Source organism: Tyto alba, unplaced genomic scaffold (genome assembly GCF_018691265.1).
Source record: "Tyto alba isolate M040663 unplaced genomic scaffold, T.alba_DEE_v4.0 Super-Scaffold_10, whole genome shotgun sequence".
NCBI lineage: Eukaryota > Metazoa > Chordata > Aves > Strigiformes > Tytonidae > Tyto > Tyto alba.
The window spans coordinates 18,832,409-18,958,501 of NW_024881262.1; the positions used below are offsets into that span (position 1 = coordinate 18,832,409).

The window sequence follows — 126,093 nt, forward strand, 5'->3', positions numbered from 1 at the left end:
CTCCATCATGGGTCACTAACTTTCTCCAACTGGATTCCCTCCCACGGGCTGCAACCCTTCCTGAGCTGCTCCAGTGTGGGAAATCCCCACATGCTGCAATCCTCCCAGCGCTGAATTACAGCAGCGGGGCTACCTTTTCCCACAAGACCCCAGCCTTCTTCAGGCACAGCACCTTGATCATACAGGCAGAAGCCACAGGCCATAAATCAATGTCTGCTCCACCGTACACCTTCATGGGTGGTGGTGGGGCCACCCTGCCGTCTCACCACAGGATACAGGGGGGTCTCTGCTCCGGCACACCTCCCCCCTCCTTTCTTCCTCTGTTCCTCCACTGACCTTGGTGTTCATGCAGCTGCAGTAACTCCTCCTCACAAGTCCCACTGCACGTCACCACGTCTCTTCTTAAATACGTTATCGCAGAGGCGCAGCTGATGGGCTCAGTTTTCCAAACAAAAGTGGAGCTGACTTGGAGCTGGGGGAGATTCGAGAAGCTTCTCACAGGGGGCCACCCCTATAGCTCCCTCCCCTGCTACCAAAAAAACACCACCACTCACTCAACCCAGGACAACCCTGAAACCTGCTGGACAGTGAAATGGGACAAGTAGGGCGGTGGGAAGTATTGTGGGCAGTTCTGGTCTCCTCTCAAAAATCAGGTCTATTCAAAATTCACAGAGAGGAAACAAAGTTGTTTAAAAGATAGGGAAATTCCTGTCATAAGTATCCATGACTTAGAAATCTGGAAAACAAACAGACACATGAGATAGATCTTCAAAATTATGAATGGCATAGAGATAGTATAGTGAGATGGCCCATCCACCATCTCTTCCAGTGCAAGGACCAAGTGGCCTCAAATGAAGCTAGCAAGAACCAAACTCAAAAAAAAACCAAAAAGGGTTGTTTTTTCATACAAAAGTAGTAGACCTGTGGATCTCCTTACCATACGACAGTGAAAATTTGCATGGATTAAAGAGATATGGGACAAATTCATGGAAGAGATATCTGTCAGCAATTACTAACAACAAAGACATCATATTATCTCAGGATGTTTCTGTATTAAAAATACTTGGTGCTAGGGAAATGACTGAAAGATGCTGCTCAACTGTGTTTGTCTTGTCCTCATGCACTATCCCAGATATTTGCTTTTGAATTCTGTTGGAGGCAGGACCTTGGGCTAAGTTTTTATTATTTAAAAACAAACAAACAAACAAACAAACAAAAAAAAACACCTTCAAAAAGTATCTTTATACAGTTATTTACATGCTGTTATCTCTCAAGTGGTTATAAGCCATAAAGAACAAGCAATATGTCTATTTGTGAAGTCCCAGAGGTTTAAAGAAGGCCCAAAGTATACAGGTCCTAGAGGACATCTAATGGAGTCCTGGTTTGTATCATCATCTATTTTTTGTTCTTCCCAAAGGCTGATCTGTTCTGACTTTTCTCCTTGAATACATATCCCAGTCCCAAGAACAATAAGGAGGAAAGGAGAAGCATGACATGGATTTCATCAGCTTACATCCAGAGGGGTCACATTAAATCAGGGGGGAAGTTACTCTTCCTTTCATCTGTTATATAAAGGAGCCAAAATGCCCAACAAAACAAGGAAAAAGAGGCTTCAGTAGTCTCTCCCAGGCAGCAATTCAGAGTTTAACACCTACTCAAAAATCCTCTGAAGGTGTTTCCATCTCTCCTAGGCAGACTAAGAGACAAGCTGGCAAACAGAGAAATCCAGGCAAAATCACTAAATTTAGGCAGATAAACACTCCTTCTTGTGCAGATGGGAAATAAAGACAGAGCTTAAAGAGGGAACTATCAAATAAATTGCTGGTGATTGCTTTTAGACTGCCCCGAAATGATGGTATTTTATCATGTCATCACATCTAATAAACAGAAAATGCAATTGAGTCACTCAGTGGGCTATTTTATTTGATTTTTCATTTCTCTTTGATGCTTATAATTCCATTTTATGTTAGCAGTAGAGCAGGTTGGGCTGTAACAGTGATAACAGATAATCTAGTGGTGCATATTTTTGCCTACAACACCATGACAGTAGCAAGTCGTGATAACCCCTAGCACCAACAAGGACTAAAGATGAGACTTTCACACAGGGGCTTTTGCAGCATTACTGACATTATTACACTGTCACTCCATAGAAATCAGATGGCATTTTTCATTATAATGGAGTTCCTTCAACAGTGTTCCTTCAGCAAAATGCTAGAGTTAGCAGAACTACTCTGCAGCTCTGGAAAGCCTGGAGGGGCTCATTTACTACAGGGGTTAATGAAGTGAATTCTACACTTGTATTCCCAAAATGCAAGCCTCCACGTAGGTATTCTCCCAGTTTTACTATCGTCCAGCAACCTTTGCCTTCTGTCCTTCTGACCAAATATAATTTGCATGAACTAGCTCTTTTCACCACTGTACGAACTACTTCAGGTAATGGTTACCTAACTTTCACAAGCTTAACAGCACTCACATCACAATCCAGGCAAATACTTCACACAATTTCACTCAATTCCTCTTCTAAAAGTCCTTGAATTAATGTAGGTTCATAATCAACCAAGTATACACTTAATTGTCTTTGAATCAGTCCTTTTATTATAATTTTTTTCCTATCTCTCTCAATTAGACTCAATTTCAATGTTTACAGCTGAGACATCCTAAAATAAACACTCTTGTGACTACTATGACAATAAACAATTCAAAGCACAGCATAAATGTAGCAGAATTTACCTGTTTGGAAACACAAAAGTAAGATAGTATCTTGAACTTGATAGATAAATTAAGTTATGCTTACTTGTCTCCTGCTGTTTTAATTCAGTGAGTACTCTGTGCTTCTGAATTGTGATACAAGGTCATCTTAAACTGCTGTAATGCTGAAGTGCATTGCCTATCCAGTGCTCTGAAGCACAGGAATAGATTACCTGCAGCAGTTATAGAAATGTCTACCAGTGAGAATTTTTAAGAATACATTGGACAAACTGCTTCCAACAGGTGCTTAAGTATAGTTGGCACCACTTTCAGAAAAGGGGGTTATCTTTCATGGGTTCTTCCATTTTTATAGAATTTCATGGCACAACAGTATTTAAGCCACAGTACAAATTTATAAAACAGCAACAGTTCAGATACTCTGAGATTTGGTGTGACTATATGGCCTTCTGACATTCCTTCCAGCCTGAATTATACTCTGATTCTCTGTACAGCTATATAGATTGCTATTATCAAACTGTTTCCCTCTTTACACCACTGATTTTAGTGGTCAAAGCATCAAATATGAACTATAGAGATTGGTAACATACATGCCTACATATAAACATGGTTCTCCTATTGTACATTTCATACCCTTAATCTTGGTGTGATATACATCCACTACCTGTTTCTCTCTACATTGTGGTCTGCTTATACTTCCCCTCCATTTCTTTCATCTGTTCTCTTTTCATCTGGAAAGCACCACATCCTAAGAATTTTAATAGATATTTCTATGTGTTTAGAATTTGCTCAAAATTTTATCATTCTGGAAGATCTTCACATCTAACTGAACTGTATTTACAGATGAACATTCAGAACAATGTAAAAAATATTTGTTTGAATTTGAATTTGCAGTAAAAGTAACAACTTGGCTGCTACAGCAATAAATTTTCATGCAACTAACTTTGTGAGGCAGCAACTGCTTTTCCCTATATCTAATGGATTAGGGGTACCTAATATATTGAGTTGGCTCTAAGATCTCAACAGAGAAATAAGAAAAAACCCACTAAAGAAATCATCACCTTAAAAAAAATGCAACATTCTTGAGTTCGATCTTCAGTGTAACTAGATTTATAATCTGGCTAGTATAAATGAGCTTTAGATAAATGGTATATTTTACATGTAAATTACATGTAAATTTACATGCAATTTACAAGAAAAACAGCTTCATGACTCTGTAAGAATAAGAACATTTGGAGACTGCTTCTGGTGACAGACAAAATTTAGCTATGCCCAAAGCACCATTAAAACTGCAAAACTAGTCTATTCTTTTTCTAAAACTTTAATACTACACAGTTGATATCCAAAAGACAACTTAAAGTTACTTTTATTCTTCTCTCATATTATTATTTCTGTTTTTTTGCTCCTTAGGTTAAGAAGGATTTGGAGATGCTGAGAACTGAATTGAGACGTGAAAACCATGCAAAACACTGTATTTCATACAAAACAGAACTCAATCAAGTTTAAGAGGTTCATGTGACCTGCCTTTGTTCATACAAGCCAGGGAGGAGAGGAAGAGTTCCCTATAAATCATATGGCATCAGTAGCTTTTGTATTCCAGTCACAAATCAACCAAGTCTGAACAGTATAAACCTTAGTTCATTCTTATGTTTATTTCCTGCTGTTTTCCTTTAAATCAACCAGAAATTAAGAATGAAAGCAGAGCTGGCCATCAGATTTGTTAAATAAAAAGTAAAATAAATAAAATTAAATAAAACCCAAAACACTGATCCCCCCCGAGAAAAAAAAAAAAAAACCAAACACAAACAAAAAAACAAACAAAACAAAACAAAAAAAAAGAGGCCAAAAAACAAACAACCACCACAAACACACAAACCAAACTTACAAGCCAAAATTCCAGTATTGCACACATAGCTGAGCCCTCTCCTGACCCCACTGGCATGTATGACATGTATGTCAATGCTACTTTTTTGTTCCCTGAAAGCAGGATCTAGGCACCTGTGTAGTAGTGTGGCATTACATGCATTTAAATTATTCAAAACTGGAACCAAAGTTTCTGAGTGAAAGAACTTTTAATGAAAAAGATCTGCTATTGTCATTTTCCTGTATATAATGATTTTAAAGAAATATGCCAAAATATTTATTTTGTGAGTCCATCTACAAGAATGAATAAAAGCCAGCTGATAAAGACTTTAAAGACTTTTAATGTGGGTGTCTTGACAAGGTTTAAATGACTTTATTAAGGCAGAACAGCACAGTTTTTCAGTTATTTCCTAAAAGGAAATGAATTCTCAGTTTAAACTCATGGCCACATTTGAAAGGAAAAATCTGAATTTTTAGGTGAAAACAGCAAAAGGAATTTTTAAGAACGAACTGAATTAAAAACACAAACTAAAAAAACCAGCTGATTTCACTGTTTTAATAAGTGACTTAGAGGTTTGCATCCATTCCTGGATAATTTCATTTGTAAAGATATACTAATCCTTCAGAAAACCTTTCCTGACACCAGGTTAACCATACTGACCAGGCTTGCAGACATCCTTCCTAAATGCCAGTCACTGAGAAAGTCAATCTAACCTGACAGGACTGAGAAGTACGTGATATCACCTGAGTCTTTAAAAGCATTTGTACAAGTTGAAATAATAAAAAATAGGGTTGTTCCTAGAGAAATCATAATTAATTATAAATGTTCATATTCCACCATGAAGAACATGGTTTAAAAACTATATTATCATAGGACAATTCCTGATGAAGTACTGATTAAAGTCATTGACTTACATCTAGAGTATAAGGGGGACTTTTTTTCCACTGTGATTGTGCTTTTGATGAAAAAACCCAAACATGTTCTGGCCAATATCTCATCCTTTAACATCATAACAAAAACAAAGATCAAGCCTTTGTATGCATAAACATGTAGTGATAGCCCCTAATCACAAGGATTTCTAAAGTTTTGATATCTAACATCTGACACAGAAGAGTTTATGCAACGCACAAAACATTTTGATGTTCCACTGAGAAACAAGACCAACAAACTACAACCAAATTGAAAATATTTGCTTCAACAAGCATGATGAAGTCATTGCATAAATGTTGCATTTGAATTATGCAAGATATCAGATAGCATATATACAGGTATACTTTCAAATACTTATATTTTATCCAGGAATTTACATATATACTAATGTGTGAACTTCAGATTTATGCACCACATATTAATGTGCTTTAATGGTGTTTGAAGGAACTAGAATGACCCCTATTTCCTATCTTTCCCTTCCATGTTCTGCTTTCAATATGCTTAAATGCATCCATTGAAGTATAAATAGTACAGCTGTCCCAATGATTTCATAAAGCAGTCTCATATATCTAAGTAGGCAGTATTTATTTATAAGACTCAGATTGTGCTAGGGAATTTCAGGAGAGGTCTGCCATTGATGTTGGAGATAACAAGATGACATTTATGTAGATTCAACAACAGAAAAAATAATCCTAATAAGTGCAGGGTCTGGTAACATTACCTAGTGCTCAGCTTTCTATGAAGAGTAGGGGAATGGTTGCATAGATTTTGGCTTGGAAGACTGATGATAAATAAATTTGAGTATGTACTATGAGGCAGTGTGTAAATGCATACTCCTGAGTTTACTTCAAATATTTTATAGTGTGTATATGTAAAGCTCAACTAAAAAGATATCTATTCAGTGTGATGTAAAATAAGACAGTAAATCAGTCAAAGAAGCAAGAAACGATATAATTACCACTAGTTCAGCCTTTCCCTAAGTTTTAAGAACCTGTAATTGAGAGCCATGGGAAAAAAACCATCAAAGTAGGTCTAACAAAGCTGGTTTTGCATGGCTCTACTGTTATTCCATTTTGACTTTTTTTTTTTTGTAATTAAAGGGAAATGCAAGGCCTACATTCAGGAAATTATTTAAACATACCTTAGCTGTAGCAATGGACTACCCTTAATGAGATCTATACATGCTTTATAGTATCTTGCTGAAGGGTGATGAATAGATGCTTTAAAAAGTCAACAATCTTTAAGAAGAAAAAGAAAAAAGCACTAAATCTGAAACTTGAAGCCCAAATACCAATCTGATCCTACTCCCACTTGGACAATCACACAAAGAGCTCCACTGCTGCAGGGTTAGAAGTTTGAGCTGCTGGGTGGATGTTCAGGTTGTCTGAATTGCATCCAGAAATACGCTGAGCTATTAACATGACAGATGTCAGAGAGTTGCATGAGTGAAATCTCTGGTATGTTTGGCAGGAAATTTTAAGTTTTAAATTGGCTATAAATTTTAGGAATCTGAAAGCAGGTGGTACCTTCTGATTTCAATAGAAACTGAAGAAACTGCCACTGACTTCAGTGAGAGGAAGAGGACCTTCAATCTGAGAAATCAGGGATCAGAATAGGCTCAGCCTTCCAGCTTGCATTCAGATCACTAGTCATGCTGCATTTATTACAATCCTATCTAGACTTCTTTCATTTCCCTTTCCAACCAGTAATCAGTACTAAATTGAAATCTGGGTCCCTGGAAAGGTGCAGTGAAATAGTCCACTCATTTGGGAAGTGTAAGTGTTTTGTCAAGACAAAAAGCTGCAGAAGTCAAATTAAATTTCTCTCCTATTGTATATTCCCTCTCTCTGGCAGAAGTTACAAAAGGCACTAAAAATTAGAAGAAAGGAACCCACATTGCATTAGAGCTCTGTCCCTACTCAGCCACCCCCAGAAACAGATGCATTTGGAAAGATTGTACAGATGTCTCTGACAGTTGAAAGTTGAGATGTTAGCGCAAAATTTTCAAACACCATCACAATTTAAAACTCAAAAATTATACATGAGAATTAATGTCAGGAGCTATACAAGGAATTTTTACAAAAATATCCCTAGCAGGTCGCATGGTCACTAAGCACAAAATATCCAAAATCAGTGTTAGCATGTCTATATACACACTCCCAAACCTAGGACATAGCTGCTGTATGGATGGGTTTAAAGTGCAATGAGAAGTCAGTGCAAAAGGAGTCTGTTCACTCTCTGTTCTCTTTTCAGAAGACATCTCAAGAGCACTCAGGGAGAAAGATGTAGACTGGATTACTTACATTCGTAGCATCTGTCTCCACAAAATAAAAATCCCCTTTCCTGGGGCAAATGCGAAGCGCAAAAGGATTTGCTGGCATGCAAGTGTAGCAGAGCACATAAAGAATAAATTCAAAATTTGGAAAGCTACATTTCTCATGTGTGCACTGTATTCTTGTACAGATATGGAGAATTTACACATACACAGAGCAGTTTTATAGTGGAAAAGAAATCAGAAGAGAGAAGAGGTGCAATTTATGAAGAAAAATGTTCATCCTGCAGATGACTGAAATTAGTCTGTTGTGCCTATGAAATGGCTTGCATAGAATGAAGCATTTTTCAGATTCCAGACGAATTGGCAATTCCAATTCCCAAGGTTATAATTAAAGTCCAGCTTCTCTCTGCAAAAAGTAGTGGAGCTGGCATAGCATTTTTCATGCTTTTAGATGATCAGGAGAACAAATATGACAGAATGGCAAAGAAATCTATGGAGAAAGAGAAAGATGAAACAGTTTTTAAGATTACTGAATTATCAATTACTGACTGACAGCTGAACTAAAAATCTCACTGGGGCAGTATGACAGCCATTATGGAGAGTTTGGATAATACTGGCTACTTTTGAAAAATCTTGCCCAGTGAAAATGTAATACAGGAAATGTGGGAAAAGTCAAACATGTCTGTAAAAGCCAAAGCTACATGTGATAAATACTCAGTGCAAAATGTGTGGCAGAATTCTGTGGTTTTGTATAGCATCTTCACACAACCCTTCTGAGCCATTAAAATTTAAATAAACCGGACTTTAAATAAAATAAAATATTTACATAAACTGCAGTGGTTTTTAAATTTTAACTTATCATTTTCAAATGAATTATGCAGTAACTTGTTGCAAACTTAGGTATGTAGCAACACTGCAACATTTTCAGTTTAAACTAATTCTTAAAGAATAACAAAACCCTCTTCCTGATTTTAGTAGACTTAAAATGAAATGTGCATGACAAATTAATCTTTTATGAATTTTGGTCTTAATTTCTGTTAATTTTGCAAAATACTTTTCTTTAGATACAATATATTAATTTCAAAACCAAATACCTACTAATTAATGTCTGTTTGTTTTTTTTTTTTCTTAAGCAATCTAATTCTAATCATTCCTACTCCAAAATAAATAACTAGCCATTGCTTATCTACTTGAAAATAAATACATCTCAGCTTTGGAAAATTGAAAGGTTAGTGACAGGCACCATGAAAACTAATCCTTATAAGAAGTCTTCGTCTGTAAAACAAAACATTTCCATTTTTGTCAGATCCTTTGCCATACTGTTATGTACTTTCACCATCAGAGCATCAACACACAAGAATAAACTTCTTAATAATAATCTTCATATTATCTGTTCCTCCTTAAACAAAGCCAGTCACTGTTTTTCCAGACTGAATCTTAACACACCTCTTTATTGTCATTGAATTACTGTGGCCTGATTAAAGTTTAATGACATGACTATTCTGGTGATGAGTCTCTAGAGACTATCACTTACTGACAGACCCATCTAAGTTTCAAACACAGCAGAAGTGCTAAAAGTGTATAAAAGCAGCAGCTGTACAGTGGCAAATTAGAGGCACTGCCTTCTCTAAAGACATGCAGTGAAGCCAGTGCAGTCTGAGCCTGTGACGTTATTCACACTGCTCAGGAGGCTGCTGGCCCCAGAAAACTCTAAAAAAAAAAAAAAAAAAAAAAACCAAAAAAAACCAAACAAACCACACCCCACACCAAAAAACCCAACAAAGCAAACAAACAAAAACCAAAACCTCACCACCTGGTGAAGTTAGATTAAAAATTAGACAGACTTTGATTATTAATAGCTAGAATTTCTTGAGAGGTCTTCTAAGAGTTTTGTCTAACAGAACTCCATTTCATCAATTCGAATAGCTGCTTTCTCACATAACAAACTTCAATTGTACTACAGAAATCTCCTAAGTGCAATAAAAACCCTCAACATTTACAATGGATTTCTCCATTTCACCTTAATCATCTGTTCGTACTGGAGCAAACTAGTGACAAACCAGCCTCTCCAAATGGATTCTTGAATATGCATGTAAATTAGAGTCATCTAAATTAATGGCTTATAAATGTGAGTTAAACCTCAGAAATTAATTTTCTATTGGAGGTCTTGGATATTAAACATCATGTTAATTTTCAAAAGATTATTCATTCTGTACTAAAGATGAAAATTCATTCTGGACAGCAACCAAAAAACATTAGCTTTTTCCATTTTGTTCTGCAAAAGCTTTTTTGCAAAACAAAATTTCATACAAAGCATATTTTCTCACCAGTAAGAAACAGTCATTTTGCCAATTCTGTAATGCTTTCTTCATGATTAGGGCCAACGATGCTACTACCTGGTCATAGTACTTTAGAAATGCATTGGTGCAATGGTGAGCAGAATCTAATCCAATGTATTAAGCTAGTTTTAGAGAATCTTCCAAGATGCAATAATCACTTTGCATGGACAACCAATAAGCAGCTAACAGTGGGCAGTGAATAATTGGTAACAATATTTTCAGTAATTATGAAGACTTTACCCATAAGCCAAAGAATGTATTCTGTTTTGTTATTTGGGGTTTTTTTGAACATTAGCACTTCACTTCAAAAACAAAAATAAAGCTAAATATTAGCTGTAAATCCTGAAATTGTCATTCCTGAAGCAGGAGGGCCTGCATTAATATGTTCTCTCTCAGTAACTGGTGGGAACCGAGGGCCAGATAAGGCTTGTCATGATTCCAAATGGAATTTCTTGGTGCGGGCGGTAGAGCTGCAACCCTTCCAGAGAGAACCAGATATATGGTGCATGTGCCATACGCATAGTCTGGGGACATTGTAAATCTGTCATTGTCATACATTGAACATACTCTGCATGTAGTGATCAACTGTGTAGTACATTTTTGATAAACTAAATGTTTCTGCACATTATGTGGTTTCTCAGCATGTGCATTGTTGGGATACCTGGGGTTTCCAGCACACAGCAGCCCAGGGGAAGCTCAGTACAGCAGTTTGTTGGACTGCCCAACACACACAAATGTTAGACAAACAGTGAATCATCCCAGACAAAAAAATCAGCAGCCTTGGGAGAGTCCAAGGCAAAAATCAATGTGAATACATCTAGAAGCAAGACTGAAAGTCCTGACAATTCTCTGAAGGAATTGCTCATTAGACTAGTTTCATGTTCACCTCCTGCCCTGATCTATTTATGCACTTTTCATGCTTCTTTGGGAAAGGACTCAGAATAAAATGTTCACTCAGCTACATACTTAGTGGATGAAGCTCATCAAATGAGTGTGATCATTAAATATATTATAGCCTGATAATTAGAACGGTAGTCCAAAAGATGTGGGTCTAATGTCCTTCAGAAGGTTCATAGCCACATAAGCAATCTGTCAGGCAGGATGCTCTGGTCATCCCAGACAGCCTGAGATGGCAAAAAGCATCTTGCCTGATGAATCTATGCTATTGTATGGAAAAGATTTTGAGATTCAGTGGGGTACAAAAATACCAGAAAAGGAGAAAAACTCTCCTGGAAAAGTACAGCCTTGGCTCCATTTCATATTCCCAAGCTAATTATGCATTTTATTCAGAAAACGTCTTTCTTTATATGTTGTCTTGTTGAGCCTACGGTCATGAGTCTGTGAGGCCAAGTAATGAATTTTCAATTCAATTTCATTTCATTTCAAATTTAAAGATATAAATAATTGAGTTTTACAAAAATATACACACCCCAAAGCCAAAACAACCTGTAAATGCTTTAGAGCTTTGCAGAGTATTTTTCTGTATCAAATCATATATCTTGCAGATGACATTTTACTACACTACAAAAAGGTAAACTATAGTTTACAGCAGAAAATGCTACATTTAATTCCATCTTTTGATTTTCACATCAGAATATCACAATATTACATTTTAAAATACACTCACTATTATATTTGTATAATTTAATAGCTTGGTGGCACCGATCCTTTTTCCAGAATGAAAACTCAGTGGCATTATATATATATATATATATATATATATATATACATATATACACACACACCAAACCAACACCTGCATGGTAATGGCCTTATCATTCCTTCATGTTAGTTTACCATATATTAACTCAGTGCCAGAACCATGCCCATCTTTTATAGCAGCGTGAGAGGAAAATCTCAGGAGAGGTCATTAAAGCGTGACTCCTCCTATTATCCTAATATAGGTGGTTTTTTTTTTCAAACAAACTAAATCCATTAGCAATTTTTTCACTTTTCATATAGAAAATAGGAATGGAGGTAAACTAAAGTCATTCAGTCCATATTGTAACATCAGTGTAATGCCAACCCCATTCCTTACTGATGGCTTCCCAGCCACTCCCAAGAACATCCTGTCATAGAGAACTTAGAGATCCCATAACAATTTATTCCAGTGATTGACTGTCCTTATACTTCTAGTCCTTCACCTAAACCAAATTTCTTAAGATTCTGAGAATATCTAAGTACTGTCATCTGCCAGGACAATAGAACTTGATAATGCCTTAAACGTAACCACAAATAAAGAAAATCCTGGGGAAAACAAAAGAGAACAAAGACCTGAAAAAACACAAACCATCACCAAAATATGTCTCATTACACATTCACTGCAGATTTACTTATTTCTGGGAATGCCTAGCCATGCCAGAAATCTTCTGATTTTGTCCGGTTGTGCCTCATATTCCTTTGTCCCCCACAAATTCACTAGATACAATGTGATCAAGACTTCTGTCAAACAATTAGAACTAGCATTCTAAAAACACTTTGAATTTATTGCAGTCCAAAACTTTCTGCGGACAAAAATAATGATTTACGATTTCCCTTTGTATCCCTCTCTTCCTCTTTACCAAAAAGCAGGGAGGGGGAAAATAAGGTGTTTCAAAACTTTTAAAGAAAAGACAATTTTTTTTTATTTCACGCATTCCTCCTTTCAATCATAAACAGTTCATCTAATTCAAGTGAAGCCGCATTGGGCGTCCACATGAACCACTCACTTATTTCTCACATATACCAGTCCCTAAATGAGTCTTCAGTTATGTTTTTAAATGAATCAGCTCTCTGGATCCAGCTAATTCTGCCTTTAGCAACAAGAAATCAGATACATAGCCAAAGTACATGAGCTTTGTTTGTTTTTTATTACCTATATCAAAATATAAATAAGCTCTAGCAAGTTTAGGCTCTGATGCGATCCTGGTTCTCATGGATATCTCAAAAAGGTGTCCTGTAACTGGCAATTTTACAAGCTTCCTGAGAAAATACAGAGAATTACTGGTGCAGGAACTGTGTTATTTAAATTTCCTCAGAAAATAGAGTAGGTCTGAACTACAGTAAAGAGGCTGTGCAGAGAGGCTTTCATGCCTGTGGCTCAACAGTACCTGTTACAGTGGAAATACGCATTTCAGTTTAACAACCAGTATTTATGATTCTGGAAATACCATTAGCTACTATGGTGATGAAAATTGATTTAATAGTAATTTTGAAACAAACTTTTAACTCCATAGGATTTTGTACATGGCTGTAAGCATCTATTTACAATCTCCCCTCCTGCAGCTATTTAAACAACTGTACATGGTAATTTAGCAGCAGTATCAAAAACAAAAAGGTCAGTGTTTTCAAATTTATTTAAGTCCTTCTGGTTTGCACAAAGGTTTCTAGCTTTTTGTTATTTTCCTCAGAGTTCAGCCAGAGATGCCCAAAATGAGATTGAAGGACAGTGTACAGTCAAGAATTTATTTTTTTTTTTTACTGGTAGTAGCTGCCCTGTTCTTTTTGTAGATCTGCATGTCATTGTCAGTATAGCCTGTCATTTATTCAAATACACTGCATGAGCAATTTCTCACATTGCATCTCATGAATGTATAATCCACCCAGAAAATTAACACACAGCAGAAAAATCTACCAAAAAGTAAACCATTTTCCTTCACATTGTAACTGTGTTTTCTCACCACCCATGCTATTTTAGTGCCTCAATAGCCATCTTAGAAAGCACAGAACACTATCAAATCAGACTTTCTGCATTATCAATTGTATTGGTCTTTGAATTTCCTTTTACAGCCTCTTTTTTCTGATCTCTTCTGATCATTTTTTCTTGTTTCCTGCTTGCCTGTCTATAAGAGGAAAAAAATGATAGTTTTTATTCATAGCTGCTATGAGGCCTTTTGAGTATGTCTTTTGACCTGACCTCTTCTTCTAGAGATATACAAAATATGATTCCTGTTTAAAAACTGACTGCTACCAGCCCTTGAAAATTTAATCCAAAAGAACAGCCAAAAATATGAAGCCTGAAGGAAATATTATGTTGGAGGATTGCAACTAGAATTAAGATAAAACTTCCATAAATAGTCAAGTAATGAAAAATTCCAGTGATTTTCAGGAAAACTCAGAATTCCAGATCCCATTTTCAATAATTATGCAGAAGAATTTAAAAATTCTATACATATTCTCAAAACAAAGCTGACCCATCTAGTCACAGTCTTTTGAGCAAGTACCAGCACTCTCAATGACCTCTGGAGTTGTAGGAAGTGAGCACACAGCTGTTGTACAATGTATTCTTACAGCTCATGTGACATTAAATTTGAATGCTCAAAGAACAGGGGGAAGCCAAAAGCATTTTTTCTCTCTTCATCCAAAAACCCAGGACAGCACAGATGAACTCAAAGAGGGTATTTGTGAATGTGTCTCCTTCTGTCTACTCTATATGCATAGTCACCTTTAGATGCCTAAAAGTTTTCAGTTAATACTGCAGAGGATGGCTCGTTGCCTATCAGCTGGTTATTATTATCAGCTTCTAGCCCAATTCTGAATAAAAGTGAGTGCATTAGTTTTGACCTAAGAGGAACTAAATGGCTGTTTGAGTTTATTGAAAACACCAGCTCCTTTCCCTGTGGAATAATACAGTTGAGATCAGCTGAAACACTCATTTATAAGAGCTCTCTAGTCTACTGGAATGAGACTGACAACAAACCATTCAGAATTTCAAAAATCTTGGAACTTAATATTCTTGGTTTATCTTCCAGAATTTAAATACAATCTCCTATTCCCTTCTCTTCCCCAGCTTTTCTCGGAAAGCAGGTAGGCTGAAAACAGTTTAGGTTTGGTAGTTAGAGACAGACTGACTGAATGAGTAGGTTTAATATTTAAACTTGTATATTAACTCAAAAATCTTGAGGTTATGTTGGGAAAAAAAAACTCTTCATAGACATAAATATACACATAGATGAAAAATAAATACATCTACCATCCATGTTCTGTGTTAATGATCTTCATTTATTAAATGGAGAGCCATGTCATGCAGTCTGGAGCTGTGACAAATGACACTGATCATTCTCTTTTGATTACATCCAACAGCTATTTTTGTCAGACCATCTTCCTCTCACACTTCTGACCATTGCCAGTGAGAACCTTGTGAGCTAGATCCATCCTAATATAAATTAAAATAAGTCATGCTACTTATTTGTTTCACCATGTTATGACACCTCTTCAACACTGGTTTACTAACTGAGGGTGCCTTAGTCACAGCCCAAACACCCATCTCAAAGGGAAAAGGACTTTGACAGAATAAGATTTTGTAATTAGATCACCAAAACTGTAAAAAAATAAAATAAATAAAATAAAATAAAATAAAATAAAATAAAATAAAATAAAAATAAAATTGGACAAGAAGGTCTTTGTTCAAAATATATTAACATATTAAAGCTAACTTCCTAAACTTCAATGCAAACAGTTTAACCAATGTAACTCTACAAGCAAAACGCACCTGATATTTTGGATAAAAGGTATGTGTTCATCTACACTGTCAGAACTCAACCAACGTATTGAACAACATAAAGAGAATTGTGCAACCTCATCAATAACCTGATAGCACATGATGTAATAAATTATGTATGATAATCAACTGCACAGTAATACAGCAGAATGTAATATCCATTTCAGTAAACAAACATCTAGTAGGGAAATATAAACCATGTTAGATGATCTCTATTTTTAAAAATTTTCCAAAATATCTACACAAAAACCACATAGCACCCCTTTTACATTTATTGGAGAAGGGAGATACTTTAGTTGTAATAGAATAACTACACATCTATCAAGACAATAGTGTGTGTGTACACACCAACTGCACAGCAAACATGGACAAGGAGGATAAATAGAGGTGCACCAAAAATACTGTTTGATTAACAATAGTGCCTAAAGGCTTCTATTAGGATTAGACCTGGATGAAATTTTTTATTATGTAAGAGACTGGTGATTTGATAATATCATACTTATTCTGGAAATATTATGCCTCTGTCCAGAAAGTGCTAAGCTGTCGAGAGCTTTTTTGATCCTGCTTTTGCAAACATGCACCACATGCTAAGCTTTCCACCTTTGTATTTCTAGTTAGGAGGGCTTTGTAAAAAACACCTCATAAGACAAGCAAAGGGAAGTGAAAAGTACAACACTGTTTTCCGCTGTCCCCTGCAACACTGAACTATTCCTGAAAATATCCAGTTACAGAATCAGTATAGACTGGATAGATTTCCTGGGACAAACCAAGTCACGCATAAGCACAGTTTTGGGGGACTTTTTTTTTTTTACTGAAAGTGAACAAAACTTCAAAGCCACAGAAGCATAAAATCGCTCACGTTGAAAGTGATCTCTTGAGATCACTTACAACACCCCTGCTCAGCAGGGTCAGCTAGAGCAGGTTGTCCAGGACCATGTCCAGATGGATTTTGAATATCCCCAAGAATGGCTGGAGCCAAATCAAAGTCTTAGTGGAAGTTTGGCTCCCTCTGACTTTTCAGGAATGATTGGTATATTTTCTTGTGTGACAGTCAGCTCTGTTTGGTGCTGCTGTTTCAGTTTCTGTCAGCTCATACTAACAACTCTGCAGCAGTTTATTCTGCCTATCCTCCCAGTGGAAGGGCTGATTTATTAAGTTGCCCCTTGGATTTTTATAAGTCTAAACCAGCAAAATCTTAAGGCAAATGACTAGAATAGTCTGTATCATTAAAATATAAGAATATTGTATTATCTGGCCATGACTTTCTGTTATCCAATATGGGAACAGTGTCCTAGGCTGACACATAAAAGACAGACAGCTAACTAAAATGCCACAGTATTCTCTTCCTGTTGCCAAATCATATCTAAAAGCTGAGGGAAAAATACACTCCTGGTGACAGCTCTGAAATAAGTCAATGTGTGACAGTAATCAGTTCTCTTCCATCAAGTTGAGTTCCAAGAAAAAGAATATTTTTTTTAGGCTACGTGCCAACATTGTCAAGGAATAAGAACAATGACACAAAGTAGTACTTGGCTATTTCCCTCAGAAATAAAGACTATGGGCTTTCGGCAAAGAGGAGAGCCAGCTACCTGAAACAAGAAAGTTTTCTGGTAGATTGTGAAGAAATCAAGTCATAACGGCTGTTTAAAGAAGGGCTCTGAAATGGTGAGAAGAAGCAATAGAAGAGCCCATGTCTGTACAAGACACGCTTGTGGAGTTCTTGCAGGATGATAGAGCCAAACAGCAAAGAGTTACTAGTGCAAAAGAGAGAAGGAATCAAATTACAAGATGAGAATCAGAGGGCTTCACATCAACTATAAGGAAGTGATAAAAATCAAAGACAGAACCAGTACATGTGTAATCTCAGTACTATCTGCTGGAGTAAGGGACAGATGAGTGGCAGTGCCTGTGATGGAAAACGGATGGTTCAGAGCCGTATCATGTCAGGGAACAAAGACCAAATATAAAAATGAGATTGAGCAATAAATACACCCCCCCTCTAATGAGGGAAAAACCTCTCCTTTTCCCTTTTTCTGTCACAGAGCTCTTCCCCCTGATAACTGACAAGAGCAGACAATCTGAAATTAGAGTGGAAAATCTGCTATGAACTTCTAGAGTGCAATCATCACCGTTAGAAAACGGTCATTTCCTTTCTCTGAACTGTCCCTGGCTGAAGGTCTCTCTGTCCTTTTCCTTCTCAATAATACTGAAGAGGCTATTCTGATACCTAGAAACTGGAATGTGAAAACCATATCTATAAAGTTAAAGGACTTAAAGCAGAATAGCTGAGAGGGCACAAGGGAGTAAAAAAAAAAAAAAAAAGAAAAAAATATATATATATGTAAAGGGACTAAAAGTGAAAGAAGTAAGGGAGAAAACGGTAAAAGAAGAGTTAGGTATGGGAGATGGCATGAGACAGTCAAACAGAACATCTGTAGGCAAGTAATGCCTTAGCCTCTTCTTCAAAATTAAAATATAGCATCACAGGGATGAGTTAACATTAACTGCCTTACCCTTGGTGGTAACAAGGTTTAAGTAACTACAGTACAAAAAAACATGAAACCTAGAAAAGGAGGCACAGAATGGAGAAATGCTGAGATGCTCAGGATGTGTCCAAGGGAAGGTATCAGAGAATTTAGGTAAGAAATCTGAGCATATTAATGACTGAAATAGCCAGCCATGCTACATGACTGGTACTGCCTGTGTGTGAGACATCTGTGTGCATCAGCAGAGTCAGGCACAGCCCCATGACTAGTGGTACTCTTTAATTGTTAGTGTTTTCTGTTCAGAAAAAAAAAAAAAAAAAAAAAAAAAAGCAGTCTGAATGAGGTCACATTGCTTTAAAAACTAAGGTAGTTTATACATTTTAGACATGTGATTTGTCCTACTCTCTGCCCATGGGGCCAGCAAACAGGCCTCAACCAGATTTAATTAGTAGCCTAAATGCAACCTAAGAGACACCTAGATAGATTGATGTGTGGACTCAATCTGAGATAACAGTAAATATCTGGGGCAGAAGTGCTTGAACATTGACAGTGACATAAAAAGGATAAGATAATGACAGTGAAGGAGGAGCAGACAAGCTACTGAATGAGGAAGAACTTGTGAAAGATTAGAAGCTTGGTGGCAACAGGACTAAATTTATCAGAAAAGGAATGCCGTGATGAGGAAGAGAAAATAGGACACTTAAAATACAAAACTGGAGATCTGATGCAAAGTCATGTAAAAATGACTTAAAGAAGACAAATTAAATTAAAGTAACTGATCAAGTGGAAGATGATAGAAAATATTAAGCACTACATGGGTAGGGCAGTGGTGTGTATTAGTGAAGAGCTGACAAGAAGCAGAGTCAACAGGGTTGAGGGACACAACAGACCTGGGTGTCTGAGTCATCCCAAAACATGGAACTTGTGTGGTGAGAACTGAAGAGAAAGAAAGGGCATTACAGCCTGCTTCCAGGAATGAAAGGGTGCAAGAGCATTGGAAGAGAGTGAGATAGGTATGCCACAGTGTTGAGGATGTCAGAGGGGCTAACATTCAGGCACTAAACAGAGTGGGTAATGTTTCATACAGACAACTATTTTCAACACTAACCTGGGCTTGCATTTAAGCAGGTAAAGTCTCTGGTTTGTCTGGCTCTAGATTTCAGGACTTTCCACTCATTCAGAGCCTTTATGAAGTTAGATGGGCTGGCTTTAGGCCAGCATATTTCAAGTGCTCCCCTAAGAGGCTGTCGTGTCTCCTAGTTTTCTCAGCTTCTCCACTTTCCATTTAAAACTCAACACTTTCCATTGCTTTGATTCCCATTTACGCTTAGCCACCACAATGTAGCTATCAGCCTTGCTATCTCCCATTTGTCACTTCACAAGTAGACAGATGACTGCTACAACAGCAGGGATAAGACTTTTTGCTAAGGATATGGATTAAGAGGTATTTAAAAATTAACATGAAACTTTCTCCTCTTGCTTATGCAAAAGTCACAAACAACAAGCCCTTCAGGTAGTCTTCCTTAACCATGAAAAACGTTGGTTCAGTAGTTTAATGATACCATGCCTCTGGCTGCAAAGTTGGTTTAAGGAATTTCTGCATTGTAAATCAGAACAGAGAACAAAACCTGATTTAATATATAAAATAATTCCTCCCACATGTCCTAGGCCCTTCCAAAACTCACTAAACTTCATGATTTCATAATGTTGTGCCAAGTAAAGGGAACAGCAAAGTGTAGAAAAGACACGGGAATGACGCATTTAGAGGAGAGAAACACTGAATCTTTACTGCAGAAGAAAAAGATGGTTGTCAAAGCATGGATAGAGTTGCCCTTGCCACCTGTCCTTCCTCTTTGTCTTTGAATTCACTCAGCAAATCTCTGGACACAGCAGTGACTAAAGAACAGGGCTCACCATACCTCAGTCAAGCTCCCAGCAGTGTTTGTGGATACGTGTAAGTTCTTGACATGGTTTTGCTGCTGAATTCCTCGGCTGAGCACAGTGTTTGTTACATAACTAACAGAAGTGAAGTACTCATCCTGTAACTGGACAAGAGCAGACCTTGAGCTCTGGCCTAGATCATAAACATATTGAAAACAAGTGTCAGCAAAAGGGGGATCTTGCCAGCAATGACAAAATGATGACAGCTGTCTCCAGCCTTGCAAATTTCACACCCGAGCCAAAGGACTCCTACCGAACCCAGGAGGCTCTGTGTACACTCTACCTCAGGGTTGGCAAATAACTTCGGTTTGCACCATGCATCACCTGTGACTCGGATGCTTTTAATCTCACCTCTTCATGACTAGAGACCAATTCTAATAATTTGTACTGCACAGATTCTCAGATCTGGGTGCACAAAGACGACAAAGGCAAGCTACAAGACATTTAGTATTTTCTGGAAAATAAAAAAATAATAAAAAGACTGCTGCAAGTAACCAAAGAAAACAGTCTAAAGGAGCTCAGAACAAGATAAAAGTTGCAGTGAACTAAGTAGGCTCCTTTTCTAAATTTCCAAGTCTTGCATCTAAGATCGAAAGACGGAAACCCTTGTCATTTACATCACATGGTTTACAGGGCTGGGGCTCTAAGAACATCGGGACATTCCTAACGAGAGTCAGCAACGATCGCCGTTTTCTTGCTGGAGCCACCCAGCGCCTCGCTGTCACGTCCCCGTTCCCGCACCGCCAGCAACTTCTTCAGGCGTCCTGGACTCGGTGCAGCCCTCTCCATCGCTTCAGCCAAACCGAGATAACCCCAACCAGCCGCGGTCCGGCCGGGCGCCCGCAGGTGCGAGGGGTCCCGGGGACGGCGCTGCCGTGGGTGACCGCCCGGCCAGCCCGTGACTGAGGTGCCGCTTTGGGACCCGCCGCGGGCGGGGAGCCAGGCTGACCGCTGCCCCGGGGCGCGCCGCCACCGCGGGGCCCGGCCGTGAGGGAGGGAGGGACGGGGGAGGCGGCCAGGGGAGGAGTGAAGCAGAGGGTAGGGCCGGGAGGCTGCGCGCCGCAGCGCGCCGGGTCCGCGCTCCTGCTGCCCCGACACGGCCGGAGCGGAGGGTCCCGCCGCCGCCATGGCCGGCCGCCCCCCGCCCTCCGCCGCTCTCAGGTAGGGCCCGCGCCCCCGCCCCTCCCCGCGCACTGCCGCCGGCGCGCGTGGGGCTGCGCCGTGTCGCGTCGCTTCGCGAGGGGCTGCCGCCGCCTGGGGCGAGTAACGGCTCCGGGGGCCGCCTGGCCGGCGAGTGACGGCCGCCGCCCGCCCCAGCCCGGTGAGGAGCGGCGCCGGGCGCCCGCCGGTCCCCGCTGCCTGCCCGGTGAGTAACGGCTCTGGGCGCCTGCCGGTCCCCGCCCGGTGAGAAGCCGCGCTGGGCGCCCGCCGCCCCCCTGCCGAGGACCCCCGCCCGGGCTTACCACGACACGGGAGTCGGGGGCCCGCAGGGAAGAGGATCCCGCCCCCTCGCCCTGCCCGAGAGCGGTCACGGAGGAACGGGGACACCGCGGCGGGGCGGTCGGGGAGGCGCCGCGCTTCGCTGCCGCGGTACCTGAGGGGGAACGCGGCCGGGGGGCCGCGGGTGGCGGCCGGCGGTGCGGGGCCGCGGCTGGCGGGAGAAGCCGGGCTGGGCTCGGGAACGCAGGGAGCAGCCGGAGCGGGCACCGCAAAGTCGCGTTCAGCTGCGGGGGGGAAGGGGATGTGCTGGTACCTGCCCCAAGGTGGTCAACCACCATGGCTTTACTCGTACTCGAGAAGCAGAAATTAAAGGGCTTTTCTTAAAATGGGGGGGGCGGGGGGGGGGGGGGGCGGAATCAATCATCTAGTTTTACTATAACAGCTGTTTTTCATACCGTGCCATCTTAAAGGAGTCGCTAAGTTAATTAGCGCTTAATAAGATACCTTTAGGGTATGGTGCTTAAATCTCTTCAATGCATGTACGCTACCTCTTAAAATCAGATTCTTTCACAACGAAAGAAAAACCTAAAAATCACTGTGCTTTTATTATCCTAGCTCCACCAAACATGTATTTATAGCACTTAGGAACAACAGATTTGAGCAAAACTTCCTTCAAGACAGAAATTGATGCACAGATAGAAGTAGCCTACTGGAGATGCAAAATATGGTTAAACATAATTTTCAACAATCACAAGTAAATTGCATTCTGATGATAGCAGCAGACAAAAGTATTATAGAAATTGTACCATTTAAGTATGATACAGACTATTAGAGATAAAAAGCATATGTTTCAAATTATGACAATTTGTTTTGTTTTAGTTGCTTCTAGTGCAGTTTCCTGATGAGAGACAAGTGGTAAAAATGATAGAAATCATGTTCAAACACAGCCTTAAAGGAAGGTGGTGAAATGATATATAACTACCTGAATACTCAAGAGGAACTGGCTGAGGGAGGGAGGGATGACAACACTGAAATGGGTGATAATTACTTGCAGGAGAAATTGCTTTTATTTACTTGAATGAAATAAAAAGCTTTAAAGCAACCCCTGGGAGAAAGCTGACTGAATAGTTTCACATAAATAAACATGTACTGACCAAAGCTTGATAATGTTTTTGCACTTCGATCTGAATTGCTTGACCTAGAAATAGCCCTTCGTGATTTTTCCCTTTGCATTTCAGGGTGAAATGAGAACGATTTAGCTTTTTGTTTTGTTAATCATGGCAACTTTTACACACCGAATACCAAGGTGATCGTATAAGCTTTAGTATTTTATTGGAAGCCACAGTCTGAAAGCAAGAGGGACTCAGAGATTAAGGCCAGAGAGACTTTTAGGTTATCTGATCTGACATCTTATATTTCACACTCTACAGGAAAGATTGGGTACAAGGTAATCTTGACCCAAGTAACCTGAGCCAGGATAAAACAGATATTCCAAAGAGACAGTCTTAAAGGTATTAAGGTTTAGACAAGCTGCTGCTTTCCTTGCTTATGGTCTTGCTTTCGTTCTTACATATTTATCTCCTTGTAGACATACAACCACCTTCTGGCTCCACACAACTGTTGCTAGGCTTTTCATCACAGTATAAAACTAAAGAAATCCATCCTATTCCACTCCAGAGCTCTGCCATCCAAGCATCTCTTCACTCCAGCTAGGCCCATTACCCAGAAAACACCAGCTATTGCTGTAGCAAGGCTAAGGCTCACCTTGCTCCTGTGAGCAGGCACCTCTTTCTTCTTCCTGAAGAGTGAGGTATTTTCTTCCTGTACTGAGAGCTACCGTTCTCCTTTTCATCTCTTTTACCTGTTGCAGCTGGTATGTTGACAGCAGCTTGTTAGTTGTTAATTGCGTTAACCCTTTCTTTGCTGAACAGCTGTGTAAGCTTTGTGATTTCTGTCTGTGGATAAGGGTCAGAGGACTCCAGGAAAGGAGGTGACCAGAACAGTCAGTATTTTATTCAGTCCATTCCTGTCTTTACCAGGAAACCTTGGGAAAAAAAGCACACCTGGGAAGCCATGGGGCAAATAACTTGTCCTCACATACACCTTCAGCTCATCACAACCGCCATACAATATTTGGGCAACTTCAATTGGCAGCAAGTTAAAGCAGTTGTTGAGAAATACAAACAATGAATGTTAGCATTTAGGAGATAGCTTTACAGACCTTATCAAAGTTTTCACTGTCAAACTGTTATAAATCCCATAGCATTTTGCATTTTCCCTACAGAATCATTTCAGGCATTTCCGGTTTCTGTGGTTATTCTCACCTGATCTTACTCACCTACACCCAACTTCCTAAACCAAGGTAGCAGCTCTGCCCACATTCCTGACTCCTCTATCACACACTACAATCACTACCTGAGTTCAGCATGAACTCAGGGTGCACATTAATTCTTGCTCAATACCTTCCCTTGCTTTGGCTTCCATATCTGAAGGCAAAAACATTAACCCTGTGTCTAGATGCCTGCAGTCACTGCGGTGCACAGCAGAGCAGGCTAGTGGCCTTTGGGCATCCACGGATAAATTAACATTTCTGGCAGTGGCTTATTGCAGTGAATGCTTACCCTGGGGATCAGATGAGCAGCTGCAGTGAACTGAATGGAACTGGTAGCTGTCACTTTTCTTCAAGAAGCTAAAAGACATTTTCTTGTGCACATTGCAGTTGGGAAACGAGCTGTTGTCTATAGCAATTTATTGTTTTGGTTTGTTTTTGTTTTTTTTTTTTTTTTTAGGGTGGAGAAGCAAAACCACATTAAGACCTTAAACATACCAGCTTGCAATTTCCCTCTTCAGATGAGAGGCAGGAAGAAAAATACTTGAATTTTTTACATATGAGCTAGGAACTTCTGGGCTTCTGTTCCCTGTGTAAGCCACTGACTATATGGGATGCTGTTGCACAGCTGCGTAAAGAGATAAAACCACCCCTTTCAGTAAAACTGCAGTTTCTCTGCTCAAACTCATGAAACTAAACCTATACACATATGCGATTTTTGACCAAACCTGTATATCTGAACGTAGTCTTAGCTGACAAGTAAGAGCCTTCAGACACATCTTTTAGACTAGCACATGCTTTCAACACACCTTTCGTGTGAATACTAGAAAGAAAATGATGGTTAATAAGTATTCAACTCAGAAGTAGCAATGGGGTTTAAAAGCAACATTAGACTGAATGGTAATTCAAAAGAACTAAAATGCATATCCACCCAACAGAGATGAGAAGTATCAGGGTTTATATTTTAAACAGTGGAAAGACAATCCCAAAGAATATCTGGCTATTTCTGAGAAACTTACTCTCCATGTAGTACAAAAAGTTTTGTGTCACAAACATGAAATATCTTTGCTACATTTCAGTAATACCTGGCATGTCAGAAAAATTAGGCACATAGAGGACAGAGAATGGCTAAGAAAAGCCTTCCTGATTTTATAGGGTCTTGGTGGAAACCAAGAATTTTTTATACTTGACGAAAATGCTAGGGCTGACCACAGATGCAAAGAGGTAAGTTAAGATATTCAAAGCTAAGAAGAGATCCAAAAGCTGCAACTCTGTCAGACCTTTCTTACAGGCAGTAGGCATGTGGCACGCACTCACTGCCATCAGTAACTTACACAGTGGCACTAGTGTCACAGACTTAATCTGACACCAGCTCTTGTGGTCCAGCAAAGCAGCCCAGATCTTGTATAACAGAGAAAACAGATTTGGTGGCTTTGTACTAAGATGCTTTTAGGAATGAGTGAAATAGACCATTGATCCTTTAAGGAGACAAAATTGTAGGCAAAGACTCAAATTATGAAGTTCAACAGTTATGGGACTAAGCTGGAGATAACAGTTTCTTTGAAAAAATCATTTTAAAAAAATGGAACTCAAAAAAAAAAAAAAAAAGAAAAAAAAAGAAAAAGAAAGGCAAAAACCAAGAACAGCAGCACATAAACCAACAGGAATCAGTACTAAGAATTTATTCTGAACAATTGTCAGTGATAAGTGGAATGAAATAAGCAAAGACAACTACTCAGGGAGTGATGGGTGGTATTTAGTGAGGCTGACCATATAGCTTACAGATCTGCTTTCCATATTTTTCCAGCTCTGTGAGTAAAAGAGAAACAAATATATTATAAATCTTCTTTAAATAAAAGAGGGTAAATGAAGAAATCCCCTGAACAAGAGTGTAATGTCAGAACTTTCATTATCAAGACAACTGCCTGTATTAGAACAGTAGCTGGTGTCACATATGAAGATGAAATTTGCTTTTCTGCACTTGTGCGGAACCAGTACTGCAGCCCAACCAGAGGAATCAGTGTAATACATGCTGGATATGCTTTTCATTTGCAAATTAACAGATGAATTTACCAGATGTCTTGAGTGGAGTGGCCAGAAAATTTATCTAATGATAGTGAATATCCAAAATGATCACATCGCTTATTACAATGTCAGTTCGATTATCAGTGGTGGAAATTCTTGAAATGACATGTTGCATCCTGTTTGCATGAGGAATTACTTTAAACAGTTCATTAACCTGGCTAACCTAAGTTGTCAAACACAGGCAACAATTCTCAGAGATCTTTTCCTTCAGTGAGGTCAGGGGAGAAAAGATTCAGCTAAAACCAGGAGGAAGTTAAATTGTCAAAGGTCATAAATCTGTGGATGAGGAATCTGATCCCTTGAGAAATGGAACTGTGGGTGACAGGAGGAGGAAGACTTGCAGAAGTAGTAAAGAAATTAACTATATAATTTCCATGCTTTGCTTCATTAACCCAGTATGCACTACAGTGACAAAACCCTCTTGCTTATTTCCAGATTTGCATCTCCACTTCTTCCGTTATTTTACTAATCCTCTCTGGTTTGAATTATTCAATCTGGGCTACCCTAGTCTCCCACATGAAGTTCATGCTTCTTTTCCTGAAAACATCCATTAAACTCCTCTTTTGGTTCCTGCTCTACTCCTGTACATCACTTCTCCCCTTTCTGACTGCAGTGCCTGTAATATTGTCAGTCACTCTGTTCACAGTTCTGCCTGTATGTACCAACCCTTCTTCATCGTTCAGTCCTCACCTCCTTCAAACGTCCTTCCCCCAGGATTGACTTGAGAAACCCTAACAAGTATCAGTGACAGTTTGATATGTCCATAATTTGTTGGTATGCTGTTCACTTTGTATATGATTCCTCCTCCAGTAATCATTGTAAGCACACTTACAAGGTTAGCAGGGTTTTGCCATCTCCTTCCTCAGCCCCATGTTAATTACTTTACTCTTTCTTTTTACATGTAGTTTGTTAGGCTACATCCTGAGTCAGAGAGAGAGAGGCACAGTTAGGCTGGTGGGAGCCTTTATCGGCACTGTGGATAATGAACCCTAGCATTAAAACCTGCTTCAGGTCACTCCCTCATGCACCTGTCACTCCCTAACAACTTGGATCTATGAACATTGTACATTAGAGAACCCTCTAAAGAACAGTATTTTAATCTGTGGTGGCATCTGAATAGCCAGCAGTCAGAACACGAAGTCCTGTATTCAGGCAGTAGAGCGTCTTGTGTGCCAGAGGGGCTGAGGAGTAGGAGTAGGCTGGTAGGAGAGGCTGAGAGCTCACTCCAGTGAGGATACCAACCTGGGATCGCAGGGGTGCCAGCAGTGGTCCCTCCGGGCACACTGCTCTGTATTACATTCATTCAAGCTCAGCTGGAATGCTGCATCTGCCTCTCAGAGACAGTATTTGGATATGTAACAATGAGGAAACAGCTTCAACATGAAGGATCAGGAACCCAAGCCCTAACAGCCTAGTAGTTTTGAGCATTCTCCCAGAAGTGGAAAAGGCAGTTTTAGTTTTCTCTCAGAAGAAGAAAAAAATTAAACTTCTACATCAAAACAATAGCTTTAGTTACCAATTTACTGTATAAAATGCAGCAGCAGCAGGTCCCCCTCTTCCTGCCTGGTGTGCAGGCTCCTGGCCTGTGCTGGCCGGGCTTTCTGGGGAGGAGCAGGGAGGGAAAGCCTGTCTAGCACCCAAAGGGACAATGCGCTTTGAAACACTTGACATATATCAGGAGCTCAGTGTCAGAAACCCATGGAGGTTGTTTCCCAATTTCTTTAACCACCTCTTTGCTTATCAGTGGATTAGATAGTGCTTCAGACTGCATGTACAGTACACCTTCCCTTCCTTCTGGTTCACTGAAAACAAACGGAAAAAGTGATACTGGATATTTCTGTTTTTCTTTCAATAACAAGTACAAATTTAGTATGTGCAGATTAATATTATGATTGCTAGGATTTATTTGGTGCCCAGTATAAATTTTAAACCTTTTTTAGTCTTGTCAACCTTGGATTATTTTCATTAAACTCTTTAGTTTCCCTCATTAATTTTCTTCACAACTTGCCTGATTATTATTAAATATCTGGCTGCTGCCAATGCCCATGGCACATAATAGGTAGTCAGTGTTTTTTTTATCAAAGCTATGTTTTCTCTTGGTTGTGGCATCACTTATTATATATCTAATTATTCTTGACTGCTATGTAAAAAAAAATTCCTTTCTAAATCTTGAATAAATTTATTTTATAGCTGAAAGAAAAAGGACTTTTTAAAAATTCTAACACAGAACCTGATACTGCAGCGCACATTTCCCAGCTAGTAAAATTAAAAACTGGTCAACAAGTCCTGTATAGCCTTAAGTGCCCACTTTAAGACTGGGACCTACCCTTTACACTCTATTCTGAGCTGGCTCCGGGCGCTTGCAATAACCAACTTCTGAGTATTACAGGAGTTTTTTGTTTTCTGGAAAAGTTTTGGTTTATTATATGAATTGTTTATGAAAAACTGTAATTCATTGAACTAAAACATCTTTGTGTCACAGTTAAAACTTTTTAAACAGGAGGATGCACAGAGTTTAGGATGCCTGGACTTCGGTAATAGTTTGAATTTCCTGAAGATACACCAGACACCCAAGGGGTGGGATATTGTATACAAGTAGTTACTTAGTGACAACTATATAACTGGTTAGATTTGTAGATTTTTTCTTTCATGGAGATTAATTTTCTTGTTGGAGTGGCAGCACAGGGTATATAGGCTAGATTCCAGAAAGCTTGAGTGTAACCATTCAGCCCGCGGAGAGAGCTGTGGTAAAAGAGTGTTCAGCAGGCCGAGGGCAACTGCAGCACTTGTCTATGCAGTAATCTTAAATTACTTGGATACTGTACTTTTACTCCAGTGAAGGCTCATTTTACTTAGAACATCCCATAGGACTGGACTTGTATTTTCTTTCAACAATGAAAAACTAAGGTGTTCCTCATGTAGTCCTTGTGAGATTGCATAGTTATCAGAATTTCACACACCTGGCACAGCACATCTCCACCAACAGTGGAGCTGTTCACTACATGCAGTGGCTCTTCAGAATATTAAAGGGAGAAATAAAAGGTGTCTCTTAGTTTTCAGAACTGCATCTAAATTAGGTTTGAATCCTTTTCCCCTCAAGATTAATTGATAAATGCCTATGCTATTTCAATTTGAAAAGGACAGAGATCAAATCAACAAGGTAATAGTTCAACAACTTACTTAAAGATTGTTCCTCTTCTATGTTGTCAAGGTGATGTCTTCCTTCTCAGCAAAAAATGTGTATTACCATTGTAGACATCCAATAAAAAGGAACGGCTCATTTATTTTTAAAAGGAAAAGATTTGCATGCTGTGATATTGAAATGAAAACCCCATCATCCTCGCACAAATTCTAGAATAAGACCCTCCCCTCAACTTGAAAAATCCAAGTGTTTCTTGAATATGTAAAAATACAGAAGTAACAACATGGATGCAATTTAAATGTTAGTATAGTTACAAAGTTTTGATGCTTTTAAAAGCACAGCCATACTTCTAAGATTGGAAATCCATACTGTGCATTATGGAACAATGCATCTGAGTATGAGAGAGGTGTCTTTGGGTACTACTGTCAGTATCAGACTTTTATTTCATACAATTAAAATTAATTCATAGGTAAGCATGTATTTGCTGAGTGCAACAGATGATTTTATGATTCAGAAGGCATGGCTTTTAAGGTATCACATACTAGAAAAATAATTAACTACTGAAAAAATAAAGACAGACCATAAACAAACAATACAAATACAAATAATAATCCAAATCCAGTAATTAAAAACAACAACAAAAAGAGGCCATAGGACCAGTTTACTTTGACATGGGTTGTTTTTGAATACACAGAACCAGGCCTCTCTATTATACTGCATCCTTCTCCAGCTGAAGTTGTTACAGTGATCCCCCACCAATAAAACAATAGGAATTTTGCAAAACCTGGATTTAAATGCATACCTCTTTTTTATTATTATTATTCCTTTGAATCAAAAGAACTTAGACTTTGCACTGCTGATCAGAGTAAAACTCAAACGCATGCAAAGACACTAAATGAGGCAACCTCTTCTCTTAATGAAGTTAATAGGAAAAGCACAGCGGCTGCTGCTGGGCTCTGCTGAAGCAGGGTAATATCCCTGCCCCAGAGACAGCAAGGACCTTCAGCTTTCTTTGTACTGTGAGTTATGTTCATTTGGCACTTCTGGATGCATTAAAAAAGACAAAAATTTCATGCTGCCGTATTATTTTTATTTTTAAAAAGGGAGTCTGGACAAGCTAGTGGTTGCTAGATGGTCGATTTAGATACCCTTTTTGTTCATCATGTATAATCCAACTACATGGTCAGCTTCACTGAAATTGTTGTAGGATCATTCCTAGGATGTAGAGCAAGTGAACTTGTCTGTATCTGAACTAACATCTAATAGCAACACTTCTATCTGTAAGGACCAAGCATGAAAAAGAACAAGTGGCATCAAAGATCAATTTAATCTCTCTCAGATTCTCTGCAACCAAATCTCTTGATTTCTGAGTGGCTAACTGAAAATCCATGTCTACATAGTCTGGTCTATATTTTCACATTAGGTGTAAATGCTAGAATACTAATTTAGCAAGTACTCATGTAATCACACTGCAGGTAATGATAAGGTTATCTGAGAGCTTAACCTGAGCTCAGTCGAAGGTGCAAATAGTCCTGCTGGACCTTGTGCATCCAGAGAGAACAAGTCAGGCGTTTTAAGTCCAGTTATCACAACAGTCTCATAGTTACTCTGAAGTTCATTGCAAAGCAGTGGCTGAAAAAGCTCTGCAGTTTATGTACATCATACAACCAAGGAAAAAAGTTAGATTAACTAAATTAATAATTCATTGATCTGATTCACCTTTAGCCTCTTAGAGAGAATGTCTCATGTCCCTTATATATAGTTAGAAAGACAGCAGATTTTAGGAGGTAGAAAGAAGGATTAATCTTGCCAAAAAAACCTCAATCATAATTTCTTGGACTAAAATCTCATGCTTTCATTATGCTGGTATAAGATAAGAAAAAATTGAGAATGTTGCCTTTATACCTACATCTCAATCCTGTTAATCACACTACAGACCATGGAAAAAAAGTTTCACAAATTCAGGCAAGCTAAACCAAAGACAGCGTTTGCAATATCTTGATAGAAATATACAAAAGCATGTTTTATCATATTAGAAGCCAAGATAATTAGAGGCAGCTTCATTTTGTTCACATCTCTGACAATGTTGTTATGCTTTTCAGAAAATCCATATTTTTAAACAAGTGGGGTTTGAGGCCTTGTTTTCTGTAAGTTATCACAGATCGCTATTAACTGACATTAATTTTGCATCAAAATTGGTAAGATTTGTGTTCCTTTGGGATATTAGTAGCAAATCAGAATTGTTCAGAAATATTTCAGGCATGTAAATTATGTTAAAATAAGATTTGTTGTGAATAAGCAATGACAGAATGTATTCTTTGGCATCAAAATAACTTCAGAATGTACCCTGACATCTTAACTAGATAGTTCAGAAATATAACTGCAGGTGTCATAGAAACAACACTGGATTAAAGAGAATAGGAAATTTCTGTGAATATTTTAGGTGAAGACACTTATTTTTAGACTACTGTTTTCTTTTTCTGGTATCATTATTTAAGGTAAAAACATATTGATTTCTGAACACTATTATAATCCTAAACAACATTTTGAAAGATTTAGCAGGAATCTACACCAATTTGGCTTACTTTCAAATAAAAAGGGATGGAAACCAGAATGCCATTGAAGAAATAATACATTTACCAGATAGGTACTTTAGAAAGTACTTCAGATACTGTTAAAGTATTTACCATAAATTGAGTTTAGTAGGGACCAACATCATGACTAGACAGAGTACTTTTAACCAATTTGTTTTTGAATATATAGATGTACTGGTGAAGCTGCCTGTCCAAGGAAATGAATTACAATAGACTATGAATTGCCTTCATTTTTGCAGCTGTAGAAATGATTTTATAATTGGGTAATGTTATTTCTGAGAACTGAGAAAGAAAGGTAGATCTGCCATGGAAGAATATCTACCAAAACTTCTGGGTTTGCTCATAGCAGCAAAGTCTTGGTTCTCTCAGGGGTGGGCAGAAGGGAGGAATTCAAGCAGATGGGTTCAGAATACCTGTTCTACCAAACAGAAGATCAAAACATCTTTGGTGGCTTGCCAAAATATCGGCATGGCACCATTATGTTGATGATGAGAATAATCTGACAATTCCATTTAACACTCTACCTTGTTCATGAATTAGAACAATCACACAGGATAGCATGGTTCTTTGGTGGTAGGAGGGATCATTCTGCAGTAACACTGTCCCCATGTTATAAAAGGCTTGGCATAACACCAATTCAGCTAGTTGTATGCCACACAGATTCCTGATAATAGGACAGATAATTCCTGACCCTATTCTTTCTCACTGTACTCTGATTGAGTTGTATCTCAGAAATGTCCTCCAAAAATAAAAATTTAAAAAAAAAAAAAAAAAAAGGAAAATAAAAGAGAAGTTGTCATGCTTTACTGAATAGTTCTGTAACTTACTGGTGTCTGGGGAGTATTCAGGCATTTGGAATGAATATTTTATTATCATGTCTTTTATTATTCAGAAACATTGACTTCTGTGATATAGAAAGCTGCATCTTCAACTACACTATGCTGAAGTCAATTCTAGGATCTCATGATTTGTAATAAAGAACACTGCACAGAATGATATTATGGTCTCTTGGCTGATCATACATATACTTTTTTTCCCAAGACCTCAAGCTGTTCCATAATTCAGATTCTGTGTTTAAAAATTTTGCTTTCCAGTATCACTAGTCCCTTTTCACTAACAGCTTTGCTCTTTACCTTTTTTTTAAAAGCAGCTGAAAGTGATTCTGTGACAGTAGAAAGTTTCCAAGCTTCTCCCTTAAATATCTGGGGAAAAGTCAGCCATTTGTTAATCTCAGATTTCCAAAGCCAGATTTATCTCTGAAGAGAGCTGGTACAGAGAATTTCAGAAAGTCTGCTGAACATTAGAAACATGTCATTCAAAACATGAAAGCAATGTTCACCTTCCCATCACGCACATAATCCTGAGTATCTAACACATTTCAGTTACACTTTTACAGTCTATTTGATTTGTAATCAATCTAAAAAGGAAAACACTGGAACAGCTAGCAAGTTTTGATTAGCTACACGCATTTTCTATTCACATAAAATCATGATATACGCATTTACTTTTAAGTTACGAACACCTTTGTCACATTTCTCTTCCTTTCAGAAATACTTAGTATCTGTCTTTAATGAAAAGCTTTTATAGGGTAGATTTGAGATCTTTAGAAGGTAACATTTAAGAAAAGTTGTCAGATAGTGAAATACTCGATTGCACATGCTGCACTTTGAGGCCTGTTTTGTCAGTATTTGACGTGTTGCTCTAATGCTCAGAATCAGAAACGCACTGTATGGGCCGATGGCAAAAACTGGTTGAGAAGCTTGATTTTGAAGTTTGGCTATATAATATAAAAAAGATGCCAAAAAATACTTAACAAACTAGTTAAGACAAGTTTAACATCCTCCACATGAAGTCAACGGTTTCTTCCAATGTCATGTTCCACTGGTTCTCTTGAAATGCCCACCTGACAATTTGTGCATAGCAAAAGGTTGAGAGGAGCAGTCAGAGAACAGAAGTTGTTTGTTAGATACAAGAAACATGTAAAACAGACTTTTAAAAAATAACCAGTGGTTTATGGCATGAAAGCCTAATTTGCAACATCTTTGACTTCATCTTGAAAAATTCCATTTCTAGTTGAAATCTGTGGGAGCTGCTTGCACGTTTGTTATGTATTTAATTTGGACCAAATTTCACCAGATTCCAGCTGTGTCACAATGTTTTTTCCATCATCTTTAAAAGAAGTAAGATCAGATAACATCACATACTTGAAATATTACACAGTGCTGAACTAACAACATAATCTATATTAAGAATAGGAATTGCCATCAAAAGTGCAGTAATAATATAAGTTGCTTAATAAATACAGTCATGAACATTCTTGTCTGAGAGGAAAAACAACTTTGTGGAAGAGGAGAACTCTTTGTCCTTTCTACAGCACAAGGACAAGTGCTATTGTACAGTACACCTACATATGCTGAGTGAGTAAGGAATATTTTGTGGGACATCTTTTTAAGAATATTTCTGATTTTATATTGCTTCTTGCTGACTTAGTAGGCTTAAATAGTAGCAAGACTATTGCTTTGCTGTAGAGGAAATGAAACTGCCTTATTCTGTTGTTTCTGTAACACCTATGCCTGGATACAGTAAATTCAGTCTGTATGACTCTAAAATCATCTTCTTGATCACCTCTGCCCACTTAAATTATATGCATACAGACTAATTAGTTTGAAGAATCCTTCCTTTAACAAGATTTCTTATCTTTCCTGCAGTCAAACCCTCAACAGTGCCTTAGTCTCCCACCTAGCTGGCACTCCAGAGCTCAGTCCAGACTCCTTGCTTTTAGGGCAGAAAAGCAGTCTTGGTTATCTTTCAGTCCATATCTCCAATCCTTTAATCCTCCATTAATTTAAGGGTCTATTTGATAATCTTTCCCAGGTTCAGTCATTCTTCCTCATCAGACCTTGTCTGATTCCTAGTTGTTGATCCAGGGCTTCTTTTCATACCTTCTAAAAATGCTCCAAATCAGGAACTCTTCAAAAATGATGGTTACCAGTAGTGCATTGTACATGTAATTCTAGGCATTTTCTATCATTGCCTTATGCACCATACCAGGAAGAGATCTCATGGTTCCTCATGTGCTTTTTCTGTAGTTTCTTCTGACCAAGGTCCAAACCTGTCCTTTCTAGAAGGTTTCCTCAGTAAGTAGCCATTCTACCATCATAACAAAGGTCCACCTGAAATTGTCCTAAAGTGATGTCAGATCCAGGGATAAGTGGGAAAAATGCAGGATGCCAATCAGCTGTATGTAAAAGCCCAGTTTATATTGGGTGGCTGTCTGTCAGTAAACTACTGAAATACAGTTAACCATCAAAAAAAACCACAACACAATCATCTGTCATTCAGCTCCTGATTGCCAATGCTTTGATTTGATTGTAAACTCTTTCATCTGAGTATACCCTGCTATAACTATTGAATGTGGAAAAGTTTCTCAGACTTGTACGTAAAACCTTGTTATTTTTCCTTTAAAAATTCAATCAGTAAATAAAGGAAGGAAGGAATATTTCTAAGTAGATCATATAAAATTTAGTAATCTTGGTTTACATTTATGCTTCAATAAAACTTGTCTGTTCTTTTATAATATTTTTAAAACAGCATTTGAAAGAAGGCTGACCATTACAAATGCTTGCAGAGGCTTCTAGATTTGTTTGCTTTTTTGAATTTGGCACAGAATAAAGGGCATTCAGGGCTCAATGAACATGGAAGGCAAGAGCTTTTTTTATTTTATAGTGTACCATAGGTTGCTTTTCCTCTGCTCCTGTTTTCCATTAACATGTAGCTAAAGACCTGACCTTTATGCAGCTGTATCACCGACAGAAATTAAATATAAATCTAGAGTATCCAATAAACATTATGAAATTAACAATCTGAATATAAAGCACTTAAACTTCTACTCTTTTTATTGTGCTGGTCTTTAAAACTAGCAACCCAATCCTGTACCTGATAGGCTGCATAGACAGGCCTGATAATGACGGGAAGTATTCAGTATTTTCAGTTCCCAGTGAAGTGAATAGCAGCCAAGGGAGACTGAAACAAGTCTATGAAAACCTTAGAAGACCAGACCCTGATATTGCCAATGATTATATTCTGCACATGGGCTCCAAATCCACAACAAAATCAGAAAGACATTTGTTTGAGATATTTATAGATCATCTGTTTGTCTAACCATCTGTGCTCCAACTGAAGTATACACATGGTCCAGACTGAATAAAAACCAATTCTATGGATTAAAATAGTATCTGAGACACTGTTACATCTAAAGATTTTAGTGCTTGTGACTTTGTTGACCTGTTTACACGTAAAGGTAAATTTAAAATCTGTAAAATCTGAAAGATAGCATGAGGAAATAATGTGACTAGTCTGTCCACTTCAAAAAGGTTTTCAAGTTAAGTGATGCTGTCTGAATGCTGCACACCTTTCAAAACTTCTGCTTGCTTAGGGTGTGGATTAAGCTAGCTGCCTTCCTCAGTTTCTGAGTAGTTTTGGGGTTTGTTTGTGAGTGTAAAGGTAAGAACATGCTAAAGTATTTTGCTATGCTTTCACTTGCCTCATATTTCTATTTCAAAATGAGATTCATTCCTTTTTCTGTTGTTGCTCAAGGTGTTCTGTACAAATACTAACAAAACGTTAGAAATGTAGCTGACCGCAGCCTGAAGTTAATTGTACTGAGAAACCTCACTGTGTTCTTTCGGTTTGCTTCCTTCATCAAGATTTTCTTTTTCATGCATAAGTATATTTTGTATGTTCAAAATGCTGAGATTAGGATTCATAATGAAAAGATGAAAAGCACTAGGCTATATTAGGATTGGTTCAAAATATACATATAATGGTCATTTATTATTTATTGAAATTACTCCTTAGAAATTATTAAATAGCAAGTTTATGGAAGCTGGTGATGCTTGTTCAAAGTGGTAGGAAGTTGAAGTTTCTGATATTGTTTCACAAGATTAATTTTCTTTAGTGATAACCTGGGGAATTCTTTAAATTACCTTTTCTTAGTTGATGTAGCACCATCTGCCACATCTGCAAAGAAGATAATTATTTTTAGGAGCAGCTGTGGCTTTTTTGATTAAGTCTTGAGTCATCAAGGTCAGTATTTTTGAATTATTCATTGTAGGAAAATAGAAGCAATTGTTTTGCATTTTGGTCAATAATCAAGGATGTCTTGTTATTACAGTTAGTGCCATAAATCTCATAGCTATTTACTACAGTCATCTAATTTCCAAGAAATTTGATTGCATTCTTTGTGAGAGCATTTAGCTTTGTAGGAAAAAAGTATCAGTCATAATTCATGAATCAGTAAGACAGCACCTGGTGGCAAATAAGTGACCATAGAGACTCTTTTGTTAATGGAAATATTGAAGTGAAAATTGCATACTTCTTAACACTGGGCCACGGGTCCAGGTTCCCAGCTTCAGTTTCAAAAGCTGTATTGTAAATTAGGATCTCTCACACCAAAGGAAAAATCCCCAAATGAGCCATCCTTTAACAGAGATTCCTTGTTATGCCTGTGGCCTTCTGTGATAGCTCTAAATCAGATGAGCACATCCCATTCAGATGGGCATTCTCCATCACATAATAAACAAGGGGAGCCAAGCAAAGGTAAAAATTGGGACCTGAAATCTTCAACAACCATGCTTTATCTTGTAGCAAAAAGCCTCCAATCTGTGCCAGATGCTTTGAAAGACTAGTGCTTTGTGTAATCCCTTAATGTGAAGTAACGAGCTATCATTTGATGATGAGATAGCTACATCTCTGCAGCAGTTTTTTTCAGCTTCCTGCTGTTGAGGAACTAATGAGAATGGGCAACTTCTCAAAGACAGAATAGGTTTTTTTCCTTGGGGAGTTAATGAAAAATATGTTTATCTTACTGGTTTTGCTACAGAGCAAAGGTGGCAGAGCTGTATGGCATAAGGAGGGTCTCTTAAGAAATCACATATGTGTTGAAAATTAAAGTTTGAAAGAATGGCCACAGGATAAAGAAAGAGAAGAGGAAATTTTGATCTGAGAGATTAAATAATTGAAAAAGAGCTGTTGAAAAGCCAAACCTGTGTTCCACGTTGAAAGAGAGACCTGTGAATCCGAAGGTATCTAGACAAAACCTCATATACTGCACCTCCTTGAGTTATGGAAGACTCAGGTTTGTGACACTGGATGCCCAACCTGAAGAAGCTCAGCTAGGTCTAGGTACTCATTTTTCCATCAGTTAGTATGTACTGCTCGTATCTAATTTGCTTGATACCCACATGTTGTCAGGTAGCTGACCATCAATGGTGGCCAAGGTGTGCAGGTATGTGTTTCTCTGTACTTCTTGCAGAAACTGCCTACCCATAAACTCACTGAGAAAAAGGCTGTGGAGTCTAAAACTATTTCCAAATGTAGCTCTCATAATTTAACATTTCTTTGTTAAAATTATTCAACTTTTCTGTGACTGTGAACTCTGACTGCACAAACAGTGGGAGTCTGGAGTTCATATCACTAGCACAACACTAGAGTTGAACTGCAATGCAGCATGGGAACAGGGTTCTGCTCTGCAGTTACAGCACAGGAAATGTGAACCCAAAGGCAAAAACGAAGCAGTGAGTGTTACAGATACTCATAAACTGTCCTGTGAAACACAGTTACTGATTTTGCCTGTGCTTTGAGTAATCAGCTGGATGTGAAGGACTAGGATAGCTGACGAGAGTTCAGGTTTATCAGATTTCAGCAACACCAAAGGCGGTTGTTGTTGCCTGTCTGAACTTCAGTCCGAGATGGAGCATTTTCTCATTCAAAACATTTAATGGCATTCTACATTTATTTCACTCATCATGTACTTTTAACAAGCTTTTCTATATTTACAAATGAAAAGTGGTTTATTTTAGAAAGAACACAGATTTTAAAGGATTAAGATGACTTTACAGATCTTTTTGCTTTCCACATGACTAGGAAGATAGCTTTACTTCTGTATGGAACATGTAATGTGCTACCCATTACTGGAGAATCATCCAGAGATAGCACAAATTTGTTAATACTCCAGAACACAACCCCTCAACTATATTTTCCATCTATCTTTTAATGTACTATTCTATTTGTACTGTTTAATTAAGGTCCAAAAAGGCCTTCAGTTAGTGGCCACAACATCATCTTTGTTGCTTTTAGACCCAGCAACACTTTATGCACCAGAAGTTCAGTACCCTGCATACTATGTAACTGAGAGCAAACAGTCATTATCAGCATATCAAGTCCCTGTACAGCAAAGCAGTGGCAAAACTCAGTCTTCCTCTTGGTGATTAGCAGGAGAAAACAATGGGCCCTGTATTTCAACCAGACTTGATTTGCAATTTATTATTAGATTGCAGAAGTGATGCACCTTATCAAAAAAGACAACGCACAGCTTCCACTGAGAGTACTGAGTTAGTTGTACCTAGTACAGAGGTTGCATCTAAATGCGGACTTATCAAGGAGGGTACTTATACAGTATTTGACTCTCTGAATATGAGGTTCTTATTTTTAATTAAGGTATAAAACCAGAATGACTTCATATGTTTAATGTCCCTCATTCTGTTAAAGAACTCAGTATAAGGCCTATAAAATGCTATTTTGCTTTGTCAAATGCCAGAGAAATTACTGCCCAGAAATGTTACTGTTTATCTATATAATCTGAGCAATAGAGCAGAATTTTGTAAACAGCCAAAAGTCTCCCTTCTAGATATAAGTGATGCTGGTATCTTAGAGAGCATTAAGTGGTATCACACTTTTCAAGTGAAGTCAGTTAACATACTGGTCTTACTTGTGCATCTGTATTCAACTCTCCCATGCAATTCATGAAGTTTCCCCCCAGCTAGCAATTAATAAATGCTGTTAGTTTTATATTTTTCATCCACTCTTCTAATTCCAGTGCATATAGATACCTTTTTTTTATAATAATTATGGAATAGCACCACATATCAGCAGAATTCTTATTGATAAAATTACATATCAATGGGAGTGGATATACTCTTAAGCAGTATCAAATGCAATATACATACATGAATCTTTGAGAGGAAGGTAGCATTATTGATGTTTGACTGGAGATTTGGGCAATTAACATATTGGCTTAAGCTCTAGTGAAGATGACTTATAAAAATGTGGTTTAGCTTTTAATTGAGCATACCAGGAAATTGCACATCATCTGTTATCCTGTTGGAAATGATGAAAGATTATTAGTTAAGCCATGGTAACCTGGTCACTTCTTACAGTCTATCACAACATGTTCCACATCTTCTCACAGATGACTTGCAATAAATTAAAAGTGCTCTAGAGACTCAATTTTGGAAGCAGAACTCGATCATGTAGGATACTCTTTCCCTAGTACATTTCTGGAGAAATAGCCCTTTAGCACTGTGTGGTCTTTCACTGTGATCACATCATGTCCAGAGAGAGACTCTTCACTAAACTTGCAACCATTTGATTATTATATGGAGGGAAATCTTACAAGACTGGCCTGAACTATTCCAAAATAAAAGTGTAAGGGGTGGTACCAGCTGTGCATACAAATAACTTGGCTAAGGGGGGCTTGTTTTTATTGTTTTGTATTTCACACCTGCACAGTCCCAAAGAATATATAGTTCTGTTGTGTACAACTGACTCAAAAAATAGAGTATGTCCATGACTTACCTTTGCCTTAAACCTACAGTGTATCAAGCTAGATTATGGAATTCAACCACTCTTGTTAAGTTTTTTACATTTTAGTAAATGTACCTTTACTTCTATCCAGGCAGGTAAAAATGCAGCAAACATTCCTTTTGTCTACCAAGCTGAACTAATGCAGCAATTATTTCATTTGCTGCTTCAAACTGCCTGCTTATGGAAACAAGCTATTACCACTTTCTACAGTGTCACTGAAGACAGGCAGATATGATTATAGGCAGCTATATATTATCCTCCAGTCTTCAAAAGACATTAGTCTGCTATTTTATATCCAAAGTATGTAGCTCAGGAAAGACTTCCAAAAAGGGAAATTTAAGGTAAAGATAGCCTAGTAACATCATCAAGGAGAGTATTGACAACTTCTTGTAATCTAAGTTAAGTTGCATCTCTTTACTGAACTGTATTTTGGTATCATTTGAGTTATCTATGTAGCTGAGTCACTGGAAAGGTGTTTGGGGATTTGTTTCTTTTTTGTTCTTCAGCAACTTTGAATCTCCACTGATGCATGAAGTCCCAGAGCAGCAAGGCAGCAGCACAGACAGTTTGGCAAGCAGTTTGGGAAGCTCTGTCACAGCATGTAAGAAGGTAACTTTTAAGTTCATGTTATATTCAAAGACATATATATCCTAGATTATAGCTTTGCCTTTTAGCTTTTGTCTTTATTGGGGAATAAAAAATTCAACTGATACCTAAAAAAGTAAAGGACTGATACTGAAAAATAAATTCTGGGTGCTGTTATATCATCTTACAATTTTGTCTGCCTGGTCTATACTTGTCTGATCCCAAAATATATTACACATATATGAGAGATAAACTCCCCCTGAACATTTCTATTTTTCCTCATTATCTGACAGTATGAAATAAAAGCAGTGCGTAGTGTGAATACCCTCAGGACGGCTCTTCAATAGGTGGCAAGTTTCTGGGACCCAGAGTGAGGGTCCAGGGCTTTGCTTCTCTCAGGCTAACAGAGTGTAGGGTCCTTTATGAAACAGCTTTTCTGCCTTCCCTAGTATCTGACTGGAAGGGTTTTAGGAACCCAGAAGGTAGTATAGATTTGACCGTTGCTGGTTTTGTTGCCTCAAAATGGGTTTATATGTAGTTATTTAATTTAGAGGATGTAGGGTTGAAAAAAAAAAAAAAAAAAAAGCAGTGCCTGTGTGTGTATATGTATGTCATTAGGAATAGTCAGATATGACTGAGATTATTTTATGCACAAATGTAATTTCAGTACAACTGAGAATACACAGGTGAGGACTATGAATGCTTCCTTTCATTCCTCCTCCTCAATGCCAGATTATGGGAGTAGAGTCTGAGGGAAGGGGGCACTACCAAAGACGTATTGAGTAGGGCAAGCTATCTTTCATCTCTCACTTTGCAATAACCCTCAGAGCTCTACTGTCTCCCACAGTCATAATTCTAGAGCTGATAAGAAAGCCTTTGTTCTAACCCAGAAATGTTATAAAACTCCACAGTTCATTCAGTTTTCCCATAATTCTTACTTTTTTTCTTTTCCCTCCACTACTAATAATAATTCTTTCCTTTTATTGTTTTTTGTTTAGTTTGTTATTTTCCAAAATAACAACAATATATATTTATGTATGTAAGCAGACAGAGAGAAAGATAAAACATGTAGAAGATAAAGATTTACTTTCCTCATCCTGAAAACCACACTGTGGGTGTGTGGGGTGAGTATTGTCTGTCCGTAGAAATTTTGTTAAATGTAAAATCATTGATATAAAAAAGAAATCAATAGATTCATGTGTATGCTGGGACTGGTCTTCTCCAACTCACCCCAACATGGCTAAAAGACAAAGTGTCAGTATTTCATCTGATCAAAGGGTTTGTTTGTTTGCAAAAGGGTATCTGACTTTTTAAAAATGCTACTTACTGTAACTGAAATCTTCATATAAGCAGAAATAGGCAGAAAACCCATTGTGTGGGAGAACAGCTTAAGTTTTCATTTATTCTCAGAGTTGTCTGTTTTATGTAAGACTGAAGGACAGTGACACAGTACCGAGAAGTGCCACCACTGTGTTTACAAATGCTCCCATCTTGGACGCCTTCAGAAACATCACTCTCTTTTAAAGGCTAGCCTTTACCACATGATTTAGAGCTGCTTCACCTGTCTGATCCCTTACATTTGAACTTTTCATTGTAACACGAGTTGATTTTATGATTGTCAGCAGACTAAAAAAAGTGATTCACTTCTGCCAACGCTTCTGATGAACAACAGGATATTTTGGGATTCTTTACAGCATTATCACAGAATGTGTTACCATTCTTTTTTGTGTGTGTGGAAGAGGATAAAGAATTACCAAAACTAGGCCATCGCCTTCTCTTTTAGCCTCTGTTAGTTACAGTGGTTTTTAAGTTAGATGTCTAATTCATGGTGGAGTGAAACACTATGAGTTTCTGCTGGAATGGAACAGTTTAAACAGTTGACTTACAGGTTTGAGTAATTGTATTTGGCATGAATGACTCCTGTGAGGAACCATATGAAATGTGGCCTGTTACTCCACAGGCTAATCTGAAAAAATACAGAATATGTGCCCCTTGATATCTCATCTTATTCTGTATGCCCCACTTTCATATCTTTTTTGATAAGTAATAATTAACCAAAGCAATTAAGATGATCAGCCATGAAGATGCAGATGTTTCATTTGTGGAGCAAAGCCTTTTTAATGTTGTCTCGGTTATAGATATTTACTGTATTTTAATGTCTTATGATCTAAATCAGGGAGCAGGAAGCTGTTACACTAAACTTGTACACAATATTTTCCTCTGGGAAAGAGTGACTTTTCTAATCCACACTCTGCTACAGGCTGATTTAGTTCATTGATTCACAACACACTGAGTAATGCTGACGGCTGAGTCTCTAGATGAGAGTGGAAAACTTTTTTTTTTAGAACGATGAATTACTGCTGATTTCACATTTAGTGCATGATGCAAATTCATCCTGAATTATTTTCTGAGTGTGATGATCCTGCTCTGAACCAGATATACAGCAGTATAGTGTGTGCAGCTGTTACACATAAGTTTGGTCAACGAATTAAGTTCTGCTTTCAGTTGTACCACTGCAAATCAGAAGCAACCTCACTGAATTCAGCAAAACTGCTAACAATGTATGTCAGTGAGATTGGCCCAGAACCTGTCTCAATCAGATAATAATGAAGAGAATTACAAGACAGGAGGAGGAAATTTTGACAGGCGATACTGTTTGCCTTAAAAGTGCAGGCTATATAACAGAAAGATGCTGACTGACAGCTGAAGTAGTACAGGTTTAAGTTTCTTATCCTTTGGTACAGACGAGCTCAGTATATTTTGAAAGTATGCTTAAATGCGAAAATGGCAATCAGAACGTACTGGTAGAAGTACATCTCTGAGGAATACCAGTTCTCACATTGCATTTGATTAATTAACAATTAATTAGCTCTGCTAATTTAGGCCAGCTCCTTCAAACTTATACACTTTTAATCATTGCAGTAATATATTATTTTACTATAAGGACTTCAGTATATTCCTTTAAAAACATAAATATTCCTGTAAATCTTAATACATATGCAAACTCCCAGTTTATAGAAACACATGCACCCAGTTAACGGGAAGAATTACCTAACAATAGCAAGATGCTGTAAGAAGTATTACATTCACATTTACTGTATGGTTGTCTTTGACCATGATAATATTGCTGTCTGTTACCAAAGAAATATGCCTAAAAGTTCACATGGTATCTATATGTGCATTTTTGCATAGCAGGTGTGTATAACTGTACTGTGATCAGCATTGCAGGGTGACCAAAATCATCCTTCCTCCAGAGAAGTGCTAATGGGAAGGTTCTGAGCAATAACATGTCTGTAATGGTCCTAATGCAGAAACTTGCATGTCATAAGGTAGAGTTTAGACTCATTCAAAGTTCACCCCTCATTCCCGACACTGTTTATGCAAATGTCACCTTCCATCTCCTGAACACCATTCAGATACGCATAAAACGAGATCATATGCAAGGAAGCCTCTCCCACACCTTCCTGCATGCCTCCATTTCCCACAGCATTGTCTTTTCTGAGTAATTTCTGGAGGCTTTCCAGATAACTCTGAGCCAACATGTATTTCTTAGATTGCTGACTTCCACCAGCTTCTCCTGATGTTTGGGCTTAAGTATACCTGGTTTTGTTTTTCGCACTTGCCTTCTTCAAATACAAATTGCTGCAAATTATTTTCTCCAAGATCCAGTAGGAAAAATGTTATGCCTATTTCACCCTTCTTCACATTTCTGGCTGCATTCTCAAGTGCATATGCAGAACTACTTATGTACACATGAGAGCAGAATCTGGCTCTGGGAAAACATCATCCTACTAGTGCTGTTCATCTTCTTGAGGTTACTTAAAAATCACATCGTTTCAAAAACTTCCATATAATATTTTTTACCCTTGACTTTGAAGTCTATTATGAAAAGCTGCACACAAAAATTAAATGTACTACAAAGCCTTGTAACTTATAAACCATCCTGGAGTGACCCAAGCTCAGCAACTATGACCTGACCCGACTGAAACATTTGTTCAGGAGAACTATTTCTTCTGTTGCTGCTTTAACAGTGTTTGCTTCCTGATAAAAACATCCTCTGAAAGAAAGCTAGAGCTACCAAGGGTCATTTAACATCCCATGGGAAGAAAACTAGGTGAAGTTTGGACTTCCCAGGTCATTTAATGGGTTTATCATCTACAATATGCATCTGCTATGATCTAGCTGTTCTGAAATGTTGGGTGTGCACACCAAGTCCTTAGGAGACAAAGAGTAATACCAACGATTTCTGAAGCTTCTGTCTGCATGATAATTTCTTCCTACTCCAGTTTCTCAGAAAATGTCTGAGATTTGGGAAAGAAAAATCAAAGGTGATTAAGGCTGAAGACAAATTCACTGAGATTTTTAAGGGAATGAAACAAGACCAATTGTTACAGCAAAAGCTATTTGAGCTAAAGAGAATTGTTTCCTATGTATGAAAAATTATGTCTTAACAGCTAATTAGAACTTCAACCCTTGAGGATGAGATCATCTAGAATCAGATGAAATCTGAAATCATATATATATGTAGATATATATGTGTGTGTGTGTGTCTGTGCATGTATATATATGTTCAATTCTCTATGTCTTCATAAAAAGCCTCAGAGGGTGGTAATTTTTGGAAAAGAGTTAAAAAAAAGTGTTTGATTCTAGATTTTACTAACCAGTTTATAATAGGTCAGTACTTCTACATTTGAAAATATTTCTTAAAAAAAAGAGTTTATAACACTAACAGGAAATTGTTTCTTTGGGATATGAAATACATTATTATATTATTTTCCCCATCTAGTCTCAGAGTTAGTTATGGTAGCAGGAATCTTTTTGCACTGAGACAGGAAGTTATAAAATTTATTGAGAGCAGAATCATTCAATTGGTAAACAAGATTAGCTAGCAGCCCCTCAAGAAGAGACTTGTGTTGATGTGAAGAATTCATGAGCCTTTGTCATTCTCAGAACAAAGTCATTTGGCACAGTTTTTTCTGAGTATCTTGTGAACCTTGAATTTGTATTCAGAAGTTCTTTGGAAAAAATCCCATAACAGGGCTGGATTACTGAGAAACAACCACCACAAAAGTGCAAAGCCTTCGTGAAAAACACCAAAGGAGGTCAATGAAGCAGCCCAAACTTATGGACTGAGGTGTTCCTCATTATCTCTTTATCCATCTTCTGCTGGTTTTCATTCAGGAATCAATATAGAATAATACAGGGAGTGTAATATTAACTATCTAACTGGCTTTTTGCCAGAAAGATAAAAATTAGAGTGGGTATGAGTCTGTGGGTGGTAATAAGCTTACTTCTGGATTGTCCCTGAGTATTAGAAAATTGTGGCAACTGGCCAGATCAGCTTTTCACATCGTTCATCTTTCCCAAAAAGGGAAGAAGCCTCACAAGTTCTCACTTCTCTTCCTAAGGAAGTGATCTAGGCTTACAGATCAAGTGTTCCTGAAGTAGGACAAGGTATGTCATTGCAAAACATGCAGCAAGGTAAAGTACACTACTGTGGATAGATTTTTTTTTTTTTTCACAGGTAGAGCAACAAATTTATATTTTTAAACGTTGTTATTAAAATAAAAGACTAAAGAGCTAGAGTATAGCCTATTTCCGTGTAATGGAAGAATTATGAGAACTACAAATAAAATATACATCCATTTCACAAACATACTTGTTAACATTGCTGCCTGGGGAAGACAATAAGCCATACAAAATGTTCTGTAAGTAGCATCATTGTTGCAGCTATTCTTTTCCTGCTGTTACCTAGTCGTTTTAAAAATATCAAGGGTCCCTCTTTTTCATGTAAGAATATTAGTACAGAGGCAGCAAGGAATTAATTTCAATCTAAACATCACACTTGCAAAACTGGCTTTGCTTCTTTACAGTCTACGGATGTCTGTAGCCCCATTGTGTTTTTGTTTGAGCAAAGCCTGTGGCATAAGCTATAGGACTGAGTCAACACAGGAAGATTAAATGCAAAGTTTTGGTCTCAAGGTACTGACTGAGCTCAGTACTCATTACAGCAGGTCTTAAGTACTTTCCTTTCTCAGAAAGCAGAAAAATGTGTTTAAGAAGAAAGAGTTTGTAGCCTAGGCAGTCCCAGAAATGAGGCTGCTGGCAGAATGAATAGTACTGATCTATTGTGGAGATAAAGTAAATCATAAAGGCTGCAAGTTTGTGCACTCTGGTATAATTAAATAATTAGTTTTCCCGGCATCTATGTTTGTCACTTTAACACAGAACAAAACTCCTAGCAATATTTTCCAATAAAAATGTTGGGTTTGGGCATCTCCTTCGAGTATATCCAAGGACTTTCAGTTCTGAAAGAAAATAGGCTAATACTTTAGAGTTTATATAAATCACTTTGTTTAAGGTACTTTAACTGAACAGGTCCAAAAGGAACAGTCTTACTGTCCCTTCAAATTCTGTAGGCAAGATTTCCTTTGACCTCAAATAGATTTCAGGCCCCCAAAGCACAGTGGGACTGAGAAAATTTTTTAATTATTTTCACTATTTTTAACTATTTTAACAGATTCTCTGCAGTAACAGTCTGCTAGAATCAACTGACTACTGGCTGCAGAATCAGAGGACACCATGCCAAATTGGCTTTCTGGAAGACAAATCAGAAAACAACTGTGCCTCAGTAAGTACTCACTGTAATCCCCTCTGGGGAAAAGTCCATTGAGAGTTATTTGGGTAGGATGTGGGGCTAACTACAGTACATATTTTTTAAAAAATCAGTGACTAACTGAAATTATAGCAATCTATGTATAGTGTCTATAATCTCCATCTTTCTGTTAAAAGCAAACATACAAAGCAAAAACGCATACAGATTTCTATACAGAACACATTAATAAAGATTACTGCAGAGTTTCCCCCACATTTGGCTTTCAGACTTTGTGGCCCTCCATATTTTTTTTATGTTGATAATCTGCAACTGACAAGAGAGAAAAATAAGGCAAAGAGAAAATTATTCCAAACCATAACTTGTTAAGTGGCAGGTTGGAAAGAGCAGATGTTTAAAAGGCTGCTTAATGTTCTTGAAGGCATAGAGATACAATTAAAGAGAAAACTCTTTCCATATTAGATGAGGAAAAGCTGCCAAAGAACTCAAACAGAATTATTTTACATTTGAAATGAAATTTAAATCTCACTGTTGTGGGTTATAATGTAATTAAGAACAGCTTTTCGTTAAGAGCGTACATGAAGAAATAGAAGTTGTTATGTTGCTTTACACACTATCTATGTGAAACTGAATAGAAGTACATTGCTATGATTGTAGGAGTTTTTCATTTGATGAAGGACTCAGGAGTGCAGGTCCTTGTTTGGAATCCCATTTGATTGCTACTCCCTGTCCCCAGTGAGCCAGCAAGGGCTTTAGAAAAGAGCAGTTTTATCTTCAGATGAAAGGTTTCCAGCACTGCTTGTGGTACACACAACTTAAAGACCAGCTGAGGGCTCTCACTGAGTCTGCTGGGATTCCCTCAAATACGCGGACATTTCAGCTTTAGCTGATGAACCCAGACACCTGCTGTCAAGGACCTGAATCTCTGTCCCACAGTGGTGATGACTGGAGGCTTTGTGTCTTGCCTGGAGGCAAGCTTGAGAACAGCAGGAGTGATACAACAGTGTAATTGCAGCAAAGTTAGGAATATGGTCAAAGATTATAGGGCTCAATTTGCTGTCACACTGCCCACTGGACTATTGGTTTCCACAAGATGCAGTGAGCAAAATATACAACATAATCAGAGTGTACTAGTAAGCAACAGCACAAGGTACGAGATGAAAAACTAAACAGAACCCTCTGTCTATTTTAAATGATGGTGGGTGAAACAAATTAGAGGATATCACAGAGTAGTGCTTAGTGGTACTGATTTCCTAGACTCCCAAAATTAGACAGAGGGTAGTTTCCTATTCTTTGAGCATTATGCATCTATTCTCCCAAGCAAAAGGGTCACAGTATTAGGAAATGCAAACACGGTACAGTTGCAGCTGAAATGCTGTCACTTGAACAGTATCCTGAATACATTCCTAACCAGAACGGGGTCATCAGACAGGTAATCAGTGGTATCCTTGTTGTTTCATACAAGAAAGGATTGCCTTTAATGCAAAAAACACTGACCACAGACACTTGGTTTTACTATTTAGTATTACATATCCTAAAAAAACCTTATTTCCTCAGAGGAAATGACTACTTCAAATAATATAAAAAGTAATTATTATTTTCTTTTTGATAGGTTGAGTTGGGACTTTTTTTCTTCATGTTTATTTGAATCTCAATAGGAAACTACATCGATTTCTGATAGGATGGAGCTACCAAGAAAAGATAGACTTGGTAAAGCAAGACTATACTTGTATTTGATTTAAAAATACCCAGTATAGCTGCTTAATACATACTTTTCCTCTTGAAAGCACAGATCAGGTTTTATCTATCTCCAGTCAGTGATCTTATAGGGAAAATAAGCATTATTCTTACCAGAAGTGCTGAAATTACTTTTCATTACAATCCCAAAAGGAGATTCTGAGATAAGGGGTTTCAGCAAGTCACAAACCCAAATATCATATGTGCTGAATGCCCACAGTTCTCCCTGGCAAAGTCACACAAGGCGATAAATTTTATTTTAATCCTCACTTTGTCAAAAAAAGAGACAAACAAGACAAAGCCCTTTCCTAAGAGAATAGCTGCTGTTACTACAGTGTGAGGGTATAGATCTTCTTGTAGGCAGAGGGTAGGCAAAGGTACTCCATAAGTCTTTTAGGACACAGAATTGCCCCACAGTTCTTAATACCATCCTAAACTGCAAGACCCTGACTGACCCCTTTCTTACATAGGAGGAATATTAGGATATGCTTTGAAACAAGGTCTGCCAAGTCATCTTCTCACATTGCCTATTACTTGCATAGTGTGCATATAGGACAGTCAGTTTTCCCTCTATGGCTTTCTGAACACAGTGCCAACTGTACATACAGGAAAAGTTTTGCTATTTTCAAAGTGAAATTTTAGTACCTAGTTGATTCTGCAATTTAGTTATAATTACAGAAAAAAAGAGATTATATTGAAAGAATTTTGTGCTAAGGAGATTGAAGTGGAATGTAGAATAATATATTGAGTGAAATTAAAATATCATACATAGAAAGCATTAACTTAAATGCTAAGAAGTTAAATATTATTTTGGAACATCCCTGTTGACATCAAGAGAAAAGGTATTTGGTGACCTGGAAGCTTAGTTCTTGATCTGTCCCTGGAAGTTATGCTTCTGAGTTACTGTCAAATAGTTACTCATAAGCTGTTATAAGCAGAACTGAAGTTTTGTTCATATTCCTGGTTAATTTATTCTGAATGGTAGTATGGTACAGAAATTTAATTTGGGTGCCTAAAAAGTTGCACAACTAATGTAAGTAAAGCAGTAAACTAGAAAACTTTGACATTAATCATCAAACTTGATATGTGGATCAGAGTGTAAACACATATATTATTTTTTTTTTCAGAATTGCTCTCCCCACCTTAGATACATAAGTGGTTTATTTGGCTGTGCACAGTACCAGGGAACAGGGAATATTTAACCACAGTGCAAGGATTAAGCATTAATTCAGTATCATACCAGAACCTGCAAAGCATTTCATTCCGAGTCCTTTCCAGTGACTGACACTAAACAAGCAGAAGCTGCAGGAATGAGGGAGGAAGAGGGATATGAACATGGAATGGTTTCCCTGGCTTCTCAATTAGCAAGCAAACCAGACTTCCCTTAACAGAAAATATGTTCTATGTTCTCTTCCATGTGGAAGATTTTATAAATTGCTGTTGCCAATGGTGCCAGAGATGTTGTAATCAAACTGTCTCTGGAAGTTGTCATTAGGTTTGCAGAAGGAAAAAAGAAATCTCAAATGTACTATATCATTAACGGTTACTTTTCCCAAAGATAGCTGGTAATACTTTTAGCTATAGTGTTCAGTTTTCATTTAGCAGAGTTCATATTTAGTTATAAGGGGTCTAATCTTACTGTAACTATAAATGCAACAAGACCATATGAACATCACTTTCATAAATGTTATATTCATCACGTCCCATTACAGATTAGCACAGTTAGTACAAGTAAAAATAGACTCATGGCTGTCCTACATATGCTCACCAAGTATACTAACATTGATTTATTAAAACACTAAACATTTAACTCAGTTACAGCAGACTGCTTTTCAAGGAGGTAATTTTTTTAAGCAGAGCAGGCATTTTGGTACATGTAACAGTCTATTCATTTCCAAAGTGGTTAATGAAAATGTAGCCATTATGATATGAAAAATAATAAATTGTGTTAGAGGAACAGTATTTTATGTTTGCTTAAAATGGAAATCTTCTCCTGAGCTCTAAATTTGTTATTTCAAATTCTGATACCCCACCAAAAATAGAAGAAATGCTAGTGTGTCTATTTAATCCACTGTTTCTGGTCATCTGCAGGGATGAAAAATAGAAATCATAGGGAGAAATAAGTGAGATGTGATGTCTGTTCTCCATTTTTATGCCAATTTAGCGGTATGTTGGTGAATTGTCTATGAAAAGAGGTGTTATATGTATAATGAGTGACTATGATGTGAACAGAGTTTGAAAGATGTCTTGTCCTAACTTTCCTTTTCTACTTTCTGTACATATTATTTTCATCCAAATCTCTGTGTTTACATTTAGGAAATCAGATTAGATACACTGGGATTGAGTACAGGGGACAGGGCTAACTGTTTTAGGTTATTAGGGCTTTCCAGGGAGAATTCCCGCAGAGGCACCTCAGGAAGGGGCAGATGAAAGAGATTTCTGTGTACTTGAAGGAAGGCACAGTGGAAGAGAGCGAAGGTAAGTCCTAGGTAGTAGTGCTGTTTGTTTTCCTTTCTGTATTGGATTAGAAACATCCTGCCAGCTCTTTTTAAAATGTCACTGGGTTTAAATGTGCTACCCTCCTCATTTCAGATGACCCTATCCAATGTAGCCATGCTGTCTGCTTAAAATGATTAAACTCCCTCAAAGAGCAACTTTTACATCAATGAGTGGGTTTTTCCTCTTCAGAGAATATTTGAGTAACTGCTAAACGTTAAACTTAGTTCAATTAACAGTGATACTGTTTAGCAGCAGTTTACTGCTGCAGATTAGAATACATAGTTTCATGCTAATATCATAATTAAATAGTATACATTTTAAAGGTAATGATGGAAGTCTTGTTTTGTTTGTTTCCACTGAACGAGAACTTAATCAAAGTCCACCTAATAGAATAAAATACATGGATTCATGAGACATAATCATTCATAAGATGCACATAGGGACTTATAAATGTAATTAAAATATCTGTAATGTCACATTCTTATTACCCCACGGAGACACCTCATAAAATAACTATAGTTTCACATATATACTTTTGGCTACTCTGTTATTGCTAACTATCTTTCTCTAGACATACATCAAATGTTCCCTGCTTTGGACATGCTTTTAAGCAAACATTATTTGAAAAGAAAAAACTGATAGATACTTTGTCCCTAATTTCCCTCCAAAGATCTAGATTATTTAATTACCCGTGCTGAACATTTGTGGTTGTCTTATATTAGGACAAGTTAAGAAATTTAAATTCTTCCTTAATTAGATGATTTATGGTTTGTTCTAGCATTGGACTCTCCTAAAGTGAGAAGTCTTAATCTTGCACACAGCAAAGTCATTTATGATTCTTCTTAGCAGTTCCTAAGATTTGACATTTTTCTTTTTAATGCCTGTATAGTAAGCATCATCATGATTAAGGTGGTATTGCCATGCTGCTAAAGATGGATCTTAATTGTCTTTTAGGAATTCTTAACAAAAAGAGTTATTTAGAAAAAAAGTAGGATACAAAACAAAACTAGAAAGTTGGTATTATAGTCCTGCAAGACATTTGGCATTCATTTACCTCAAGATGCATAAATCATAGCAGTGAATTTTCCAGAAATTCTCTGGACTTTCAAACTCTAGACCAGCAACAGACAGAAAAGCCATTAAAAATTATATTTGCACTGAAAAGAAGATTTTCTCTCAAAATGGACCCAGACGCCAATAATTTCCCCACAAAATGCAAAATCATGCCTTCTCCCTCTTCATGTGAAGATCCTGTCTGAACATGGAGACTAGGAAGCAGGCTTTCCCACTCAACAAAGCCTAATGAGGAATTGCACTTGAGAACCACTGATCTAGGAAAATACACCCTTCCCTTCCCAAGCAGTGTGCCTCTGTGTGAGGGATACTTGGATTTCCAGAATTTGCAGAAATGCTGAAAACTTTTTGTCAAATATACTGGAGAAATAGAAACACAAACTTTACACCATTGAACGGCAGTGATAGATATGGAAGGTGGAAAATCTCTGCTTTTCAGTTAAAAGAAAGCAATAAAAAACAATACTCATTTCTTACTTTAGCATAACAAGATACCACTTTTTAAAGAATCAGGATGTGTCAAGGGATCTAAATCTCATTTTTAAATCATCTTATGTCTCTTTATACCTGAAAAAAAAATCTGGCTTTGCAGGCAGATGGGTGAAAGAACAGTTTCAATAAAGGGTTTAAAGATTTGAAACATTCTTGAAATAGTCTGTCAACTTTTCTGCTTGCAAGAACTCCTACTCTGTAACAACATACATGCACACACCAGAATATTCCATACAAGTATGTATATAAGGTAGGCTATATACGTAGACATATGCAGTTGTATATTGGTTAGATCCAGCCCAAGGGATCAGTGGGAACACATGGCCAGAGTAGAGGGAAAGGGGAAGGACAGCAGCCCAGAGTGGTCTGGTGAGTGTTGGTGGTGGCACAAAGGAGAGGGGAGGACAACATGTCTAGGGAAGTGAGGATGGAGACTGTAAGCAAGTGGGTGGGTTTATGCCACATGGAAGAACCCTAATCCATCTGCAGCACAGAAGTAGGAAGCACTGCAGCTTGGGGTTGTTAGCATGTTAGCTGAGTACAGGACAACGTATCCAGTCTGGGAGGCAGACATTGGCATCTCAAGGAAAGGAAACAATGATTCTGTTAGTGAAGGTTGGCAAGGCTGTTGCCGTGGTGAAAAATAGATTGTTAAGAAAGCAAACAGGTGATGAAATTATGGATCATGTTGTCTGTGATCTCTCTGTTTACTGAGATAATGAAGAATGTCATTTTGCCATCATAGCAGCTGGATTTTCAGAACTGACTGTTTACTTTGCTACTACAGAGCTTCGCTGTCCGAAGCTGGTACCTAAGTAGTGTTGATTTCATTGCAGTTTAGCCATGAAGCTTTTCAACAGATTCAGAAGGAGGTTAAGGATGTCATTATACACTAATGTGGGCAGGTCAAATCAGAGCTTCTGTTGTCTCGCCTCCTCCTCCAGCCCCTACTTCATCTTGTTTACTACCCTGGTATTTGTATAAACATGCAGTAAGTCGGTTCAGAGAGAAACATAACTATGAAGTTAAGAAATTAAGTTTTCTAGACAATTCTTCCTTGAATCATCTCACCCTATTGTCAGACAAATGCCAGTGCTCACTCAAGTGATGGAACAAAAACATCCAGGAAACAGCTCCCACAAATTAATTCAAACTGAATGATAACATATGCAGAAAGGGAAAATCCTTGGCATTTGATATTTTGAGGGGAAAATGAGAGCAGCTTTCAGTTAAAGGAGATTATGAGTTGTTTTCACTAATTTCTTCACCCAAGTCTTTTTAAAGATTTGACACTACATATCTTTAGATGTTTAGGTACAAATATACTGATTTATATTTTACATCAGTCTTTGATACTAAAATTACTTCCAGGTAACTTGCTAACAATAGTGCAGTCACTGGGTCAGGGTGTTGAAATCTAAGCACTGGGACATTTTTTATGTCTTAATCAGGGCTCCTACTTCTACTATGTACTCCAGTCACCAAAGAATGAAAGCATGCCCTTACCGAAGAGTGGAGTTCTAGTCTTATAGGAGTTCAGAAAGGAGGATGTTTCTTCCCAGTATGGGTAGTAGTCAAAAAATCTATTTATACAAGCAGATGTGGAAGTGCAATCTTGAATCCCAAAGGAGGTGGGGTTTTCGTTTGTTCTGTTTTGTTTGTTGTTTTTTTGTTTGTTGTTTGTTTGTTTTTTATTAAAGCCATATGTGTGTTCCTGAATAGTGACCATATATAACTGAAATAACTGTTTTTACTGTGTTTGAATTAAGATTTACATTTCCTAGTAAACATAGAAAAGCCCTATTTGTCTGTATAAAATAGACAGATCAACACACTAAGATGTTTGCCCTCCCTCACGAAGTTGTATGCATACCCTCAGCAGTATGTCATACAGCAGGGGATTACAAGAGTGTTTATTGTACCTTTCACTCAATAATTACTCAACCGTCTTCAAGAACAGCATTGACTCTTTCAGAAATCAAAATCCATCCATTGCTTACCAGATCTAAGCCATAATTACTAGAGGTATTTTTAGTTTTAAGTCCCATCTTCCTATTCAGCCTGACGATACCTTAATTATATCCTGACAAGGAGCAGGAATCAACAGCTGCAGGCTAAATTGTGGCTTTGAGTCTCAGTCCTTTCTCAGGCATGTGTGGGTGTTTGTACTGCTGTAGTAAGAAATTGTAGCTTCCAGAGAGCCCTTCTCTCGTTTGCACAGAGAAATAAGAAACCCTCCTCTTCACCAATTGCTCTCTGCCTTATGGAGCCCAGTGCAGGCAGACTAAGCACTAGTTTAAAAGACTGCTGAAAGGATCACTTGTATAATCTGTAAAACATGTTTCTCTTTTTGTTCTTGTACATATTTGGCTCTGAAAAATATATCTTCACATATGAGTTAAGGCAGAAATGAAATATGTCCTTAAAAGGTTATATTTCCATATTTTCAGTACTACACCTGTATTTTTACAGCAACCAAAAGCTGCCTCATTAATTTTGGGGCAGGAAAGATTGACAATAGATTTTCTTCTCTTTTCTTGTAACTTCAGACTTGGACACTCTTTAATCTTCTGTCTAGATCTGCCATCTTCTTTCCTGTCCCTCTGTGATACTCTCATACATCAGTGTTTTCATATCTGTATTTAAGAGAACCAGATGCTTAGCCTTCCTCTGACAAAGCTATAAACACCAGGAGGATCGAACATGGTATTGCTGTTGTATCCCATTCAGCGTTTCACACTGGCATATTCTCAGTCCCTCCATGGTCTGCTTTATCAAAAAAAGGGATTCTTGTGCTGCCTCCAGAGTGGACATCTGTAACTCCTTGCTGCTGTTCTAACCACAGACTCCCTCTAACAGGAATTGCAGTGAGGCTTATAAAAATTTGTTAAACATTAAGTATACAGGGCACCAGAGAAAGCAGATGGTGCATGTGGCATAAATATTTATTGGCATATTTTCTTTAAGTCATAAGTGACAGTTAATTACATCAAGCCCAAAGGAATAAGCCTTAATGGGAAGAAAATATTCACAGCTGGTTTTGAAGCAATAGATTATGAAGAGATGACTCGGGATGATTCATTAATGCAGTCCAGCCATTAAAATAGAGAAAGTCTCTGAAATATCAAAACTCATAAATCCACTAAGTCATTTGAGATATGCACCTTTTGAAAAGTAATTTGGACTAAATTTCAGGTACGTTACTGCTAAAAATGCTAGAGGGAGAGCAGTATAACACATCCTTCTGACAACACACAATGTGTATTGAAGAAAAGAATCGTGGCTGGGCTGGAGAGACACCAGAAAGTCATGTAAGGACCTTATTTAGGTGAACCTGAGTGACTCACAGAAGATGGTACATACTTGGTTGTCTACTTTTGGAAATGCTACATTAGAGCTTGCAAGGAGACCAGCTAGAAACTTTATCTGCATGTTAGATAGCAGTTTTCCAGCTTATGGGAGAGATTTTTACATAGAATCTGAAAGGAGTAATGTGACTTTTGTGGCAATTCTAATGAAAATACAGGGCAAGAAGGGGAAAAATACTTTTTCCACTTACAGCTGGAGAGGGAAATTTTCACTGTCTAATCATGTGAAGGACTGTACAACAGAAGGAAGGCCCAGACTTGGCTTCAAGTTGATGTTTCCCCAACCTGCCCAGCATCCTGTCAAAGTTCTGGACAGAGAAACTGTCAGCAGAGTATCATGTTCCTACTTTGGCAAGGATGGATTTTTTGATAGTTTGCAGTAGTCTGATCTCACTTTGGTGAGATAAGAAAGGTACCACTGTCTAGGTGAGGGATAGCTGTCATGAAGCCTTTTGAGCTGTTTAGATTACAGTGTAGAAGGTGTGCCTGAGCTGCTTCATACTCTGGGGTTATCACTTGTAGTTTGTCCCACCTGTGTAATACTGCTGCCTCACACTTCCATTCGTGTACATCCTTTTGCAAACAGCTACGTGGCATATCCAGCACTTCTAAACTAATATTTTTATTTCTACATTTCACAGCTGGTTCCTCTGTGAGAATCATTTTGGCAAGCATGGAAATTAATGTGAGACAAGCATTGCATCCAAATGTTAATGGATAATTAGCTCTGTCTTCCAGAAGATGCTTTTTTATTCTGAGTCATTATCAGGCTATTCTAAACACCTCATATAAGACATATTCCAACTCAAGATCCCCTTTATCCATTTAAATATAAACGATCAAATTCTACCACATGTGGAGGAGAGTGCTACATCTCTTACACCATTCCCAGTCTCCTATCTACCAAAAAGTTGAGCTATACATGTTAGTTATAACTGTCACTGACTCCAAAAAAAAAGTGATGAGGGCCAATGGCAGGGAGAATAAGTCACCACAATTTAGTCAATGGGGAAAGGAAAGTGTAATCTAAAAGCAAATAGCTGCAACATAAATCAGCAACTGGTAATTTTCAGTTTCCTTATTTCTTATGATAGATCCCAGATCTCCACAAAAAAGCAAATGTCAATCCTTATAACCCATTCATCTTCAGCAGGCCTTTATCTCTATGCTCAGGGAAGAGGAACATTTGGGAATTACCCAGTTACGGTCTTCCATTCTATGACAGCACAGAAATTCAACAGCAAGTCAGGAAACAAAATTCTGTCTGATTCACAATGCTACTCAGAAGTAGAGCAATAGGAAGCTAAATAAAAGTAATGACACAAAAAAAAAAAAAAAAAGGTTGAAGAACACCCTATAGAATATTACCTGACACTCAACAAATTTAAACTAGCAGTTAACTGAGAACAGTTGGGATCTCTCTCTTTCCCAGAAACCATAGAAAAGTGTCTTTTCTTTCACAAGCATTTTAAAGCACAGTATAAAACCAGAAGGAAGCTGAATGGAGAACACACATTAGGCATTATGAAACTGTATGCCCAAGAAAGCCACACATGCACCCTCCTACTTCAGGTAATCCTCATTTCCTCTTCACTAAGGTGTGTGTGACTGCACAGTTGTATCTTTAAATAGCTGAGAAATTTGTGAGTGGGACTGAGTGAGAACCAAGACAGTCTGCCCCCAGGCAGCTTGTGTATTTGCCTCTGTTCCAGTTCAGTCTGCCGATGGCTGCAGCAGTAGAGCTTCTGTTAAGTAAAAATGAGCAGTTGTTTATTATATAGATAAACACATGCTCAACAACAGCGTGAGAACTTGAAGAACTTACTGTGGCTGGAAATTCTTCTGCATAGCCTTGTGCTCTTCGCATTCAGAGCATGAAATCACTGTAAGTTACACCTAATTGCCATCAAGTGTCTTACCATAGGTGTTTTCTTCTCCAGAACTTGGGACCTTGTACAGATGAAGTGTATGTTCATGTGCCCTTTGAGCTGAAAGATCTACTACAGCTGTCCATACAACATCCATACATCCATTTTACCATCAAAGTGTTAGCTTACAGCCTTTTTTTTTTTTTTTTTTTTTTATATATATATATAGCTACACTAAGAAAAAGTTAACTGGATAAGCAAAAGCAAAGATAGGGGTTTCTGTTCTGTGGAGTTATTTACCTTCTCAGAGAACAATCAGGAACCACACTGCATAGTGTTACTGAAATTACTTAAAACACCACACCTAATAGTATTGCAGGAAACTGGCTGAGGTTTCTAGCTCCTTTTTCAAAAAGATCCAATCCAATCCTCGACTGGATGCCAGGATTTCTCATCTCTTTGCTCTTCTGCAAAAAACCTGGGAGCTACAAAAGCCCTGACTTTAATCATCACTGTAGGAGCTTCCAGACCCCTTCCAGTAATATAAGTGCAATTTAGAGGTGATGCCACAGAAAGCATGTCAGGGAGCCTTACAGTCCCGTCTGCACCACTGCTCTGGACCTACAGGTGTAAGAGGACCATGAAGAAAGCAGATGTTGTCCTGGTAGAAGCTTGCCTAGGGTAAGAAGAAAGTTCAGACCTGAAAATCTTTTTTGATTTCCAGTTTCATCATTTCAGATATGAGAAATTGAAAGTTAGGAGATTCTTGCTTTATTTAAGGGGTTTCCTCTAAACCCCTCAAAAGTGTTATTCAGGTATTTTTGCTCCAACCACATATACAAATAAGTATATGTGGAATGAACAACTCATTTTTATAAGGTTCAGGCCTTAAAAATGGTAATGATAAAGCTAATAATCCAACAGACTCACAGACAGAAAGATCTTTATTTCTGTTTCCTGCTATTTAACTTAGTAAAAAAAATCCATGATTTTAGCAGCTGTGTAGTCTGGCTCTGGGAGTATAGAACTGAGAATGCATGAGTATGCAATACAGGTACTTCTGTCTGACATGCAGGGATTAGGGGTGGTTTCAGTAATTCTGATGCAGTGACCATCTCCTCCAGATTCCAGCAGAAGATGTTGAACTGAAATATTCCATGCTCTTTTTAACTGGTGGCATGCATATGTGAATAGTCATATTTTTATAAGTAATCTTTCTAAACATTTGGGAAGAATCAGTATCAAATCAATGAAAATGGGGTTTCCCAGTTAAAATCACTTTATGTATTATGAACAGTTTAAAGAATTTCCCAGCTTCCTTTTTAAATTGTGTATTTGGGTAAGATAAGTCCTTCCCCCCACCCCTTTTCCCCCGCCCCGCACCCAAAAGGTGCTTAAGTGCTTAAAGAACTTTGTGAGAGGAAAGTAGCTATCTTTACTATTTCATAGTGGACTCTGGAAATCAATAGATCGGACTTCACCTGGGCCAAAACCTAAATATGTCAAAACCTACATGTAATTAGGCAAAACATTGTCCCAAAGCAGCTGTGCGCATAAAAATAATTCAACAAACTAGTTGAATTCAATTTAAATTAGTTTGATTAAATATTTTTTTAAGAATCAAGAGAATACCTAGGATTACAGCCTCAGTAAAGAAGCATAATTACAGTTTCTGGTTGCCTGTTTACCAACATAAATCATTTTGGGCTCAACCAAGAGCAACGAAAGAGCAAATTCAAGTTGAGGAGAGAGCAAATAAAGGAGAATTGGGACAAAAAGGAAATTTCAAAGTTCAGTTAAGGCTTTCTGTCTAATTATTCAGTGGCATTTAGGGTTTTGAGAGCATATATTTAAGATGTCAAATTAACTGACTTGAAGAATTTTTTTAATGTGACTGAACAAGAAATTCTGCAAGCATGGGAGGCATGGTGATTCATGATTTCATTTTCAAAAATGTTGTGGGATCTAAGATGATGGTATCATAGAAGACACATTATTTTTAATGGATGATAACACAAAGCAGTCTTCTAAAAATAGGCAAGGGAAAGAGAGGGCAGCACCAAATTAAACCCCTACTTATGCAAAACCTACAGGCCCACTCCTTTCAGGGACACATTTGGCAACAGAGCCTCCACTGACGGCTCCAAAAGGCTTAAATAGAAAGACAGAAGAGTCCGGTTTTTTGATAGAGCCATGTCAAACAACCTCCCACAGCAACAGACTGCATCAGCAGAAGTTGACCATTGGGCTTCAGCTTTCTGCAAGCCAAATTTTAATCCCTGATGGTCTGAGGGAGGCAGGTGAGAAGAACAAAGAAGGCCAGAGGGTGGGTAGCTTTGATAAGGAGACAGACTGTTTTGCCATCAGTGCTGACAGTGGGAGGAGGAGGAACTGATGCTTCTGCCCCACCAGTGCGCTTGCGACTCCTCTGCAGTTTGCAGGGTGTGCTATCTGATGTGCTTGACATGCCACACGAAGATACCATTCTGTGTGCTAGAAATTAGATCTTCATTTCCAATCAAGACATAGCTTATAAATACACATGGTCAGGGTCTCCCTGTAACAATCTGTAGCCACTTGAATTTGCTGGATGATATCTAACTTGACAATAGGCCAGAGGTCCCAGAGGTAGAAGTTCCTACAGGTTTCATGAATATAGAAGAAATTGGGAGATTGTAACTGCACTGGCTGAGTGTGAACTCTAACTTCCTAATGTAACAGAGAAACAAGACAAAGCCACACCTTCATAAACATTCTACTGAAGGAAAAGTGACAGTCAGATCTTACACCTCAAGATGCTGAAAAGTTAACCTTGAAGTGTTAGTACATAGGTAAGCAGGCTTTTCTAATCCCCTCACTCACATAGCTAATCAGAAAATCAGCTGTTTTCCAGACTACTTCATAAGCACACAAACATGTAATATTTCTTCTTTTTCAAGTAATCTTGCTGCTTCAGAACTCTACCTATTTATAACCTGTCTAACAGCTGGGGCAGGGCTGCCCTGGAATTTGTAAAGTACATGCGAGCAGACAGATGCTATGCAAGTCTCCTTCAGCAGAAACAGAGGTCAGTCCCTAAAGGTTTAGTTTAAGACTGAAGCCTTTGGCAACCATATGTAATCTTTCTTATAGAGTTTTGTTTAGAAATTATGAAAAGAGAGATTACTAAACCATATCAGGAACAAAGCTCACAGTAAAAAAGACAGCTGGTGAAGTTAGGCAAGTAGCCTTTTGTCTGAAACATACTCTTAAAGAGGGCACACACAAAGCAGAGGGCATCACTGCTGTTCTGGGCTAATCCTCAACTCTGATAAGACTGGCACTGACATTTCTGTTTTTCTGCTTTCATGTTGTTGTTTTCCTATTAGTTTGTGTCTTATCTTCATTGGCCTTTGTGTAACTGAACTAATGTAGGTTAGTAGATTTAAGGCTGTATTTAGAAATTGTGAATTGCTAAATTTAAAGGCTACGCCATGTGTTGTAAATTCAGTGTTTAGAACAGAGAATGTTATATTCTGAATTGCAAACCACTAGGTAGTTGCTAAGAGTTTGTTTTATGTGGAAAAAGTCTCTAAAGAACAAACTAGGTCAGTCACAGTGTAAGTGGAGTTTTTTATTTGTACTTTAAATTAATCTGGAGATTTCGACAGGGTGACTCTGTTAGACATTGACAATAAAGTACATGGGGCTAAAAACATTGTCACCAAAATGTGTCCATTATAAAGCTGTGACTTCTGTTGTTTGTAACATTGGTCAGCTGTAGCTGGATTTTTTTGTGTGCTAAATGCAAACACTGTTAAGGGAAGGATGAAGCTTTCCTTTTCAGAGAAGAAAACTTGATGGTCTTGGTTTAAAAATTTAATCTCATGACCAAAGAAGCAGCACTTGGGCCGGGATGGGCTTGGTGGGGAGATGAGTGAGTTTAGGGCATTATCCTGATCAGTTAGATTTTACAAACCCAATTTTTTTTCTTAATGTGTATATTGATGCATATTTATCATACAGCTGAGCTTAGTCAAAACCCATCATCAGGCCTGTGTGTTTCCTTCCTTAGTTCCAACCTTATTTTCTCAAAAGCAGAGAGAACTTACAGAATGGTGTGCTTTTACTACAGAAGGATCTCACTAACCAGTGGAGCAAAGGGGCCTGGTTTTAATCTAGAGACAATAGTTTCTGATTCACTGGATCCAGTCCTGAAATCCTTTCCACAGAAGGCTTTGAGTAGAGATTTATCAGGACACATGATTCAGGAGAAACACTGACAACCATGGAGCTGCTGATTTTTTCTGCTGCTCTGCACAGTACCTTCCCATTCTCCCAGTATTCCCCATTCCTTTTGCCCTCACTGTAGTCTAGAATGAAGGTACCTAAGTCCAGGGGACAGTGATACATAGCACATCTGCCCCATGGTGTGAAAGACAGTATAAAAATAAGAAACGTGGTCTAAACTGTTATGCACACTAACATTATACTACAAAAGGGGGAAAAAACTCATATTGGGTAAAATAATGAAGTGATGAACATTATTGAGTAGTAGGGGCAAGTAAGAAAGAACTAACTTGATCAGTTTAAAAAAAAAAAAAAAAAAACAAACATTTTTCCAGATATTGTTGCTTTAGCTTCTGATATAATGGCTTATATCTGGTTGTATGACACACAATTTACTCTTTCTATGCAGCTGATAGATATACTTTAGTAATACCTGCTCGTTCATACACCCCAGAGACCTGGAGTGGGTAGAACTTGAGACCAATCATATTCTCAGAGTCACTGCTATGGAATATTTTCAGTTGACATCTTTGTTTAAATTGTATTTTTAAATTAGGCTTAGCAGCATTTACTTCCTCATCTTTCTCAAATACTAAAAATGCCTGTAGAGCCCTATAGAACTGTCTGACATGCACAGATAAACAGAATGGATTTAAGTACTTATAACTTTTTAATCTCCTCCTTTTGCTTCTACATGACATACAAATGCCTTCGGGAAAAATAATTGATTTTTATAGCAGTTTTGAGCAACACTGTACCAAATGAGACTATCTAGGTGTGTTAAAAAAAAATAGTAAAGAAATACACAACTGTCCTAGAAATCTGAACATTCATTTAGTAATGCACCATCAATGTTCTCTTCTCCATGTATCCAACATCATAAAAATTCCCTGCTTCAGTTGCTTATAAGATTAAAGAATGCATCTGTTAGGCTCTGTAGACAACAGGCAGTTACATTTCTTGGCTTACCAAGACTGGCCTGGGCAGAGACTGACAAGACAATTGGAATTCAGGGCTGCAGGGAGTCAGTCTTTCACCTTGGTTTCACTGCTAAGTAGCTCAACTTTCCAAGCCATTAAATATTTTATATTATTTGGTGCAGTTATTTAGCAAAGTCCAGCCTATAGCTAACCACAACAGTTAAAACTTCACAGCATTTTGACAACAGAAAGTCCCAACATTTCTATGAAATCTTTTCCCTGGAAGTGTCTAAAATTTTGAAATACTGTTTTATAAAGTTTTACCTTTGTCTTTCTGGAGCAGCCTGGTCACTGACACATTGCTCCAGACTGTGCTGATATTTGGGTAGCAGTCATCGGCCTGTGCTGCTGAGCAGGAGATCAAAGGATGCAGGAAAAGGGGAAGAAGCAGGACTGGCTTCTATGCAACCCACAAACTGATCTCAGGTTCATACTTATTATTTTGCTCAGGAACAAATCCTCCTTGAAAATAACATCCCCTTCAACAGTCTGATGGAACCATAATTTTTCCATACCAAGAATCTTCAAAGACAGGAAATGGAAAAAGACAAGATTAACTTGAACTAAGCTAAATGATGGTATCAGCTATGGTTTATTGATTTATATTTATCATTGTTTTATTTGGACTGGCCTTGAAATCAGATTTATCAGCTTTATTAACTGTCACAGTTATATTATCTAGTCCTCTGAGATTCTGCTTGACATTTAAATGGGTACAGAAAGAAAGAAAATAAATAATCATAAGGCCTAGCAAAAAAATTTAAGAAGACTAATGCAGGCACATAAGGTTTTACAGAAATGTCCATTAACTTTGTAGTCTTGCACAAGCAGTAATACTTTCTATTCATTCTGCAACAAGAACTACTTTTGACTCCAGTCTGTAAATTAAAATGTTAACAGATAAACATAAACTTTTTAATAGTACCAACAGGCAGAGGGTAGAAATATTAGGCTGGATGTTGATTTTGGCCTTGATGGATGAAGAATTATTTCTGTGAAGTATGTTTTACACCCAACATGTGCATGAATTTTCCCAAGACCTCAAATTTCTGAAGCTGCAATGTAGGGAGACTTCTATCCTCCAAAGCATGAGTCACAGTAAAAATCTGATAGCAGATTTTCAGCACATGAAACAGAATTATATTCTACAAACTGTACTGAGAGGTGCAGACATATTGGCCTCAGGTGTCAGTTATGAAATTTTTCTTACACTAAGTAATTGTGGTGAAATGACTAAAACCAGAAGTTTTTCAAAAATTCACACAAGCTGCCTCCTTTCGCTTAAGTCTAGATGTTAAAAAAATTCCTAGGATCTCCAAAATTATGAGGTAGTTTGTTTAATTATTAGCTAAAGGGCAATCTCACCTGACATTTATTTAGAAATCATAATTTTACAGCTATTTTGTTTATTTCTAAAAAAAATAATAAATAAATGGCACTTGAAACTATTGAGATTATAAAACTCAATAACCTGCAAATTTAAAGAACAGAGAGGTCAATAATTATGGGTCCTAACAGGCAGGCTAAATATATATATATATATACACACACGCACATACATATATATATATATATCACAAGAAGTCCGGGAGTTTTTATTTAGTCTTTATCACATTAGCATAAATAATTCAAGTGAAAATAAATGCAAGGTTCTTTTTGGGAGCTTTGCAGATCAGCATTTTGATAACCATCAAAACAAATTATCTTGTCATACAGACAGGAAAAACAGATGGCTGCATTGCTAGAATCTGCTAGAAAAGGCATTTTATGCTATCCTAATAGAAGTCAAAAATATGTGAATGTCGCTGGTCATTTTCAAAGAGACAAAGCTCACAGAAAATTTCTGCAGAAAATATGGCATGTTGCCAACTCCTTTGATATATTCTGGGGGTTACAATTTTCTTTGTCTCAGATGCATGGAGTAAATCAATACTTTTTCCTAGGGCTTTCGCTGACTTCAGCTCCTAAAGGAGCGTGACATGCAGCTATACGTTATATGAAGCAGACATTTACCATTCCAGTGATGCTTTGGAATAGCTATATTTGGTTATTGTGCTGTGGGGAAATTACGATGAGGTAAACTATCTCTCTAAAGCCAGGAGATTCTGACTCTGGTCTAATAAAAGTTTAGAGCAACTGTATTGTTTTCCTGCTTTTGCACACATGAAATTAGGATGAGAATAAGGCTCAGAATTCCAAAACTGCCATCCCATCACAGAGTTATTGCTGAGAGCAGAAATGAATGAGGTCAGACACTCCATTAAATCCTTAAAAACAACTGTCATAGCAATCATAGTTGCTGTAAGATTTCACGACCCTCTTCACTAACTGTATCTTCAAAGTTCTACATTTAACAAAAGGGATAAAGTGTTAAGTAGCATAAAAGCATACAATACACATTCTGAGAATAAACAATATCTGCCCAAAATATAGAAGAGGGGAAAAACACAGAAGTAAATTCCAAGCCTTTAATTTCTCAAAGGATAGTGCTAAATAATCAGAACCTCACTGCATTAATGTAAGATGCATGTTACATTGGGCAAGTGAAGACACAAACAGGCACAGTCAGATACATACTAATTTAAAAGTCATGTTGTGAGAGTTTCATACCTGCACCACCCAAACCAGGACAGAGAGGAGACAGCTGGCTGCCCTGACATACAGCTACCTTCCTGCTCCCACCACTGGCCTCTGTCAGCAACAGATGCTGACATCTAAAGTGAACAAAATAACTACTGAGTGTCATCAGGAAAAGCCTAAAGTGCAAGGAACAGCACAGTTTGCACTTGCCTTTCCTGCTGTGAAGATACAGTTCTTTGTTCTTGAGGGCTGCATTCTCATCAGCACTTTGGCTGGTTTTATATACAAAACTAAAATCAGTCTTGGGCTCACCAGTCACTCAGCCTTCCTAGGCCACACAGTCATATCCCGCACATCCTCAAGTGTTTAAACTATGTTTTTTCTTTGCACCCAGGAACCACCTGCTCAGAATTATTTTCTCCTGAGATCCCTCCTGGAGCTAATGATCTTTTCCACTTCTGCTTGTAGAAAGTTAAGCAAAAATTCTATGAGCAGATTACAGTGCAGTCCCAAACCAGTTATTTCCTCTAACTCTCTCCTGGGATCTCTGAATTGGCACCTTGAATGTCTAAATATACTTGGTGTCGTGACAGAAGACAAGAGAGAGGACAGAGAAAACAGAGCAGCACAGACCTGGGACATAAAGGCCTTACAAGCTCAGTTTCCAGACAGCATTTATATACTGACATACCAACCAGGTACAATTCTCCTGTAAATCCAAATACATACACAGAAGTTTAGCTTATACTGAGGTATATGGCACCAAACCTGGCCTGCTAGTGACACCAAGGCCAAAGCTGACGAGGATCAGCTGTACAGATACAGTGGCAGAGTAATAGGGGCGAAGTGGTTTGTGCCACCTGAATGTTGTCCTGCCACCATTTTTGCATTTTGATACCATCTTTACTGCATGGTTGTAATCCAGACTGACATAGATTGGAAACAAAGAAACCATGTTTAAGAGTGTCCTTTAGGTTATGAAGTCATAAACTCAGATGTTAGGAAACAGCAGACACACAGTTCTCTGCTTCTTCATAATTCTGCACCTTTTTTTCAGTCTTCCTGTTCATTGAATCAGGCAGAGATATTGTACTGCACAAATGTGGGCATATGAGGCAGAATTAAGGTTGCACAAGCCATCTGTATATAGTTCTAATTTTCAACTCTTGTCTCTTCAGTTTAAATTCCTTTCTTTTAAAACAGAAATTGAAATTTATTTGGGAGGATGGTATGTCATGCATATGGATTTGGATTTTATGGGTGAAAAAATAAACACCTCCTGCAGCACTTTAAACAAGTGTTGATCACAGTCCTTTACAGCACAGAACACAAGACTATGGCTCTCAATTCACTTCGTAGAGTAATTATATCAGTTAGGTGCAAGGGACAGCTTTTGTCCCAGTGAGAGGGAAGAATATAATGGATTTTCAGTTCAGCTTCTTCCCTAAGAAGCAGCTGGAAGAAGTCATGCTTCATGGGGGAAAAAGGACCAAGCATCTCAAAGCTGTTTCTCATCTCAAAAGCTGCTAGCAGCTCCTGGACATTACAGCACTGTGCAAGAAGCTACTACTGTTGTGGCAGGATGAGCCCAGCCTTCAAACATCTCTGCTGAGTTAGTATTTTGACATAGAAAAGGATTGGAAAACAAACAGATTTTCTTCTTAATTTTTTTTTTTTTTTTGAATACTATCTTAATAAAAACCCCACAAGCTAGGGCTCATTTTAATCTCACCAAAAGGTATAAGATAGTTCATAGGACAAAGAAAAAGCCTTTCTTTACTGTCAGGCATTGATACAAACAATAGAAAGAGGCATTAGCACTTCCCAAAACAGAAATATTAGTTTGTCAATCTCTTATCTGGGACAAACAGTACAGAACTGAAATAGACTTCACCCTAGAACAGACACTTAGGAAAAATACAGGTTGTTTTTTTTTCTAATTATTGTTTTTAGTATTATACCTCTGAGACAATGTTTCTTTCTTACCACCTTACCATTTTTTATCTAGAGAATATTAAAATGCTAGCAATACCAACCTTGGTTAATATAAGCTAAAACGAAAGAAATAACAAAAAAATAGACAATAATATATTTCTTTGTTTGTCATTTAGCTGTTTGCCAGCATCAGTACTCTGAAAAAAAAACCTGAAATTGCTTCGCTCTTCTGAAGTGAGAACAGTGTTATGCTTTTAGTGATTCCCTGAGGCTGTCTATCAATGTTGCAAATATATTGTGTGTATAGTGCATTATATCCTTAAGTGCTTTATAAACAAATTTCTTAACATGTAGTTATTTTAAGAAGTAATAGTTTTAATTTGCAGACAGTAGATGCTGAGGTGTCTGCATAGTTTCTACACCACCTGAAGAGTAGATTTCAGGACTTGAAATTGTTGATCTAGAGAATTTATTCCATACAGCTCTTACCAGTCACAGAAATTATCAAGCAAAATAGGGAAAAAAAAAAAAAAAAAAAAAAAAAAAGTTTCTCTATTAGGTTTTTCTATAATCCTGGAAAGTAAAGGCTTCTTCAAGATCAAAGCTCAGCAAATCTGTCTGGTACTGTCCTAGTAGAAATGCTTGGAGAGTTTTAGGAAGAGGAGGCTTGGGGGTCAGACCCCAATTGTGTTATTCAAGTGCAAGAATCTCCATAGTAAAAGGGTTTCTACTTACCATGTGATCAATGTGTTAAATGGTTTCTGGATATGTAGCATACTGCTTTCTGCACGTATTGAGACTAGATTTGAGTGCAGTGGTACATGTTCACCAAAAGAAAAGTATTGTTCTCACTTGAGCAAGCAGGTTTTCTACACTGAAAACACTACTGAACCAAAAGTAAATATTAGCACCTAACAGGGAAGTTGTAGGTGACTATCTCACTATGTAAAGCCAGAATTTGATTGGTAGGGTTTTTTTTTCCTCTTTGTATTATATAACAACATTTAAATGTTGTTGGTTTCTCCCCCCAAAATAAATATTTCCTAAGCCAGAAAAAAAAAAAAAAAAAAAAGGCAATATCTTGACGTTTCTGCATGGTTTCCAGAGTAGCTCAATATGAGTGGACAGCAGACACATTTTGTAAGTGAAAAGACGTTTGTGGGAAGACAAGGGTGTGAAGTTTAAAGAAGTAAATGGGAAAGGATTGACATTTAAAGATAGTACAGTTTGGACAAGGTTAGGTTCTAGTTAAACTAGGCTAAAATCCATCAACCTGCATCTGATCCAAAGGAAAAAAGTCAGAATTAAACTGAGGTTAACAAATGCTGCCCTGACCTTGGCTCTTTCTTCATAATCTATACAATATTTTGCTCCTACAGATTATGAATTATTTTGTAGTGTTGTTTTGCCTTGTTTTGATGGAAGTGTCCCTGATATTTACTAGAAGTTCATCAAGCAGTGCAAACTAGTGAAAGATTAAATATGATATTATATAAGCAGAAAACAATGAGAGATTTTTCAGATGGGATCTTTTACTCTTTGAACACCTCTAGTGAAGTATCTCCAAGGAAACTATCCTCACAGTGAACTTCCTAGAAGGGAACAGTAATGCAGAGCCTGGCAGGATGGAGTTGTAAAATTAATTTAGGATTATAGTAACCATCTAGTCCCACCCTCTGCTCAAAGCAGGGCTCATCTCAAAGCAAACAGCAAAACAGAAAAAGTGAGTTCTTCAGTGTCTTTCACCAGTGCAAAACTATTTTTGTGTGAAAGTTAGCTATAATTAAAACTGCAAAATCCACAGAGCAGAAAAATGCTAAGAGACTGCATTGGCAGTGTAATAAATCAATGTCAATGAAATTTGACGAGTGTATTTGGAAACTGGATCCACTTCTTCTGTAGGTTTTAAGTTCATTGGGATCTCAAAATAAAATTAAAAAAAAAATAAAAATAGATGAAAGAAATAGCATATGACTTTAAATAATAGATATTCCTGCTTATACTGTTATTTCTACTAATGAGGCATTAGTGAGTTATATAACATTCATGCCACATGAAATAGAGATGATGATTTTTTAGCTACTCAGAAAGGGCATACCTTTAGGATGGTAGTAGTGCCAGCGTATAACACAGCAAAGACATGTACTATTGTACCAACACAGAGGTAGCAAACAACAAAACAGGATTTACCAGAGAGTCAAGTGTTTGGCTGGCGTGCACATGCCGACACAACTGCTCCTATGCAGCTTTTTCACAAAGCTTTCACACTGAACCCAGTGCAAAACTAGAGCGTACCACCTCACCCAGCATGGGGGCTTGGGAACAGAGCTCCTAAGTAACAGCCCTACCTTCAGTACAGTTGTGAACACACTTGTGCGGACTAGAAACCGGATCCATGCCTTCCAGCACTCCTCCCTAGTTGCCAAATTGATGGTCACCTAAGCAAATGCACCTCTGTGCACCTGCGGACTCATAACCACACATCACTGCAGGCACTAGGCAAGTACGCGTGAGAATCAAGGGCTTAATTTTCTAATGCTTTGTAATAACTACCTATTGCTGATATGTAAAATGCCTACATGTAAAATCCCAGTGGAAATTAAGAAAACATATTGTCTGTATAATTAACTGTAACATGTTTAGGACATTCCATAACTACCACATTATATTGCTAGAGGATAATTTTTAACAGTTTATAATTAGAAATTTTTATAATTATTTCTTAAAAGTTAGCCAGCCATAAAATGCAGACAGTTGCATGTCTTGATTGTTGACACTGTCAGGAAGAGAAATATTTTTCCTAAAATTCTAAAAATGTTAGAAAATATGTTTTTAAGTTCATACAAAGATACCATTAAACAATTTAAAAGGGCAAAAAGCTTTCTTTCTCAGTGGGGTTTTTTTGGTTTACAGTGGGAGGTCTGGCTGGATCTTTCCATCTGCTGTGCTGGCTGTTACTGCAGATGGTCATAATCTGTACATATGGTATGTTCATATATAAACTGAAATTGATGTTGTCTTGGGGTAAAAGCAGGCACACAACAGGAGCTCGGATGCCAAACACAATAATATAGGTGAAAGGGATTAATTTACAGCATTTTTTTTTTCTAGGGAAAATTTACATAGAATAAGGGAAATTGCTGGAAAAGGAGGAAAAAAAAAAAAAAAAAAAATCACTCATCTCTCAGAATGTAAATTCCAGATCTGCAATTTATTTGGAATCAGGTGTTGGCTGTAGCTCAGCGCTGAGCCTGTGCCAGGTTTTGGTTTACATCAAGACAACACCAAACTCTCACAAACTTCTAAAGAGATATCCACAGCACTCAGAAGTAGGACAGTCAGCCTAGCTTTGGAGTTCCTGCTTCTAACTCAGAATAAAGCTGGAGGAAGTATTTTCTTATTTCTGAAAATTAGTAAAAGGCCTTCCAGTCATATAAAAGAAAAAAAAAAAAAGTGTAAGTGTTCGGAAATGAAATGGTCTTTAGATCTAAAATTTCTGTTTAAGTCAATGTCGCTACCATTAAATGACTGCTGAATCATAACGATCAAAGAAGAGGCAAAAGACCTTGTCATTAAAAGTACTTTCCTCTGAATCACATGTAAACTTACTAGATAGTAAGCTGCCTGGTTAGCACTGCTGAAAACTTCTGCTTGCACATTGGTTCATGAACCAAGGTTAAAAAAATGTTATTTCCATAAAGTCTTAAACTTCTACTTAGGAAGTTTGGAAAGTTAGGAAAAAACACTACAATTACAATATTTATGTGATGTGGAGAAAACTCTGAAAGCAACTCACAATATATGCATATATCAATACTTGCACTTATGAAACATTTAGCAACAAGTCCCTGAAAAGAAGAAATCATTGGAAAAGACATTAAGAGTTTCTCTGATATACAAATGCATTTTTTAACATTTCCTCTATCTTTTCTAATATCATCTGTATTAAAGTTCTTTGACAACATTTGCCTATTCATCAGAAAAGCTATTTGTCAGAGCGGATAAAGCCATGATGCTTAGTTTTGTTCCTTTTTTCTCTTTTCTACTCTGCTATTCTCTTTGTTGACCTTTCAACCTTTCTTATTCTAGGAAAAGACTTCATATATTCAGCTACAAGGCTAGAGAAGGAACATATATGGACTTTTAAAAGATTGCTGCCATTAATATGACTTCATAAGTTACTGTTTCTTTTTCTTTCTTATTACAGGTTTGTTTTGTGAATTTAGATGCAAACAGAGATGATTGCAGCGATGAGCAAGTGAAACAGGTAACAGTTTAGGACTTAGTAGCGTGCACAGTGGGTCTAGGCAGGTACACCAGGACGCTCCAATACAAACCCAGGTCAAAATTCTATGGACAAATCAAAGCCAGCCCTAGATTTTAAGTCTTACAGAAAACAATGCATCAGGAATCTAAAGTTATCTCAACACCAGGCCATATTTTATAGCTTTCCTTACTCCCATCCCAGAAAGATCTAAAGGATTGTTGCAGCCTGTGAATTCTCAGCAGTTATCATGTGAGTGGACATCTTACTCAGCCTTTTATCAGAGAAGTGAACACAAACATGTCATACATCCAATTTCTTGACATAATACTACACTAAAATAATTTCTGATGTCTCTCTCTCCTACTGCCAAAAAGCCTTTGAAAAATCTTCTACTCATTTAGATCTTGTTCAGCTGACCAGTTTTAGTGAAACCCTAGGTAGTTTGATTATGTGATCTTGAGGAAGGGTCTAGATAAAACAGAACCAAAGGAGTCGTTTACCTGTTTAACTGGAAGTGCGGACAGTAGGAAAAAAAAAGGATTTAAAAACAAAACAAAACAAAACTTGGTTATTTTACAAACACTAAGATAAAATACATTGTGATATTCTATTTAAAATATATCCTATTCCAAAAAAAACTCAAATCCGAGGAAGTCACATTTTAAAGATATGGCCTGGTGTCAGTTTTGAGTTTACATCTTCCTTTATCAGTTCATTTTCATCATCCTGGCTTGGTGCCTATGATCAACACAGCAATATGGTAGCAATATGGGGTAAGTGAAAAAAGGTAGGATCTCCTGAACAATATCCTGGGAGTTCCTCAGTAAAGCATTAGTTAGTTTGCTGAAACCACTTTTAGCTCACGAGAGGACAACCAATACTGGGAACCTTGTTGCCTCCGGCAAGTCATTCATTAGCAGGAAATGTTTTTCTATGCTGTTTTCTGCATCCCGGATCTGTAAAATTTCAGATGTCAAAAATAAATACAGCTTCTTGCAGCAGAATTATTTTTCTATTGAATCAGCAGGTTAACTGTTTAGAATAGCTCAAGAGGTTTAACTTTACTGAATCCATAGAAGCACTGGCTGTTTTCTAATAATCAGTGGTTTTGTTGTTGTTTACAGTGTTTATTAAGGGATAAAAGCTATAGCAAATCTATAGGGAAATACCAAAAGTTCTCTCTCATTCTTAAAGCTAGACACCTGTGAAAGCCAACTGAAACTAGCTTTATGCAGCTACCCTTTACAACGCATGGAGATTATATTGCTCCCTCACAAGCACAAATCACCTTTGAAAGCAGCTGCATGATTTGTATTGATCAGCCCTAGAGCAGTGGTGCATTCACTGCCCCTGCGCTTCGCACAACCTGCAGCTCTTCCTTCACAGCAGAGCCCCGCTGGCTCCCCAAAGTGCTGCACCCCGACATGTCCACAGCCGGCACTCCCCACCTGGCAGGGGCAGGACTGGTAATGGAGACACAGCAACGCCTGGCCACATTTTAGAAAGGTATTTCCTGGTGCAGAGCCAACACGTTTCTAAGCAATGACTGGAAGATGATAATTCTCTCTTAGTTTTCAGTGCAGATACTAAAAATTCACTGCTAGCACAGTTACTGTGTATTCTTCTCTAAGAGGAAGCTCGCTTGTCACGATTTTTATGTATAATATGCTGTTTCTGTAAATTGGCTCTGAGGGGTGGATTTTTATACAACATGCTGCTGTAGTGAAAGCATTACATAGAAGAATTTTAAAGATGTTAGCATAGCTGTTGTTCAGATGAAATATATAACTAATCACTAATAGGTACTGTTAGGATTTTGCATTACCCCTTGAACTTTGGAATGGGTTAAATTAGGGTTTTTTGGTGTAAAATAATCATCTTTCCAGACTTTTCCTTTTTTATTCTGAACAAAAGATAAGGCACTGAAGGAAAAGATATACACAATACCATGATTTCTTACCTAAGAAATCTGATAAAATGTGGTAATTTAGGCAGTAGAAAAATAGATGTACGTAGAGAAATGCATGTGATAAGAGAAAGGTTATAATTTGAAAAAAGAAAAGGATAATAACTTTTTTGTCCTATACTGAAATGTCAAACTGAATTGAAGCACTCAATTTAGTTATGTCAAATATAAATACTTTGCCACATTTGAAGATCAGTCTACTGAAAAGTGATTTGTTCCCCAAAATTGAATTAGGTTTGCTAAGCCAGAAAGTTTTACTCTATCTAATTCACTCTGAGGAAATATAACAGTACTGCAAGGTTATTATTTTGAAGATGAAAAGGAAAAAGTGAAGTATCTTTGAACTGCATAGTAACTACCGCATATGGCTGGGTGCCTGTGACCTGCATTCTCTTAATGGCCTTGCCATTTAATGGCCTGTGTTAGTGCACAAAAAGGAGGTGGTAGTTACTCCCTCTGTAAGGAGTCATCCTTGATTCCCTGTTCATAAAGCAAGCACAGTGAGATCCTTGGCAGAAAAGAATTGCAAGCACTCTCAGAGTAGGGATTGTCCTTTTGGTCTGGCCTTTGTACGCGAATGAGCACAGAGGTCTCCTGCACACACTGGGGACTCCTAGCAGTATCGCAGCACAAATCCCCTACGTTATATAGCATCATTGATGTTGTGACTATTGCCACTTTTGGCTCTAGCAAATACATAACAGGTAGAATCATTACAAATGAAAGGTCATGAGGGTGTCCAGTGGAACAGCGAAGAAATGCATTTGTCATCTGTTTATTAAATACTTCTGTTATTCCAGGTTTACTATTGCATCAATTTGATCAGCAATTTCCAGCTAACTTTCACTTTTGTTTCTTGCTTGTCATATGCCTAGAGGAAAACTGGAAGATTTGCCTGTTCTCATTACCATACTTACTGAATCTTTTCTGGTTTAGACAATAACAGACACAGTGCTCTCAGTCTCTTAGGAACTCACTTGTAATAGGAAGGCCAAGCATTTAGGTGCACAAATACAATCAATATGTTTAGCACATGTCAATGTAAGGGATGACAGATTGTCCTTCTGGACAGTTGTGCAGAAGCTTATACTGTCACTGTTGTCTTTCATGGTGGCTCAAAAGAAAGAATATGCATTTTAATGCTGCCAGCTCTATTTTTAATCGACTCAGAGTAGTAAGTTCAAGCTTTCTAAAGGGATGCCTATAAGTGGTATTTCATTTCGATATTTATGAATATAAATGTGCAACTCAGACTTCATTACCTGAGAGAAAAATCTCTTTCATACTACAGAGGTTGATCAGCGTCTCTCCAAATCTCCCCAAACTCATCAGTTCAATGAACGTACAGCCACCAAAGGAAAATGAAATAGTCCTGCTGAGTGGATTAGCATCAGGAAAACTTCAGGCTGATTATGAAGTTCCCCAGGTAGGAATCAAACTAATCTTTAAGATCACATCACAGCTGTGAATGATAGAAGTTGGAAAATGGAAAAAAGGAAGCTGAAAGAAAAGACCTTGCGCCAATTTACAAGACGAGTGGGAGTTCGCAAACATAAGAAATAAATCTAACAAAAGTCTGTTAAGTGGTGCTGGGGATGACACAAAGATAGGAGAAAGATCCTGCTATTCCCTCTAGATCCTGTGGTGGTCTAGGCTGCAGCTGATAACGCTTTAATCTATATTAACAGTTGATCCTTCAGGGAAGGTAGGCATTGGTGGCAGAGGTGATGCATAAACCCAGATTTCAAGATCAGCAGGAGTCAGAAGGGCAACACAAAGGGGGGGAAAGGAAAGATGTAACACATTTTCTGTGCACATAGCTAGATCAGGGTAGAGGTCCTACAGACACCCTTTCAAGTGAAGTCTTGCTACTTCCTGCTTTTGTTCCCAATCCATCTTCTCCCACACATGCACCTTGGAAAAAAGCTGATGATAGGACTTGAAGATCCTAGAGGCTACTGTAAGCCTGAATGTGACAATGGAAAATACCAAGCTACATTAACCGTATCAGAGCTGATACCTCATTTAGCTTCTGTCAACTTAAAAAGTAATTAATGCATTAATTAAATCTTAACATTTAAAGGAGCTAAAGGCAAAATTCTCATGCTAACTCCTTCACTCCCATTATTGCCAATGAAATGCTCCCTATCTGTGATTTGGAGGCCAAGAATTCCTCATACTGGTACCACCTAGAGAAAGGAAGCAAACAATAACATTTGCTTAAAGATATTTTAATACACAACTTCCAGAATCTTAACTCCTTATTGTAATAAAAAGCTTTTCCTTCCTTTCCATTTCTATCATAATTTATGATTGATCAACTCTGCATAAAGAAAGAGAATGAAAAATACTACATTTTATGGCCCAATTCTTATCTCATTTTGCAGAGCATGAATTGGGAACAACTTCATTAAAACTGCAGTTATTCTGGAGTACAAAACTGTCTCAGCAAACTTAAAATAAACACATATCTCCAGTTCTATCTGCTGCAGAAAATTAAAAAAAAAAAAAAAAAAAGAAGAAAACTTTTTTTTCACTGAAATTAACTTGTGTGCAAAAGTCTTCATGAAGCAGGTCCTGGAACAGCTGTATTGCAAAGATCATTGAATTTTATGTTAATCCAGTAAGCTTATTTTTAAAGAGAGAAATTGCCTGGTTATTGAGCTCCAAACCCCACTCCCCTGGGGGGGAAGCCTCTGCAACACACACAAGGGTGTTTTGAGGCCCAACCAAGGTGACTCAAGCACCCATGTCATCCCCATCTCTGAAAGACTGCGGCCATTGAGACTGGCGGCCTTCCCAGAGAGAGTGCAGGCAAGAGACAAATGAGAACTAACCTAAATTTCTGTCTTGTAAGATGAGTAAAGCTCTGCATTGAGACTGGGTGAGATTTATTGGCCAGATAAGCACATACTGTGTTTATCCTTACCTTTGTTTGGCTTTCCAGAGAATTTAATTTGTAAGGAGACTCACATAGTTTTCATACGAGGATTTTTATTCTGCTCCCCTCAGCCCTTTTCACAAATACAACCCTGCAAACTGCGGACTGGAGAAACAGCAGGGGAATGTTTGATCTAAGGCCACGTCTGTTTTTAATAACATTTTTCACAATAAGGTGTCTGCTCAAGTCTGATTCAGCAACAATTTCATAGCAGCTAGTTGAAAAAAAATCTCTTTTCTGTTTTACTTTTAACACACTAATTTATCTGGTTTTCTGTTCAGACACATTTTTTAGGTGGAAATGAAGAGCAGACTAATAAAACATGCTATTCCAATATAATATTCATCCCACTCCCTTTATTACTAGATATTTGCTTTGCATTCACACTCAAAGACAAAAGATCTAGGATGGGGATACATTATGCTGAAATCTGTGCAAATGCACAGGGGGTCCAGGACATCTTTTGCACAGCTTAAAATCTACCACCTGGATCCAGAGTTGGTTCCACTCTGACTCTTTCCTGAGAACCTGGAGTTAAAGCGCAAGATCACAGGCTGCAAAAGCTCGGCTTTGCTTCAAGGCACATCCATACCACAAACGTAGTTCCATGCAGAGATATGAACTTAGCTCTGTGGTTATATAAATATCCAACAGTTTCAATATCAATAAAATGAGGATAACAAGAGTTCCTTTCTCTTGGTTTCTGCTCAACTTTCAACTTAATTGTGCAGCTTCTCTGGGTAAGACAGCTTTATATAAAGGCTCAGCACAGTGTACAGTAGGGCCCTATTTCCAGTGGGAGGTTATACTCATCTGAAATAATGGGGTTTGGGGCAAATAAGGAATAGAGAAGAAAAAGAACAAAGAAAAAATATAAACCACTATTTTAAAACAGTCTGTAGGAACATCTAAAAGTGACCTGCTCTTAACAATCTCACCAGTCAGTGTTTACAGGCTGCCTTCAAACAAGCATTGCAACAGGAGTTATCCTGAAAAGGAATTCATGCCCACAAACAATTCCCTCGAGAGGCAGGTAATACTGGGTGGTGTGAGTCTGTTAATAACAGCATGTCAGATGGTTAAGTCTGACATTGATTTGTCATTAAAACAAGAAAAAACTTGGTAATTTCAAGAAAATAAAGATGCCCCTGCAATACAGCTGGGTTCTCTACTAAAACACTTTATATAACAAAAGCTGTCAGTCCAAGTGGTCTTATTGGGCATACATGTAACTGTACACCATGTTACAAACATCTAATGACAAATTGTATTGCATCTTTGCAACAGAACATTCCTAAGGTATTTATAGAGAGAGAAGTTTAAAATAAGTGGGGTTTTCTGTGTTTTTGTGTTGTTTGTTTTGTTTTGTTTTTTTTTATTAAATAACTGTTTGAGATTCTCTTCCCCTCTAGTGTCCTTGGCTGGCAGACGTCTGCTTGGTTCAGTGTGCAAGAGGGGACAGGAGAGCCAGCGCAAGTTGCATCATTTTTGATATAAACAAATTTCTGATTGGGCTTGAGCTTGTTCAGGAGAGACAGCTGCAGATCGACACTCATGTCTTAAAGCCTGAGGATGATACAAACTGCTCGGTGTCCTCAATAGAAGAAGATTTCCTCACAGCATCTGAGCACCTAGAAGATGACAACGAGGCTGATGAATATAAAACTGGTAAAAGCAACAGGACTGAGAGTAATTCTGCTATTGTTCGTACTGCAAAACAGCCATGGCAAAGATCACAGAAATTGCATTTGATGTTAATTCATGCATATATTTATTGGTATTTTAGAAAATGGACAGCCATTCATATTTTTAAATTATTGTTCAAAGACAAGGATATATGGATGTGCAGTAGTTTTACACACCAGTAATGAGTTTCACAGTTGTGCAGCCATTTTCTTTTTAAAGTTACAGGGTACTCTGCAAAAACTAGTTTCTTATTTTTCTTTTAATAGGTCATGAAAAATTAAGTGTTTCAGAAGTATCTTCAGATGTCAAAAAAAATAAAGGAAAGGGATTTGAAAATCTCCACTACAGAAAAGCCAGGTTGCCATCCATTCTTGAAGGGAATTGCATTAATAAAGATAATACATCTACTAGAGTCTCTGAAGCTGTGAATGTCGTGGCCAAAGATGTCGTCTTACAACCCGAAGATAAGTCAGTCCAGGAAATACTGTGGCAGAAGGAATTAGCAGAAAGAGCTACTTCATCCTTTAGTACTACTGATTTGACTAGTGAAGTTGAAAATTCCTGCTCAGTGCACATGTTAGATGATGTGTCTTTAACCAAAATGGCTAAAGAGGAGCTGGGCCCTCCATGTGACCTAATAGCGAAACACGACAGTAAGACAGATGGAGAGGATTGTGCAGGCATCAGGAAAACTGATCCTCCCTCGCAAAATGAGCAGGCAACTACAGGTCAGTACGCCACAAATTTAGCAGAATCTGTTCTGCAAGATGCGTTCATTAGACTGTCACAGTCTCAACCCACTTTTAGTGAGGAGGCTGCAGTCAGCATCTCCGTAGGAAGCTCCTGTAAGTCAGAAGATGTATCTGCCTCCCGATCGTGGAATGAACTTCCGAAGATTGTCATAGTGCAAAGTCCAGACAGTTCTGAGAATACATCTGACTGGCCAGGGCCTGCCTTCCCCAGCCTGTGCCACTGGACTGAATCAGAAAGTTCTGCTGAAGTTTCAGATTACGTTGAGGAAGAACATTCAAACGGACCCGGCCAGAGTGCACTGGAAGTGGCTCTGGCTTGTGCAGCCACTGTCATTGGAACCATTTCCAGTCCCCAGGCTGCAGAAAAATTCAGATGGGATCAAGAAGCCACAGACTCTAAAAGCAGAGCTGGTGGTAACAAAGAAATACATGCAGCATCTTCACAGCTACTTGATGACTGTGCTGGCACAGAGTATTCATTTCCATCTGCACTGTGTGGCATGACTCAAGTAGCAAGTGCTGTAGCTGTCTGTGGTCTGGGGGAAATGAAGGAAGAGAAGTACCCTGCAACTTCAAGTGGTCTTCTGTCTGCTGCTCAGACTTCTGCAGCCATCACTCTTCATTGTAGCATAGCTATAGGAAGCAGCATGGAGAAGCTAAATGACAGCATCGCAGAGGCACTTCTTAAAGAGGCATCAATAATTTTGACAAAACCCAACACATACAAAAATGTAGGGCACTTTATTGAATCCATAAATGGAAAAATTATTGAAACAGCAGCAAGGCCACGAATTCCACACACTGATGAAGTAATCAGGGATGAACTTGCGCAAAATTTATCCAATATTATCCTACGACATTCTGTTGAAGAGGTTAGGAAGAAGAGGCAGCTACACCCCTGTTCAGAAAATGGCTCAAGTACACAAGACATTTTCATGGAGACTGCAAACGAGTTGCTTTTTAACATAATATATTTCACTTGCAAGAAGATGAATGACATAAGACAAGTTGAAGAGTGTTCTCTCTTTTCCAAGGGCACAAAATCAGAGAAAGTAACAAGAGCAGAAGGATGGTCAACACAGGCAACAGCACGTGAAAGTTCACACAGCTCCCTCGAGCACTCTGCTGTTAATCCATTTGGTACATCCTACAGTACTAGTGCTAGCAAAGATCCTGGAAATGTCACAAACACTAGAAAAAGTAATATGAAAGATGTACATAACAAAGGAAGTGCCACACTGAATTCAGAACCAACAAGTAGAGCTACAGGGCATAACGCACTTGTTGCAAAAACATCTCCCAAGAAAAGATACCTGAAAAGAACAGCACGAGACTGTTACAAATCCCCAAATCAGAGTAACAGTCACCAGAAGAAGAAAGACTACAGATCATTTTCAGACAGAGAAAATACCTTTGCGAACAATGAATGCAGGCATGGTGTTCAAGAACAGCTGTCTTCCAGTGCCACCATGAGTGCAGAAAACCAGGCCAAGCATAAGTGTGATGCTGTGCTAAATAATGATGTTCAGGTTAGCTTGTCTTTATTAGGAAATCATGTCTTGCTTCCTTCTCAGCCTGTGCTACAGGTGAAACATTCAAGGGACAAATATTGTATAACAGATTTTGCAGAAGAATTGGCAGAAACAGTTGTTTCTATGGCAACAGAAATAGCTGCCATTTGTCTTGAAAATTCAAATGGAAAGCAACCCTGGTTCTGTGCATGGAAGCGAGGCAATGAACATCTGGTGACCCAGAGTTTATCATGCAGAACCATGAAACGGAAAAAGGAAACCCATGCTAATGGTTCAGTTGTTCGAAAGCACAGAGCACCTAGACTTAGTGAGATCAAAAGAAAAACAGATGAGCATCCTGAGCTGAAGGAAAGATTGATGAATCGGGTAGTAGATGAATCTATAAACCTTGAGGACACACCAGATTCAGTCAATATCTTTGCAAACGAAGTGGCTGCCAAGATCATGAACCTCACTGAATTCTCCATGGTTGATAGCATCTGGCAAGGTCCAAACCACCCCAGGAACAGGCTGCACTGTGAAAGATGGAGCCGAGCCAAGGCCTCAAGCTGTGAGAGCATACCAGAGGAGGAGTCAGATTCCAAAGCCTCTTTCAATACCCTAGGCCTAATGAATACCTTTGGTCAGTCTGTGAGCCAGACAAGTTCTGTCTCAAAGCAGTCTAGCTGTGAAAGCATTACAGATGAATTTTCAAGATTTATGGTGAACCAAATGGAAAATGAAGGAAGAGGTTTTGATTTATTACTGGATTATTATGCAGGAAAAAATGCAAACAACATCTTAACTTCTGCTTTACAACAGGTAGCCAAGAAAAATGGTCATCTCAATGTAAGACCAAGTTGCCCATCCAAACAGTCCAGTACAGAAAGCATAACAGAAGAATTTTATAGGTATATGCTGAGAGAAATAGAAAAGGAAAATAAAGATAACGTATCTTCCCCTTGGAATTCAAAGGACTGGTGTGGCAGCCTGCTACCACCCTCTCTACGATCACCTTTTTGCTTTAGGCAATCGTCAGTGCCTGACAGCAGATCATCAGGCTCTAGGCTAACAGTTAATGTCCCAGTTAAGGCAAATTCATTAGATGGATTTGCCCACCACCACCAAGATTCCTTAAGTGTGCAGCCAGTCAGTACCGTGGCTTCTTCAGGTCTTTGCAAGTCTGACTCATGCCTGTACCAAAGATGCAAGACTGACCAGATAACAGATATGTTGATTCATGAGACATGGGCAAGTTCTATTGAATCTCTAATGCGCAAGAACAAAATCATAGCAGATGGGGCAGAGGCAGACCAGTTTCACAGTGATTCCCCACCACATGTTGAACAATATGCAAACAGATTGGCTGCAAATATTGTTGAAAGTGGCAAAAATTTTATTATTGTCCAGCAGGATTCCTTTGATTACACAAGCCGAGAGCATGTGCTGGAAAGCAAACATCCTCAAAGCCCAAATCAGATTCAGTCAAAACCCAAAATGGATGGAGTAAGTTTGGATGACAAAAAAGAGCATATGAAGAGCCCTGGATGTCTCCCTGCAGGTCAGCACAGGGAAGTGCCTTTAATTCAGATAGAAACTGATCAAAGAGATGAACCAGATAAAGATTCGGAGTGCTTATCTTCATATGGCCGGTCTGGAAAGGAGCATCAAAACAAAGAAAAGCCTCCAGAAGCTTTTGATGGGAAACACAGAGTTTCCAGTTCCCTGCTAAATAGGTAGGTGACAAAGCAGCAAATCAGCACATTGCTTTGGTGTTTGTTTTAAATTCCCAGTAAAAATTATTATGATAAAGGAAGAAGATAAGAAGAGAAGTACTTTTAAAGAAACAAACAGGTTAAGTTCTGACTACTGGTTTCTAATGGTCTAAAATCACCCAATCATATATAACTGCAAATCTCTGGAGCAAAAGTACATGGAATATGACAATACTATGGTTCTGAAATTCAAATCTAATACTGCACAGACAAGTAAGTTTTCTCTCCGCAGATATTTAAGTCTTCCATAGTCGTCAGAAAAGATGGACAAAGTTTGAACTTTCATTTAGTGCTGATATCTCAAAAAAAAAAAAAAAAAAAAAAATCAGTGTTAGCATAAAACAGAAGATGGCAGAATTTGAGCTGTAGCTCTCTGCTATGCTTGTCCCTATAACTAATGCTTTGTGTACCTGAAAACAAGATCAGACATCTGAGAACTTGAAGTTCAGCTTTGTGTTTGCAGTCCGGAGCTATAAGTAATAAAAATTATTTAGTGGAGGAAATAAAATAGCAATTTAAAACACCCTTCTCCTCCTTCAGTTCAAGATTTCTCCAGTAGAATTTAGATAGAGAATATAATAAAATCTCATTTTATTTTAATTCCATTCAATGGAGTTTAAACCATAGCTTACCACCCTCTCCTTACAGCTGTACTCCTTTTGTTGAGAAATCTGCAACTTGCTTTGGTTAAGGCAAAGTGTGAGCCCCGTATGAGAGTGCAGTGCAAAGGTAGAGGATTGCTGTGGGTGCTATGAGGTTAAGAGCAAGACTCTCTCGAGGCATTGCCTATTTTTAACTATACTTCTTCATCGTATCCGTTACTGTAATAGTATCTAAACTGCCAATCACTTGGAACATTGCAGCACCCCATTATTTCAGAGGGCTAGAAAGAGTGCAGGTGCTAGTGTTAGAAAATGTTTTGTAGCTCATTTTTTTCTAGACAGTGCTCTGTTTTGGCTTTTGACAAAGCTCTGCTTGAAGTGAGAAAGCATGTACTTTCCTGGGTATGGAAGCAATTAGGTGGATAATTATCATAGTGTCGCTATTCTTTCATACTCTCCCCCACTAACCTTCCTCTTCCTTCGAACCCAACCTGCTTTTAATAAGATACATTTAGAAATCTACCTATATGGAATCTTGACTGTTTGAAAATGAAGTTATTTTTGCACAGTTTGTGAGCTGTTTAATACCAACTTTTCCACTGCCTTCAATACAGAGTTCCCTAAATGGCTATAGAAAGTTTAAAGAAATAGGATTGGTAGGGCAGAATTGGTAACCAGAGGCTAAACCTACATGAGCATTTTGGTTCAGTGATGAAGTGCAGTTCTGAATCACTTTGTCTCTATTTCCATGCATCGGCTCTGCAACACAAAATGCAGATTTCTTTTAAAGGAGTCTCAATGAGAAGCTGCACAAGTGCGTACCAAATGTGTCTGTACACCAACTGGGAAGGCAAAGCTTCCGTGGTTCTTCACATGGATTAGAACCATTTGTGGTATGGCTGTCTGGACCAAGTCTAGTCTGAAGTAAAGACCTAAAAATATAATGTAGATATATAAAAACATCAGCACCTATTGCTTTGGTCCACTCCTACTGCATGAGATTACTTGCTAGTGTAGATACAGGCACATAGGACTCCAGGCAAAATATCTAGCAGGCATATAGTCAATTAGAAAAAAACTGTTCAGAAGTAGGGAACTGTCAGTTCAAAGCATCACTAGTCCGAGATGCAATTGCATAATGAATCGAACAAAACCCAAAATGCCAAGTTGCCAAGTAACAACACCCACAAAAACATCTCATGTTTTGGACCAAGTATTAGGCACTACCTGCCCTGTATTAAAAATCTGAATGTCACTACCCTGCAAGCTGGCTGCTCAGTGCCTTCAAGGTTACTACAGATGATGAGTTGCGTACCCGAGGGGTGAGGGATAACGGGCGTAGTTATCTGACAGACGTTGACTGCCTGGTAGAACAGAGGCCTTCAGGTAAACCAATCCCTTTCTCCCTGTACAGGAGGCTGCCTCTCTCTCTGGCATCTGGCATTAATGCAGCAACTTCTCAGTTGTCCTGAGAGTGAGAGCATGGCAAAAGGAGATATCCACAATGATACCGTCTCAGTATATTCTGAATCAAGTTAATTACTTGGGAGCAGTAGAATGTTTGGGGTGATCTCTTGCTCTAACTGAAGACAGGGCACCTCAGCCATAACTATAGATAGAAGTCTGAAGGTGAAAACTTCTCTGGAGGGATCCTGCAGAGGGTGGCCAGTACACATTACATTATTTTAATCACAAAATTACAAATGCAGACCAGCCAGTAAACATAATAGAACTACAGTTTTGCTTCAATTGTTATTCTGGTGCTGCAGTAATATAATCAATTCTTTCTTATCTTCAAAAAGGAATGGGGTTTGGATTACTATACACTTTTCTGCCTGCATATCCGGAGTCCCATGTTAAGTCTTGCAAAGTCCAGTTTGGCTCTGAAAAGTTACCATAAATATAGTTTTTAATTTTTGTTTCTTTGTGCATTTGGGGGAGTGTATATGTATATATATGTGTGTGTCACATAAACATGTGTGTCTGTGTGCGACATATGTCAAGTATGCAGAATTATAAAGCATTTTTCCCCTAACCCTGTATTTTCTAAACTCATTGCAGGCTCCATATTCGGTCTGGTTTCTGACTACCTCCTGCACACCTAGCTAGAAAAAGAATACTTTGTCCTTCCCCAACCTAAGCAGCAAAGATACTAAGCAGCACAGAAGGCTGAGTCATTAGTGATTCACAACCAACAATACTTTCCTACTTTTACTTCCTGACCTCTTTTGGATCTACAATGCCAACAGAATAGAAAACCCTGGCCAGAAACTTATTAGTAGTAGAAGAGAGATTTAGTGCCAATATATATTTCCAAGAAATGCTATCATTCTGCACTAATATATACCACATAATTCAACCACTGATTGACTAAGTGCATTAAGCAATAGGCCTGTGCAGTGGGAAGTTCCTTCTGTACAAGTTAAACCTTTTCTATGCATATTTCATTATAAGGCTTACTTTGTTTTGTGTTTGTTTATAGCAGTCATAAGATCTTTTTTTAAGAGCATCTCAAACCTTATGTTCAACTGGACCTCATGTATAAATTATAAGCTTGTCCAATCTCTTGCATTTGTATAATTTTGCAGCTTGGTTGACTTTAATGAGCAACACTGCCTGAAGATCGGTGGCACCAGTTTGTTTGCCTATATTACAATATCAATGTGCCTTCCTTGTCACCCTACCAGCAACAGTCCTCAGAGCAGATCGGATGCTGAAATCGTGGGAGAGACAAAAACAGCTGAAGAATTTCCAAACCATCTCAGCAGCAGTGAAGAAAGCACTGGCAGCTGGTCCCAGCTAGCTAATGATGAGGACAATCCTGATGACACAAGTAGCTACTTACAACTCAGCGAGCGATCCCTGAGGTACCCGTATTGTCTGTTCCCAGTACACAATATGGTCTAATCAGCCAAGCCAATGGTTTAACTACCTACCATGCATCAGGAATGAGGGTCAACAGCTTGAGATTTATTCAAAAAACTGTAAAGAAAGCCTAGTGACAGAGTTTATCTATTTTTTAAAAAGAAAAAAAAAAAGTTAGCTACATTCTGGTTCTCAGCCAGATCTTTGTATTATTGGTGAGCAGCTAGATACAGACAAAGAAAAACCTTCATGGCACCACTCAAGTGCCTCAGTCCTACAGTGAAAGGGCCATCAGACAAGCTAACTGCTATGGCCATTCCTTTGATTTATTTGCTACTATTTGCATAATGTTTATTTTGGCATCTCCTTAGCCAAGATTGATGAGACTGTTACTCCCACCATATATCTGTGTACTAAGAGCAGAGATCGAACCCTGATTTGCTTAGACTGGCACAAGGGAGCAGACCAACAGAGGATGACCAAGCTCCCCCTTAATAGGCATAAATTCCAGAGCTCCCAGTGGAATGTGCTGCTTTTTGTTCCGATTCAAGACAGGATGTGTTTAAAAATGTTATTTAGTCCTGAGAGTTTATATAAAGTGACATTAGTTTTACTTCAGCTCTTTCACAATTTCCAATTGAACAAGGTTTTTTCTTCACATGCTCTTTGGTTTTAAAATATTGTCAAGTAATTACATCTTTCTCTTGGGGATTAAGATGACAAGGAAGGAAAACGGTATGGTAATGAGGCACGAAAGAGAAAGAGTGACTGTCAGAGAGCACTACTGGCTAGCTGAAAAAATACTGAACAAAACTTGTTCGTCAGTGTGGGTGAACATTCACCCCATTATTATAGCATAAACCTTTAACTAAGTCCTTGGTCTGAGAGAGCTAATGCATTGTGCCTTTTCACTCTGCATTGAAACAGAAATTGCTACAGCAAGTCTGAATGCATGGCATGCTGACACTGTCTCAGAAAAACCTAATGGGGAAAGGAACTGTCTAACCAATCCTTCCAATGTAATGAAAGATACTATTAGTTTCTTTTCCAGTAAAAATTAAACAGTGCAAGTTGACTCACCACATAAGACTTGTTTGTGCAAATTGACTTGCAGCCAGCAGATTCACAAACTGTTCATGAGACTACTACAGTATCTACATAAACATTCGCTGACAAATATATAATGATGTTATAAAGTGAACTGGTACTATTTTTTCCAAGTATTCTCAGATGTAATATGTCATTCTTGTGAAGAAGCCAAAGAGAATACTTCTACATATTATTGGTCCCAATAAGCACTGGCTTTAATTGAAATCTCAGTCTTTCAGAGTAGTTAGAAACATAAGGGGCCATCACTGTACCCGTGGGTTCCATCAGATCCCCGATAGTCCGTGGGGTGTGATGTAATACACTGAAACTGCTGCTCCTTACAGGCATGGAGTCACCCAACAGGTAAGTAGCATGATGGGCAACCAACTGCCTTGTTATAACTCACCATGTTCAGGGGCATCTGAATTTCTGCAGGCTTTTTCCAGGACAACTCTGTACCTGATAACCCTTCTTTTCAAGAACTCATGCAGACTGGTTTTCTGTTTGAGGCCAAATGTTCATTGCATAAGCCATTCACAAGAAGATAGTTCCCTTTTTTTTTTTCTCAGCCAGTTTATAGCATCACTTGATACATGCTCCATTTAGAGCTATTTTAATAAAATCCTCATGATTTTGAGCAGTTTAGTGTGCCTCATTCTGGGAACCACTTGCTGCGCACAATTGATTTTGTGGAACTCCGTAACAGGGGGCAGCCTCCTTACTTTGTACATATATAAATTAAAAAAAGATGTATGGAGACATGTTCAGTGCAGCTTGGCACTAATATTTAAACTTTTGCTTTGTCAGCAATGGCAACAGCAGTACAACTAGCAGTCTTGGCATTATGGACCTGGAAATTTATCAGGAGAACATGCCATCTTCTCCTATGATTAAGTAAGTAGTCACTGAAGTGAGACTTGATGTTTAGTCTAATTTTAACTGCAAATCATTTACACCACCTAAAATGTGCCAAGCCCTGCTTTGCACCTGCTGCTGAGCCTGCTGTTAGTTTCAGAAAAAAGCACATGAAGGTGTCTGTGCAGAATGACAGCACTAGACAGTGAAAGATTACAGGAAAGCCCACCCAGGTGGATCTCTCAAGAGAACATGGATCCACCAACTGCTCTGCCTAAAAGACAGTTTTCTACAGTATTGTTTTCCCATTGTGTGAACTTTCTTCTCTAAGTAACTTCAAGTATTATCAAAACTCTACTGTAATACCACATAAGATCAAGCAAATAAGGATCAATTAAAGTCAAAGGAAAAAAAATATAACAGCGTTCTTTCCAAGAATAATAATAATTTGGCCCAAAGTACATCTTAGCTATTGTTTCTGGGCATGTTTCTATTGAGCATGCAATTAAATTATCAAGAGATGTGCAAGTACCTGCCTAAAGATTCTGGTACCCTGGAGCCTGGTATAGCCTGCCAGTTGGTGAATGTCACGATGCAACCAGGGCATGGCTGCCGCAGAAGTGTATAGACTGTACATCGTGCATTGAACATGGGAACTTTGTGAAGTCCATGACATCAGAAAATCTTCACAGCTCATTACCAGACTATACTACAACTGTCCTGCTTTTAAGAGGCTCTTTTTTTTGTAAGAAATCTGGACATTCATATTTCTGTAGTTACATGCATTCTCTCTCAGCTGCCAATTCAGAGTCTAACCTTGTTAAAACATTCTCATCTCATTAGGCAGTGATACCTCCTACACACACTCCTAAAGATGACCTCTCTCCCTTCTATTTCCAAGGACCAAAGGGATAAATTCTCAACTCCCCTTGTTAGCTTTCAAGGGCTATTCCCAAGAGTTAGCCAATAAGTGTGAGAAGTTTGTATTTCCACAAATCAAAATCACGACACAGAATATATCTGCTGTTCAGACAGAAAACGGGAAAAAAATCTGATGTGAAGGAAGTTATTGAGCACCTATGATTCTAAGTCATGACAAACATACATTGCATGCTGCCATTTTATTCTTTCCTCTCATCCTGCAGTAACCACTACATGAGTATATATAACCTTGATTCTTTGAAGCCTTGGGGGAGATTCTGAAATCCTGTGAATGGGGGTGGTAAAGAGTAGCATCCTCCCATGCTCGGAAGAAAATCTTACGCTTGCAGCATTCCCCCTGATTGAGGGGGGAATGGGACAGGAGTGATGAAACAAATGCAACAGCTGTGACATCAACAGTAACTTTGCAGTGTCCTGCAAATGTACGTGCTCATGAGCACTGATACTGTGTTCAGAATTGGAAGCTGAAGCAGTGACCACATGCCTGGAGTTTGTTTCTTCTAGTTTAAGAAAGAGATGATACATAAGAAATTAAGATCTTCAGAAATTTTTGCAAAGTGTAAACAGAATTTATCCATCCAAACAACGAATACATTTAAAAACAGCAGTAGTTGAGATCATTGATAGTTATAATTGTATTTAACTGTGAAAAATAAAACTAGAAAACAAGACTGGAAAAGATTCAGCCAGGGAGCAGAGCACTGTAAAATGCAGACATTGGAAGTTCAGTATTTCCGCTCAGGTTATGAGACTTGCTGTGTCTTATCATAATGTCATTTGCTTGTCATTATGTAAACTGTAAAGATACACAGATCCTGGTGAAATGTAATACACAGTGCAACCAGTACAAGCACTTTATCCTATTACAGCAATAATGCTGCAATTCCCATAGCTTTCCTTGATTTACAGATTAAATAAATGAAATATATTCAGCATTTTATTATTTCATCCTATGTGCCTGCCTGCTTGAAGTTTTCTAGGTCTTACATTGAGGGAGAAGTTTATCCATCACAAAGTAATGCTGTAGACTGTTCTTAAATATCACTAATAAGCTTTGTTGTTGTTTGTTTCTAAGTGAATTAGTAGAAGAAAAGGTTTTCCTTAAAGAACAGACAGAAAATACAGAAGGTAAGTTGAATTACATCAATTAAAATATACGATTTGAAGTTAACACAAGTAATTGCACAGTAACTGCTGTGATTGTTTTTCCAGAAAGTACTTCTGCGCTTTCAGTGGGAACAGCTAATTGTCAAAAGGACCTGCTGGTGATAAACTTTGATCTGGAACCAGAGTGCCCCAATGCGGAGCTGCGAGCCACCCTACAGTGGATAGCTGCTTCCGAACTCGGAATTCCAACCATCTATTTTAAGAAATCTCAGGAAAACAGAATTGAAAAGGTAGTATTTACAGAATTGGCCATACTGTTAATTCACTTTAATTGCAGTAGCAGTTATGATTTATTGAAGGTATTGAGCTTAAAAGCAGATTCAAAAACATCTTAATTACAAGATGGCAATGCTACTGATTATTACAGAAAGGGAGGAGAGGATTAAATTGTCAGCATTTAAGGTATTTAAGACAGATTTTGCCCAGGCAGTGACCAACCCACATTTCTGGTGGAGCCATATCTGCAATCACACATCCATTACTTGGAAAATTAGATGACTGATTGAAGTATTTTGCATCATTGTGTGGAGATTACAAAGCACCTCCCCTGGCTTAGCAATAGAAAAGTGCTGTGTGTGCCACTACCCTTTTGCTTCTGCTCAGGTGCAGCTTAGCCTCTGCCAACCACCATTCTGAAAGCAGAAGTCTATTTCCAGAGAGAGACAGACACACAGACTACCAGAACTGAGAAAGTTTGAGGTATTAGCCCAAGTCAGAGCACCAAGAGCAACACAGAAGTCCAAAATGGACACAAGAAGCGTGGACTGTTTCCATTCCCAAATGATTACTTTGTGCTCCATTGTAGATACCACCAAATGCCACCCACGGCATTTCAGGAATGACCAGAACAGCCCCATTTCCAAGGTCAGCAAGAATGGCTCAGGCCTTAAGGCTTACAAAAAGTGTCAGAGTGTTCAAATCAATTAATGAAAAAAGTATTACAAATCAGTATTTTGGTCTTTTATGGGAAGATCATGTTGAGTAGCAGAGATATTGTTTGATTTTCTTGAGTGCATGCATTTGGGAATCATAAACATAATTTAAAATGCATTCAGCAGCAACAGTCCAAATTGCATCTAATTAAAGAAACAGCTGTCAGCTTTACCCATGTGCTTTGGCAAACAGTTAATTCAATTGCAAAAATACACTAGAGAATAATGAAGCACATCCTGCCTACAACAGTGTTCTTGGAAATCGCGTGCCTATTAAATATCATTAAAATACATATTAAAAGTTTAGGCTTCAGTATGTAAATAGCAAACAGCTACACTAACTAGAGACACACAATATTTTCTTGTGTGGTTTAAAACTGGAATTGTAGAAAGAGCAAGTTAATTAGATATAGACTGTGAAATTCAAAGATATGAAAAGCTTTGATTTTTATGTATGTGCTTCAGAAAAAAATGGGACCAGATGTATGACACTGTGAAGTCTAAGATTAAGTACAAAGTGGACAAAATTCAGGATTTTTTACAGCTGCTTAAGAACATATATTTAACCTCTGGTTTAACTGGAGGTTTAAAAAAAAAAAAAAAATATAGATACTCTCTCTGATTCAACTACAATTGCAGCAAATGTCTTCATCTGACAGAAGTTTACGCAAAATTCCCCTCTCACCAGTACTATGTGAATACCTAAAATACTATGGGATATATATACAGAAAGACATAGAATTAAATATAAATTAAAATATAGGTAATGGTAATGAAGAGGGATTCTCTTTTTCTTTAAAAGGGATAGTCATACTTTTGTTATTTTGACAGCAAGTTGTCATTAACAAGGAAAGCTGTGATCCTTATCGAGCTCAATTTCAGTGTTCTTACTTCCATTGCAATAAATAAGAAATAATTGATGAGAGCAGCTAATTTGGAAAGTGTCATGAGATCCAAACAGTTTTTGGGGATCTATGAAACTTCAGAAATTAAGTTTTATGAATAGAAAGAGCCTTCATGTTGCTGTGCAGTGAACTGTGTCCACTCTCTCACACAGCAGTGCATTTACAAAGGATGGTATACAGTAGCAGTTTGTGTGTATTCCTTTAACAAAACCTTAGGATTTGGTTAACATTTTGCTAAGCGTGGTTTGTTTTGTTTTTTTGTCTAGTTTTTAGATGTTGTGCAATTAGTTCAACGGAAGTCTTGGAAAGTGGGGGATATCTTTCATGCTGTGGTGCAGTACTGCAAGCTCAGCGAGGAAGACAGAGAGATGAAACCAAGCCTGTTTGATTGGCTTCTCGAATTGGGTTAAGGAAGTTCACCTGTTCAGCATTTTTGTTTTATTCTAGTTTAAATAAGCAGTGGTTTGTGTAATGCTCCAATTTCTGAACATCACTGAATAAAATGAGCAAAGATATACAAACTCTACAGAAACAGCACACATATGTTCCACAACCAAATAAGGATCGAAGTGAAACCAAGATGTATTGTATCTTTCTGTATCATGAGGGACTCTTGACATACTGTGCTATAGGATGTACTCTACTAGGAGGGGATTTAGCCTTCTGAATTAATGGACTACACAGTGAAGGCTTAATTAAGTATCTAATATGTTCCATTTTCATCAACTTGATTAAATCAATCAGCTAAAATGGGATAGCACACTAACATTCCATTTTCAAACACCAATATTTGTACAGTTTAACTATTAGAACCAGAGTGTGTTCCAGGACAGCTAGAGACACGCATATTCCTAGATAATTATTTTTCTTTTTTTTTTTTTTTTTTTTTTTTTAAAATCTCCATAGTTTGCTAACAGGTAAAAACTTTTGAACACTTAACACCTTTGCAGTTAGACAACACAATAAAAAGCTGCTAAAAAACACATTTTAGTTTCTTTCTACGTGATTATTTCTCTTTCATAGCTGTTCCTAATGCCTGTCATCTTCTCAAGGAAATAAAATCTAGACTCTCAATTACTACCCTGAAACTCATTCCTTTTCACTTGGAGGCAGTGCAGTTCAGTACAGCTGCACCCAGTGTGCCCTCGAGCACAGCTCTGCGAGTCAGGGCAGCGGGTCTCAGCCCTGTCCCGCCACCGACCTGCCACGTGGCCCTGGGCGAGTCATTTCACCTCTGTGCCTCAGTGTCCCTACCTGGTAAGAGGGAGTAATGATAGTACAATCGTTACGTAAAGTGCTTTGATTTAAAGCACTATGTAACACGCTACATATCAGTTAGAAGCAGTGAAAAAAGATTCTCTTTTAATTTTAGTTTAATCAGACACATTGTTAATAAGGTGAAGAAATGCCTATCTGAAGAGTACCACTCCTAAAAATATTAACGTTAGTTTTTGTAACTTACAGGAAAGCAAAATTATTGCTAAAATTTCAGCAGACATACTTGCTCATTTTGGATATAAGTGTTTGGACTATATGTGATAGTTTACATTACTATAACATTTATATAACTGTTTGATAAGATATACTATGGTATCGTCTTGTTGAGATGATCTGTTAGTATCATGCACTTAATGATACATTCTCTTGACTCTGCCAAAGAGACTGGTTTTGAATTTAAAGGTAAATATAAGTTATCACATCACAGCTCTTCTGCGATTTGTTTCTTTGAAAATATTTATCTTTCATCTCTCCCTACCCAAATAGTATAATAGAAAACCTGCCTGCTTTTCCCAGTAAAATATTTAAGAGATGTTTTATTTTCCATATGACAGTTTATGCTTCTGTAATATTTCTTGAAAAAAAAGAACCTATCCTTTTGCACTAAATATTTTTGAAAATTTTGAAGTAGTTTTAAATAATTTATGAAAAGAGCCATATTCTCAATTTTATCTTTAAAACCATTCCTAAACACGCATGATTGGGTCACTCATTTGTTACAAAATACAAATTGTTACTGAATCAAAATCTAATGTGGAACATTAAACAACATGAGTAATTCTACATCTACTGAGCAGTATATACAAAACAGTGAAGGTTGCTTTACTGTCAAGATAAAGGTCAATTTATTGCATACACTGAACATAACTGTGCCGTCACTGGGCCTGCTCCTAAGAATTGCTGAACATCCGTAACGCCCACTAACACGAGTGGCAACTCTGAATGCTCAGCACTTCTGAGGCTGAAAGTTAATAAAAAGCATCAAGTATTATAGACTTAAAATGCTTTGTTTAATAAATGGGAAAGTGTATTTATTTTTAAATCAAATACAGTTAGTTGTCAGTATACAGTTTTTTGCTGTGACAGAATAAATGTTTACTTATCCTATAAAGCACAAATATCATGACAGAGTTGTAATAGTGTGATGCAGTTTCTCTATACAGTAGTTCTTAATGTTGCAATTTATTCAGAAATAAATTTATGTTAAAATGTCTGTCCTCCTTGCCTTCCTGAAAAGTTCCTGAATGTGCTATGAATTTTTTGACTTATTAAATAATATTTGCCCACCACCCCTGTAGCTTCCTAAAGCTCTGCTGCTGAGTGAAAAAAATCTAACCCATGGCCCTGACCAAAGTAAGTCAGAACAAGCTCCAGGTCTTACCTCAGTACTAAAGCTACAGCTTTACCCAGGTTCCACAATTCATTGAAGTGATACAAGGCTAATCATAACATTCTTGGACCACAGTAAAGAGAAATTACATGTTCATTGCTGAGAATTAACCCCAGAATTATTCCCAACATACCAAATCTCTATTCATGCTCACTCTAGCTACTTTCAGTACCTGCAAAGGTGGGCAGGGGGTGGGGGAGACAAGTTTGGGAGTTTCTTCTGTTTAAGTTTGCACAGATATTTATTGCCTAGGTATGAAGGTATTTCTACTGCTAAACAGAAAAATAAACAACAACACTTAACGGAGTAAAGCAGAACAGGATTTGTCCACCGTTTAAAACGGCTGAAAAAAATTCAAGTCAACGTTAAATACACACAAATGAGAACTTCATACAATTTTAGGTAAAAATCTCAGAGTAAATTATATGCTGTTCAACCTCTCTGTATACATCAGCATGATGGAAGTTGCCCCACTCATCACCTTGCTCTGTAAGCAGGCTTTGGGGAAAGGTGCCTTCCAACTTGGTGTTGAGTCTACCACCCACCTAATGAAGAGCAGATTTTGGCCTGTAGATACATTCATTCTAACACATAAGAATTACCCATTGAAAAAATAAGTATTTAAAAACCTAATTTTTAGTTTGGTTTTGTTTAGGGTGCTTTTAATGTTGGGATCATTAGAAGTTGAAAAACTATACCTCAATTTTGTCATAACACTGAAGACTTTCATAGTATCTTGAAATAAATTAACCACTTTATTGTGATCAATGATGAAAATGGTCACCTGTTTACAGTTATCATATTAAATTCAGCAGGCAACTTTTCTGGAAAGGGCAACATTAGTGTTTCTCTTGTCCAGTTTCGTGCAGAGCTGCAGACAGATGAGCACAGGAACATCACCATGACTTTCAAAATGTCAGAGGGAAAAGCCCCACCACTCCACTGAAATATAGAGCGCACACGAGCTACTTAATAAATAAACCAAGTTCCAAGTGAGAAGGAAAGCACATCCATACTAGACAATTTAAGAATTTTAAGACAGAGCCATTCCTAAGATTTTGCTAAGTATGAGCAAACTCATAAGGCCACTCCTTCAGTTTTTCAAACCCACTCTAAAGCCAGCCATCACAAGGAACAGGCCCTCAGAAAGCAACCTGCAGCTGTACAGCATTTAGCAGGACAGACAGTTAAATCAGACAGCTGGACTATCAAACTAATTAAAATTATTTTCAGCGAGGACAGGTCTGGCTGATGGATACTGTGCCCTTGCTCCTAGCTTCAGCTGAAAATTAGACAGTAAAGTGAAACAAACTGGAAAATCTAATCAAGCAGGATATATTTTATATCCTTTCACTAACTACCCAGGAAATGCAAGTGATCCCACAGAAGGGGCCAAAAAACTTCTCACAAAATGCCACTTTTAAAACGTGAGTGGGTATGAGTAGTATTATCCTCACCTATTCAGGGAATAATTTGAATCTCAAGAGATATAAAAAGCATACATCAAGGGTCCAAGTACACATTGTATGCTTACATGGAAATCCTCATCCTTGTCTTGTAAAATGCATGTTCTGTCCTGGAGAAGTTACATCATACAAGCTAAGGGCTTCTTTCCCACAAAAAAACAAACTTGTATATTCACAGAGGTATATACTGGAAGGATTTGGAGATCTAAAGGACAGAAACAATACAGTAAATACGATTTCCACAGTGACAGTCATTGCTAAAACACACTTCAGGAGTCTTCTGAGGTAATCCTTTTCAATAAAGTCATTGTGAATCAAGTTTGCCAGCATTCCAGGATAAAGTTGAAAGCCACATCCCACTCAAACCACTCAGTGATTAAAGTAGTAGCTTGGAGAGTGTAAGGTATGCAGAATTCAAATGTTTTTATAAGATTAAAAAGGCACCAGACAATAGTTAGAGCACACAAATACACTGTTTTAGCTGATGGACTTAAGTGGAATTATAGAAAGGGATTAAGCTGATATCAGAGACACAGAATGGTTTCAGGATAACACATCTATATAATGCACTCCTAATATATATCTCTGTAATTTATTAGAACTGCATATTGGTAAACCAAGGTGCATAGAGCCTAACATCAAAGCATTCATATGATGGTACCTAGAGTACTACTGAAGCTCTTATCAGGTGCCAAGTCAGCACCCTTTTCTGCAGTGCTGTGAATCACACCAGATGTAAAAGTACTTTACATTTGAGCAGGAAACCTGGATAACTTAGCCTGAAAAGCAATTCCACTCACTCAGTGAATCTAGGGAGAGTCAGAAATAGAGCCCAGATGGCCGCCCAGTCCAATGCTTAGTCTATGAAACCTCAACTCACAATTTCACATAAAAATGGGACAAGAGCTTGAAGGCAAAAGCTACTATAGATGTTTGATTCACTGAATCACTAGCATAGTAAAAGAGAAAAATCATAAGGGAGAAGACAACAGAAAATAACCCAACCTGAAAGATTAAGCAAAAAATAATAAAAAAAAAAAGAAAATCTACTTCCTAATCACAGTCCAGAGAACTTTTTTACTTTGTGATGGTTACACAGCAAGTCAAATTTCAGTTTTAGCCTTGTAGCAGTATTTGTACACATTTCATTACACTAATTTTCCTCCATTTTTGTCAGACTGAAATCCCATATGTCACACCTGTAAGTACAGGTGCAAAGTGATCTAGGGACACTGGGAAATTCTAAAGTAACACAAAACTGCCTTGCCCTTCTTGCCCTTTTCAATTCCAGATTACTGGGATACACTTTTGATATCATAAATCTTTGCACAAGATAACAGGAAATATCACAAGCATTACAGTACCATTAATATCAGCTACTGTGCCTACGGATAAAGGTTTATTTTTTAATGATCTGCAGCACAATCCTTAGTTCTTCCACAACACGCTCCTACTTTAAACAACCCGGAATTTGCCAAGTCATAACAGGCACTTTTGTTTCTTCATTTACACCCAAGGATGCTGGCAAGCACTCAGAGATAGTCAGAACACATCAAAATTATTAACTTCCTATTAAATTTAACAACATTTAGAAGTCACATCCATAACCACCTAAAAATATACAATATAAACAAAATACCTCCAAGGTTCATTCTCTGCTGTATGCTTCCTTTCTTGCTTTTTTTCCTCTTGGTCAACACACATACTTTGTTCAATCCTACTCTCTCTGCCTCTTCTTCCAAAGCTGCTGGAAAAGACCAGTCAGCTCTGCTCCTTTGCTACTCCCCTGCAAAGAGCAACGGCAGTTTCAGGTGCTCTGCCAGGAAGTGGGGCGAGCTCTGCACAGGTGAAACCTGTTGGCAATTGCTGGTGAGAGCTCATAGTACAGGGGTTAATAACTTGCAGGAATTCCTCATCCACTTCTCAGTTTATGTCGTGATCCTTAGCTCCAAATCTTTAGGGTGTGAAGTTTCTTCAGGCTGACCATAATCTTTGGGCCAGGATTCAGAGCTGGAGCCACCACCCGTATTATTTTTTTACCTCAGGTGAAAACGGGAGAATGAGGGCTGAGCAGAAAGGAAAGGAAAGATGTGGGCAAGTATGAATGGAGGGTGAGTGGGAACTTAAGAGCAGCATGCACGCAATAGTTAATAGCAATGTAGTTCATGAATGGTTGCTGGTTTTCTCCAGAAATACCAAGTGGGACATTGTATTATAAGTAGCGAAACTGGAATTTTAACTCAATATTTTATTACACAACAAAAAAATTAATAGAAAAGTACTCAGAGCAAGCATATAACAACATCCCTTTCACACCTGTGAGTATTTTTTTATTAAAAGGGTTACAAGTTAAAAATGACACACAATGAAATGGGGCCATTTGACTGGATTCATTCACACTAATCATGATTTCTCTCAGGTGACTGAGGTAACAGAGATAGACTCTTCTCGGTGGTACCCAGTGAAGAAGCAACATACACAAATTGGAATACAAGAAAACATTCCATTTAAACATAAGGAAATAAAAAAACCCACTTTTTTTTATTGTAAGAGTGGTCAAACACTGAGCAAGTTGCCCAGATAAACTGTGGAGTCTCTGCCCTTGGAGATATTCAAAATCATGTCAGTCCTGGGCAGGCCGCTTAGATGACAGTGCTTTGAGCACACATGTTGCAACTAGACAATCTCCAGAGGTCCCTTCCAACTTCTACTATTCTGTGATTCCATATCTACCAGACAACAGCAAAGTCAAACCTACCAAAATCTAGGTAACTTTACTTCCGCAAAGCTGAAGGCAAGCAAAGAGGGTAAAATAAAACAGATCTGAACAACTGAGTTTATTGGCTATAAAACTCACACAGTAGGCATACACCAAACTGGATCTTTCCTTCTCTTCAGTCAGTGCCATATTCTACAGGTGTTGTCCTTGCTCCCTAGTAATAAAGACACATTGTGAAGGAATCATTTAGCTGTATTACACAATTTATCCATTTTTGTTAACACCTACATCAACAGTCTGTCCAGAATGTCAAGCAGCCACAGAAATATTTTTCTGTCCATGACTAGCAAGAAACAGCAGAAACCACAGCAATATTTTTAGCTTAGATCATCCTGAATCCCATACTTTGGTAGTTCAGTCAAAAGATCAAATCAATCACAAATAGGCTGTTCACATCTTTTCCCACTCCCACATCTTTTTGTCTGAAATGAAGGAAACCTGAACAGAGTTCAGTGCCAAATACACAAAAGGTGTGCTCCCATTTAAAAAGCTTTGCTGTTTGTTCATCCAGACCTCCCTCACTGCAACGCATTGTGAGAAAATGGCTCAGCCACTGGTCTGGTGCTAGTATATGCCCATAGGAGAGGTGGTAGTGTATGCCCATGCCTTTATACAAATTTGTTCATGGCCATATTCACTTAAGCCTCAGCTCAAAAGTGATTTTCTAGCTTTTCTTGACTATATTTTAAGTCACCGCATTTGGAATATTGCCCCAGGAAACTTCTCAGACTTATTTTGTTTACCATAACAAGATTTCAAATGTCTCAAAAAAAAAAAAAAAAAAGCAATATATTAGTTACCTGTAATGATTATATCGCCTTTGTAATTGAAAGCGCAGGAGAATATCTCATCAGTATGACCCTCTAATACCTGAAGGCACTGTCCAGTAGCGGCATCCCAGAGTCGAGCTGTTTTATCAGAGCTAGCTGTTAGTATACAATTGCCTTTAGGGTTGAAACATACCTTTAAAAAAAATATACAAGAAAGTTATATTACTTAGCAAGTCAATATGCCTAGAAAAGGAAGCATATCGAGTGATTAAAAGATGAAAACAGAAACCAGCAACTCTTGCATTCAGCTTTTCAGCTAAAATTAAGGATAGTAGTCCACTAGAGTCACCCTGGGAAACTTCTGTGGCTGAAAACTTTGTGTGTGTACAAAGGTCTATATACAATGACCTTAGTAGGATCAAGACTTCAGAATATTATCCCCCAAAATCACAACTGCTCTAAAACTGTAATAACTTTATTTAAATGTTATAATTATTCCAATGTAAAATTTATACATATTTTATAGAGTTCTACATTAAATAACATACATCTCAATAATATAAAAACTTCTACTGAAGGCAACTCATTTTGTAGCATGTCTTCATATTTGTTAAACATTCATTGACAAAACTGCATGCATTTCCAGATAATCAGATATATTTTTATAGCGGTAACTGGACAATACCAGGTTTCTTATATAATACAAAATTGCTTAATTACTGAGGGCAAAATGACTGTTCCCCAGAAATACAATTTCCAAGTAAAATAGACCGACTTTTCAACATGATCCCACATGAGCAGATTCTTACTTCCAGCAAAGAAATCGTGCCAGCACTAAGGACCCTGATGGGAGCTGTCTCTAACCCACCCACATGTCAGCAAGTATTCAGACTGCATTCCTCAGTTCATCTACACTGACTGTGAAATTCTGCCGTGACTGTATTAAGTGAGGAAAGACTAGCCCTTCTGAACTTAATAGTCTCTCAGCAGAGTGATTATAATAGCCAAATGAATACAGTGAAAGCACGTGAGTTTTGTTCACTAAGAACCATCCTAGTTTCAAAATATTAATATTTCAATTACAAAATACATCAAACAAAAGCAGCACAGACTTAGCATACTAGCCTCAAAGCTAGTGAAAACTACACAGTTGAAAGAACAATGAAAGGTTGCAAGCATTAAATAACAAAGTTTGAAAAATATGTACAATTTTGGAAGATAACTGAAGGTATTTGGAACTGAACTTTGGCATTCAAAATTGACAAGACTTCCAGCAAAGTACATCAGCACATTCCTCATGACCAAGTGATTTTTGAAACAGGCTTTATACTTCCCCTATGCAGTTTTGAAAATAAGACTCTCCATGTGTTTTGCTACAGAAATACGTTTTTTTTTCTGTTCTGTTCTATAAATTGGGTGTGCAGAGAAATTAAAAAGAGTAAAGAGGAGCAGATCTGGTAGAAGCAAAGAATAAGGGTGATGGTAAAAGCCTCAGAGGCAATAGCTTTAAGACATTATCGAGAGACTAAAAAACTTGTGCTTATTCTGTTAGAGAATCTGGGGACTCTGAGGGCTTAACAACACAAGCATAATTTAGGACATGTCAGATGGAAGCTCTGTTAACTATGATCATAACAACAGAACATTCAGACAGCATCTCCCTATCTGCTCCCCTGTTCTCTGCCAAGTGATTGCAGAGACTCAACCTATATACTATTTGAGAAAATAGGTAAGGAAAAACATTCATTTCAATGTTAACAAAGCCAGGTATCCATCTCTGAGAGGGATGGACTTCTTAAGTAGCTTGCTAACTGCCACAATTCTAAGGAATCAAATAGCAAAAAACATGACAGTATGGAGAGATGACTCTTGGTGGAGCCTATAGGAGTAGCACACCCAGTATTATCTCAGCTCAGAAGTGAGGACTTGGAAACAATCATTGACCGATAACTTTTAGTCTAAAGGAACGTTCTTTTTAAAGATAACTTCTTAGCCAGACCTCTCAGTCTTAAATATTAATGATTTACCACCACATTCTTTAACTGTATTCCTGTGCCATGGAATAACTGGTGGACTGGATGTCACACATAATCAATTAAGAAAAGGTGCAAAACCACAAACGGCTTACCTTTGAAATTTCACCTCCATGACCTTCTAGCTTTGCAATGCACTTTCTTGTTTCTGCATTATAGACTCTTGCTGATCCTGTTGTAGCAGATTAGGAGCTATTTTTAATTATTATGCTTAAGCATGCATTTCAATAAGAATATTTTAATAAGGTCAGAAGGACCTCATCCTCAGGTTTGATTTCAAAAGAAATAGAAGACAATCTTAACAGTCACCCCCAAGGATAAGGTATGTTGTCTGTAATCTCACTGGAAAAGGTTGACTTCTGAATGGTTTCTGTTGGAAAACTTCTAAAATGTGAATACAAATGTCCACATAGAACATGGACTACTAAAGTCTGTAATTTCAGAATGCATGTAAAATATATTCAGAAAGCTTTAATTATAGTTCAGATATTCATTATATTTAATAAACTATTGATTACATTTCAGGAAAACGTTTACATTATTTTAGGTCTTAATTTAGCAACTACAGCAAATCAGATCCAAATAGTGCCCCCATCCAGTCTGGTATCCTGTTTCTAAAAGTGCAAATCAAAACACTTAAGCATGTAAAACATAATATGGTCATTATGCGCTATAATATAACACTGTGCAAGTGAATAGAAAAAACTCTTTACTGAGATTCCTGAAAAATTAATCAGCATGCAAAACTACTGCATACCAATAACAAAACAAAATTACTTCTTCCACTACCTCTTTGTTGTGTATTCTCTTGCTGTACATTTGGAAAATTTAGTAGCAAACCCACCATTAAAATTCCAACTACCTTTTTCATTTAAGCTTAAATTTGAGCACCCAAATCAAACCTCACTCAAAAGCTACTTACCTAAACATTTAAAATGCATTTCCAACCACAAGTGAAATATTTCCCTGCAAGTTTGAAGTTAAAGGGGAAATACATGTTGATTAAGTGTGAAAAATAAGAAAATTTTCACTGGCAAAAACTTCTTAAGTTTAATGCCAAACTTTCTATAATGCAACAAACATGGCTTGATCTATAGTTTTGAGTCATGATACACTCCTTTCACCAAGCTACATTCAAAGCAAAACCAAAGGAAAAGGACAAAGGTATTTCATGCTACTACTGCAATTCTTACAGAAGTCCCAGTCACTTCACTTACCATCAGCAGAGGCAGTTGCAATACGCTGGCCAGCATAATCAAAGCAGACATCCAGTATTTCATCACTGTGACCTATTAAAGTTGATATGTGTGCCCCAGTCATAGCATTCCACAGCTGCACAAATAAGGGTAATTTTTTGGCTTATTTTGACTAATTTACTTGATAGATACCTAGTTGATCCATAAAGCAACGTGTATAGGCCCTTTCTGATGTCTGACAATGTATTAACATGAAAGCTGGATATAAACCAAAAAAGAGTCACTGTTTAGTCAGTTTAGTCAAGTCCTATTTTTTTTTTATTTCAGTGTATTGACTAAATAAGCTTTAAAATACATATATTTAACTGGATTTCACTGAAATAAATAAACTTAGAGGTTTTGCATTTTGTTATAAATTCTTTAATGAATTACATGTACTCATATAAAATAATACTTTTCCATTTATAGATTATATATTTTTATATATCAAGTAGCTGTGTTTGGTACATACTCTACTTTCTTACCATGCATGTTTTGTCCATTGATCCAGTGACAATGAGAGAACAGTCCCAGTTGAACTGTGCGCTGCTAATTTCTCCCCGGTGACCTATTAAAGCATGTAACATGCTACGAAAGGGAGAATTTACATTTTTAGTGTGTATTCTGATATACGCATATAAATTATAAGTAAGTTTATAAAATGGTATGGTTAAGGTGTCAAGTCTTCAGCATTAAAACAATTAAATGGAGTGGTACAGCTTATTTAGGATTCTAGTACTACATCAATTCAATTTTTTATCTTTGGGACAGAGAGATAGTAAGGAATAAAATAGAAATGTCCTCCCTTCCCTTTTAGTGAATGTATTTCCAGTGAAATGTGACAACTTTCCAGCACCAGAAACAGATTTCTTGTATTCATCTACATACAAAGCACACACAGCATGTTTTTCCACATTACCTTTCCATTATCCTACTCCAACGAACTGCAAACAGTGCATCTTTAAAACTCCATATAATCTAAACCTTTTATAAAATCCACTGAAGATCAAATGGAACTTAATTAAGTATTTAATGTGCGTATGTTTCCAAGAAACAGGCAAATGATGGCCAAATTTAAATATTATTTCTAACCCTCATTAATCCTAAACTTCTTGATGCACGAGACTGGCAATACTAGCTCCATTAAATCCTTCAGCTTTAGCTGAATAGAAAGGGTACAATTAGCCATTATTTCTTCCTATGAATTAATGGCCTATAAGGCAACGAACCCTAAAAATGATTAATTGATATATATATTTTGAAGGATTAGTAAATTAAGTTATTATCACAATGCTAATATCACTGTATCATCAACAGAAAACTGCTTTAACTAATGGATAAACTAATGACTACAAAAACAACTAAATGAGTTTAAGTGACTGAAATGTTTTTATTCATTGCATAAGATATATAAGGGCAGCTAAATTAATATATATGCTAAATGAACACCAAAGCAAATCTCCTGAGCAATTGAATTTTCTATTTGTTTATGATAACAAAACCAGATTATACTCAAGTCATTTTATAGAACTACTCCTTTTACTTTCTAACAGTGTGAGGCCTGCACTGTGCAGACCTTTCTACAGTAAAACCAAAAATCAACAAGCAGAAAACAATAGCGGAAAACTTCTAAATTTTGTGAGCATATTATTTGGCCATTAAGAGTGCTGTCATTGCAATACCTAATACCCAAAATACCTAATAATGAAAAAAGTTTTAAAAATTTAAAAGCTTTACTTTCTAAATTTTGAAAAGGCAGTCCAGGCTTCAAGCTTCAACATAAATATCTAATCAATAAGCAGAATAAATAGCAACATATGGAACATCTCACAGAAACCACTATCTATCAGATACAATTTATAAAGAAACCAGAAAACAGGCTTGTGAAATGCCATTAAAATTTTCCATTTAAATTATTTTTGTAAAAAATCCCCCAAAATCAGCTTCAGTCATGATAATACTTCTTTAGCCTTCAGCTTCCAGTGAAAATTAATATATAGATGTCTTAATATTTGCACTATAACTGCAAATAAAAAGAAATGGTCTCTCAGCATCCTGATGTCCAGCACTTCCAAACCCAGTTACAAGCTGTTGATTTGTCAAATGAAGCTCTGAAGACACCTTCAAAGGAACTATAGCTGACTGTATCTGCCATGGAGGAATTATTGATGAAACACAGACCTGTATTACAAAAGCATACTCCACTTTCCCCTCCCCCCCTCTTTTTTTTTTTAACTTCAACATTTTATGAATAAAGAACTTTATGAAGAAAATCTACATCAACTTCCCTTAGGACAATTCTACCCAGAATAAAAAGAGGAACACGGCCACTCATCAGTCAACAAAATTAGAAGAAACATCAAGTTCAAACTCAAATTTAGAAAGCAGTGTTTCTCATATTTCACACAAAACCCTCACCTACAAGATTTTTGCAAATCTACCTGAACCTCTATATAGCAAAGTATGATTTTCACACAGTCTTTCTGACTGCAGTTTTTCATTATTACTAAACGTATATATGCCCAGCTGACATCTAAAAGGCTAAATGCTGGCCCTGGCACAATTATATTGCCCACTAGCTAATTACCAGAGCTGCCAGTCTTTAAATGAGAATTTTCTCCTTCATATTCCACTTCCTGGTATTGACCCTAAAGTGAAGTCCATATTCTTTTCTTAGAAAAAAAGAATGCAACATGAAAATTCCCAAACTTTGACTTCACTTCAGGCTCAGACAAGAAGCTGGAAGAAGCAGCCATTTTCAAACAAAAATATCTGCAAGAACACCAAGCTGAATGAATTTGAATCAAAAGGTCCAATTTGCTGAATGAGTGCCTCCTAAATATTTACATGCCAAACATTAAACTACTGGTGCTGAACAAAACTCAAAGCATACAGGATTAAGCCTTAAATGATGTACTATATGTACATAATTTTTAAATCACATGATTACTCTCGTTTTGAAGCAATACACATTGTTTATTACCCCAAGACGTCATTGTACACGCACTTCCCTTTTATATATAAATTTCAGAGACATTCCCCTTGCTCTCACAAAAAGAAAAAAGACATGATATTTGAAAACATTATAAAATCATTATCTTCATAAATTACTTTGTCAGTAATCGGGGTAATAATTTTATTATTCTACCTATACTGAGTTTCCAGTTGAAAAAACAAGTGGATTTGTGATGATAATACAAGTTCATATTTAGCTACCGCATTATTATTTGTTGGCATCATAATCAAGACATTTTGTTCTCTGCAGACAGAGAGGCCAAAGTTTCTCCTCTTCATAAATTTATACTGACATGAAGGACTATGAGAAGGAAAATGGACTCTCTATAGTTTTTAAAGACAATGTGACCAGACCAATTTTCTATGACATAAAAGATACTTTCTTTCTACTTAAACAGTCTGTTCCATCTAGAAATTCTAGACACCTTTTAAATCATGACTTTCCATGTTGATAAAATAATCTCCTGTTTGGAGAATTCATCAGCAATGAACACAGGATCTGTCCCTTCTATCTGCATCCTCAGAACTAATAAGATGGAAATTTCAGACAAAAAACATATACAAAAGCATTTCATGAGCAGCATTCTTTTTCAGAAGAACAGACAGGACAGAAGCAATAAATGATAAAATGAAGGAACGCATACTCTAAATGAAGCAAAAATACAATGTCTGTAATTTGTAGCTCAACATTGTCTCTTTCATTTGTCATTAAAACATGCAATGTAAAATTATACTTATTAGTAGTTCAGTACCTGCCAGTGCCAACATCCCACACTGCCACTCTATGGTCAAAGGAGCCAGTGATAATCCTATCTCCAGTGGTGTTGAAAGACAATGCAATAATTTCTGCTGAGTGCCCCTGAGAGAATTTTTTAAAAGGAGTATGAGAATGCAAATTATGAATTAATTTTCCATTAATGTAATTTAACATGTAGCTTTTTTTCAGCAGCATAATTCTGCTATAACCCTTCAATATATTATTTACTGTCTTGTCCAGTGTATCACAATTTTGAGAGAAAGATCTACTAGACTGTGGAATAGTCAATATTCCAACAACTGAAAAAAATCAGGCACATCACTTAAGCAGTAAGAAGTTATGCACTGATTACATCACTGGACTTTTTCCATATTTGATTTAAACAGAATCACATTTGTTCACCAATACACACTGAAATCAGATGATTCATTTACAGTAAACTACAGTACAGCCTGTCATTGGTGCTGGTGGGGAGGGTTGGAAAAATGAATGTAAGCATACTTATGATCTGAAGGTTCACGTATTCCACTGCTCTTTGCTCTGATGAGGGCTCTGAGGAAGAGAAAGTCAAGGAGGAGAAAATGCCCTCCTCACTCTATAGGCCACATACACCAAAGGAAGCTTATGCTACAGGCCTGTCTGAACCTGTGGGATCCCAGCAAGCCACACAGAGCAGAGAGACATCACAATCTAGAAGTAACTGGATGGCTGCTCTCTGCTGCTGTTTACAGGAAGAAGATCCCTACAGATGAAGTGTCTAACATTAATGTTCTCTGAGTTACTTTATAAGTCATAATTTACAGTATAGCAACATGCTTTAATGAGCAATGGAAGGCATTCTAGCCTATAGCAGTAATATCACTGAAATAAGAAAATCTGTCTTTTTGTATGTAGGACTTCTTATAAAATACCATAGCTTTATCATTCCCTTCAAGTTTTCTTAATCCATTTTGTAATTGCAGTCACTGTGGGACCACCTGGTAAAAGAAACTACAAGTTTTGAAACTGTTGTAATGGTTATACTGTTATTTATCTCATTTTGAAAACTAAGAAAGCAAGAAACACCTTTAAAAACATAAGGAAGGCAAACGTACACTTAAAGTGACTATTTCTTCTCCTTTCTCTATATCCCATAATTTGGCAGTGGTATCCATGCTTCCAGTTGCCAGCAATGTGCTCTGAAGATTAAATGATAAACATACCTGTAGCAAGAAACGTTGGATGGAAAAAGTGGGAAAAGAGAGTACTTATATACATTTTCTCAAAAACAATGGGTCAGGATTAATATTTTTACACAAGACAATATTAAGTTTGACTTAATATTTTGTGGCATACAGAAAAATTGCAGAATTCTTCCAAAAACTCACTAGAAGAGCAACAAACCCTTATCACATAGCTCTGGATGACTATTCAAATCAACTGGACTAACCGGCCGCTTTGCAATGGCAATACATTAAAAAGACTTACTGGAAGATTTCCTGTATTGTTTTCTGAGCCTGGATTAAAATTCACTATTTAGGTGCTTCATTTTTTTTGTCACAGAGAGAAATTATTTAGTTCAAAAAGTTTTCATGAAAATCAAGACCGAAACAGTTTGTTAATTTATTAATGGTATATAGTTAACTAGCAGAGCACCATGTATTCAGTATCAGCATCTGTAATATAGATAAACTTATGCAGTCTTAATAAACACCTACAAATGTCTAAACTTCCTCCTCTAACCCCCAAGAAGTTTTAATCACACACCCATTTTTCACACTCTTCCATGCGCATTTTCTCTCTCAGAGGCTGAGTGTGTTACAGGCGCACACCCCCTTTCCTAGGAGCATGTGTTCCCTAACTGCACACACCTGCCCTAGCAGACATAAGTGCTCTAGCTTTAGTTGAACCCATGCCACTTCCTACAATCTGATGATCCACATGCCAGAGAGAAGGCATCCAAGTTCATCTATGCACATCTTACAGAGTGGGACAATGGGGCCTTTTTATTGAACCCCATACTGACAATCCACTAGCCAGGCGCAGACTCCTCATGCCATCTCCGAAAGGAAGGCCACCCTCTCTGGTCTAGGCAGAGATTGTGATGCCCAGGGTGACTTCTGGAATCACCAGAGCAGGTTTTGACAACTGCTGCTTCCAGACTGATGTCTCCTCCACTCTGTCATAAATTGTCTTGATTCTTTTATCTTCTTCTACTTCTTTTTAGTTCAGAATTCTCTTTGAGATTCTCTAGTTACTGTTCAATCTGACGCACATTCTTTCCTAACATTATCAATTGGTAGGCTTCCTCTTTAACTTGATCGGTGTGGGGCAAAGACACTTCAGTTAGTTTCGTGTCCTCACAAACACACTGTACACTCACAGTCTTATCTTTATAGGTGTCATTATCTAGACCATTTGCCAAGGGCGTCCCCACAGCATCTTATTTATTTATGAAAAAGCAAGAGCAAAAACTCAAGAACTTCCTTAATTTTTCACATTAAAAAAAACCATATAGCCATCTTCCCATTCTCTGTAATTATTCAATGATTGTTCTGCTAATAAAGAATAGGAGGTACCATGTAAAAAGGAACACAGTAGCTGAGGTCATTAGTGCATTTTCACTATGTCCATTTCTTTTTTTTATACCGACTAACTATGGACATGCCCTTGCCAGCAATGTATCATACACAACAATGGCCTTTCAGAAACAGGTCTCATTCAGATAAACACATTATTTTCTGCTGGCTATTATCTTCTATTAATTACTTGCTAGCACAACTCGTAACACTTTGGGATTAATCTAACCTCTACAGAAGTCAGAAAAAACTGAGAGGCCTTTAAAAATTTAGCTGATTTGTGGAAGCAAAATCACTGCAGCCTGTCTCAATAAGCAAGCAGGCTCTCCATTGTAAGCAGTAACTGTTTCAAAGTATCCAGAGAATCAAGAAACCACTGATACCAACCTCACCTTCCACCAAGTTAAACCATCATATTCTCACGCTAGTTATAGGCCTCGCAATCTACAAATTAAATTCCAGTTGTTTCCAGAAACAATTTCCAGAAATGCCTTATTGAACGATTATATAGCTAATTTTGTTTAAAAATATATTCTGCATTGAAATAAGAGTTTCAGTGGATTTATCCTGGTATTTTAAATCTGAATGCTGTGCATCAAGTTATCTGCTATTGCTAATAGGGCTTCTAGTGCATTGGAAGGGAAACAAAGAATTTTTAAGCTTAAACTGTTTTCATTTCATACGTCTTTGACATTTCAGCATCCCACATATTCCCAGTTAACACACTTAAAATTTCAGAAATTCATTCTGTGGCTCCACTTGGTTCTGTACGGAAAGTACAGATCTCAGCATGAAAGACAGTAATACAAACAGTGATGTTCTTGTATTTTTAGTTCTGCAACTATGAGAGGCAACACAAGATATCTAGAAAAAAAATGAAATATGTAAACAAATCAATGAATAAATATATGCAATAAATTGAGAGTTACAATTGTCATGGTATTTTTCAAAAACGTTTGAACATTTCGCAAACAAGGGAAATTGAAACAAACTAAAAATAAAAATATAATTTCAAACTGTATACAATTCCGTATGTTTTATTCTTATTTCTTAAGAACTGTCAGACTATCTTTTTCTTGCAGTGCAGAAATGATCACAATATCTGAATGTGTGAATAGATGCAGCAGAATAGTTGCCCCTTCCAATGTTGGCTTACATGGACTTGGAACCCACAGCCACGAATGACTGTTTGAGGAAACATAAAGGAATAAGAAACATCCATCAGTACTCACTATTTCTGCACTATGTCCTCTGAAAGTATGATAACATTTTCCTGTTTCCGTACTCCATAGTCTGCAGGTTTTATCGAAAGATCCAGTGGCAATCTTGTCACTAAATGGAAAAATCCTGTCATTTTTATTTAGAAAAACCCTCTGACTTCTAAGACAGTAGAACTCACAGAAACAATACCCAGTTGTCAAAGCTTGCATGCATTTTGGTGCGTTCTGATGCACTACAACATCCTGGAGCAGGATTTCAAAAAAAGAAGTTAAGGGAAAAAAAATAGTAGACATAATTAGTTTCTAGAAGAGCCACTGTGCCTATCTATCAGCACAGAAGTGTTCACAATTGATGACTATCCTACATTAGGGATGAGGTTATCTGCTATACATTCAGATGTATTTAAAAATTATGCCACTTCATCAGATAGCATCTGTTTATCAACAGTTATAAACTCTTTTTACCCAAATTTCAGAGGTCGAACCCAACTGCCACTGACATCAGTGGAAGTGTTATGAACAACTGCAGTTATCGCAGGACTGAAGTGAGGTACCCAGAAAATGTTGCAAGGGACACTGTATCAAAACTAAAAGATTAGCAGAAAAAAAAGTCATTTTTTTTGCTGAACTTTTAAATTAAAAGTAGCTCAAGGTTCTCATCAGGTTTTTGCTTGCTATATATCACTTCTCCACTTTTATGTTACAGTCTAGTTATTGATCTTCACAGAGATTTTTGTCATAATTTCTTCAAATTATATAAAAGAATTTAATTAATTGGTTTTTTAAAATAAATAATATTATCAAAATATAAGACATTGACATAGCAGGTTCTGGGTTAGATAAAGCCTTTTTATTTAGAAGGATATGATGATGTTCCAAATAGCGTAAGAACAAGTCTTTAACATTTATTTCCTGATGTTAACTGTATATTGCTTAATTGATAAATAGGACATCTGACAGTTAAAGAAGCAATGTGATTCAATATATAAAGAGGAATTAATTTCTCTTATTTTGCAGAGAAGCAAAATGGTTTACTTATATACTACAGTTTCTTCAGGAAGCAAATGACAACGAAACTTCAGTAGCTAACATATAATTCCCTTCACCTAACAGGTGGCAATTCTACCCTAGGGCAGTTATTGCAGAAAACAAAAGATGCACAGATTCGTATTTGACATTCATACAGTGGCACCCTGTGGATTTTATAAAAATTACTCAACAGCTGTGACACTTCTAAATCATGTCCTAAATAATAATGAATGTGTAATACCAAATGGAAAAATCCACTTTTGCTATGACAGAAATTTTCTTTCTCCTTAAGTGAAGCAACACAAGCTGTTGTAAGTACACAACATACACAATTACATGGAAGCTGTAAATAATGGTTAATATTCAAAACACAATCTCATCATGTAGATTACTGAAATAAATCTGTGTTTCAATATATTAAACTAACTCATATATCTATCTTTCAAGACCCTGAATACCTGACAAAATTTATGCTTTGAATTTCAAATTTAATTTAAAAAAATTTTCAAGCAGAAATCATGATTGAATATATCTCTTACACAAATAACATACAGTGTCCTCCCATGGTAATTAGATATAGTTTAACTTTACAAATTCAAAATTTGAACTATTTAAATTTGAGATAGTCTATTTTATGTTAAAGTTTGAGTAACAGTCCTGTATTTGCAAAATAACATGATTAGCAATTATGATGTATCTCAGAGAAAATATATTTACCCATAGGGATTATTAAAAGCTATTGCATAGACAACATTTCTGTGTCCCTCCAGTGTACGTAGCTCTTCTCCTGATGTAGTATCCCATACTTTGCAGGTTCTATCATAGCTTCCAGTGATAAAGCTAAAGCAAAGAGAAATTCATTTCTAAATACAGTATCTTATTGGTCCTGGTGCATAGTCAAATGAGTTATATCCACAGATTTCAGTTAGCACTATCTCAGACCCTAAATCTCTTCTTTCTTCCAAAAAATATAGATTAATGACCATAGTTTCCTTTTTTTTTTAATATTACTCATCAAAAAAAAAACTTGTTTCTAATCTTTAACATATTTCAACTAGCAAGCAAGCTGCTGCTTTCAAGACATGAAGGAAAAAATGATTAGGCATATGCTCACAGTGAAATCAATTAACATGAAATTCCACTACAGTGAAAGTCCCAAATGAATTTATGTCAAAGTATCATTTAGCTTTTAGTAATACTCACTTTATTGCCATAAAGGTGCTTCTTTCTGAAATACGGTAATTATCAACAAACTATCACCTTGGAAGAAAAAATTTACAGAAACTGAATCTCACCTGCTACTTTTTTGCATCTCCCATTGGTTCTCCCACAGAAGCCTGGAATCTAAGCCCCAATCATGCTTGAAGCTGCTTATAAGCAGCACAGCTGAATTCTTATTACAGCAAGATAAGAGCATTGAAATTTCCTTACAATTTAATTTAGAAATATAAAACTTCAATTAGTGATTATGTATTTTGACTTTGAAACCAACTTACCGGGAACCAGATTTGTTAAATGCTACATTAGTCAGTGGCAATATATGTGCTTTAAGTACCTGAAATAGAAGCAGTGGCAGGGAGAATAAAACAACATTTGATGCAAATAAAAAACAAAACAAAACAATCACTCAAAATATTTAATAGGTTAATGTTTTCTTCTCCTCCTGTCAGATTAGCAGTTGCAGCTGTAATACATTAATCCCTAACTAAAAAATTCCCCATGCCTCAGCAGGTTATCACTGCAGATTTTACATAGTATTGATTTCAAACTTGTATTTTACTTGAATGAACTGTCCTTTCCCCCATATTTGCTTTTACTCCACCTTCTCTGAGACCAGCAAAGTAACCCTCGACTAGAGCTGAAAGGGTAAAAACAAATACAAATGAGTGAGGAGACCATGCCTAGTGAGATCACTGATGAAGGAAATCCCAGTATTAAGCCTTATACAGTGAACCAAGAGATCCAGTTGCATTGAGTATTTTGAGTCTTTTAGGTGATGAAATGCTTTCAGGTGGTATATAACTTTGTTTCAAAAATCAGGAAGAACAGAAGTAAGCTACATCTACTTTATATGGGGTCATGACAAAAAAGGCATTCAGAACTGTAACACAGGTACTTATCAGGACAAAATTCAGAGAGGAGATTTCAAATTTGATGTGTCTGCCTCTATTGTGCAGGTTATAGAGGTCACTGATTTTCTAACATAGTTTCTAAGGTCCTTTAATCACAGTATATATTTTTCACCTAAATTATCTCATAACCATAATAATACATATTAACGTTTATCAAGCATAGGTGAAAATGGTTTCAGGTACTGCTAATGAAAGTCAGCATGCCATGATATTTTGAAAATAACCAAAAAGATATAATCTGGTTTCTGTTTTAATAAACCGTCCACTGTATAACAAAGTTTGCATTTGTACAATTTTCACCTATTACAAGCTGGCTTCTGCTCAAGTCTAAAGCATAATCAAATCATAACATGGGAAATCACAGCAATTGCTGACAGTGAAGTTAATGGATTTTAAAAATACAGCAGTGGTCCACTAGGTCTCCTCTGTAGTGTAAGAATGAAGAAGAAATAATTTATAAGCAATGCCATTTAATCACTGTCATATTACCAGAGCTTCAACTTTTTGTTCTTATGTCTAGCTTTCTCAGCTACCTATCTCCAAAAGAAAAATGAAAGGAGCTCAGAGATCTTCTACTCAAAAGAGTATGGACTGATCAAAATACAAATAACAATGATCAAGTGAAAGACAGAGAGAGAAACAGAAAACTTATTTTATGTTAGAGAAACAGTAATTTCTGTGCTCTAGAGAAAGTAATACAAGTTACACTTTGAGCTACAGCAGTGGGAATGGGCAATTAAGATGTGGAAATGACAAAACATTTTGGTTTTTTTTAAAAACAGCCACAGTATACAAATATCTGCATATGAAAATTCATAATTATGTAAATTTATGGAAATCTGATCCATGACATCTTTAGGGCTCCATGCAGGCAGCTCTGAACGACAAACATATTTAACAATTATAACAAAAAGGGAGGAAAACAAGATGGGTTTATGTTCAATTTCAGCTCACAGGACTAATTCTGTTGTTCTGATGCCCAGTGATGCAGTTGCTTCATCCACAGAACTCTAAACTAGCGAGAATTGCTTGTGCAAACTATAATAATCAAACCCTAAGGCAATATTACAAAAATGTACCTTAGTTCTGCAAAATCTGCTACAGCAGTCTCTAAGATACAAATCTGCAAAACATTACAGCATACCATTGCTATGTATTGGTTTAAAACCTGAGAAATTGTTACAAAAGCTTGTGTATCTGCAAGATGCCTAACACAACACAGACACAATTACTGGAAATAACAAAAGATGGGTTTATACACTTATTTAAGATTGTGCTCCATCGCAACAGGAAAAAATACTAATTTCCAAACAATGCAAACACATGGAACATTTTTTGGTAAAAAAAAAAAACTCACTCCCATCCACCTCTCATATAATATGAATATAAGGTATCTCAGAAGCACCTGTTACTCATGTTTCATTTAGAAGCCCTAAATGGAACTGAAACATAAAATGAGTTCTTTTCACACATTTCTATCTACTCTTGAGTTAAGGAAATAAGCCAGCACTTACTGTATTTGCCTGCCTTTAGTATTTCCAAATACAGAAGCTCAAACATGGCATTATACCCAACAAAGAGCAAATACATTATTTATACTGAAATTTAAACAAGCTTTTGATGATTTGTCAGTCTTTGTGATGAACAATTTTAAAATCTTGTGAAAGGCATTATCTCGGTTGAGAGCATACCCTAAAACAGAACAGAAACTTTTTAAATTTAAGATGCCTTATTACATAGCTCTGTTTTCAAGGTTAAATACACAGATATTTGCAGAATTCACCCAGACATGTACTGTTGGTCAAAAGAACTCAAGTTGTAGCTAGCAACATGTAAGGGGTTTTTTTTTGACAAACAATCCAACACAGAACTTCTCCCTTTTCTCTCTAAATTTAAGGTAATAATCAGTAACACAGCACCGACCAGCAAGTTTTAACAGCTACACACTGCCATCTGCTGACTCCATAAAGATACAACACTTAATTATTTCAAATTGCAAGATGCAGTCTCTGGAAGTAATTTTATTTTTATTTCCACAATTAAATACAATTAAACCTATTATTTTCTGACACACTGAATCCTGGATTTAAAGACCTTAAAGATTATTCTAATCATTATTCTTAAAAAAGCTTACTCATTTAAATCAAACTTTTAAATCAGTATCTGTAAGCTGAACTATCAATATTAAAACATAACAGTAATGGCAAAAAGTCATGACAACCAGTATTATTGTATGCAGAAGAATACATAAAACCCCCATAATTTTCACAAAATTAAGAACAAGTAGACAAGGGTATGAAAATATTTTGGGTCTTTCACAACAGCTAGTTTACTTGGGGTCTATTTATGGGCTTTGTTGAAACATAACTATGGGTGTTGCTGGTTCACAGAGTCTTATTTGACAAATGAGAGAATTATTTCACTCCATCCAAAACGCACCCTTGCACATAAACCTGTGTAAACAGTGTCCAGGAACAGTTACAACTCCCAGCCTTTTGGGGGAATTCCTGGCAGACATAACCAGGCCAGACTCAGTCACTCTCAACAGTGCAGAGGTAATTGAAAAGAGCCAAGAAATGGGTCATAAATTCCAAATTTTGCTCTCAGGCATAACATGCAGCAGTAAAAACACACAACATCACAACTGAAACCCTCAAAAATGCACAAGATTATTTTAAAGATGCCTCTGACCTTAAAAAGATAGAACTTGTGATCCTCTTTTTCCCCTAGCTTCTCTTGCAATCTTCGTACTAAATGTATGATGTGTTCCTTGCACGAAGCTGTGATGAGAGGTTCTCCTTTCTGAATTTCTTCCACTAAGGCTATGGCATCTGTGCTATTATGAGGAAAGGAAGAAGAAGAAAGAAAAAATCCAAAAATCCAAACCCACCAGATTTCATCTTCTGGCAATAATTACAAATATAAAACCAAGATTATTATTTACTTGCAGAGAATCTGAAGTAAGCAATTAAATGATATACATTTATCTCATACTGTAACAGCTTTAAGAAATATGGATAAATCTTTCTTGGTTCCTATACTTCCTTCCCTCTTACTAAAGCTGTTCAGTAAGATCTACCTTTTAAAAATTTTAGCTTGGCAAGAAATTTACCTTTTCACAGAGGACCAGATGTAGGAGATCTGTATCCAAAACTGATAGTTTTAGAATAAATATCTAAATTAAAGTGGAATTTCCTAAATTCAAAGTGAATTGCCCAATGCCAAGTGAATGAAGTATCAACAAGATAAATTATATATGGAAAGTGTTAAAATTATCTCTGTGGCTTCACAAATCTATGCCTGTTCCTATATACACTTAGTTATGATAATAACTTCCACAAATGTGGTTCATGGTCTATTGGTGTCCATGAGCCCCCAGAAAGTTTCACAGCTAGTCTGTGGAACTGGATCATCTATTCATATCATCAGATAAACTGCTGATTCCTTGCCATCCATGAGAAACTAAGGGTTGACAATACTCAGCAGTGAAACATACACTTAAAACTAGTTCTAGCAAGAAGCCTAGCATTTATGTTAGTATGTAAATTACTGCAGTCTAAAGAGGATTTTCTGTATGTCCTGTAAATGGGAGCCATTAATATCCCCATAAATTTGTATCCTCTCAGTGTTTATACTCCTGTTAAGTAATACCAGACAACTTATTTCTTTCACAAAATGACTCAGTAGGTTTTATCCAGACTACTAAACTGGACAGATCCAGGTAGACAAAAAGTAGTAATTTTTAAATTTGGATTTTTCATCTTACATGTGCAGCCTACATTGTCTACTAACTTTGGCCCACATGCAAGGACACTTCCATACGAATGTTAAGACAATCATATTACTTCATGCTCTTCTGCCTAATAAACTCTGTGAATTTTGGCAACTTTATTTAATGGTGGCATTTTTTTATCTTTCTGAGGCTCTTCCTACCAGAGCTGGCTGAATAGAGCATGTAGGCTGACTACTATGAACAAAAACATATACAGGCTCTCAGATTTCTTTCTGTTTTTTTCTTTTGGGTGCCTAGAGGAAGACATTAGCTGGACAAAAGCAGAAGAAATAGCTTGAGAGTGGAATAAAACTTGATAATCTTTCCCTGGTGTCTGATGCCAGCCAAAAGGTTCTGTGAAAAAATCCACTAGATATGGCATGCAAATTCATAAACTGTTCCATACTTTCTATGTGTACAAATAGCTGGTGGGAGGGAATGAAGCAGAGGAAGCCAGATTTTTCTCAGTATTGCCCACTGAAAGGACAAGAGCCAATGAGCACAAATAAAAAAAAACAAAACAAACAAACCCCAAAAAAACCAAACCAAACCAAACCAGAACCCCAGGAAATTCAATCTCAACACAAAAATTAGACTTTTTTTCTGTGGGGGTGGCCAAATACCAGAACAGTTACACAGAGAGGTTATGGAGTCTCCATCCGAGAGATATGCAGAACCCCACTACACATGGTCCTGGTCAACCTACTCTAGCTGACGCTGCTTGAGAGGGTCTCAAGAAGTCCCTTTCAACATAAATGATTCTCAGATTCTGTGACATGCCATTATGTTCTGTCACCAAAAGCACGAAATAGCTAGTCAAATAACCTCTCAAGTACTGGTGCATAAATGACATGTAGCAGTATTAAAGCTAATTCAGCATAGTAACTTGTTAAGTCAACTTTCTCATTACAATAAATCCGTCCTGTTCCTCACAAGGAATACAGATGAGAGTTGCCTTCCAACTGTCTGAAAGCCAGAGGCAGATGTGATTGAATATCATACTCCACATAGCAAGTCTCACTTGCTTCCTCATGAAGTGACCTCTGCCTTTATCTTACCTAAAGATATCCCATCAAACTTAAATCTAAACTTGACTGTGAAATACACTGTATTTTTTTTCTTCAGTTAAACCACTCTCTGATTTTTAGATATATCAAGTTCCTGCAATTTCTTTCATCATCTGTAGGAAACTATAAAACCATATTATGTACTATTTACTTGTCCTTTCAAAGAAGTCAACTGAAATTAGGTTCACAAAAGAAAGAAACCACAAAACTTCCATTACTTGCAATAGAAGCAAATACTTAGTTTCTCTACACAGATATGAGAGAGGGAATCACTTAACTTGCCTGTCTTATACCACCTTACCTATGGTTGTTATGACGATTAATTAATTAACAGGAGAGATCTGATGTCTAGTTATTTTCAGTGATTTCGACAGAGGTCATTTAAACCGATTAACTGGGTGCTGAGTTAGACCCACTTTTTGAAAACCTTCTGAAGACCAGAAATACTATTACAGGACCTAAGAACTAACTGTCATTCATCACATTACAAGGTTAAGTGCTGTATATTTCTGTTGGCTTTGTACAGGCATATTGATAATCATAATTCTATAAGAAAAAAGAGGCTTCCCCTCTGAACAAAAAAGCATGATGTTAATAATCAGCTGGGCTGCAAGATTCTCTATGTAAAATAGTAGGAGAATGATTTGATTATGTTATTTTCTTTTCTTTGTGAGTGTTTTAAAGAACAATGATATAGCTGACCTCAATATGTTTAAATCAAATAGAGTTGTGTATCAGCATGCTATAAAACAGCAGAGTGCTGTCATCTGAAATAATACCATACTTACTCAGGTCTAAGATCAAGTAGATCTATAGATCTGGTCTTTGGCTCGTCACCTTCTACATATTCCAGAATAATTCCTTTAAAACAAACAAACAAAAAAAGTGATAAAAAGGTCTTAATTACATATCTGGGACTTTATAACAGGCACTGTAGCCAGCAGTGCTTCCACTTTCATTTTTCCACTGGCTTCAGCAGACCTACTTCCAGTTCTTGGAACTAGGAGAAGGTTGGCTGTTCTTGCTGAGAGTTACAAGGGTGATGAACAACTCTGATGTGTTTATATGATAAAAGATACTGAGCATTATTATTTATGAGCCATTTTCTACACTGGAAATGAACAAGCTCTTTTTTCCCCAACAACTTTTTGCATGACTTCATCAGCACTACTTTCAAAGAAGCTGTCCTGAGGGTACTTGCTGTAGTTTGGTATTTCAAGAAGCCTAGAAAACATGATTTACAAAAACCTGTTGTATTTCAGTGTTTACAAAGGCCGGTATGCAGTAATGTATAGAAAATGTACTGAGCTGAAGTATTCGAATGTTTAACCGCATTGCTTCCTGTTTTGAAAGTTGTTAAAGAGTTCTGCTACTCCTTGGTTTTCCATGGCATAATTTAACAAATAATTTAAATGAATTTTTATGTCATTTTGCATTTTATGAAGTCCATAAGAAACGTATTTAATTTGTAAGAAAGTTCTGTTACGACAATACACTTCCTGAGCTGGTCATCTCTATCTTGTTTCAATTCTGAAAATTCATTAAGTCTCCTGACAGAGTTCATGGCAAATGATGAAGACAATTTAACAACAGCGCTTTTGAAAGCAGGGTTCTGCTCAGAAAATTCTCAGAACAAAGGAAAAAACAAAGATGTGGCAACTTTTTGCTTAAACGGCCCTTTTAATCAGGCATACACGTTTTTTGCTGCCATCTAGGGTGACTTCTGACTTTTTAAACTCCTTACCGCGATGCGACTAAGACCGCCTGCGTTTCGCAATACCAAGTCATCAGTTACAGCCCCGATCGGCCATGAGCCGCTGCCAGCTGGAAGTCTCCCAACCAACGGCAGTGCCAAGACATCCGCACCCGACGCCAACCCGGCTGCAGGTGCGCGCTCTCCCCGCCTGCTCCCGTCCTCCTCCCTGACAGAGGCGAGGAAAACCTCCATTACAGGAGCCGCCCCCACACGCCGCGCCTCCCTGACAGTCGCACCCGCCACACGCCCAACCGCAGCCCCAACGCGGACCCGCCGTGCCGGCACAGCCGCGGCCAGGGCAGGGACCCGGCCCGGCCCCCCCGCGCCCCGCTCCGCACCCGGCGGGTAGTAGCGCAGCAGCAGCCGCCTCAGCCCCATCGTCCCCCGCCGGCCCGGGGCTGCAGCCCGCTACCATAGCAACGCACAAACAGCGCATGCGCCCTGCGCGGGCGGGAAGGGGTGCCAGGTTCCTGCCATGGCTGAAGGGCTGCCCTGGCCTCGGGCCCGCGCAGGTACGGCGGTGCCCCTCCGACCAGCCCGGGCACGGCGGTGCTCCTCCGGCTGCGCAGCCCGGGTCTTCGCGCCCGCACGGCTGGGCTGGCTGCGCAGCCGGGCCAGGCCTCGGCGCATCCCCTTCCTGCTCCGGCTGCGCAGCCGAGCCCCCCCCGGGCGAGCAGGTTGCCCTGTGCTTACGTGGAAGCATGGCATTGTTTTATTTCCTACTCTTCAGTTATGAATTCATAACGTTGGGGCGTTTTTACTGTTACTTTATTTCACCATTATAACTGCAAGATGTTAGCAGAGTAGTAATAGCCAGCTAGAAACCACAACTATTTATACAAACTTTGGTTTGCTTTCTCCCAGGTGCATAGATTATAATTACCCCCACTGAGTTTTACCAACCGCTTATTGTCCTTTCGCTTAGTATTGCAAGGCCTTTCTGCAGTTTTCACAGATCATCCTGACTATCCTGAACACCACGAGCTAGAGCTGCTCGCACTGTAATACAGCGCTGCAAGAGCTTCTAATTTATGCCATAGAAAGTACCAGATCTTCAAAGACTGGAACACACTAAAAAATGGTAAAACTCACAGTGCTAAAGAGCCACAAGTAACAGCATAACAAATATATGAAAATTATTTGAAAATCAAATAGTCGCTTAATTACCAAGGGAAACAGCCCAAGATTAAAAAAAAAAAAAAAAAACAACCCTAATCAGCTTAATTTTTTTTAAAGAGAAACTCAGCACAGATACATGAGCATAAAAATACTGTTTCATTTAAGACAGAAGAAACAAAATACATTTTTAAGAGATAACTAACATTGAATTATTAAAAGATAATATATTAATAAGACTAAAAAAAATTAGTCAAGCTTTATGCAGAAATGACTCTAGAATATCAAAAGGGGGAGGCAGTGAACACATTTTTATTTAGCAAATCTCATAGTCCACATTGCTGACAATGGGTCAAAAGACAACAGTCCCAGTTAGTGTTTAGCAATACGTGACTTTTCCAGAAACACCCAAATGGCTCCCTACAGCTTCACTTTGAAGACAGTTCTTTGGTCTTTGAAATTCAGGAAGTAAAATACAATGGCCAATTCCAGATTTACTTTGGGACATGTCTGGGGGACAAAGTGGTCTCTGGGGTTTTCATTCCCATTTGTTTAAGTCTTTTGTCTTACTTGTATGTGGAAAGTCTTGATGGAGATAAGAATTTTTTTTTTTTTATTTTAAACAAATAATCCAAACAGCTTGACTTATTTGGACCAACCCTATTCAAAAATAACTGTTTGAACAACCCCTAGCTTTGGTGGTCTCCAGTTTCTTAACAGCTTTTTGTATTTGTTTAGCATAATACATATCCACCCAGATTATCATTTCAGCATATAAATATTTTTCCATTCTTTTAACTTAAGTGATGTGAACAGCATGGACACTGCTTCCTACGTTAACACCATCTTTGTTCTTCGTAAACACTCATGCAGCCTTTCTGGTGCCTTCAATATTAACACCAACTAGAAGTGCTATATTTAATTTATTTAGTCAAATTTAAAGGCTTGATACTTCTCTACAGCATAAATTAAGAGTATCTGCTGTTTAACAATAACTTAAGTAAGAAGCATCTCTTCAGTTCTGTATTTCAGGGATGTATTTGCATCATTGAATCAATTACTGTGATATTCTTGAGCAATAATTTTTTCAAGGTATTGCATATCACATGCCAACAAGCTTTTTTTTGTTTCCTTTGATGAGACACGGAAAGGGCAAATGCAGCCACAATCTAAACAGGGGAGAGAGAAGTAGAAAGGCTGCAGGGCTCCATGATGTCAGTACGCAGTGGCTCAGCACGTTCTCTCCTCACTTTCTTGTTGTAAATCTCCATGTGAACATGCATGCCTCACATCTTGTCATCACCTGGGATTAAGAGGTATTGGTGACACTGGGAGGTGGTAAATCAAATCAGGACTCAGCTCTCACTTCCCTTCCTTGCTTCTGTAATCAGAAGATTCAGCAGCAGTGGAGTCATGACAGAAGTCAATCCTTCTTAGCTCTGTGTCTGCTATCCAGACTGTCCCAAAGAGTCACTGGCATAATAGTTTTGTTTGCTCTATTCCTATATAGTAACTAGAAGGCTGACCACCTGAGCGGGGGACAAAGGAAACTTTAGGCAGCAAAGGTAAAAACTGTAGTGAGGGAGTGAAGGGAAGGACTTAAACACAGCTAATTACTTGAGGACTACTCAAGCAGGGACTGATGATACAGCAGACTGAGTGAAATCCATACCACTAAACCTTGACTGTTAAGCAGAAATGTAACTCGTTTTCAAGTTCAGGGAAATGGGCAACTAGTATATACTTTTAGAAGGAAAATTTTTAGACAGCTAGGGCAAAATTGTTGCCCTAATATTTTTTAGCATCCAAAGAGTGCACACAGCCTCTAAGCCATGGAGGACCAGCTTCAAAGGATGGGCATATGCACAGTAGAAATTTCAAAAATATCTACACTAGAAAGAAAAATTAAATGCTGAGACATTCATCCAGGATCTGTATCAATTTTTATCTCTGAATGAGATAATCAGCTTTTGTGTACAGAGATTGAAAGTATTCGTGTTATCAGCCTGGAAAGATAACTTATACATCAGTTGCTCCACATGCATTTTCACTCATGTCAGCAGTTTGCAGGAGTGGCAGAAAGGTAAGGTAATATAAATCTCGCTATCAGTCAATACTCAGAAGCCTTTGAAAGGCTGCAATATACACTTATATAGAGTGCTGGATACAACTGTGTTGGACAGTATGAAGCAAAACGAATACAGTTACAATGAAGAGCCTTCTTTTGAGAACCCTGGGTTCTTCCTGCCAACACAAGTTCTGAAAAATATCTCTTCTTGAGCCAAAGTACCATCCTAAGGAAAATAACAAGAAAGTGTTTCTGACTCAAACACACTCTTGCTTGCAGACAAGAGCAGCTTTTAGGCTTCCTGATTTAAAGTTGTATCATGACCCATTTGTTCTGAAGTAGGTCAGTCTGTGGTATGCTGAACTAAATCAGAAAGGCCAGCCCAAGAGTAGTCTGAGTTAAGGGAAAGACTTAGAAAGCCACTTCCTATTTCTGTTATGTTAGTAATGGGTGCAGTGAATTTTTACTAAGGGGAGTTTTTGCATGCTGTCCTTTCTCACGTGCTGTCCTTTCTCATAATTGTCATGTCTGTCAGATGCAGGAGGACTGTGTTCTGGTATTTCCTTGTTTCTGCTTGGTGAATTAAATGGATTTAGGTAATTTTTTTCAAGGTTGTTTTATTGTGGTATAGGTAACCTGCTTCCTCTTGCCCGAACAAACACTGCTCTACACATACACTTCTTTATGCATTAGAGCTCCTTCCTCACTTCTGCTCTGTTATTTCCAATGCTAATCATGACATCATCGCTGTGAAAAATGTTAAAACTGTATTACTTGTATAAGGAACATGATCTTCTGGGAGTTTGCTGTTTGCTAGGTAAGAGCTATTCAGGGAGAAAGAGCTGACAGGGTTACAGAACAGATCAACTGCTCTCTTTCCCAAAGATTGTTTTTCATCTTTGCATGGCTTTTTCCATCAATTTAAAGTTATTTCAAATAAAACAAAATAAAAAAATACTGGTTGCTATTTGCCTAGAAGGTGTGTCACCTACAAGCTTCTGTTCACATTAGTAGGGGCATGTGTTGTTTACCTACAGTGAGGTAATAACAAGTACCATAAAGGAACAGTAGTTCTCTTCTTCACTCTTTTCTTCCATCTTCCATTTCTGACAAACTGCTTACATATCCCATGCAGTCAGGCAAATTCCATACATTCTTACCTATTTCAGTCAAATTTTCACTTAGCTGAAAAAAGTTTTTCCTTGCTGTCCACTTTTTAAGGGGGAGCCTTTCCTCTTAACCTTGCCATCCTGATGGGTAGACCTGACAGCAAAAAAAACTCAATGCAAAAAAAAAAAAAAAAAAAAACAAAAAAAAACACAATAAAATATATTTATCTTACCTTCTCTGAGAACTCCGAAATACCTTTAATCTTTCTTTCCATGGTCCAGACTATAGGGAGCTGAAGACCTTTTGGTTAAGGAGAGCTCTGTATCATCCAGTCAAGACAGCAAAGCCGACAGTATCAGGTAATTACGCAAGTATTCTGCTGTCAGATTGTCTGAGCTGTAAGATGAAACCAGCTAGTTATCTGGGTGCACCTTGTGAATAAAATAGAGGAGCTCTTCTCCTACATATGCCCAGCAGAGTTTGAGTCGGGAGGAAGTAAAAAGCTCCTGACAAATAACAGGATTTCTAGTAAGTCTGCAGTAGAATTGAAAAAGACGAGTAGCGAAAGCTACTTGGTTTTAGAAAACACAGCTTCACTAAATTGAAAGTGTGTTCACCTCACCATTGTTTTTAATTAAAAAGTCAAAATAACTCATTTGGGCTTTTATATTTCAATTTTATAATGCCAAAATTCATTAAGCATTTCACATATACCATCATGTTTTCTACATACCTATATGTCTTCACTTAGTGCAGTAGTCCTATTGCATTGTCTCTGTGTTTCTTGTTCTCTAAGTTTCTTCACCATCATTTTGTTGTGCTTCATATGGATGTACAAAGCAGTATATATCATCCACTCATTGTAATTAGCATTAATACAGCACTACCCACTTTCAAATTCATAAAACATTTTTGCCAACTCTACTTTGGAGGATGCTATAGATTTGCAGTATCTTAGATATCTTTGAGATTTGCATTGTCTCTGAAAGACATTTTGACCATTTATTCCTAGTCATAACAATATGAAACATGCA

At 37.6% G+C, this 126,093-nt stretch overlaps 2 protein-coding genes across 12 annotated transcripts; one reads left to right on the top strand and one right to left on the bottom strand.

Moving 5' to 3' along the window:
- Positions 1-20,693: 20,693 nt before the first annotated feature.
- On the top strand, positions 20,694-94,999 carry LOC104362450 (SPHK1 interactor, AKAP domain containing). 9 transcript variants are annotated; one of them, XM_033005404.2, is made up of 12 exons: positions 20,694-20,866; positions 40,760-40,862; positions 47,359-47,469; positions 72,461-72,520; positions 75,778-75,912; positions 78,840-79,095; positions 79,380-83,112; positions 86,342-86,620; positions 88,515-88,601; positions 90,580-90,632; positions 90,717-90,901; positions 92,775-94,999. In XM_033005404.2, exons 2-12 carry the CDS (start codon positions 40,779-40,781, stop codon positions 92,916-92,918), a joined length of 5,127 nt encoding a protein of 1,708 aa, XP_032861295.2. In that variant the 5' UTR covers positions 20,694-20,866; positions 40,760-40,778; the 3' UTR covers positions 92,919-94,999. The 9 variants fall into 9 exon arrangements, with proteins under 9 accessions (XP_032861295.2, XP_032861297.2, XP_032861294.2 ...); XM_033005406.2 differs by having other exon boundaries at positions 40,760-40,854; XM_033005403.2 differs by lacking the exon at positions 20,694-20,866 and adding an exon at positions 21,064-21,181.
- A 1,672-nt stretch (positions 95,000-96,671) lies between these two features.
- DAW1 (dynein assembly factor with WD repeats 1) lies at positions 96,672-121,191 on the bottom strand. Of its 3 annotated transcripts, XM_042796802.1 has the most exons (14): positions 121,104-121,191; positions 119,798-119,870; positions 116,862-117,006; positions 113,535-113,593; positions 112,756-112,878; positions 111,022-111,121; positions 108,326-108,433; positions 107,227-107,333; positions 103,945-104,047; positions 103,442-103,556; positions 102,320-102,396; positions 100,222-100,384; positions 99,500-99,575; positions 96,672-96,847 (listed from the first exon to the last, which is right to left on the bottom strand). In XM_042796802.1, exons 1-13 carry the CDS (start codon positions 121,141-121,143, stop codon positions 99,541-99,543), a joined length of 1,248 nt encoding a protein of 415 aa, XP_042652736.1. In that variant the 5' UTR covers positions 121,144-121,191; the 3' UTR covers positions 96,672-96,847; positions 99,500-99,540. The 3 variants fall into 3 exon arrangements, with proteins under 3 accessions (XP_042652736.1, XP_032861247.2, XP_042652733.1); XM_033005356.2 differs by lacking the exon at positions 96,672-96,847 and having other exon boundaries at positions 99,465-99,575; positions 108,326-108,409; XM_042796799.1 differs by lacking the exon at positions 96,672-96,847 and having other exon boundaries at positions 99,465-99,575.
- Positions 121,192-126,093: the final 4,902 nt, after the last annotated feature.

Coding starts and splice junctions, on each gene's coding strand:
- LOC104362450 (XM_033005403.2), top strand. CDS start 21,147: ATGGCCGGCCGCCCCCCGCCCTCCGCCGCTCTCAG. Junction 79,096..79,379: donor GGCTGATGAATATAAAACTG/GTAAAAGCAACA, acceptor TTCTTTTAATAG/GTCATGAAAAATTAAGTGTT. Junction 83,113..86,341: donor TCCAGTTCCCTGCTAAATAG/GTAGGTGACAAA, acceptor ATAATTTTGCAG/CTTGGTTGACTTTAATGAGC.
- DAW1 (XM_042796802.1), bottom strand. CDS start 121,143: ATGGGGCTGAGGCGGCTGCTGCTGCGCTACTACCCGCCGG. Junction 119,871..121,103: donor GCTGCGCTACTACCCGCCGG/GTGCGGAGCGGG, acceptor TTTGTTTTAAAG/GAATTATTCTGGAATATGTA. Junction 107,334..108,325: donor AAGAAATAGTCACTTTAAGT/GTACGTTTGCCT, acceptor AAATTCTCTCAG/GGGCACTCAGCAGAAATTAT.